The 144017-nt window shown below is 41.1% G+C and overlaps 1 protein-coding gene across 4 annotated transcripts; it reads right to left on the reverse strand.

Moving 5' to 3' along the window:
• Nucleotides 1-26899: 26899 nt before the first annotated feature.
• Nucleotides 26900-110773, reverse strand: PRELID2 (PRELI domain containing 2). 4 transcript variants are annotated; one of them, XM_086413657.1, is made up of 8 exons: nucleotides 110418-110753; nucleotides 94479-94536; nucleotides 92029-92102; nucleotides 91446-91469; nucleotides 90346-90506; nucleotides 69298-69403; nucleotides 35376-35445; nucleotides 26900-31305 (listed from the first exon to the last, which is right to left on the reverse strand). In XM_086413657.1, exons 1-7 carry the CDS (start codon nucleotides 110490-110492, stop codon nucleotides 35386-35388), a joined length of 558 nt encoding a protein of 185 aa, XP_086269783.1. In that variant the 5' UTR covers nucleotides 110493-110753; the 3' UTR covers nucleotides 26900-31305; nucleotides 35376-35385. The 4 variants fall into 4 exon arrangements, 2 of the variants coding, with proteins under 2 accessions (XP_086269783.1, XP_086269784.1); XR_015168501.1 differs by lacking the exon at nucleotides 69298-69403 and having other exon boundaries at nucleotides 110418-110767; XM_086413658.1 differs by lacking the exon at nucleotides 91446-91469 and having other exon boundaries at nucleotides 110418-110773.
• Nucleotides 110774-144017: the final 33244 nt, after the last annotated feature.

A 144017-nucleotide genomic window follows, 5' to 3' on the forward strand; every position in this document is an offset into this window, starting at 1 on the left:
TGCAACAGTGAGAAAGCAGAAGCACTACTTATAGATTATATATAATTCTCTACTTAGAAAAACAAGCATAACCTGAAGACAAACTACTAGAAAAAAATCAGAGTTTAGTCATGCTGTTAATATTGATTGACCTACAAAAATCAATAGTATTTCCCAATATCAATAATAACCAACAGAGAATGTAATAAGCAAGAAACATTAAATATTTATGAATTCAGCTAAGCAACAAATCTTAATACCACTCTAAAATATAATTTTAAAATCTAATAAAGAACATAAAAGGTGATCAGAATGACAATTATAATAATCTTCAAATTTAAACTTTCCCATCACTAATCTCTAAATTCCCAATAAAATTTCAACTTAAACACCTTTGAGAAATTCATCACATTTACTCTAAAATAGGAAAGGTCAGTTCATAGCTAAGTCAATTATAAAACAGAAAATTAAAAAGCTGTCCACTATAAATAAAGCCATGATACCAGAAAAATAGACCAATGGAACAGAATAAATGTATCTCAAAAACACAGTCATCTGTACATGAATATCTCATATATGACAAAATACAAAAAAAAAAAAGAAAGAAAGAAAACAATTGATTGCCCGAGAGAGAATATAAGGAGAACTTCTCTGGCGGCACAAGGATAGCAATCTGCCTGCCAATGCAGGGGACACAGGTGTGCTCTGGACTGGGGGAAGATCCCACATGCTCAGGAGCAAACAAGCCCATGCACGTCAACCTCTCAGCCAGCACCATAGAGCCCACCTGCCGCAGCTACTGAAGCCTGCAAGCCCCGGAACCTGCGCTCCACAACAAGAAGCCCCCGAAATGAGAAGCCCGCACATCACAGCAAAGAGTAGCCCTCCTTGCCACAACTAGAGAAAGCCCGTGCAAAGCAACAAAGGCCCAGAACAGCCAACAGTAAAACAAATACATCAAAAATGTTTAAAAAAGAAAAAGAGTATAAGGAAAACTTACTACATGGAGAAAAATAAAACCAAAATCCTTCATAACACCATATAAAAAGGGAGAATCTTGATAGGTTTTTGAAGAAAAGGCAACAAATGGAGTATAATCTGCAAAAACACTGAATCACTAAGCTGGAAACCTGAAACTAACATTGTAAATCAACTATACCACAGTTTTAAAAAGATATAAAAGCAAGAGAGCCATTAGGCTAACTGAAGAAAATATCTTGGATTTTACAAATTAATAACAGAAATTAAATTAAGGGCTATATTATGGAGGGGGGAAGTGATTTATTTTGGTTGCTGCACATTTAAGGATTTCTGTTCCTGAGTGGATTGAGGAAATTAGTGGCAACTTACTCAATCACAAGGGGTTCTCCCCAAGAAAAAGGCCATGCCCAGGAAAAAGAAATGCAAAAAAGGCAAAACTGTCTGAGGAGGGCTTACAAATAGCTGAGAAAAGAAGAGGAGGTAAAGGCAAAGGAGAATACACATTTGAATGCAGAGTTCCAAAGAATAGCTTGGAGAGATAAGAAAGCCTTCCTCAGTGATCAATGCAAAGAAATAAAAGAAAACAATAGAATAGGAAAGACTAGAGCTATCTTCAAGAAAATTAGTGCTACCAAGGGAACACTTCATGCAAAGATGGGCACAATAAAGGTCAGAAATGGTATAGACCTAACAGAAGCAGAAGATATTAAGAAGAGGTAGCAAGAATACATAAAACTATACAAAAAAATATTTTCATGACCCAGACAACCATGATGGTGTGTGATGACTCACCCACAGCCAGACATCCTGGATCGTGAAGTCAAGTGGGCCTTGGAAGCATCACTATGAACAAAGCTAGTGGAGGTGATGGAATTCCAGTTGAGCTATTTCAAATCCTAAAGATGATGCTGTGAAAGTGCTGCACTCAATATGCCAGCAAACTTGGAAAACTCAGCAGTGGCTGCAGGACTGGAAAAGGTCAGTTTTCACTCCAATCACAAAGAAAGGCAATGCTAAAGAATTTTCAAACTACCATACAATTGCAGTCATCTCACACGCTAGCAAAGTAATGCTCAAAATTCTCCAAGCCAGGCTTCACCAGTATGTGAACCATGAACTTCCAGGTGTTCAAGCTGGATTTTAAAAAGGCAGAGGAACCAGAGATCGAGAAACCCAGAGAGTTCCAGAAAAACATCTACTTCTGCTTTATTGACTACGCCAAAGCATTTGACTGTGTGGATCACAACAAATTGTGGAAAATTCTTAAAGAGATGAGAACACCAGATCACCTGACCTGCCTCCTGAGAAATGTGTATGCAGGTCAAGAAGCAACAGTTAAAACTGGACATGGAACAACAGACTGGTTCCAAATCGGGAAAGGGGTACATCAAGGTTGTATACAGTCACCCTGCTTATTTAACTTATATACAGAGCATATCATGCAAAATGCAGGGCTGGCTGAAGCACAAACTGGAATCAAGATTGCCAGGAGAAATATCAAAATCCTCAGATACACAGATGACACCACCCCTATGGCAGAAAGCAAAGAACTAAAAAACCTCTTGATGAAAGTGAAAGAGGAGAGTGAAAAAAGTTGGCTTAAAACTCAACACTCAGAAAACTAAGATCATGGCATCTGATCCCATCACTTCATGGCAAATAGATGGGAAAACAACGGAAACAGTAGTTGACTTTATTTTTCTGGGCTTCAGAATTACTGCAGACGGTGACTGCAGCCATGAAATTAAAAGACACTTACTCCTTGAAATAAAAGCTAGACAGCATATTAAAAAGCAGAGACATTACTTTGCCAACAAAGGTCCATCTAGTCAAAGCTATGGTTTTTCCAGTAGTCATGTATGGATGTGAGAGTTGAACTATAAAGAAAGCTGAGCACTGAAGAATTGATGCTTTTGAACTGTGGTGTTGGAGAAAACTCTTGAGAGTCCCTTGGATTACAAGGAGATCCAACCAGTCCATCCTAAAGGAAATCAGTCCTGAATTCACTGGAAGGACTGATGCTGAAGGTGAAACTCTATTTGGCCTCCTGATGTGAAGAACTGACTCATATGAAAAGACCCTGATGCTGGGAAAGATTGAAGGCAAGAGAAGGGGACGACAGAAGGATGACTGAACTGCACCGCTCACTCACTCTGCAATTCCCCTAAACAAATAACACAGATTCACCAGAAGAACAAATACAACCACAGAAAACCCATCCCTTCAGCAAAACTAGAAGTGCCCACTGAAAGCATTAGTTCAGTTCAGTCACTCAGTCGTGTCCAAGTCTTTGAGACCCTGTGAACCACAGCACACCAGGCCTCCCTGTCCATCACCAACTCCCGGAGTTTACTCAAACTCATGTCCATTGAGTTGGTGATGCCATCCAGCCATCTCATCCTCTGTCGTCCCCTTCTCCTCCTGCCTTCAATCTTTCCCAACACCAGGGTCTTTTCAAGTGAGTCAGCTCTTCGCATCAGGCGACCAAAGTATTGGAGTTTCAGCTTCAACATCAGTCCTTCCAATGAACACCCAGGACTGATGTCCCCCAGGATAGACTGGTTGGATCTCCTTGCAGTCCAAGGGACTCCCAAGAGTATTCTCCAACACCACAGTTCAAAAGCATCATTTCTTCGGCACTCAGCTTTCTTTATAGTCCAACTCTCACATCCATACATGACTACTGGAAAAACCATAGCCTTGACTAGACGGACCTTTGTTGACAAAGTAATGTCTCTCCTTTTTAATATGCTGTATAGGTTGGTCATAACTTTCCTTCCAAGGAAAAAGCATTAGTAGAGAGAGAGAAAAGTTCAGGGAAATTGTGGGGGAGAGAAAAGGAGTTGTTTGTCCACATCCTTGAGAGTTCCCCTGAAATTCAAAACTGTCTCTGGGTACAGAACTTAACACATGAGGCTGTCCTGGGCAGGTGACATGACAAGATCTGCACACCCACCTTCTAGAACCTTAGAAGTGTATACAGAGGCTTAACTGGGTTCAGTCATGTATACCATCCAGATATTCTCCCCACAGTTAAAAGTATATTCCAGGGACAGTGGAGGGGCAAGGCCCCTCCAGTTGTCTGGATCCAGCTTAAGGATCAGTTGGCAGCCTCATCTTCTTATCCTCTTACAAGGGTGAAATTCTCTAAAAGTGAATGAAGATCACCTCCAGAAAGAGAGTTTTGTTGTTGTTGTTTAGTCATTAAGTCATGTCTGACTCTTTTGCGATGTCATGGACGGGTAGCCCACCATGCTCCTCTGTCCATGGGACTTTCCAGACAAGAATACTGTAGTGGGTTGCCATTTCTTTCTCCAGGGGATCTTCCTGACTCAGGGATCAAACTCCGGGTCTCCTGTATTGCAGGCAGATTCTTTACCACTGTCCCAGAAAGAGAAAATCTGTACTAATTGTGACGAAACTTAATAATAGGAATGATTACAGGGAAGAGACTTAAAGGTGACAAGGACCCAAGATAGCAGCCTCAGAAGGGCACAAAATCTGAAAAGGAATAAAAAATCACTTTACAGTCTGGGGTGGTAAGGATAAAAGCATGTCAAGGAAATTTGGCATCCTACCTGACAAAGGAAAATTTTTAAATATTTCAAATTGCAGTGCAGGGAATAAACACTGCAACTTGGCCACTTTGATAAACAGACATTAGAGAAACTATTTCACTTCACAGACAGAAGAGGAAGCTCTTGAATTAAACACTTATACAATCTGAATTGCCAAGTAGGTCTACAAAATAAAGACTCAATATACACTACTATATATAAAATTGATAATCAACAAAGACCTACTGTATTAGCACAGGAATTCTACTCAATATTCTATAATAACCTATATGGGAGAAGAACCTGAAAAAATGAATATATGTACTTGTATAACTGAATTACTTTACTATACATCTAAAATTAACACAACATTATAAATCAACTATACTCCAATATAAAATAAGACTTAAAAAAGTAAAAAAAAAAAAATCCAAAACGATGTTCATCTTTACAAACTTGGAAGAATAAAACTGAAACTTAAAATTGAAACAAACTGGTGAAAATTCTCCCACACCACCCTAAAAGCAATAAACAAGTAGAAAAAACTATAGCATAACGCATCAAACTAAATCCAGTATTTTCCAACAAGCATGTGGAAATATGAAAAAAATACCTTGAATCAGATAACCAAAATCTAAGGAAGCGAAATGACCATAAAGCTGGAAGAAATATGGAAAGAAATGGGAAAAAATAACAGTCTCAGAAATAAACAATTAAATTACCAGTTTTCCTAGAAAGATTATATTCAAATGAACAATTAATAAGAGGAAATAAAGTAGAGAAACAACCAAGATGATAAGAACATTTTTTAAAAGGGTAAAAAAGAAAGTAGTTTAAATGGAAGCTACATAAGGGAGATCCAATTACACAGAACTGGACTTTCAGGGGGAAAAAAAGCAATGGAATAGAACTAATATTTTAAAATATAATCCATGAAAAGGTTCAGGAAATTATAGAATATCTAAATCCATATACTAAATAGGCTCAGTAGGAATCTAGGAAAACTTACCCAGAATCATCAACCCTCAGATATATCCTAGTAAAAGTGTTAGATTTTCCAGATACAGAAAGAAATCTCAGATCTCAACAGCAAGAAAATTAAGCTGGTATCAAAATTTCCAAGAGTGCCATACAAATCAAGGCAAGAAGAAAACAGGATGTGCAAGAAACTCAAGGGAGAGAAAGGTGAACCAAGGATTTTATATCCAGCTAAGCTGTTGTTCAATTTCAAGACATAAATAAAAAGTAACACACACATACACACACAAAACAGTTTTACACATTTAGGAACTTGGGGAATACTGTATTCACAAGTCCTTAATCTGCTAAAGGATAAATTTCATCCAGTCAAGTTATGACTGAGGAAATCTGGGCAAAAGGAGTAATGGTAAGGATTTAATATATTTAATTTAATCAGAATAATATAAAATGCTATATGTTTTGACAAAGTAAATATAATATGAATAAAAAGTACAAGGGAATGGAGAGGGGTAATGGAAAGAATAAATTCATTGATGTGGCACAAAGGAGTCCTCAAATCTTTTGACCTCCCAAGTCCTTGCACTTGTAAAATTTTTGAGAATCTCAGAAAGCTTTTATTTATTAAGTTATAGGAATCAATTTATTCCACTTTACAAATTAAAACTGAGAAGGTATTTATTTAAACATAATAAAAATAAGCCTATTATGGAAACATAAATAACATTTTTTATGAAAATAATACTTTTCCCAAAAAATATAATGAGAAAAGTGGTACCTTTCACATTTTTGCAAATCCCAAGGCCTGGCTTAATAGCAGACACCTGGACTTTCATAGGGCTTACCCTCATAGCTCAGTTGGTAAAGAATCCACCTGCAGTGCAGGAGACCCTGGTTCAATTCCTGGGTTGGGAAGATCCTCTGGAGAAGGGATAGGCTACCTGCTCTAGTATTCTTGGGCTTCCCTTATAAGTTCCACACTTGTAGCTATTTGGTAGCTATTAAAGGGATAACAGGCTTCCTTGGTGGCTCATTGGTAAATAATTCATCTGGCAATGCAGGAAACACAGGTTTAATCCCTGGGTCAGGAAGATTTCCCTGGAGAAGGAAATGGCAAGCCACTCCTGTACTCATACCTAGAAAATTCCATGGACAGAGGACCCTGGCAGACTACAGTCCATGGGGTTGTAAAAGAGTCAGACATGACTCAGCAACTTAACAACAACAAAGGGATAACATCATCAAGTATCATGTAGCCTCTGGATGATGTTTGTGTGCATTCATAAGAAAATAAAAGTGAAAAAGTCATGTAAAGTCTTACTTAGTATTATGAAAATGGTTTTGATATCACAGACTCTGTGAAGGTTTCAGAGCCTTCAGTGGATCACACTTTGAGAACATCTGTTGTACAGATAAAAAGGAGGAGTCAAATGTACATTAGAAACTGACACACTAGTTAATAAAGTTAACTAAGAAAACAGCAGAGAAGGGCAGTTTAAAAGGCGTAAGCACAGAGGTTTTCAATAGATACCTAGTCCTAATATCAGAAGTTTTTTCAATTAAAGACCAAAGCAAATGCATCTCCTAGAGAAACAGAAATTTTAATAAAATGAGACAGTAATTATACTTGAAATGACAGAGACCCAACATAAAAAGTACATTAATATATGTGAGTTAGCTTAACGCATCTTTTAAAAATATTTCCAAAGTGATTCAAAGAAATAACAAATCTTTGCTATACAAGAGCTGCATCTGGGGAAAAAAGGTGATTCTGAAAGGCTAAACATAAAAGGATTGGATCCAGGCATAATAGGCAAATGAAATCAATACATACACAGTGCTTGCACCTGACATCAAATTAGGACGCAAGCCAAAAAAAAATTACCGTGACAAAAAGGACATTATTAATGCTAAAAGCTGCAATTCAAAATAGAGATATAACACTCAGAAATATCTATGCACCAATAACACAGAAATCTTCTTTATATACAGCAGAAACTACAGGAGAAGCAAGTAGAAATACACAAAACACCCTGATAATAGATTTCATCAAACCACTCTAATTACAAAACAGGTAAGTATACAAAAATGATCAAGGCTACAAAATACCTAAACAGCATTCTCAATAAAATACAGTAGATCTTATGGAATCATCAAACATTAAACCCTGATAATGGAACATACATTGTCCTCTCAAGCAACATGGGACATTTACAAAACTAATCAACTTGTTAAGTCACCAAAAAAAGCATGAGTAAGTGGTATGGAGAAGAAATATTACAAACAACACTCCTTAATTATATTTGCAATAAAATAAGCAATAAATAACAATATTTAAAAATACAAAAACTCCTGAAATTAAATTTTTTTCTTGTAAAAAATTACTAAGTGACAGAGGAAATACAACCCCAAATTTCAAATGCAATAATGATGAAACTACTACAGATTAGAATCTATGGGATACATTCAAGCACTAATCAGAAAAGAATAATCAATTTATACACTTGCTGCTGCTAAGTTGCTTCAGTCGTATCCAACTCTGTGTGACCCCATAGACGGCAGCCCGCCAGGCTCCGCCATCCCTGGGATTCTCCAGGCAAGAACACCGGAGCGGGTACTGCAACCTAAAAATACATCTTTTTAACTTTAAGTGAGCCCAGAACCCTCCACAATATTCTGAGGCTTACTTTCAAAAATTATTTTTTAAAAGAACAATAAAGTTAACAAAAATAAAGCACCAAGAAGAAAATAGATAAAAGTGAAAATAGTAGAGAAGAAAAATATAAGAAATCTGATTAATAAAACTGTTTTTAAATGATTAATAAACTAGACATATCACTAATTCACCTGATTAATAAAAAAGGCACAAATATATGAAGAAATGATAAGAAATTACCAATGAGAAAAAAAAAAGCTTTCAAATCATGAGATTAATTTACATATTTCTTTGCAAATAAATCTGAAAACCTGTATTAAATGAAAAACATTTGATGAAATAAAGTTTATCAAAATTGACTCAAATAGAGTTAGAAAGCACTTTTTTTTTTTTTTTGTCACACTGAGTGGCTTGCAGGATCTTAGTTCCCCAACCAGGGACTGAACATGGGCCTTGGCGGTGTAAGTGCTGAGCCCTAACCACAGAACCACCAGGAAGTTCCCAGGAAGCATTTTAAATGGACCAATGCTCATAGAAAAAAAAAAAGAGAGAGAGAGAGAGAAATTTAATCAAAGCTAGACCTCACAGAAAAGTCCACCAGGCCCAGATGGTTTTAAAAGGAAATTTTACCAAACTGTCAATAACCAGATAGGTCCAGTGCTACAAAAACTGCTCCAAAACATAGAAAATGAAGGAAAACAACTTTTAAATCATTTTATAAAGAAAATATCATCAGATCAGATCAGTCGCTCAGTCGTGTCTGACTCTTCGCAACCCCATGAATCGCAGCATATTGATGCCCAAATATGATATAGTTCAAAATTTTTAAAAATCAAATTACAAACATATAGTTTATCAAAATTAGCACAAAATACATTATTCATCACTATGCTATGAAAATAATATACAATAACCAAGCAGGATTGGTTCTAGGAATACCATGTGCACTCAATATAGGAAATGCATTACCATAAAATACCATAAATCTGAAAAAAAAATTACTGTTTTTACTTTGATGAATCCTAGAAACTTCTAAAAAATTCAACATCTATTCCCAGTAAATTCACACACACACACACACACACACCATGATTCTGAAGCCCCATTCCTACTTACTGTAAAAACACTTCGGACGTGTACTTCTGAGATGGTCTCAACGATCCCCGTCTCCACATATTCACTTCTTTGAATAGACCCCACCACATTGAAATTATGGAAATGATGTGTACTATCCAATACTAAATTATATTTTAAAAAATATAGTTTCTACCTCATTCTCTCTGTGGGATCTTTTGTCCAGTGGAAGTCAGTTACCATGTTGTGAGGAAAGGACCGAGTGGTGAGAAACTACGGCCTCCAGCTAACAGCCAGCCCCAACTTGTCAGCCACGTGAACAAACCACTTTAGAAACACCAGTGAAGCCTCAGGTATCTGCAGCTCCACAGCCACTATCTTGACTACTACTTCAAGAGGGACCCTCAAGCCAGAATCACCCAACTAGACTTGACTTGAATTCCTGACCTATAGAAGGTGTGTGTGATAACGAATGATGATAATCGTTTCAAGCTATTAAGTTTAGAGGTGATTTGTTATGCAGCAATAGATAACTAGTACTGTGTGTACGTGAAACCTTAAAAACACCACTGAAAGGCAAAAAGTTAGATTCTAACAAATAAAGAAGAGCCCTTGTTCTTAGGAAAACTAAGTGTCAAAAGAAAGATCACTTCTTACACTAATTTATAAATTGAAGGCAATAACAAAAATACCAATAAGCTTTTTTTTCATGAAGCTGGATAAGCTGTAATGAAAGTTCACCTGAAAAAATAAACATGCATGAAACACTGAAAAAGCTGTGTTTCAGGAAAACACTGAAAAAGTAAAGTTATGAAAAGGGACTAATCCTACCAGATACTAAAACATTGTAGCAAGCTTCTATAATTAAAACAGTATAATACTGGCACACGAAGAGGCAGACAGACTGGTGCAATAGGATAGAGTGAGATGCCCAGATAGAGAACCAAGTACATATGGAAATTTAATACATAATAAAGATGGTCCTCCAACTCCTGGGCAAAGACAAACAATTTTTTTAAAAAGGTACTCACATAACTGGGTAGTCTTTTGGAAAAAGATACAATTAAATGCATCACATGGTATGTAAAAATAAGCTCTAAATGTATCCAGGGATTTAAATGTGAAACATAAAACTATACAAATACTAGAAGAAAACATTGCTGAATTAATCCATAGTGAAAGTGAAGTTGTTCAGTCGTGTCCGACTCTTAGCGACCCCATGGACTGCAGCCTGCCAGGCTCCTCCGTCCATGGGATTTTCCAGGCAAGAGTACTGGAGTGGGGTGCCATTGCCTTCTCCATAACATGGGTATAAAAAGAGAATTTCTAAATAGGACAAAATTAAGTTGAAAAAATTTTAAGATAAATGTTACTATATAAAAATTTTAAATGTTTCTCATGGAAAAAAAACCACAATCAAAGTAAAATGGCAGAAGACAAAGTGGGGGCGGAATTTGCAAAATATACCACAGATAAGGAGATACGATTCTTAATATACTTTAAAACTGTTAAAATAAAGGGGGGATGAGCAAAACGTCAAAAGAACAATGAATTTAAGGCCCAAGCAAAGAATTTATGAAAAAGATATACAACGGTTCTTAGTCATACACAACTATTTCAATTTTACCCATAATAAGAATAAAAGCAAATAAAATTACACTGGATACCGTTTCTCTTCTATCAGGTTGGCAAAAAAGTAAAAAATCTTGGCAACGCTTTCTACTGGCAAGGCTACAAGGCAGTCTCTTTCACTGCTGATGGGAATGCAGATAATATAACCCTTATGCTGGGGAATTTGGCAATCTCTAACAAAATTACATATGCATTTCCTTTTAATTTAGCAATCTCAGTTCTAGGAATTTAGCCTGAAGCTAACAAGAAAATACAACCACATTAGGTTATCCATTGCAGCATTATTTGTAAATACAAAATCACTGGAAACAACCTAAGTATCTATATATAGGAGACTGGTAGAAGACATGATACACACAATGGCATGCTTTGTAATAAATAAAGGAGATCCCCAGATGAGTTATACTAAGTGAGTTCAGCATATGTGATCAGTGACAAAGGCATAGTGCATATATATTTATATATCCACAGTCACAAAGTGTCTACATAAAACTTAAAGAATGGTCATTGATAGACTCACCTTAAGTAAGTGACCACAGTTAACACTTTCAGTAATGGTAAAAATTGGTATCATGTACCTTCTGACATGATGCCCTGAGACACAATATTACCTTTGTAGTATTTCTACCAAAAAAAAAATTATAATCATGAAAAAAAAATCACACAAACTTGGCAACAGTCTATAAAATAAAATGTTAAAGCCAAGAAAGATAAAGAATTCTGAGGCAGAGAAGGAAAGAAAGGAGGGAGTGGAGGAGGAAAGAGAAGGAAGGAAAAAGGAAAGGAAGAAAGAAAGAAAGGAAATAAAAGAGATGGAACAGGCAGAATCCTGGACTAGAGGGAGAAAACAGTTATAAAACTCAACTTTGAGAAAATTGGCAAAATTTGAAGTTGGAGAGTGGATTAGTCAGTGTTCAACTTTCTGATTTAATGACTGCACTCTGGTTATAGTTTATTCCTATTCTTAGGAATGCGTGTGTGCTCAGTCCTATTTGACTGTTTGAGACCCATGGACTAGCCCATCAGCCTCCTCTGTCCATGAGATTCTGCAGGCAAGAATACTAGAGTGCCCTCTTCCAGGGGAATCCCCGACTCAGGGATCAAATCCACATCTTTTGCATCTCCTACATTGGCAGGTGAGTTCTTTACCACTGCGCCATGGAAATAACTAAGGTAAAGAAATAGATGCTTGCAATTACTTGTAACTGGTTCATTAAAAACATAAACTATGGATTGTGTTTGTGTATGTGTGCGCATACATATATATATATATATATATACACACACATAAAACATACAAAGGAATAAGAAAGAATAATGAGCTAATGGAGCAAAATGTTAAAAGTAGTACATCTGAGCAAATAATATATTGAAGTTCGTATGTATTACTTTTGCAATTTTTCTGCAAGATTGAAGTTCAAAATACTGTTTTAAATCTGGAATTTTGTTTGGTAAGTGACAACAATGACAAAGTTCACTTGTGGTTGCAAGCATGGGAAAAGATATTTTGAATTTCTGAAACTCACAAGGCCTTGACTGAATGAAAGGAATTCTTGCAAAGCAACAAGAAAAACCAGAAGCTCCAACAGAAAGCCATACAAAGGCTTTCTGACCAGATAATTTACAGAGGAGGAAATCCCCAAACCTGTCAAACATATAATAAATAAAGGGCTCAGAATCATGGATAGTTTGAGATATTCAAATTAAAAAAAACAAACAAACAAGGAGATATCATTTAACCCTAGCAATTCACAAATGTTAGAGTTCTAAACAAATCTAAGGGTTGGTAGAAATGTGGGGATGTAGAAACCCCTAGGAATTGCTACAGATACAAATATGGAAATATAAATGACATGGTCATTCCACCCCTTGGAATAGAATGGCACTCCTTAAAACGTTACTGGACACTTGTTAAAAATATCAAGGCTGACTTTATTACAATAGAGGAGAGAGACTATACTCAACTCTGCTGAAATAAAAGGCAGGAGAATCTTCAAATGCTGACATGAACTAATGGAAAGGGACTAAGGAATATTATGGGGAGGTTGGTTGATATGACTGGGCCACCCATGTTTCCAGTCACTTTTCAAAGTTAGGCTCCTACCCTCCCACTGGTAGCCTTCCATGATTACATTTCAAAGAGATGACTCTCAGGTCCTAGAGAAAGATGTTTCTGGGTGGTAGAAATTTTACAAGTACCAGTTTTCTAAAATTGATGCCCTAAGGAAAGAGAGGAGGGGGCCTACAATCATGGACAAACTTGCCTCAATTTTAGTGAAGCTAAAGGGAGTGTTTGGGCAGTCTTGATCAACAACTATCAGCAACTCCACACCAGCAGATAGTTGACAGATTGACAGAAAGATGGATAGATAGACAGACAAGCAGATATGTATGAGTATGTCTACTGGAGATTATATTTAGGATCAGGGAGTTGGAACCCAATACCCAAGAATGGATAGGTCACCTATGGCATACACACACACACTTATTTAACAACCATTGTGCACCATATGCCCTTAGCCGAGTTTTTACATCAGCTATCACTTTTCACACTGACATCTTTCACCCTTCCACCTATTTTAGACAGGTTTTCTCCCAAACAGTAGGAATTACTCTACCCATATAGTGTGCATTGGTGTTTGTCTGGAAGTGACTCAGGTCTCTTCCAATTATATTCCACTGGCCGAAGAAATTCACTTGGTCATGATCAATTTCAAAGAAGGGAAGAGAAGTGCAATTCTACCATGTTCCGCAAAGATAGAGAACAAGTAATACCTATGAGTAGAACTAAGGACTAGAACACTCTCAAAATGCCCAACTAAGGTGGTTTTGGCTAGTCTCTTTTTTTTTGGTTTTGACTCTTATTGAATGACATAAAGATCCATGACAAGCAGTCATTTGCAGTTTTACTGAGCCATGATTTGAATCACATGTTAATGAGGGTTGGAGGTTGGTTGGAGAGAGCACCAAAGCAAGTCTCTTATCTGCAAATGAATCAAGCTAACTTCCCACCATCTATATCACATCACACTGCAACTTCATTGTTCTGTTGTTGCAAATGCACTAATGCTTAACGTACACTTAGATTTCATAGGAGAATTTAACTGCTATACATTTGGGGACTATCAGAGTGCTTGAGGGGCTTCCCAGGTGGCACTAGTAGTAAAGAACCCACTTGCCAATGCAAGAGATGTAAGAGATGCAGGTTTGACCCTTGGGTCAGGAAGATGCCCTGGAGAAGGAAATGGCAACCCACTCCAGTATTCTTGCCTGGGGAATCCCATGGACAGAGGATCCTGGCGGGGTACAGTCCATGGGGTCAAAAAGAGTTAGATATGACTGAAGTGCCTTAGCACATGCACACAGAGTGCTTGAGACAGGTCCATTCACTGATTTGCCGATCATGTCTATTAATCGTAGCAAATGTTCATATCAACTACTGTTCTTGGTCATAATGCCTCCCCACTTACAAGTCACAGTGACTAAGATGCATACTGACTGGAATTCAGTGAGTCCAGTGTTATCAGAGAGAGACAGTCATGCCTCAAAGTGGTCTGGGTACAGTGGAGTTTTTATTCCAAAATGTGGAGTGGGACTTTGGAAAGAGCACAAGATTTGGAGCACAGAGGCTCGCTAGCTGTGTAATCACAGCTATGTGATTGAATCATTCTTAACTTCATTGTCTTTATTAGAAAATGAGGCTATAATACAGAAAATATGACTTTCTTCCTTGCCTCACTTTTTTTTCCTTCTACCCCTCCCTCCTGTTGAAATTATGCTATGCTGCTGCTGCTGCTGCTAAGTCGCTTCAGTCGTGTCCGACTCTGCGACCCCATAGACGGGGAGCCCACCAGGCTCCTCCATCCCTGGGATTCTCCAGGCAAGAACACTGGAGTGGGTTGCCATTTCCTTATGCTGTGAGAAACTGTCAAATTTAGCAGAGAAGGGCTTGCTTGTTTCCATTGGAAAGATTATAAATACCTGAGCCGCCTCCTATGAAAGGAGGCAAAGGTTCTAAGGGTCTTCCTTCCCCATCTCAGCAGAGGACCCCAGGTCCCTGCTGCCAGGATGGAGCCACAACCCAGGGGAGGAGCAAACAGAGAAGGAGATCCAAGAAAAGCCTCTGAATGACCTGAAGGAAAGGTGGTTCCGTGATGTACAAAAGATGCAAAACCTATTGTGCGTCACCTTCCCTGTTTTCTTACCTGCATGTCTGAGTGGATACTCCATGTATGACCAATGGGTACAATAATAACTCTGTCACTCAAGGCAGCTGTAAATCAACAGCCTTTCAAATTATAAAGTGCTGCATGTAAATATAACACTGAGCTACAAGGGAAGCACAAGAATACTGGAGTGGGTAACCTATCCCTTCTCCAGTGGATCTTCCCAACCCAGGAATCGAACTGGGGTCTCCTTCATTGCGGGCAGATTCTTTACCAACTCTGCTATCAGGGAAGCCCATACATGTAAATATGAGAGATGATAATTTTGAGCTCAAGGATTATAGTGTGTGTAAGTATGCAATTCCTCCAGAGGGAACTGGGTGGGGGCATATTTGAAGTCCTTTAACATGCTGAATCTAGAACCATTACTTAAAGTTTTCATATTTAGAGCCTTTCTTTTGTCTTCTCTTTGTCAAGGACTCTCATTTGAGGAATGAGTTATTCCACACAAGCACAAAGAAATGCTTGATATAGAAAACGTCTCCAATTAGAAAAACCCACAGCATTAGAACTGGGAGAGTTCTTAGAGATCATTTAGGAAAATGTTGTCCCACGAACTTTATACAATGATGGACATGTTCTATATCTGGACTGGGCTATACAGGTGCAGCCTCTAGCCACATACGGCCATGAGGCACTTAAAATGTGGCTAGCACAACTGAGAATTTTTCAATTGTACATAATCTTAATTTAAATTTGAATTTTGAGAACAGCCCTCAGAACATGCATAAATTATTCTAAAATTATATGTGAAATGTTGAGTTTGCAAAACAACACAATCTTCCTGTAACATAGCTATCCAAGAATAAGTATTAAATAAACTAGGAAGGGTATCTACAGGGAGAATGGTGTAGGGCTGGGAATGAAAATGGTGATGAGAGGCGAAGGTAAAAACAAGAAGATAGCTTTGCAAACAAAAATGAGAGCTGAACACAAACTGAAGGATTTAGTAACTCTGTACCCAAAGTACTAGAACGAAAGGAAAAAAAAATGTCTGTGTGGATGTTTTCCAAGGTCAGACTTAGCATTCACCAAATTCTCAAAAAGGCTGAAGACTTCCACCAAAATGTCAAGAATCTCTGAGCTAGGGGAGAATAACCTCCAAACAGATGGGATAGAAATGGAATGTGGACTGATTAAATAATAAAAGGACAATCCTTTACCTGACCATGTGGTTGACAGTTCTCTGGTTAACCAACAAAGTGAGACATTTTATCTTACAGTGGGAAAACAGTAAAAAATAGTACTCAAACATTTTAAGGAGAAGGCAATGGCACCCCATTCCAGTACTCTCACCTGGAAAATCCCATGGACAGAGGAGCCTGGTAGGCTGCAGTCCATGGGGTCGCTAAGAGTTGGACACGACTGAAGCGACTTAGCAGCAGCAGCAGCAGCAGCAAAAAACATTTTAAGTATCTCACTTCAACTTATATAAATTACATGTAAGTACCTTTGCCAGTCTTCTTGTGTGGAACCAAGGACTTTTCATGAATGCATCCATTGACTAGATTTCTGTATTACATTTCTCCCATAAATAAACATAATGCCTTTTCTGATTCCCACTGTTTCTCTAAATGAAGCAAGAGCATAGGGACACTTCAGAAGCAACCTGAGTCCAGAATCCTTCTTGACTTTCTATAGTATCTAGCCCACATCTAACTCAAAAGCAATCTTTTTTCAATTTAATGCAATTAGTCTTACCAATGGAAGAAATTAGGTTTCATAAAAACACCCCCTCTCTGCTCCCTAATGTTGATAGCTATGGTATGCAGAATAATGATCCCCCAAAGATGAACATGAGCTTCTCTGGTGGCTGAGTGGTAAAGAATCTGCCTGCCAATGCAGGATATGTGGGTTCGGTCCCTGCATGGGGATGACCCTCTGAAGTATGAAATGGCAACCCATTCCAGTATTCTTGCCTGGGAAATCCCATGGATAGAGGAGCCTGGCAGGATACCATAGGGTAGCAAAAGAGTAGGACATGACTTAGCAACTAAACAACAACAACAACAACAAAATGACCATGCTCTAATTCTCCGAACCCATGAATATAATACTTTTTGGCAAAAGATGATAGCAGATGTGATTAAATCAAAGTTCTTGAGCTGGGGAGATTATGTCAGCTTACCCAGTGAACCCAGTGTAATCATAATGTTCCTTGTGAAAGAGAGAGGTGATGAGGCAGAGAGAAATTTGAAAATACTGTACTGGTGGCTACTACGGAGGAAGGAGCCAGTCACAAGTCAAGGAATGTAGGAGGCATTTAGAAATTGGAAAAGGCAAGGGAACAGGTTCTCCCTTTGGGCCTCAGGAAGGAATGGAGTCCCGCTGACAACTTCAGCCAGTGAAACTCATTTCAGATTGACCTCTAATAAGATAATACATTTGTATTGTTTTACTTTGCCAACAAGGGTCCATCTAGTCAAAGCTACGGTTTTTCTTGTACGGATGTGAGAGCTGGACTATAAAGAAGGCTGAGCGCTGAAAATTTGATGCTTTTGAACTGTAGTATTGGAGAAGACTCTTGAGAGTCCTTTGGACTGCAAGGAGATCCAACCAGTCCATCCTAAAGGAAATCAGTCCTGAATATTCATTGGAAGGACTGATGCTGAAGCTGAAACTCCAATACTTTGGCCACTTGATGCAAAGAACTGACTCACTGGAAAAGACCCTGATGCTGGGAAAGATTGAAGGCAGGAGGAGAAGGGGATGACAGAGGATGAGATGGTTGGATGGCATCACCAACTCAATGGACATGAGTTTGAGTAAACTCCGGGAGTTGGTGATGGACAGGGAGGCCTGGCGTGCTGCAGTCCATGGAGTCACAAAGAGTTGAACACAATTGAGCGACGGAACTGAACTGAAGCCACTAGGTCTATGGTTATTTGTTAAAGCAGCAATGGGAAATGAATACACCTATTTACATAATATTTAATTAAATAGTCATAACTGTAATGAACATAAACTGCTTTGGGAATAAATACAAGTCTTACAAAACATATAGTTCAATTTTTGAGAACAGAATTCTCAAAGTAAATGAGTGAGGTATACTAGCAATGATTATTCAGGATGCTGTAGATATCAGTCACCATGTATAGGGGAAAACAGAGAGCGTTCATCAATCCAGCCAACCAACCTCCTAATCTAGAAAGAAAGCTCACTTTTTTTGATTGGTTGCTAAATGCCAGGCACTGTTCTAATTACTTTACAACATTTCTGTCAGTAAATATAGTTTCCAATTACATTTCACCAATGAGAAAAAATTCAGAGTGCTTAAATAACTTGTCTCAGGCTACGCAGTTAGTAAATGGAAGACTTACTAGCCAACACTTGATCCATGATCCATCCAATTTGACAGTTTAGGCTCTTAAAGCCTCTTCTAAACATGAGTTTCTACATTCCCCAGATGCTAACCCAAATAGCTTATTTTACTGGTGAAAAAACTACAATTAGTATAAGTAAGTCTGGCTCTATCACCATAGTAGTCAAAATCACAGGAAGAAACAATAGTCAGACGGGGTAATTTGAAAGGAACTAAAAAAAGGCCTTTTCACAAGATGTGTTTTTATACACACTCAGAAACCATCAACTGAGTCAAAGTGGAAGTTTATTCCACGTCAAGGAAAGAAGGCAAATAAAATTCACATGAAAATGACATGACAAAATGCAAATAGTAGTTTGTGATCAGGAAATATCAAGGGATATATAGATGTTTCTCTCTGATGTTTCTAGCATCACATGGCATTATCAAGAAATTTCATTTGCAATATGATAAATATGTAGCCAAACAATGATTCCAATTTAGCCACTTACTACCTATGTGCTCTCAGACAAGTCACTTACCCACCGTGAGCCTCCGGTTCTCACCTGAATGTCACCTTCTACCACCTCCACACGGCTGCTTCAGGGATTACACATGATAATGGATACGGAAGTGCTTCGTAAATAAACTGACATGCCCTCTACAGATATGAGGGATGATTACAACATGTGAAATAAATGAAGTGGATGATCCGCATGACCAGCTGTGTCATTAGACTAATGCGTGCTAACTCAGGCTCCCTCTGAAATGAGTAGAACTTTAGCTCAGAGAAATGCTGGGTTTTGTTTAAAACCTTGTTGATGTTACAGGCTTTGTCATCCAGGACCTTTCATCACTGTCTCTGACATCTGAGAAATGCCAAATCGAATAATCATCCTTAAGTAAAATAAGATGACAAATTAAAATCCAGGCAGAGTCCTTTGCAATTACAACCTACCACTGCAACTGGCCCTTGTTTAAAATAGTTTCCTTAAATCCAACTGCTCAATTCCCTCTTGCAATGTATGGTATTAAACTGCTGCTACACAGTGAGGCCACACATTTATTATAAAAATAAAATGCCAAAAATCACAACCATTTTGGCCTTTATTTTTCAAAAAAAAAAAAAAACCTTTTACTGAGTGTACAATATAGTCACAAGTGAGCTTCTCAGACCTGTATTTTTAGAAAAACACTTTTGTTTAAATGTATGAACTGGTGAGGCAGAATAGATGCTGAGTGAATTGTGAAATGGACTATCTTAACTTTACATTTCTCATACTCCTGAGCAAAATATTTGTTAAGTGAATGCTGAAAAGGAGAGGGCGGCATGTGGATGACCAACTAATCTGGAGATGCAATTCACAAAAGATATGTAAATAATAATAATATGAAAAAATTTCAACTGCAAGCTCCATGAGAGCAAAGTCTTTATTTTGTGAACTATTCTATCTCCAACACCTTCTTCCACCGATTATGGAACACAGGAGATGGTTGACATTTATTGATAGGATGGATGAACTTCCCTGGTATCCAAATAAGTAAGTGCAAACTAAAACCATAGGAAGAAGTCATTATTTATCTAACAGATGACCAAAATTTACATTTTGCTTTTCATGAAAAACAAAACAATGTTGACAAAGCACAGAAGTAGAAGATTTCAGGTGTGATTCTATTTTGGAAACAATCTGGAAGGAGGAGTAGGGGAAAAGGAGAGAAAAAGAGAAAAAATAGGGAGAGAAAAGGAAAAGGAGAGATGGAAGATCTCCAAATTCATTTATTCCAATTCCCTCATTTTACAAGTGATAATGTCACTCATTTATTCCAGACGGGACCAAGTCCCTTCCCTCAGAGCTGTCAACTGGAAGAGATAGACCTGAACAAGTTATAGGAAGCAGTACAGTGTGCTATGTGAAAGGGTAATGGGGATCCCACCTAGTGAGCTTAGGCTCCCTCGGAGCTAGCGTAGGCTCTGAAGGAGCTTCCCAGAAATGACACTTCAGCTGAGAAGCAAAGGAAGGAGCGCAATGACTTTGGACTTATAAAAAAAAAGTCAGTGGTACTAAATTTAAATCCCTGAATGTTACAGAAAAAACAAAACAAGCATACTATGACAAGTGAAGGAAAGAAGACAAATCAACTAGGAAACTTGAGGTCCAAACAACAATATGACAATTAGTTTCCCTTGTAACTCACATATTTCAGGCTGAGTGCTGAAGAAACCAGCAACCTGGAAATGCCAACGGGCACAGACCCAAAAAAAAGCAAACAAAACAATAAAAGCCCTCTCTCTCTAGGCAGAGGACCAGGAAAGGGGCAGCCTAGTCATCACTAAAAGAAAAGGTTACCCAAAGACAGTCACTCAGAAACACCACATGATAAACCAAACAAATTTTCTAAAATGTGTTTGAATGACCCCAAGGAAGGCATCCCCAAAACAGAACAAACAGAATTTTTTTTAAAAAAAAGGAAGACTTAAGCCCTAATAAGTCAATAATTATATTAAATACAAATGATCTAAATAACCAATTAAAAGTCAGAGAATGCAAAACAGATTTAAAAACATGACCCAACTGTATGTTATTTATAAGAAATGCACTTAAAAAGTAACATTAATTAAAAAAAAATGTAGGCACTCCTATTAGAGGTACTCTAACTAAAAGAAACTTTAGGGCAAAGAAAATTATAAAATTATAAAAGATTAATCCAAAAAGAAGACATAGCAATCCTAAAAGTATACATACAAAAGAACAGAGCTATAAAACACGTGAAGCAAAAATCTACAGACATAAAATGAGGAGCAGACAAATCCACAATTGTAATTGAAGAGCTCAATAGCCTTCTCTCAACAACTGATAGTACAGCTACATGGAACATCAGATAGAATACAGAACAACTCAACACCACCATCAACCATTAGGATATAAGCAACGTTTGTAGAACACTTCCCCCAACAATAGCAGAATATCCATTCTTTTCAAGTTCCCATGAAATATATACCAAGATAGTTTATACATTCTGGGCCAGAAAAAAAAAAAACACAGTAAATTTAAAGAGTTGAAACCATTTGAGTGTGTTCTCCAACCATAGTGTAATGAGATTAAAATCAAAAGCAAAAAGGTGTCCACAAAATTCCCAACTGGAAGACTAAACAATACACTTCTAAATAATCCATGGGTCAAAAAGAAAGTCTTGAGAGATATTTTTTTAATATATTGAACTGAATAAAAATGAAAATACACCATATTAAAATTTGTGGAACACAGTTAAAGCAATGCTTGGAGGGAAATGTATAGCACTAAATGTATACATTAGAAAAGTGGAAAAGTCTCAAATGAATAATCTAAAATTCCTACCTTAAGACCTACAAAAGAAAAGCAAAATAGCAAAGCAAAGCAAGCAGGAGACAGAAATAATAAAAACACAAGTCCATAAAACACACCAAAAAATCACTGAAACAAAGAGCTGGCTCTTTGGAAAGATCAATAAAGTTGACAGAGCATATGATTAAAGACCAGGCAGACATCAAAAAGATAATATGAAAATACTATGAACAACTCTACAAAAACTTGACAATTTATACAATATGCAGCAATTCCTCAAAAAACACAAGCTACAACAACTCACCCAGTATGAAATAGAAGAGCTCCATAACATAGATCACATTTGTAATTAAAAATCTCCCTAAAACAAAGATCTTCAGGCTTGGATACTTTCACTGGCAAATTCTACCAAATATTTAAAGAATTAATACCACAGTCTCTTCTAGAGATTGCTTGAGTGTTTACTATGTGCCAGGCACTCTTCCATTCCAACTGTTTTTACATGTCTTAAACTCATTTAATCCTTTCAACAACCCTATAAAATAGGCCCTATTACCCCTCCATCCTATATGAGGAAAATGAAGCCCAGACTGCTTATTAGGCACACAGCTAGCACAGAGCATAACTAGGATTCTAGTTTAAACCTCTGGGCTCTATTTGAAGCCAATCAGATTTCTTGTATTTTAATCTAATGCCAAATTTATTGTCAAATTTCACTTTTGTGAAGGGAAATTCAGATCTGACCAGGATGTGTTATTTCAACAAAGAAGCTGGGGTAATACCAAAGCTGGCATTCTCAACAGAAACATGTATTTTTTAAACAAAAATAAAGGTTATTCCTGCTAGCAGCTGCCATACAATTTCCATCTACATGACAGTTAAAATATATCTATAAACCAGAAAAGGGCTTTCTTATTGGAAATGATAAGAGCTTCATGATAGCAGAAACAGCCGCACCACTATAATTACAAGAATCAAAACACTGCTTCATTAGTTTTTTCCTGTGTTTGTTATTTTACCCCATCAAGACTAATTACACCCCTTCCCATTGATTTTAACAAGCACCCTGGGTTAAACACCACAGACAGCCCAGTTAGAGAAAGCTGTGGTTTATAGCTGCATCTGAACTGTCTCTGTTTAGAAGAAAACAGTATGTTTAAAGCATTATATTGACAAATGAAATTTTCTTATGTTTTCTCTGAATAAAAGTGGAAACATGACTGCTCCCCTCAAAAAAAAATGTAGTGAAAAATAATTTAAATTTTAATAGTCAGTAAAGGCTCTTTCTACTTATGTACTTCCTTCTCAACAACTAAGAGCTCTACATTAACTCAGTCCCCAAAATAATCTGTGATGCCCCTGAAGGCAAGCCTTGCCCAAGTTTCCTGGGTATTTGACACGTTTTCTACTACAAGACATTGGCAGGCAAAGGCCATGCTGCCAGGAAGGAAGGCCGACTCAGGGGCACAGCGGTTCTGGCAGTTTTGGGGGGTCAGAGGTGGCTCCCATCAGGTCTCTCCAACTTTTCCAGAAAGGGACCTCTAACCAGCAGAACAGGGCCCGCAGGATTTGTTGTTTAGTCGCTAATTCGTGTCCAACTCTATTGCCACTCCATGGACTATAGCCCACCAGGTTCCTGTGTCCGTGGGATTTCCCAGGCAAGAATACTGGAGTGGGTAGCCACTTCCTTCTCTAGGGGATCTCCCAGAGTCAGAGACCGAACCCGCATCTCCTGTATTTGCAAGCGGTTTCTTTACCATTGGGCCACCAAGCTTTGAGGATGTACTAATTGCAAGTGCTTCTGTAAGACTGAGCATATATAGCTGCCATCCTTCAGAATTTCCATATATTCAGCCTAACATAACACCTGCTATGTACAAGGCAGCTTGTGAAGCAGGGTCCCAAGCAAGATGTCTTTTATGTCTCCTTTTGTTAAAATTAAGAATCCATTGCAATCTCACACTCCATGAAGTTATACATTCAAGAAAAACGTTTTTCCTGCAAATCTTTGAGAGAAATTTGCTAAGAGGAGCATTTTGCCCATCTATCTTTCAGCTCCACGCATCCTTCAGAGAGATGGCCATATTTTCCCAGTACAAATACATACACTGCTTTGAGAATTGCTGGTGATACCCCTAGGAAGAGGTTTCAGAGGTAGATCAGAGGGACTGGCTGGCACTTTGATATTCCCCATTTCTTCGCTGCAAAATCTTTGCCTTTAATAAGGCCCCCAAACCATTGTTACTGTTTATTGTTTCAGGACAAAATGGTTCTCATAGCACTTGACAGAACAATTAACACCTAAGGAAACAAGTTATAATGCTGGCTCTAACTTCACACATACAAAAAAACTACTCTCCATACTGGAATGGTTCCAACTGTAATCTGATGCATAGTTTAATCCAATTTAAAACTGTAATTAAAAATCGTAGCCATCTAGTTTCAAAGCTTTAAATCCAACCACCAAGACACCAGAAGAGCTGTATTGAACTTTTTTCTGCTGTATCTGTGGATACGTTCAGAAATATTTTTAAACAAATTAATTAAGGCTCTAAACCTCCACGCTATATTCCCCAGCTCTGAAATGTCATTTGGGAAAGAAATTAAGACAGTAAAGTTTTCCTTGTAGTCACCCTAACCTAATCAGTGACTGGTATGACCTTGTACATTTCTCCCCTCCTTGCCTCAAATCCTGTTTCCATTTACTATAATGTTACACTGGGATCATTCATTTATTGAATTTTTTCTGGCTGCTTTTTGGAGACTTCATGTCCTGAGGACCACAGAAAAAAATTTTTTGACCAACTGACAAGAATGACTTTGGTCTTGACTAATGACTCCATCCTTAAACTACACAAATAACAGAGGAGCTTCAGCCCCAAAAATAATTTCCCCTAAACCTCTAAAGAAACTGGAAATGGAATCATTTCAAAGTCTGAATAACTGATGGACTCCTGAATTTAAGGAGACACCTAAACTCAAAACAGGAAAACAAAAGCATGCAACTGAACAGTTAGCATTTTCTCCTTTGTCATCGGATCTAAAAGTTCATCCTGGCACCGACACAAAGCAGTAATGATTCCATCAGCAGCTTAACAGATGGCAGGCACTAAATGGCTCTAACCTTCTCGTAGAATGCTGGAGAATAGCTCCGTGGAGTTTAATTTAACAGGATGGGGACTGCTATTTTCTCTCTGCTGTCTCCTGCACAGCATGACTGTCCATAGCTTAGAGAGCTACATCTTAAGGTCCAGCAGTGCAGTCACTCAGTTTAACCCTTTAGGACAAATAAAGGTCTTGAGTTGTTAGGGGATCCTTGCATGAGATTCTGTTCCACCAAATACAACCCAAAGTTTTGAGTTAACAAAGCAGGCTGTGCGTGGTGGCGTATTTTTAGGCTCTCTTTTCTTCTATTAGCATTTAAGAGACACTGGATCATCTTTTTCTTAGACAACGAATTATATTTTTCTGAAGGACTAAAATCCCAGGTGGCACAGTGGTAAAGAATCTGCCTGCCCATGCAGGAGACACAAGAGACATGGGTTCAATCCCTGGGTAGGAAAAATGCCCTAGAGGAGGAAATGGCAACCAACTCGTTTCTTGCCTGGAAAATTCAATGGACAGAGAAGCTTGGTGGGCTATAAAGTCCATGGGATGGCAAAGAGTCAGACATGACTAAGCACACACACAGGCAAAATATTAGGAAAAAAAAGTTTTCATTTTGCAAACTCCTTCTCCCAGCCAGCTTAAGGATAACCACATTATTTAGAATCCTGATAGAATCGCTGCAGCTGTTCGTGATCAGTTGGGGAGCTTGATGCAACCCTGAGGCAGGGGCTGCAGCCTAGAATCTCTGGGGTGGGATCCAGGCATCAGAATTTTTGAAACTCCAAGGGGATTCCAATTGGCAGTCGAGGAATGTAAGAAATATAGCATTTTAAGTTAAATCTCTCAAGTGTTTCTATAAGTTAATTTTTATTCGGAGTCCTCATTGCACTGGGTCTGTCCTTACGACTCTACCCCTTTACCTGCCTCAGTCTCTCCAAGACTTGTGTGAAGGCTCCAGGGTTTTCAAGATGAGCCAGAATTAGTATGACCTGCCCAGACATCAAGGAAACCAGACACTGAAACTGCAGCCCTGAATTCAGGGATGTCCTCAGAGCAGGTTGTAGTGGTTAGAAAGGTCTGAAAGTAAAAGCCTTTTATGCTGCATATTGCTCCCTGCAGTCATGGTGCACTCCTGACCAGGGTAGGAGGTGGTCCCACACAGGGCAGCTCCACCTTTCTGTGTATAAGGCTGAGCCTGGAGAGAACTCATCTTCCAAAACATATGATGTGCCCTGCACTAATTCAAACATGATTACACAACCATGCAAGCTGCTGGTGAGGCTGTGGGGCCATTGAGCTATACATTTTGTGCTGAGCTCTCCACTGTGCATCCTGTGCTATTTTCTGCATCTTTTAATTAAATAAGCAATCATGGTGTGATTAACCCAAGTGATAGGTGTATCTGGTCTTACCATCAATTAGTGCCCCCTATTGTTCCCTCTTAGTACAAGGAAGTGGTAAGCCTCTTGGAAACCCACTGGATCAAGTCAAAAGAGAAGACAAATCCCGTCCTTCTATTGCACACAGTAGGTGTTCAATAAGTGCTGGATGAATCAACCAAGGACTCTACCCCTCAAGGCCCCCAGGCTTTAACAAAGGAAAGGCATCAATAGGACTTGGACAGGGCACTTTGGAAACAAGGCACTGAAATCTACTTGCATACATTCAAGTAAACGGTGGACAAATACAAGGACAAAAGCAAATCTCATGTAAACAAAGTACAGAAAGTATAGCTGAGCCTCACAAACAGGTCAACACGCAGCTGCTCTGTCTCTGCCTCCCCTTTAGGACCACATGACTTCATGTCTGTTTCTCATGCCTTCCTGCCCTGCAGAACCTTTGTTCCATTAGCACAGGACCCATTTTCTCATCTGGTAAGAGCAGCCTCTGCTTGTTTCTGGGAGAAACAATGGCTCCACTTGGGAGAGGCAGGGAACGAACATATCTGATTGGCCTAAAACTCTTCTCTGGGATTGCTAAAAAGAACTAGATTACTACATTAGATTATCATTGCTACAAATGATACATACAAGCTCTGCCGGGTGGTGTGATTCCCTCGAGAAATTAACATTCACACATAAATATTAGTTGTGACACTTTTATTTCAGAAGGATGACAGGATCAAATTTCAAAGGGATACAACTAATTTGTAGCTCTAAATCACAGTAACACTGAATCAAAAACACTTTATCCCAGACAGACAGTTGGCACAGATATGTTCATTTGTAATCTACTTACATTTAACATTATAAAACTGTATATATAAGAACACTAACACAGTTGGGGAGACAACAGAGTACAGATCTAAGGACATCATTGGTACCAATACCTCAGTTATCTTGTGGTCACAGATCTGACAACTGCAGTTGAGGATCAGGAAGTAAGTCAGAGGAAGTAGCAGAGCCACTAAAATAACATAGCAACACTGATCCACTTCACTGTTAGAAAAGCCTCCCGAAGACTCGCTTGGCTCCTGTTTACTGTTCCTTCACACAGTATGCAATTAACAGCATTACCCAACCCCAGGTGGCAATGGAGACGGAAGTTCACAGAGATACGCAGAGTTAAGGCAGCGAGACATGACAGGCAACAGTGACAGAAAAGAAGAAACTTGGAAAACCATGGAAAAACTCAAGGAGCAGAGCTGTTCAGCAGAGGGGCTTTAACAAACCTGAACAGAACCTGAAAGAAGGCAAAACATAAATGACCACGCTGAAATGAAATTCCTATCTTCAGTAGAGTCTGTTTACAAAAGCAGGGAAATAGATACTAAATTAAGAGTTTCACGTAAATGGCTGAATTAGAGCAAAAAAGACGTGCGACTTAAAAGAATAACCTTACTGAGAGAGTAGCATTGACATATAAACACTACCACGTGTAAAATAGCCAGCCAGCTGGAAGTGCTACGTAACACAGGGAGCTCAACTAACTGCTGTGATGCCCTAGAGGGGTGGGATGGGAGGGCGGCTCAGGGGGAGGGGATATACGCATACACATGGCTGATTCACAGTGCTGTACAGCAGAAACTAACGCAACTTTGTAAAGCAATCATAGTCGATAAAAAACAAAGGATAACCTTGAGTCGGCTATACCATGTGCCCATGATGTCTGATAAATAAGATATTACTACACAATACTGCTTATAAAATACACAAAGCAATTTATATCCAAAGAATATAGCACCTTTTATATCCACATAAAACCTGAAACCACAAAAGCTCATTCATGGTGAGAGCACCTCAATCATGTAGGGATAGCCTAAGTCAGCCTCTCTGTGCATGAGAGCTTGATACTGTGTCCTGTATTAATCAGTGGGCCCAATCAACTATAAAGCCTTCTTATATGATAGACACATAAGCCACAAACACTTCCCCTAGATCACCGTTTCTCAGAATCTGGTCTGTGGAACAGCACAACCAAATCTGTTAGTGAACTTGTTTTAAAATGCAGATCCCTGAGCCCCAACTGAAATTTCATCAATCACTGGGGCAGACTCTCGGAACCTGCAGTTGAGCCCACCTCCTCAGGATTTATGGTACAAGCAGAAGCCTGAGAATCACTTTGATACAGCCTCACCTTCACTTGTAGGTTCAGCAACCAGGCCAGGAGCAGGCTGGCCAGGTCTGGGAGTTAACCCTGCCCACTCATGTTCCTGATGTGCTCACAAGGCTATACTCCTGGTTTTGACATTTTATAGATAGTCAAGTTAGACGTGGACTTCTGAATGTTGTATCACATGAAAAGGGTTCTGACATATAATTTAAAAAAAAAAATTAACAAGCCCTAATTAATTTTAAAAGGAGCATAAGATTTCTAAGCCATATATGTAAGCTTGAAGTAATGGATGCCCACGGAGAAAAAAATAGTGAAGAAAAGTGTCTGATGTGAGTTCAGAGGACTGCTCGGGAAAGGGGAGGAAAATACATGTGAAAGCAGTCTTGGAGGAGAGGCAGAGAGCAGCTTACATCCAGAATCAGGAAATGCAAATCTCTCAAAAATTGGCTGAGATGTTTAAGCTGGTCCTTAACACTCTTGAAGCAAAGGCTGGAAACTACCGGCAAACATGTTTTGTTTGGCTGGCACAATGTTTTAAACAATCCTGAATTCGTTGCCAACACATAAAAATTGGAAGTTTTTTTTTTTTTTTTTAATTCTATCCTTTCCCTGGAAATTGGAAGAACAAGAAAAACCAGCCACTTGGCAGCACTGTGCTGAACTGGGTGGCAGCTGCCCACCTTTGGCCAGCCACATATTCCTGGGGTCTCCCTGGGGTCCAGCAGCCTGCTTCATGCACCAGATCTTGCCAGACCCTGGAGGCATTTGCATCAGCTGCACCAGCTTTAAGCAGTTAAGGCCAAAAGTCAGTCTCTCTGTGCTTTACTCTAACAGTAATTCCTGCTACAAAGATGCTTTCCTACCTTGGAGGTGTTACAAAAGGAATCAGATAATACCTGCAAATCACCTAGAAATCACTGTAGAGTTCGTGTCCTTAGCTGTTCATTGGAATCACCTAGGGAGCTTTATAAAAAAAACAAAAAAAGCTGATGTTTAGGATCCACCCCTGGAGACTCTGACTTATTGGTCTGGGATGAAACCCCGGCAATAGGATTGCAGAAAGCTCCCACGTGGTTCTAATGGACAGCCAAGGCTGAGAACTCCTGCCTTCAGGGAATGCAAGTTATTGAATGTGAAGGGTTGCATTTATTCTCTTTTTTTTTTTTTTTCTGGCCAAACCTTGCAGCTTGCAGGACCTCAGTTCCCTGACCAGGGCCTGAACCCAAGCCATGGCAGTCAAAAAGTGGAATCCTAACCACCAGGCCACTAGGGAACTCCGAAAGTAATGATTATTCTAACATCAACTTTCAAATACTGGTTTCCCACCTCTCACCTCCATGATAACTCACAGTACCTTTTATTTTTGGAAATGTGCCATTATTCCAAAAACCTACGTTTACAAACTGGAAAAGGAGGTCAAAGCATGTTCAGATTTCCACCATTCATTTTCCCTCTGAACCCAACCAAAGAATAAAACACTAAGGAAATAAAGGGAAATTATCCTGAGATACAAAACTCAGGCAGCACAAACAGCTCAAATACCGTATGAGGAGCTCACAGTGGCTGGCTTGTATTTAAAAAAAAAAAGAAGAAGAAAAAAAAAAAAAAGAAGAAAGAAAAATACAATTCCTCTGAAATTCATCAGTGCACTAAATGGAAAATTTTTAAATATTAAAAAAAAATGATTTCCCCAAGACTTTCCAGTAATGGCCCAATTTTTATCTTAAAATGAATTGCAAATTATTGCCTCTCTTCAAGCTTTCGTTTAGGTAGTGCATACATACATTTTGGTTTCCGATCATAGGAAATGCAAACTACCATCATCTAATTTTCAAACAGTAATACTACGTTACGTTACACTGGAAAAGCACATTTCCAAAACGGTATCACATAATAATAATAACGGCTTCTATTTACTTCTGTGTACCAAAAAGCATGCTAGGCACTTAATCACATGTTGTCCAATTGTTCCAACAACCTTGTAAGGTTAACTCTATAACCCCATTTTACAATTTTAAAAATGAGTATCAGAAAGACTTTAAACTACATACATGATCATGGAGCTGCTGGGAGCCGCGTGTATGTTCAAACCCGCTTCTGTTCGTTTGGCTCCCAGACGTGCACCAAACACCCTGGTTTAATCATCACAAGTAGAAATATCTGTGCCCGATTATCCCCATTTGCTCAGTGAAAAAAAGCCAAGAGGTCACGTGATCTGCTCCACATCCCAGAATGAGTTAGAAGGAGCCAAGATGACAGCCCACAGGCCCCCTGCCCGCTCCAGGTTGTGTTAAGGACCAATCACAGTTCACATTATAAAAGCTATGCTGGTGGCAGGTACGTTGTATTGCTGGGTAGAAAAAAATCAAGTGCTCCTGACTTCTGAGACTCTTCAACATTACTATGAATATGGCTTAACTTCAACACAGGTCTGGTGTTTTTCTGTCTGTTTCAGGCCACCCAAGAATCAGGTATCGGGTTTAACTCCTTTATTTGCCCCAGCATCCTCTTGTGAATTCTATGAGCCATGATGCATAGAACAAGCAGAAACACACAGCACTTTCCAGGCCTCTGGCCCATCCTTAGCTGCCCTGACACCATCACCAGGCAATCAAAAGGATGTCCTGATGAAGGACGGACATCAGCTTCTCCAGAATTTTTTCTTTGGACATCACCTTCTCCAGGACTTTTTCTTTATTTGTAAAATTGCAGAGCTTGTGCTGCAAGAATCAGCCAGAATGTGTCAGCCCCACAAAAGCCTCTCTCTGGGGCCGATTCCCAGGGGCATGGATCACATCAAGTGCCAGCAGGAAGGTCTCCTCTTCTGTAAGCTGCCAACACCACATCCTTAAACCTGTATCTCTAAACCCATGTCTTTGGATGTGTTGTGTCCGAGGAAAGATTCTCGAGCAGAAGAAGACACAACACGGCTTCCCTGCAAGAGAAAGAAAACAGGCTTTATCACCTAATAAATATGTCTCAACAGTCAATACTTATTTGCCTGCTTTTTCTGAAGCAACTCTTAAGAGTCACTTGAATTCTATTACTTGAAGAAATTGCATTTCTGCCTCCTAATGATCTTCTAACAAAGCAAGCACCTCATTTTATTAAGCCCAGCTACCCAGAGGAGCTGGTTCAAAGGGAAGTTAAGATATAGCGAAAACTGAGGTCTTTATCATTCCGATGTGAAAGAAGGTGACTATGTTATCAAACCTCACCAGGCCCGGCCTCCCAACTGCCAGCAGCAAGAACAAACAGATGTCAGGGCTATTTGTTTTCTTCAAAAATGACAGGAAATCAAAAATCTATCAGATAGATGTGTCAGCTGCACACCGCAAGCGGACTGGTTAGTGAGATTTATGCACCTCCCTCTTGGCTCAGGACAAAATCACCTTCTAACTATCAACACCAACTAGGATACACGTGCCACTGAGATATGGAAGCATCATTAGTGCGAGGAGGTACCCTACACAATGTGGTCAGGTTCTATGTGTGATTTTAAATTATGCACATTTGAAATGTGTAGTAGAACAGACCCCATGGAATGCTTTTTGAAAACACTGCGACATTCCAAAGCTCAAAACCTGAGTACACTGGACATGGCACCTACAGTATCGCCACAGCAGAGTGCTACTGCACCTGCTAAACAAAACGCCTATATTTCCACCCCACTACGCATGTGCACTAGAACTTTATGAAGCAATTTTAATGGTCACTATTGCTGGTGTCTTAGCTTCATCGTTGTGATTGTTTTAATGCTTTTTCATGCCTTAAAATAACACCCTCCAACCCCTGGTCAGAGTTAACGCTCATGCTATTATTAACTTTGGACTAGAGGCGAGATGTGATCAAATGATACATTTAAAACAAAACAAAGACCATACCACCACCAGGAGGCCACCTCATGCTAATTTAGGAGCCATCAAACTCTAATCCCTGGGAGAGGCAACTTTTCTTAAAGGGCCAGATGGTAAAAGATATGTCACAGCTCTATGCTTCTGCTGTAGCTGGAACATGACCAGGAACATAGCTGTGTTTCAATAAAACTTTATTTACAAAAGAGGCCACAGGTTAGATTTGACCTCTGGGTTATAGTTGGCTGACTTCTGCTCTTTAGCTATGGAGCTAATCCCTACCCCTCACCTCCCCCTCAGCCCTTTCTTTTAATGTAGCATTTTATTGCATATAAAAGAAGTTTCCCCACCTACATTCTCCCACTCTGGTAAATGTAATTTTGAGGAAATAAAAAGTTCCATTAAGATAGACATATTTCAAACTTGCCAAAATTCTGTAAAAACAGTCCAAAAAATGAGCTAAAAGGTGGGAGCAATAAGCTGGCAACAGCACTACAGGAACAGCAATGCCTCAAAATGTTCCATATTGTGTTTTTCATGATGTATACATTTGTCAAAACTTACCGAGTCATACACTGAAATTAGTCAATTTAATTGTGCTAATGAAGGCAATTTAACTGAGCAATGAAGCCAATTTTGAAAAAAGCGTAAAGCCTTGGCCTTAGCCCCTAATTTGCAGTGACTGTAGACCTCTGTGGTAAGAGTAAACAGTACTTAATTCATATTTGCCCCTGAGAGAACTGGTCATAAATGATGACAGTTTGAACTATGTAAATCCTTCAGGAACCCTGTTGCATTAAAGGCATTAAATGCAGCTCTCCTGCACTCAACTCCTCATAGCATCCAGACCTCAACTTCTTCACTTCAGGGAGAACTGGTTGCTTTTTAGAAACAACAAAAAGCCTCGGGATCATGACTTAGCTTTCTACCACAGTAAAACCAAAACCAAAAAACAAGAACATGGATCATTTAAGATGGGAGGTAATGCTTATTAAATTTCCACTTTTTCACTATAACCCTTTAAATCAAAACCACAGGCTGACGATTTCAAACATGAGGTGTTGTTGAGTCTCAACCCTTTTCAGTCATCTTTGCTCCACTGTGAAGCCTGTCAACCTTCGAGGAGGGGGAAGAAAAGATAAAAGTGTCAAACAAGAAGAGGCTGAGGTGCTAAACTCAGGGAAAAGCCAAACACAGAAAATTACTCCTCCTCTGATTAAAGTTGATGGAAGATGTACACAATAATTTCAAAACGCCAGCTATCAGCTTTTGCAGGATCCTTGCATTTCAGCTGTCTCCAACTCCAAGATGGGAACTTATTTAAAGCAATCGTTCTTAAAGTGTGGTCCCTGGAGCAGGCTCACCAGCATCCCCTGGACTCTGGTCAGAAACACAAAGTGCACTGGGACGACCCAGAGGGATGGTATGGGGAGGGAGGAGGGAGGAGGGTTCAGGATGGGGAGCACATGTATACCTGTGATGGATTCATTTTGATATTTGGCAAAACTAATACAATTATGTAAAGTTTAAAAAAAAAAAAAAAAAAAGAAACACAAAGCCCCAGGCTCCGCCCAGACCTCCTGAATCAGGAACTCAAGAGTGGGACTCACCATTCTGTGTTTACCAAATTCTCCAGCTGATTCTGACACTCCTAAAGTTTCCAAATCACTGATTTAAAGTCTGAAAACCAATATATACTTGTAAGTGGAGTTCCTCATTCTCTAATTGACCTGACTTTAGATTCCACCCTGCAGGGTAAGATGGGCTCTGTGCCCAAGTGCACAAGCACCAGAGGTCCTTGGTAAGCCTCACAAAGAGGCCAGCCTGGAAAAACAGGGGGATGTGGCCAAGTTATTCTCCACAACGTTCCCAAGAACAGAGCAGATGTGGGAGCACACCACATGTCGATTCCATGCCAACATTTTTTGAGCACCTGCCATGTGCCAGGCTTTCACTAGATGAAATTATCTTGCTTAGCCCTTCCAGTAATAAATAGATGTATCAGTATGTGTTAAGTATACAGAGGTTTAATATTCATCAGAATGGAATCAAACTCGCTAACAAGCAGAAACCCTTTATAATTCTCTACTCCTCACACCCAGGCCTGGCCAGCATGCTTTGAATGCTGAGGTTCTTGTATACAAATGTTCCTTTTGCTTCTTCTTTGGTTAACTGTTCTCAAACTTTATTGGATATCAAAGTTAGAGACCAGGTCGTTTATACAAGACCCTGTATACTCTAGTTTAAAGCCAACATAAGGAACTTTGAGGTAATTCTGAATTACCCATGACAATGTTTGCTCTACTCAATGGTTTTACCTTCTCTCAGATGTTAAAAATCAAAGTCAGATGAATCATGTAAGATGCAAATCCACTAACTTATATTAGGCTTTTAGTCTCTCAGATAACTTTGTTCTGCCCTTCCCAGCAAGCATGCCATTCTCCTTGATGTAGATAATAAAAACTTAAGGAACTGAAAAGGAAGCACTTCTGGAATCCACCTGCTTATCTGTTAACCCAACATCACTTGCCCTGAAAGTGGCATGTGCTCCAGTACAAGTACTATCTGCCCATGGCATCCTCTGCCCATGGCAGGCATTGCTAATCAATCACAACACTCTTACCCAGAGCCCAAGAGTTATTCTCCAGGCCTTGGAATCCTCCTCAGTAGCATTTCAGACAGCCACCCCTGATCGGCAGGAGTACACATGACTGATGAAATATCTGTATTTCACTGGTCAATCAACATGCCCCTTTCTTATTTTTTTTTCCTGCTCCAAATACAGCTTTAAACCCCTGCTTTCACTGTTCTTTGGACACTAAAATTAAGCTTCAGTTAATTCTGAACTGCAGTCTCTACAACCTATGCTATCTTGAGGGTGGCAATCACGGTGGATTATATTGAGCAGTTTAAACAATCTAAGAGCAGTTGTAACCCAGCATGTAGTACAAAACTGCTCTGAAAATCAAAGAACCAAGCAAATAAAGGTATATAGAACAGATAATAAAAACACTTGCAAGAAGCATCCTGTGAGTATAACTGGGAAACATACAGCAAGAATAGCCCAGGGAGGCTGAACCATAATACTTAGGCTTATAAGCATGAAGACATAGCTTGAGTAAATAATTCTGATTTTGCTTTTGGTACTCACTGGTGATTTTTTATTCGGCTAAGGGGGCACCACACTGTTCCTTTAGCAGCATCTCCATTATTCTAATTCCCTATGGAGAGAAGAAAGAAACATCAAAATGCCACATTTCACGGACAAGCACTTTTACATTTATCACAACCTTTCCCTTCAAGGAATCCAAGCAATGGCCATGTATTCATTTCAGAAAAGTAGGCTTGTAGTCATATCTCGCATTTTTATAATATTCCATTCAGCAATTTTATATACATTATCTCCACATGTGCTCGGAACTACTTGGGGAAACAGGCAGAGCAGAGCTGTGAATCTTCCATTTTAAACATAAGAAAGCAATTCAAGCGACTTACTGAAAGTGATCCAGCTACTAAGTGGCACTGCCAGAGGTGGAATAACCATGGTGATAGTTAACACTACACTAGGGACACCAGAGATCACAGATCACTGTAGCAGGTATAATGACGACGAACAAGCCAGAAAGTACTGACATGTGACACAGAGACACGGAATGAGCAGATGCTGTGGGAAAAACGATGCCAAAAACTTGCCTGGGGATTTCCCTGGTGGTCCAGTGATTAAGAATTTGCCTTCCAAAGCAGGGGACATGGGTTTGATCCCTGGTCAGAGAACTAAGATCCCACAAGCCACAACCAGAGAAGCCTGCAGGCCACAACAAAGACCCAGCACAGCCAAAAAAAAAAAAAAGACTTGCTTGATGTAGGGTGGCCACAAACCCTCAGTCTGTAAAATGTGCAATATCTCAATATCTGTGAGGTGTGATAAAGGGAGCTATGCCTGTGTTTACCAATACTTACCCAAGTGCTAGACTCGATGCTAAGGTCTGCATGGGCGTTATCTGGTGCACCGTTATCTGGTGGTGGGTACAAGGTGCATTACAGAGATCCTCCCCCTTCTGCCAGCACACAGCCACCCTCAGCCAAAGGGAGCTGCAGTACCTGAGGTCATGCCCCTCTCCAGGAGTGGCCCACATCGGATGGCTAGCTGATGTAAGGTAGAAAGACCCAGCCCCCCGGGTAAATTTGGGTCCGCTAGGAAGGGCATCCCATGGCCACAGTTCCCCAGGGGATCAGCTGGGTCCTTCATCACAACTGCACTGCAGTTCACGGTTACCTTCTGCCTGCTCCCCTCACTCCCTCACAAGAGTTGTTCCCAGGAGCCCACTCCAACAACCCTCTGCACAAAAATCTCCATCTGAGCCTGTGTCTGAGAGTCCAACCTTGTTTAATACACACAAAATTCCTGAACAGACACCCTCATTTCACTGATGAAGAAAACAGAAATTCAAACAGGATTTAGTAATTCCCCCCACATTATACAGCTATTAAATAATAAAACCAGAGGAAGAACACAGACGCTGAATTCTGGTTTCAGGGGCACCCCTTAACATCACAAGGCTCACACCAAGGCTGAACACATCAAGTTGCCGGCCCACCCACCTCAGCTGGTCAAGTTCTACGCTGAAGGAAAGAAGACAGCAGATACTCCCTCTTTCCTTCTTGAAGGACAAGTTCTGTAGATCAGAGGCTAAACCTTCAGATGGAAAGGCAGGGTTTTTATGTAATTATGAACTGGAGTGTTAAGGAATTCAAAGCTGGGTTATCAGAAATGGGACACTGCACTCAGGGACAGGACAGAGGATAACAAAGCTAACTTAAATTGCAGGCCTCAGGCCCCACACAGTAAGGCTTTGATTTCGGAGGACTCTAGTAGACCCCAGGGTGCTGTATTTTTAACTGGTGCTTCCCACAGTCAAGCAGGGCTAGGAAACACTGAGTGAACCTACAGGAGACAGTAGGGACTTCTTACCCGGGGTTTGTTCTGAGCCACAGGTAGGGAATGCATCTCTAGAGAAGACAACACAATATACTGAGTACTAAAGTACACTGAGGGCTGCCCTGGTGGCTCAAAGGTAAAGAACCATCAGCAAGGAAGGAGACATGAGTTCAATCCTTGGGGCGAGAAGATCCCCCTGGAGAAGGAAATGGCAACCTATTCCAGTATTCTTGCCTGGAGAATCCCATGGACAGAGGAGCCTGGTGGGCTACAGTCCACGGGGTCACAGAGTCGGACTCGACTGAGCAACTTCACTCACTCATAAACAGAGGAACCTGGTGGGCTACAGTCCATGGGGTCGCAAAAGAGTAGGACACAACTTAATAACTAAACACCACCACCAAAAGTACACTAAACAAAAGTTAACATTTCCTTGAGGTTCCTTGAGGTTTTCCAAAGGTCCTTCAGATTTCTAGCCGTTGTTGTTGTTCAGTCACCCAGTCATGTTCGACTCTGCAATCCCATGGACTGAGGCACACCAGGCCTCCCTGTCCCTCATCATCTCCCAGAGTTTGCCCAAGTTCATGTTCATTGCATCAATGATGCCATACAGCCATCTCATCCTCTGACGCCCTCTTCTCCTTCTGCCCTCAATCTTTCCCAGCATCAGGGACTTCTCCATTGACTCAGCTGTTTGCATCAGATGACCAAAATACTGGAGTTTCAGCTTCAGCATCAGTCCTTCCAATGAGTATTCAGGGTTGAGTTCCCGTAAGATTGAGTGGTTTGATCTCCTTGCTATCCAAGGGACTCTCAGGAGTCTTCTCCAGCACCACAAATATAGCCACTATCTTGAAAGGAAGAAATATTAACTAAAGGATCTTGTTGATGCCAAGAAGCATGGAATGTGGGGCGAACCCAAACATCAAACTATAGGGCCAGGAGCCCTGATCAGTACCCTGCTGGGTACCTCAGGCTCCTCACTTTTACCAAGGCATCACTTAGACCAGAGAGTTCAGGGCACCCGGAAGCTGATTAAACAGTGGAACCCACAAAAGCAAATACAGATTCCCAGCCCTGCCCGGACCCCTACAATCAGAACTTCCAAGGCTGGAGCATGGAGTCTGCAGACAGTCCTCTTGTGGTTCTGAAGCACAACTTGTTCAAATATGAGAATTTTTTTTAAAAAAAAGGCAGCTGGATACCACCTCCTGACACTAATGAAACTGTCCTTAATCATTTCTGAAGATACAGCACATACTCTTAGAGCTATTTACCTTTTTAATTAGACAAGAAAGGAGGGGTTGGGGATGAAACAAATGGAATGACATTTAAACTAATTCTGCTCTCACTCATTCAACAACAGAACCAGTTCACAAATATTTACTGGGCACCTGCCCATGTGCACTGGAGAGTAAATGGTGAACAAATCTAAATCCCTGCCTGCATGGAACATATGGACTAGTAGATTTCATTCCCCTTGTCTCGTTTTTTTTTTTTTTTTTTTCTTTTCCCTTTGGTTCAACAAACCCCTGGGCAATAATTAAATGCCTTCCTTCTCTTTTCAGGATGAATAAAAACAGCCATGTTAATTCTGTTGCAAGCTTCTTTTTATAGAGTGGGCCCCAAAGTCTAGTCGGTATGTCTTTAAAACCAGAAAAACAGATTCCTTCCTTAGAAGTGAGCACCAGTGAACTCTTCCCATCTGTCTAAATTAAGAATGCCACCATTTACTGAGCCGAGAGCTAGCTGATGTAAGTGAAGACTTTGGGGTGTGCCTTGGGAATTGAAAGACATTATTTATCGAATCAATTAAGCTTACAATGTGACAGTTGATTTTCTTTCCCTTTTACCCCCTCTTTCACATCACTTCAGTCTTTTTAAGTAGAACAGTTAGAAATAGAAGGTGGAGAACAAGGGCAAATAGAGAGACCCATAAAATGAATTAAAAACAAAAAAGGCCTACCAGGGAGGCCCAGCCATTATTTAGTACTCTCTTTGGTAAGGAGGGACCAAATCAAAACCCAGTCAATAGAGTCCTTTGAAATAAAGTCTCTTAAAATCCAACTCCCAAGAGATCAGGCTTAAAGGGGCTAAATTTACACCACTTATCACACAATGATGCCTGAAATGCAAAACAAACATTGCTTGGACCCACCTTTATAGATAGAGCTTAACTCAAAAGCTTTTTGGACTGATGAGCCATAAAGCAGCTTGATTTTATTATTTCCTTCCCCTCTGAGCATTTTTTCCCCTGTTTCCCAGCCATCTTTCTCTATTTGCCAATGTACAGACATGGGAGCCCTCCCACTCTCATCTCCTTCATTCCAGGGCTAAGCTGGCCAGATGGGTCCCCAGGGAGGAGACCCAGAGTCGCATTTTTCAAATTCAAAACACTTCACAAATTCCCCTATTCTCAGAGCATTTGAGAAAGCTAATTATTACAGAAAATGAAAAGCTTGCCTGAAGAGGAGGCAGAGAAAGTTACTAAAGGTGGCTAGATCCAGACAGTATATTTATTTTATTATCAAACAGATGCTTCCTTAAGAAGCTCGGACTTAAATTCAGGAGGTCCTGAGGAGGCTGGCATGAAGGAGGACTGCAGAAGCTGCAGTTTGAGTAAGACCCAAGCCTGGCTGTGACTGTGACATACAGAGTGAAGGGAAGGTTCAAGCAGAGGAGAAGAGAGGAATATCAGACCTTACAAAAATTACAAAGTCCTTAGGGAATTCCCTGGTGGTCCAGTGTTTAGGATTCTGCACTTCCATTGACAGAGGCCTGGGTTTGATCCCTGGTCAGGAAACTAAGATCACACCAGCTAAAAAAAATTACAAAATTCCAAAGCAGTTCTAAAAGACACATCTGTAGGGGGCTCTTAACAAAAGAGCTGCTCACCTAATTATCACAATAATACAAGATTGGCCATAATTAGATGAAGAATAACTATTTGTGTACTTAGTGTTTAACCAGAAGCTAGGTACTGCGATAACCAGCTTAAGCACCAGAAGACTTCTCCCACTGCTGAAAAGAAAGCATTCTTGTGCATCATGGCTTTGGAATAAGTACCAGGGACAATATTAGCACCCACTGTGTATAAAAGACTGCACTGATGCTGTGAGGAATGAGCTGCATGTAAGGCATGATGCTTCTGTTCAAGGGGTCATCGATTTCTTGGGAGGAATTACGAGGAATGCAAAATAACTGAAAAACAAGACAGCCTCTGAGAAGTATTACCATGTTTAGAAAAAAAAAAAAAAGTTCAATGGAAGAAGGAAAGTACACACTGATCCTGCATGAAGGGAGGACCTAGAGAAGCTGCTGGAAGATGAATGGTTTGAACAAGACCCAAGCCTGGCTGTGAACGTGACATAAAGAGCGAGGGGAATGTCAGGCAGAGCGGGGACTAACAACAGGCATGGGGGCGGGAACATCAGTGCTTGTGCGGTTAAGCGTCCGCCTTCCGGAGGGGGAGGAAGTGGACTGGATGCAGCAGCAATGAGAGTATTACACTTCCCATGTTTCCACGCCCCCCACCACCACCTGCTCACACACACCCTTCCTCCCACCTCAGCTCTGCTCTTTCCTAGAAGAGACAAAAGCACATACAACTTCCCATAAATAGCCCTGTAATTATGCAACAACACTCAGATTTAGGGCCAAGTCCAATTTAACTGTGAAACTTTGGGCATTTTACTTAGATTCTCTAATCATCAACTGTCTCATCTTTGAAGGAGATGATGTAGTAACAGGCTTTCGTAAGAATCAGTCAAAATAATAATGTTTTATCTGGTTACCAGAGTACCCAGCTTCTGGTAAATACTCAGTAAATAAATAGTTGTTCATCTAAATCTCTTTCGTGACCATCTAATCTCACTAGAATGCAAATTCCATTAAGGCTGAGAGCCTTGTCTGTCTTGTACAAGTTGTGACCCCTAGAAGAAAAACGCCCAGTACACAGAAGGCCTGCAGTGAATGTCTACCGAAGGAATGAATCTATCATTCGACCAATTAATCATCGGTTTACAAGGCTACCACATTAGACGAGAAGGTGCTCAGAGACAGGCAGCAACAGTTACATACATTTGAATCTTTACTGTCTAGCGCAGAATTTGGCACAAAACACATGCTCAATATTTATGAATCATAAGGCTGATCAACTGATTAGTTCTGAATGCCAGGCTGATGAGTGTTAGTTTTGGAATTATAGTGCGATCGGCCCAGTAGTTAGCATCCTAGACAGTGTGGTAAAAGGTCAGGATAATACGAGTTGCCATAGGAAATGAAAAAACAAAAACAAGGAAAGAATAGAAGTATGAACGATAAATGGGAGGGAATGTTGTGGAAAGAGCTGACTGACAGCAGCTTGGAGGCCTGAAAATGGGACCTAAATCCGGATCAGCCAAGAGGAGCTAGAAAGCGAGGTCATCCCAGGTGCCGAGTGTGCTTTATAAAACCACTCACCTCCTGCTAAGAACGTACGCAGCAAGTTTACTTTAAAAACCTCACTTCTCTTTTGATTCTCAACTTTTTTAAGTTGGTTTACATAAAACTTCCCCAGAATCTTTTTATTTACTTTATGTAGAATCCTAACAGTACCAATAAAAAACAGAATAAGAAAATGTTGCTTTCCCTGCTTTAGTGTTTCACTGCTTTTATAGTATAATTCACCTTCTTTACCACGGTTAGAAGGCTCCAGGTGATCTGGCTCTAGCCCACTTCAACAGCAGAAAGGAAGGAAGGAATGAGGAAGGGGGACGGGGAGGGAGGGAGAGACAGAAAGGGAGGAATCCACGCTCAGGAAGAGAAACATTGCTCAATGCTTCTCCAGAAAAAGATCTTTTCCACAATAAAGTGTCTTTTATTCTGAGGCTTCTATATCTGGCATTTCGAATTTATTAAACTGGGATAACACCAGACTACAGCAAGAGTTAAAATGTCCTGGCACATACTGTGTGCCAGGCACTGTGCGGAGTGTTTTACCTGCATCGGCTTATTTTACCCTCCTATCTGCCTTAGAGATGATTTTTTTTGGATGAGTCCCAAGGCTCATCTTGATTTCACCCAATACAATCAGGATTAACTCTGAATATTCATTAGAAGGACTGACACTGAGGCTTCAGCTTCAGTACAATACTTTGGCCACTTGCTGCGAAGAACCGACTCACTGGAAAAGACCCTGATGCTGGGAAAGGTTGAGGGCAGTAGAAGAAGGGGGCGACAGAGGATGAGATGGTTGGATGGCATCACTGCTTCAGTGGACATGAGTTTGAGTAGGCTCCAGAGATAGCGAAGGACAGGGAAACCTGGTGAGCTGCAGTCCATTGGTATGCAAAGAGTCAGACACGACTTAGTGACTAAACAACAACAATCAGGATTTAGAGTCCAGGATTCAGGATCCTAGAACACCGGAGAGCTGTAGGGTTTTAATGAGACTGCACGCATTAAGGCACCTAGTGTGATGTTGGGTACACAGCAAGAGTTTTTCTTCCTTTCCATATCGATCCTGCTCAAAGAGCCTGATATATATATAAATCAGATATTTCAGCCCTGCACCCAAACTAAATGACAAGATTCTTAATACACAAATCAATATTTAATCACATCTACAAACTATTTTAAATACAATGCTTTTCAAGTAGGAATATCCTAACAGACTGTATGACTTCAGTATCATTTTCCCACAGGGGCTAATAAACTCTTGAGTAAGATTTATTTTTATTTTGATAAGTAACTCAACATTCTTAGGTGTAACTGCAGAACATTAAATTGATTCAATAATTCAGATGTCTCTGCTTCAATTTATAAATCTTCCTCTCTTCTTCAGGAGAATATTTAATCTCGGATTTGTAAAAGGAAAAGAATATATCCCCAAATAATAAAAATCTAAAAACTTGCAAAGGACACTATATTATTCAGTCCAGATAAGAAACTCTCAGCAAAGAAATGAAAGCAGCCCATCCAGTTTAGGGAGTTGTCCTGGGATCAAATATCACAATGAGAGATGACAGAGCCTTTTCCACACTGCCAATTTGCAAATGATCCTTGACTTGAAATCAACCTTTTAGTGGCTAAAGGCCTTTAGTCATTGGTCTCCCACAATCCAATGTGACTCAGTAAGTGTATTTTCAATTTTTTTTAAATGTGACTTGTATAAAATTTCAGTTTTCCTCAGACTTCGTGCAAAATATGCCCTGTTCATATGTATCTGTCAGATATAATTAGCAGTAATTTTTTTACTTAGTCGTGTCTGACTCTTTTGAGACCCCATGGACTGTAGCCCACAGGATCCTCTGTCCACAGGATTTTTCAGGCAAGAATACTGGAGTGGGTTGCCATTTCCTCCTGTAGGGGATTTTCCAGACCCAGGGATCAAACCTGCAACTCCTGTGTCTCCAGCATTGCAGGTGGATTCTTTACCTGCTGAGACATCAGGGAAGCCCAGTGATTTTTTTTAAACATCAGGCTACCCTCCCACACTGGCCAGTGCCACATCCACCTATGACATTTCTGACAACTGATCATCTTGCTTAGAAACCTCCATTGATGGGATGCTCTTTACTCCTTATTCCTTCTATCTCAGGCCTCATTACAACACAATCTTCCTTACATTGAAGCAGCACTGGCTGGGTGCCTGGCACCAAAGGGTCCCAGTACCAAGTCTTGTGCCAACTCTTATCCTGCTGCTGCTGCTGCTAAGTCTCTTCAGTCGTGTCCGACTCTGTGCGACCCCATAGACGGCACACCACCAGGCTCCCCCGTCCCTGGGATTCTCCAGGCAAGAACACTGGAGTAGGTTGCCATTTCCTTCTCCAATGCATGAAAGTGAAAAGTAAAAGTGAAGTCGCTCAGTCGTGTCCGACTCTTAGCGACACCATGGACTGCAGTCTACCAGGCTCCTCCGTCCATGGGATTTTCCAGGCAAGAGTACTGGAGTGGGTCGCCAGTGCCTTCTCCAAACTCTTATCCTACCAAACTAAGACAACAGGGTTCCTATCAATTCCCTTTATTAGTTTTTTTTTTTTTTTTTCGCTATTCATCAGGTTTTTTGCTCAGTCATAATTTCCCCTTGTTTTTTCCCCGTTCTGAGAGAGACAATGGCTAACAGCATGCTTGTACATTTAATCAGTGAACTGTCCCTAAAAGAATAAATAAATCCAACCGTCGCCTAGATAATAGATAAATCCAACGGATGCCCAGACAATTTTCTTTTAATCTTTTATCTCTACTTTTCTCCTTCCCCTAAATTCTCAAATTTCTATAATAGCCTTCTTTACAAGCAGGGCCAGTCTGTTGACTTTGAATTATGTATTTTCTTTGAACAAAATATAATTTTCCAAAGCCTTATTTTGGTCAAAGCTATATCCCACCAAAGCCTGTGACTTCCCTGGTGGTCCAGTGGTTAAGAATCCACCTTGCAATGCAAGGGATATGGGTTCCATCTCTGGTTGGGTAACTAAGATCCCACAAACTGTGGAGTGACTAAGCCCACTCACTGCAACTACTGAACCCATGCACCCCAATGGAAGACCTCCATGACATAATGAAGACCCCTTGTGCGGCAGCTAAGACTTGACGCAGCCAAAAAAAAAAAAAAACAACCGATCAACCCATCCCACCAGATCTCAACAATACTGAGGCTAACAATTTATCTGGGGCGTACTCAATGCTGCGGGGCTTTGCCTACATTATCACATTTAATCCTCTCAACAGTCTTACAAGGTGCTATTTTTACTCTCACCATTACAGGTAAGAAAACTGGGCATGAATAGGTTATTCAAGGTCACATGGCTAGTAAGTAGCCAACCTGGAATTTAAACCTGGATCTCTCCCACTTTTTCCACAATGGGTACTCACAGTGCATCTGTGTCTGTGAAATGGGAGGAGGGAAGAGAACACACACACACACATCCTTGTAGGATCACTGTGAGGATTCAAAGAGGCAAGACACAAAGCTGCTGACACACGACACTGTCATTAACCATCACCTTCCATTCCCCCTATGGCCTGGAAAGTAGCTACCGATTTCTCTATGGACCTAAATCTGACTGGGGGCCTCACAAACTTAAAGAACTTTTGCATCCATATGTGCTACCGGGTATTGGGACGCCCACAACAAGGGACGGCAGTTGGTGGTCAGTGACCTGAGGAAACGTCAGCAGGGGCTCACCTTGTGCTTGTTCATATTTTATGAACACAGAGAATATTTCACTTGCTCGCAACATCACCTCTAAGAGTTAGTAATACTGCTGCCTGATAACACTGAGCTCAGCAGGGTAAACCAGCCTTCCTAGGTCACAGACGTCGTCTGCAATAGAGACGGAACTAGGTAGAATCTGAGCCTGATTGCTGAGAAGCTGGGGCCCAACGGGCTATGCTGAGCACGTTACAGGCCTTGTCTTATGTAACCCTCAAACCCAAGCTATGAAACAGAAACATGTGTCCTTGTGCTCAGTTGCTCCGTCATGACCGACTCTCTTTGACCCCATGGAACGTAGCCCACCAGGCTCCTCTGTCCATGTGATTTTTCAGGTATGAATACTGGAGTGGGCTGCCATTTCCTTTTCAGGGGATCTTCCTGAACCAGGGATCGAACCCACATCACTTGCATTGGCAGGCAGATTCTTCACTGCTGAGCCACCTGGGAAGCCCTGAGGAAAGCGAAATTCAGATGAGGGAAGTGACCTGATCAAAGGCTCTCAGCTAGTAAGTGCAGAGTCTAGATTCACATCCAGGTTTTTTGTGACTCTAAGCCCTAAACACACCACCTCCCTAAAGAGATTTGTTAGCTTTCCTGTTTGTCATTTTTTCACCTTGGGCACAGTCCTTCCTGCCGTCATAAAGTTATTTCTATCTATATCTGGGTGGTTTTAATCTTACAAATTTAGGGGAGGCAGGTGAAACCAAATTACATACAGTTCTTGGAACTGTCCTAAGAATAAAAGCACCTCACCACAGCTCCAAATCCATTTCATGTTCTGTTGATAGCAAGTGAAGCTCCTTCGTGCACCCTGCAGAAATCAGAGGACACACTTGGGCGCTGGAAGCGCTTCTGTTTCAGCACAGCATATGCTGATTAGAACTCCTTGCTTGGTCAAATGCCAATCCGGAGAGCCCTTACTTCCCCTGAAAGGCCTTTCAGTGCTAAGCATGATCATTGCTTCTTGGGGACAAAACCAGAGGAGGGAGAATGAGGAATCAGGTTACAACTTGGCCAGCGTCCAAGGGAACATGAGCAACAGAGATATAACAGTGAAGCTCACCTTCACTGCCCATCCTTCATGTGACCTGGGGAGTGGCAGAACAGTAAGTTTAAGATGAGATGCTTTTTTTAAAAGCATTTAATTTCACAAAACAAGAGCAGCCAGGACAAAAGCTACATATACATGCCTAAAAGAGAAAAATCTCTATACACAAAAAACAATCTAAAGATAACCCACAGGCTGTTTTTTAAGCATCAATCATTTGCAGAGGGGTGGGGGCGGGGGGTGGGAAATACTGGGTAGCACTTATAGATGCAAAAGTTCTTTAAAATTCCCAGGCCCTGTAATGAACTGATATGGGGAAAGGAGAGACTGAAGAAATGGAAGTAATAACATAGCTGATACTTTTAAAAGTTGCTCTAATATTTCAACTGCTAACTAAACAGGGCATTATTGGTTAATCCTTAGGCTCATACTCTTTGTACTGTTCGGTCCCAGATATTCCTGTGTGGATGAATAACCCCCATGTGGATAATGTTCTAACTCTAACAGCTGTCTTGAATGTTAATAAAATCTAATAAAATTCTTCCCTTCAATTAAAAAATCTGAGGCTTGTAAAAAAAATACATTCAAACACCCTTCACTCGGTGAACCGCAAGGGTAGAATTCCTCTTAAATAAGCAGGGTGGTAAGTAATTCTGCCTCTCGTTCTGAGGCTCATGCAAAATGCTCAGGGCTGAGGGACAACTCTTATTCACACCTTGTTTGAGATTTGGTCAACAAAGTCAGGCTCCTTGGGAAATCATTTGTTAGACTGGCTGGAGTGTAAAAGGGTACAGTGTGGAAAAATTAAGATTAGCAGGAATATGCAACCTAGTCATCAAGTGTTCAGACTCAGGATCCAACTGCCTGCTTTGAACAAGGATTTTACCACTCACTAGCTGGGTGATCTTCGGCAAGTCAACTCACTTCTCTGAGCCTGGTCATCCATAAAAATCATACTTATCTCAGAGAATTGTTGAGCAATTGGGAGGAGCTAATGCATGTAACGTATTAAGTATGATGCCCGGGGCAAGAACATGTTCAACAAAATATTACTTGCTACTGTTTTCTTTCCTGTTGCCCTAAGAGATAAAAAGCTTCTTTGCTTTTAAGATTTTTTTAAAAGATAATACAATGGAAATATTAAGCAGTCTTACTACTTTTGGAAAATAATACACTAGGATATACATTTGTTCACTAATTCACTAAATATTTATTGGGCACTAACTGTGTGCTAGATACTGAAGACAATGTGGTAAGATCCACTCAGAAGCCTATCATTCAGTGAGGGAGACAAAAAATACATTCAAAGAGTCATGAAAATACTCACAAACCAATATGGATAAAGAAAATATCCTGGCACATATACAGTGGGAAATTACTCAGCCATAAAAAGGGAATGAAATTGTGCCACTTGCAGAGATGTGGAGGAGCCCAGAGACTATTATACAGAGTGAATTAAGTCAGAAAAACAAATATTAGCACATATATAGAGACTTAGAAAAATACTATGGATGAACCTATTTGCAAAAGCAGAAATAGAGACGCAGACACACAGAGAACAAACGTATGGACACCAAGGGGGAAGAGGAGGGCCTGGGATGGATTGGGAGACTTGGGCTGACAAACAGAGACACAGACTATTGACACTAGGTATAAAGTAGATAACTAATGAGAACTTACTGAACAGCACAGAGAACTCTACTCAGTGCTTGTGGTGACCTAAATGGGAAAGAAATCCAAAAAGGGGTGATATATGTAAACATATTTATTCACTGTGCTGTACAGCAGAAACTAACACAGCACTGTAAAGCAACTATTTTGTTGTTGGTGTAATTGCTAAGTCATGTCCAAGAGAAGACAATGGCAGCCCACTCCAGTACTCTTGCCTGGAAAATACCATGGATGGAGGAGCCTGGTGGGCTGCAGTCCATGGGGTTGCTAGGAGTCGGACCTGACTGAGCGACTTCACTTTCACTTTCCACTTGTATGCATTGGAGAAGGAAATGGCAACCCACTCCAGTGTTCTTGCCTGGAGAATCCCAGGGACAGGGGAGCCTGGTGGGCTGCTGTCTATGGGGTCGCACAGAGTCGGACACGACTGAAGCGATTTAGCAGCAGCAGCAGCAGGAAGTCATGTCCAACTCTTATGGTCTCTTTTGAGACCCCGTGGACTGTAGCCAGCCAGGCTCTTCTGTCCAGGGACTTTCCAAGGAAAGTATAGCGGAGTGGGTTGCCATTTCCTTCTCCCTGGATATGGGAAGGAAATCCAAAAAACAGATGATAAATGTAAACACATCTGATTCACTTTGCTGTACAGCAGACATTAACACAACATTGTAAAGCAACTATACGCCAATAAAAATTAACTTAAAAAAAAAGTGAATGCAGGAGATGATACCCTGATCTTTCAACTGTACAATTCAATAATAAACCTTATTCTAATGGTTTCATAAAAAGAAAAAAAAAAGAAGAAAATACTTACATACCAGTAACATTTAGGGAATTTTTCTAAGGTAATGATATAAAATAGGAAGGACTCTGTGTATAAAGATGTTTCACATGGCCTTGTTTACAACGGTAGGACTCAGAAAGAACTTTGGTGCTCAATACTGAAGAAATGGTGAAATCAATTGTTATACAACTACTTAATGAATATTATGCAGTCATTTTTTGGGGCTCCAAAATCACTGCAGATGGTGACTGTAGGCATGAAATTAAAAAAATCTTGCTCCTTGGAAGAAAAGTTATGACCAACCTAGACAGCATATTAAAAAGCAGAGACATGATTTTGCCAACAAAGGTCCATCTACTCAAGGCTATGGTTTTTCCAGTAGTCATGTATGGATGTGAGAGTTGGACTATAAAGAAAGCTGAGCGCCGATGAACTGATGCTTTTGAACTGTAGTGTTGGAGAAGACTCTTGAGAGTCCTTTGGACGGCAAGGAGATCCAACTAGTCCATCCTAAAGGGAATCAGTCCTGAATATTCATTGGAAGGACTGATGCTGAAGCTGACACTCCAATACTATCTGAAAAGACCCTGATGCTAGGAAAGATTGAAGGTGGGAGGAGAAGGGGATGACAAAGGATGAGATGGTTGGATGACTCAATGGATATGAGTTTGAGTAAACTCCAGGAGTTGGTGATGGACAGGGAGGCCTGGCATGCTGCAGTCCATGGAGTCGCAAAGAATTGGACACGACTGAGCAACTGAACTGAACTGAATGCAGTCATTAAAATGATGGCTTCACTGAGAGCTCTAAGCTGTGCACTGCAACTACTGAAGCCCTGGTAACCCAGAGCCCGTGCTTCACAAGAGAAGCCACCTCGATGAGAAGCCCGCGCACTGCAACTGGAAAATAGCCACCGCTCGCCGCAACTAGAGAAAGCCCATGCAAAGTAACAAAGACTCAGAGAGCCAAAAATAAAGTAAATAAATCAGCCTATAAGATACAAAGAATGAGTTATATTTTCCAATGAGGCTATGTTATGAGACCATGAAATGTAATACTCTAGAATTCATTGAAAAGAAATGTTTCTGTTAAAGGTCAGAGGATATATTAAAATTGCTGTAAGCAAAATATATTTTAAAAAATGATGGCTTCAAAGTTTGTGTAGTTACTGTGAAATGCATTTGTGATAAAACAGTACTTGAAAAAAAGCAAGACATAAAATTATACTTATACTATAATTATGAGTGCTTGAAATCTGCACATAAAAGACTAGAAGGAAATATGCCAATTTGGGTTATAATGGAAAGATAACAGTTATCATTTATGGAGTATTTATTGTGTGGCAAGGTATTTTGAGCACCTGTTTATGCTATTTCCCTTAATTCTCCTACTCACAAGGTAGGTACTACGTTCATACTTTACCTACAGAGGTTAAATTCGTATCCACCCTATAAGGGAGGGCACAGACATTTAAACACAGGTTGAGTTGAGCAAAAACAGGCTCATCGTAACCACCAAACATTTGTCTATGGTGTCATAATGAAAATTTCAGTTTTTGCCTATAACATCCTTGCATTTTTCTTTTTAAATAGTAGTAACAACTGATCATCTACTGGATACCAAGTCCTCTCCTAAGCATTTTATGTACGTAACTCATTCACCTCTCACAAGTAGTATCTGAAGTAGGTTCCTACATTATCCTCATTTTACAGATGACAAAAATGAGACTCAGAAAATGAAGCGGTGTGCCTAAGGTCACACGGCTGGTCAGTATAAGGTATGTTGCTGCTTTCAAAGAAAGCCAGGGCAAAAGAACATAAATGCCTCTGCTGGAAATATGGTTTAAAACATTTATGCGCAGGTAATACCTACTCAAAACATTTTATATAAAATGTTTTTTAAAATTTTGTTTAAAAACTGAAAGAGCCTTCTGGAGGGAGTGCAGCCATTTTTTAAATTATGAAATATTTCAAACATATCAAGAAGTGCAGAGAGTATAAAAACTAGTGGGCTTTCACAAACATTCATGTCTTAAGAGTAATAAAAGCTACATCCTCACCAAAGGTGAGTGATCGAGAAAAATTTTAATTATAGTCTTTTAAATTCTTATTAAACCAGGTGTCAACATGAAAGGAGTTAATTAACTCTCAAAAACCCACCATTTTTCTTTACCAAGAAAATTCAGAGAAAAGCTGTTTAGCTAGAATCTAAGGAAGAAAGCTAGACAAAGAATAAGGCAGCAAATCCCAAGCAGCAAATGCAATGCCAAGGCAATTGAAAGAAATATCACCACAACAAACCTGGGTTTCTGAGATACAAGGCTCCTTTTCTCCTTAACAGGCAGACACCCCAGCCTGTCCCCCATCATCTACCTCGGGTTCTGTCTGATGTCCCCAGGCCCACAGAGGGTGGGCACACCAAAAGGACCCTTCAGCAAGAGATGACGTTCTACTGCAGAGTGAGATAAAATAAGAAATGACCACCGACAGGCGGGTAGAGAATGATCAAGATGAACAGCTGGACACGTTGGAGCACTCAAGGGGCATTTAATTATCACACTCCAGGACTTGAGCACAAAACTGTAGTTTCACTATTAGATGTACCTTCAAGAAATTAACTTATCTTTGCTATTCAAGTTGCTCTACAGAGAATTCTGTATTAACCCCTGATCTGAGATTCCTGAGTGACCTTTTCCTGGCCTTGTTGGTCAGAGAGGCTTAATTTAGCACCAAGAATTTAGCCGAATCCAATCCCAATTCTACAACAGACTTGATACACCAAAGATCTGTGACGAAAATGCGCTTAGTCCATACATGCTGTGGGGCAGCCCCTACTTCTCAGTATTTCAACACAGCCCGGTCAGAGCTGTTTCAGTTCTCAATTCTGCGCCTATCTTAGGTGTACAAAGTGTATGCGAAGATTGACAGTGGCCACCAATTCCTATTTTCCCACTGTCTCTGAACTCACCACAACAGAGTCTGAGAACAGACTCAGAAAAGTAATAGATTCGTTGGAAAATCCAACCAGAACAGTGAGGAGAGCAAGACTTCAAAATCTCCAACGATTCTGGTTGGGTGTGAGCATAAAAGAGCAACAGAAAAACAAGGGCCACAGCGTACAGTTTAAGGTTTAAGTTTCTAATTCAAAGTCAGGCGTGTACCAAGCTCTGGATACTGGCTGATGACACTGTGCATGTAATTTAATCTCCACGTGCCTCTGTTCCTTCATCTGTAAAATGGATAACTGGCAATAACAACATCTCTCTCTTAGAGGATTATTGGGAGAACTCAATGTTCATAAGACAGGGCAGGACCTGCCTCCTGGTGAACACTCAACTAATTACAGTTACTAGTATTAGTATTGTATCTGGCTTTCTCCAAATTTTCCAGAAAAGTCTGTGTTTATAGAGGCATGGACTGAACATAAGCCAGCATAACTATCACTGGATACCAATACTCAAAGACAAGGGGACTTTCCTGGGGGTCCAGTGGTTTAAGAATCTGCCTTGCAATGCAGGGGACATGAGTTTGATCCCTGGATAGGGAACTAAGATCCCACAAGCTGTACAGCAATTAAACCCAAGCACTGCAACTACTGAGCGAGTGTGCCACAACTAAAGAGTCCATGCACTGCAACCAACGATCCCAGATAACACACAGAACAACCGTCTTCATGCTGCAACTAAGACCTGACACAACCAAATAAATAAATATTCTCAAAAAGATAAATATTTATAATATGCAGTGCATTTAGCTCACATGAATAAAATTATAAAATGACATTGCAACAACCCTACCACAAGCTTACCACCCTCTCTTGCTAATTCGTATTTCTAAAAAGTGCCTTATTTTTAGGGCTTCCCTGGTGGCTCAGTGATAAAGAATCTGCCTGTCACGCAGGAGACACGGGTTCAATCCCTGGTCCAAGAAGATCCCACATGCTGCAGAACAACCGAGTCTGTGCACTCCAACAATTGAGCCTGCGCTCTAGAGCTCTGGAGCTGCAACTGCTGAGCCCACATGCCGCGTACTGAGGCCTGTGTACCCTAGAGCCTGTGCTCAGCAACAAGAGAAGCCACTCAGTGATTGTCCACGCACCAGCAGCCCCTGCTCACAACTACAGGAAAGCCTGTGCAGCAAGGAAGACCCAGCACAGCCAAAAATAAATCAATAAATAAAAATGTTAAAAAAAAATAAAAAGTGTTTTATCTGTAAATATTTTATTGCTGTCACCTCAACCCTTGACTGTCTACTCACTGCATGAATCATCTCTGATGTTCTTGGATCTCTGCTGCTGCTGCTGCTAAGTTGCTTCAGTCGTGTCCGACTCTGTGCGACCCCATAGACGGCGGACAACCAGGCTCCACCATCTCTGGGATTCTCCAGGCAAGAACACTGGAGTGGGTTGCCATTTCTTTGGATCTCTACTTGGCTTCAACTCATGAATTTTTATGCAGACTTCAGGACTATTTGTCAGACAAATTTTAAATTCTTGGTATTTACACACTGGGGGGAAAAGGAAGTGTGAAAGTGTTAGTCACTCAGGTGTGTCCAACTCTTTGTGACCCCATGGTCTGTCCATGAAATTCTCCAGGCAAGAATACTGGAGTGGGTTGCCATTCCCTTCTCCAAGGGATATTCCTGATCCGGGGATCAAACCCAGGTCTCTTGCACTGCAGGTTGAGAAACTTTATCATCTGAGCTACCAGGGAGACCAGACATATACAATGTCAGAATTGAAAACAACCTCCTAATCTAATCCCTGATTTTACAAAAAAAAAAAAAAATATATATATATATATATATATATAATAGTGAAGTTCAGAGGAACTAGTCCAAGCACTGTGGCCAAAAAAGAGCAGTCAAGGCAGGGCTGGAGCCCAGGTTCCTGATTCCTGGCCCTTGGGCTCCATGCTGCATTGTGCAGAGACATGACTTCCAATCACTATGCAAATAATGACACAGTGAAGCATCCTGAGCTCAGGAACCCACTTTGTAACATTTCAGGAAACAGCTTAACTTCCCAGGTTTCATTTAGTTTCATAGACAGTAAAACCCCAGAATTCCAGCTGGCTGATTCAAGGGATTCCCAAAAGCTTTACCACTGAGTAGTCTATTACAACCCCAGTGAATTCAAATGAGCCGTGGAGGGATTTCTGAATTCCTTAGTCTCACAGTCAAGGTAGAGGCATGGATTTAAATTCTGTAGAGGGAACAAAAACTGCATCGCTGACAGAATACTCATTTTCACTAAGATGTTTTCACTGAGAAGGTTACATTTCTTGGAACTAAAACACCAAAGGTAAGAGCAGGCTGAGAGGAGTTGGTGGGGAGTGGGGTATACAAGGAGAGTGCAGTTACCATTATTTAACTGATCTAGAAATAAGTTGTTAAAAATCAGAATCCTGGTAGTATTCTCACACCATCTAATGAATAAATATCAAGTAAATCAATCTATCTGAGTGCTCAAGAATGGGATTAAAAAGTATTATCAACAGATTTAAATTGAAAGCTGGGAAATAAGATGGACAGAATATATTTCATCTGTTCTTCAAGTGATTCCAATAATGCAAAGAATCTTAAAAGAATTCACATAACCAAGTGGGAAATACATGTCTTCCATATAGTCAGCAGAACATTACACTAGTGTTCTTATGTTTTATTTGTTAGTTTATACTTTAGAATGACAGTTTTATTTGCTCTCTTCTATCCTGGAATCATTATTGGGTTTGGAAATGGTCATTCATTTTTAGGACTGTGACTACCATGCATGTGTGGATAGGAATTGAGCAGTTCAGGGCAACTCACCCAAAGACACAGTTCAAACCTTGGAGGAGAACTGAGGTCACACAACTAGTTAATGACAGAAGCATTAGCTCTCACTGTCTTTAGAGTAAGAATTAAAAGCCTGGAGCTGACCATTTCATTTCTTCTTCACAACAGTCCTATGAGGGTGGACCAATTAGCCCTGCTTTCCTACTAACAAATGGAACTTTTAAGAGGTTGTCCTTCATTCAAGTCATACAGAAAGAAAACTGATAATACCCAGAGCCAGCTCATAGTGGAAGCTAAAAATAGGCAGAGTTCTTCTGGAAGCAAATTGGTGATACACATCAAAAGTCTTTAAGTTGTGCACACTTGTTAGCATAGAAAGTGACCAGAAATAAATACAAGCATTTACATTTATGGATTCATTACAATATTATTAACAATACTGGAAAAAAACAGAAATCAACAATAAGGGCTATTATGCCAGTGACATATTATGAAAGCATCAAAAATCATGGTTTCAAAGAATATGGAAAATGTGTCATGACATAGAGAAATGTTCACAGTATGTCCAAGGTCAGAATAATCTCAATTTTGTTTTTCAAAAAAATACATATACATACATATGTAAATATACACAAAGACATATGGAAGGATCCATATCAAAAGTTAAACGTAGACACACTGAGAAATATAATTATGAATTTTAATACCATTGAAATATGTGCATTACCATATGTAAAACAATGACCAGTGCAAGTTTGATGCATGAACCAGGGAACTGAAAGCTGGTGCTCTGTGACAACCCAGAAGGATCGGGTGGGGAGAAAGGTTGGGGGGCAGGGGGATGGGCCACGTGTATACCTGAGGCTGATTCACATTGACATATGGCAAAAACCATCACAATATTGTAAAGTAATTATTCTCCAATTAAAATAATAAAGATAAAATAAAATAGATAACCAACAAGGACCAACTGAATAGCACAGGGAACTCTATTCAATATTCTGTAATAACTAAAAGGGAAAAGAATTTGAAGAAGAGAAATCATAACCTTGCAATGAGTAACTGAATCACTTTGCTGTATACTTGAAACTAACACAACATTGTAAATCAACTATACTCCATTATAAAATAAAAACGTTAAAAACTCAAATGAAGACACACATAATGAAGAACTTTCCTGGGAGTTTACCATAAAAAAATAAATAAATTTACATACCAAAAAAATGATTGCAAAATAGTATTTAAAGAAACAAAACCTTACCCATACTGCTGCTATCTAAAATTTTTGTTTGGATAAATATTTAAAGACTTTCCTGGTGGTCCAGTGGATAGGAGTCTACTTGCCAATGCAGGGGACACAGGTTCGATCCCTAGTCTGGGAAGGTTTCACACGCTGTGAAGCAACTAAGTCGGTGCACCACAACTCAGCTCGTGCTCTAGCACCCGAGAGCTGTAACTAGCCAGCCGTGCAGGCCCTACAGCCCAGGCTCCCCAACAAAAGATGCCACCGCGAGGAGAAGCCCTGAACTGCAAAAGAGAGCAGCCTCCACTCGCTGCAACTTGAGAAAGCCCATGCCCAAAATGAACATCCAGTGCAGCAAAAACAAGTAAATAAAATTCTACAAGATATGTAAAAGGCTATTTACTTATGAAAATATACCTCTTACCAGAGAATTTCTCTTAATGCTAGTAATTATGTAAGCTTTTCTATGTGGCAGGTATGTTTCATATGTATGCACTCAAACCTTGAAACAACCCCGTGTAGGACTGTTATCACTCCATTTTAGAGGTGAGAAAACTGAACATCCAAGATGTCAAATGTGACATCTGAGAAATGAGAAAACCATTTACTAAGGGGCAATTCTCCAAAGCTTAATATTTGTTACACACACAGGCAAAACCTTGTTTCACACCAAATAATCTTTCTAAAGGCAGAACATACTAGGTTTTTAGTTCAGGAGTTGGCATCCAGAAAACGATTATTAGGATGTCTATAATTGCTTCAAAATATTCCAGCATGTGCAGCATAATATTATGGTGCACGTGTTATTCAAGTTGCATACCAGGTAGTAAGTTGCCCTAACACAGGCTTCACCCTCCAGGCATTGGCTATAAGTGTTCTAATCAGCAGTCTCACTCTACAGAAACCTCAGTTACCTTTATCTGAAAACACCAGAGGCTTTGATAATTAGCAAAAGAAATGTCACAACTGTGAATTTTTACTGTTAACATTAGTGGCTTACTAACTAGCATGATGGATGTTAGAAACGGACTTCATTAACTCAATTAATAGAACTTGAGATGTGGGGATTAGCTCAAAATTCTAGAGACACACTCAACGTTGCAATGAGGATTTGAGACTATTTAGCACCAGCCAACCTTAGGGATGGCACCCACAGTTTATGTCTCAATGGCCCTGTAGCCAGACACTGGATTAAAGATTCTAGCTACCTGATATTATCTGTAAACCAGCTGAATCTTGCCTTAGGAATATCATCAGCTCCGTCTTCAGGGAATGAAGCACCCAGAAGGACAGAGATGTAATAAACCTTACAGAACAGGTAAAGTTACTTTGAGCTTACTTGTAAATGATTAACAAAGAGTCTGCACGTATTACAGAACTTTTTTATAAGCTGGTAGAACAACTGTGAGGGTGCAGCTGACCCTCACCAATTATCTATCTCCAATATGTACCAAAGAGACCTTAACTGTACATACAAATCACTGAAATGACTTTTCAAATGCCCATCTGGACTGCATATACAGTACCTCAGTATACTATACTATATACATACCACACACACACGTGTGGTTTGTATCTGTATATATGTGTGTGTGTGTATATATACACACACGTATATATATATACATACACACATATACATAGTATACAATGGGCTTCCCAGGTGGCACAAGTGGTAAAGAATCCGTCTACCAACGCAGGAGACAAAAGAGATGCAAGTTCAAGTCCTGGGTTGGGAAGATCCCCTGGAGTAGGAAATGGCAACCCGCTCCAATATTCTTGCCTGGAAAATTCCATGGACAGAAAAGCTTGGTGGGCTACAGTCCATGGGGCTGCAGAGTCGGACAGGGCTGAGTGACTAACCACATCCACATAGTGTACAGTGTATAGTGTGTGTGTATATATAGATTGTGTATGTATCCATATATAAAACAATATATATATATATATACACACCAGTGTATACAGTATACAAGAACAGTATCTGTGGTCTCAGAGAATTATCTTCCACTACTGAAATGGATTTTGTAAGGCTCAAATAAGCTCACACCCTGAGGAAGCCACATATTCAGATCTCTTCAGCTGTAGCATGCCTAGTCCAGACCTTCTTCAAAATGACGCACAAATCGTTTGACTTGCCCACATTGTTTCAGTGGCAAATATTTCACAGGCTTTTGAATTCTACCTCTCTCTGCTTCAGCCTTCCGATCAACACAATAAGAATAATGATGGAACCAATAATGGGGCCTTGCCAGGAGAGTGGCTCAAATAACTAATTATTTTATCACGCAGTGAAAATGTATTTCACAAACTTAAAAAAAAAGAAAAACCACCTCTGTGCGGGTGCATAATGAAGGCCCTGCGTTTCACAGCATTTGTATCATCCTAAAGTACTCGGACAACTGGACCAAAAAAGAACACGTGCATGACAAGACTGTCATCTCCTGTATTATCTCCTGCGCCTCTCCCAGAAAAGAGTGCGATTTACAAGAACCACGTGGGAGCTCACTGAAAAGTCCCTTTGATTTTCGTTTGGAACTGGAGGGGTTTGTGGGGAGGGGGCGTTGCAGGGGTGGGAGTGGGGGAGAACTGGTGATTGTTTTGTTTTGATTTGGAGAGATGGAGGCAAAAACTACAAAAGATAGTTACACTCATTGCAGTACAAAATATGCTTTCTCAGTGGGGACAACACTGAAATAATTTGTTCATGGGAGTGAATAAAAAATATCTTACACTTATTAAGTATCTAGCAAAGATATAATAGAGTACATACACAGATCATTAGGATACCTATGGTAGTAACATTTCCTGAAGTGAGGGACAACTAGGAAAAAAATGCCTGAAAAGGATTAGTTGGGGCTGACAATAGAATGAAGACTGAGCAACACTGGTGGAGGGATGCCTTCTCAGGGCTGAGGATCACCTGCAGAGCCATGCCTGCCCCAGGGAATATCCTTATCTCTGCTTCTTGTTCTGAGGATTCCTGAGGTTGAACTTGACTGGCCTGGGTTACTTTCAGCTCTCTGTTACAGTTGCTGGCCATTCCCCTAGGCATCAGAAATGTGTATGAAGACTTACAAGTGTCCCAGATTTCCACCAACCCCTATTTTCCCTCAGATTTTTCTGTTTCCTTAGTGTTTTGAGTGTGCTTGCTTCCCTGGAGGCATATGTATTTGGCATCCAGCATACTGCCTGTCCATGGCACTTTTTCAACACTTCCAGCCCATACTCTGTTGGCCATCCTGGGCCAAAATTCTCCACCAGAACATGAAATCAGCGCGAAGAGACAGAAACAATGGCAGAGTCAAGAGACAGGTGCGCGCCCTCCAGAATGAAGAAAGTACCTGCATGGCATGCTTGCTAGTGTCATCAGCCAAGAGTGTAGTATAAAGAGCGCTCACTTTCCTGAGAAAAACACACAGTAATGGTGCAGGCTACTGCTGTCATGGATAAAGATAGACTGCTATCTCAAAAAGAAACTTTCAAGCAGTTTCTTGACAAATTAAACCCAGAATTACTATACACTCTGGCAAAGAACTAAAAGCAGAGATTTGAACAAATAATCACTTGCCTTTGTTCACAGCAGCATTTGTGTCAGAAAGGCACCCCCCAATTGCAGATATCAAGGTGGTGAGGGGAAGAGGGAAAAGCAATCAAACAAGTGCCCAGAGGCAGAAAGAAAAAAAAAAAGAGACCTCACCTTAGGGGTGCATATCTAGTACTAGGTTTTAATTTCTATACACAGAGATATATACTTCATGAGCACCTAGTTTTTCTCTTTCTGATGAAAAAAAAGTCCCACCTTCATCACTGTTACTATGTCTGTTAGCCTTAAGCTCTAACCAACCCTCTTCCTTGAAGAAAGATAAATGCTATCTTTGTCTTACAGGAAACCACCAGAACAGAAAAACAAGAGGCCAGCAGAATTGGTTAGAATCAGCCAAACCCAAGATGGCAGAAGACCAGCCCTCTAGCAGACCCCGAGCCTCTTGACATGCTCATGGCAACATCAGCATGCTCAGCAACACACCTGCTAAGCGCCATGACAGGGATCACCAGACACAGAAGGGAGAAAAAGAAGTGACACCCAGCTGCAGGAGGAAACCCACCTTTTCCAGAAAAACCAATGCATATGCTCCCTCTACCATTAACCCTGCCTTTAAAAATCTTACTTTGATCACCCTCCACTCCCAAAAGTTGACTGTGAACTAATTTCCCGCTTCTCCATTCTCTGGCCATCAAAGAGTTTGTGCTGTTTCAGTCTCAGCATCAGTTTTGTTATTGGCTGTGTGAATCCAAATGGAAAAAGACCCTTCACCACTGAGGCAGGGGATTTCCAACAAGCTAGGGTCCAACTGGGAGTCCATACAACCAATTTGGAAACACCACCACGGAACAGCCTCAGGAATACAGTTCTAAAGGGAAAATTAGTTACCTAAAACACTCTAAGAAAGTAGGGAAAACCACTAGACCATTCAGGTATGACCTAAATCAAATCCCTTATGATTATACAGTGGGAGTGAGAAATAGATTTAAGGGCCTAGATCTGATAGATAGAGTGCCTGATGAACTATGGAATGAGGTTCATGACATTGTACAGGAGACAGGGATCAAGATCATTCCCATGGAGAAGAAATGCAAAAAGGCAAAATGGCTGTCTGGGGAGGCCTTACAAATAGCTGTGAAAAGAACAGAAGCGAAAAGCAAAGGAGAAAAGGAAAGATATAAACATCTGAATGCAGAGTTCCAAAGAATAGCAAGAAGAGATAAGAAAGCCTTCTTCAGTGATCAGTGCAAAGAAACAAGAGGAAAACAACAGAATGGGAAAGACTAGGGAACTCTTCAAGAAAATCAGAGATACCAAAGGAACATTTCATGCAAAGATGAGCTCGATAAAGGACAGAAATGGTATGGACCTAACAGAAGCAGAAGATATTAAGAAGAGATGGCAAGAATACACAGAAGAACTGTACAAAAAAGATCTTCACGACCCAGATAATCACGATGGTGTGATCACTGACCTAGAGCCAGACATCCTGGAATGTGAAGTTAAGCGGGCCTTAGAAAGCATCACTACAAACAAAGCTAGTGGAGGTGATGGAATTCCAGTTGAGCTATTCCAAATCCTGAAAGATGATGCTGTGAAAGTGCTGCACTCAATATGCCAGCAAATTTGGAAAACTCAGCAGTGGCCACAGGACTGGGAAAGGTCAGTTTTCATTCCAATCCCAAAGAAAGGCAATGCCAAAGAATGCTCAAACTACCGCACAATTGCACTCATCTCACACGCTAGTAAAGTAATGCTCAAAATTCTCCAAGCCAGGCTTCAGCAATATGTGAACCGTGAACTTCCTGATGTTCAAGCTGGTTTTAGAAAAGGCAGAGGAATCAGAGATCAAATTGCCAACATCCGCTGGATCATGGAAAAGCAAGAGAGTTCTAGAAAAACATCTATTTCTGCTTAATGACTACGCCAAAGCCTTTGACTGTGTGGATCACAATAAACTGTGGAACGTTCTTCAAGAGATGGGAATACCAGACCACCTGATCTGCCTCTTGAGAAATCTGTATGCAGGTCAGGAAGCAACAGTTAGACCTGGACATGGAACAACAGACTGGTTCCAAATAGGAAAAGGAGTTCGTCAAGGCTGTATATTGTCACCCTGTTTATTTAACTTATATGCAGAGTACATCATGAGAAACGCTGGACTGGAAGAAACACAAGCTGGAATCAAGATTGCCGGGAGAAATCTCAATAACCTCAGATATGCAGATGACACCACCCTTATGGCAGAAAGTGAAGAGGAACTAAAAAGCCTCTTGATGAAAGTGAAAGTGGAGAGTGCAAAAGTTGGCTTAAAGCTCAACATTCAGAAAACGAAGATCATGGCATCCGGTCCCACCACTTCATAGGAAATAGATGGGGAAACAGTGGAAACAGTGTCAGACTTTATTTTTCTGGGCTCCAAAATCACTACAGATGGTGACTGCAGCCATGAAATTAAAAGATGCTTACTCCTTGGAAGGAAAGTTATGACCAACCTAGATAGCATATTCAAAAGCAGAGACATTACTTTGCCAACAAAGGTTCGTCTAGTCAAGGCTAAGGTTTTTCCTGTGGTCATGTATGGATGTGAGAGTTGGACTGTGAAGAAGGCTGAGCGCCAAAGAATTGATGCTTTTGAACTGTGGTGTTGGAGAAGACTCTTGAGAGTCCCTTGGACTGCAAGGAGATCCAACCAGTCCATTCTGAAGGAGATCAGCCCTGGGATTTCTTTGGAAGGAATGATGCTAAAGCTGAAACTCCAGTACTTTGGCCACCTCATGCGAAGAGTTGACTCATTGGAGAAGACTGATGCTGGGAGGGATTGGGGGCAGGAGGAGAAGGGGACAACAGAGGATGAGATGGCTGGATGGCATCACTGACTCGATGGACGTGAGTCTGAGTGAACTCCGGGAGTTGGTGAGGGACAGGGAGGCCTGGCATGCTGCGATTAATGGGGTCGCAAAGAGTCGGACATGACTGAGCGACTGATCTGATCTGAAAACACTCTAATGATGATTTCTACAGAAGCCTCTTATGCTGGCTCAGATGTGAAGGTTTATCAGGAAGTCAGGCTGTTACCAGAAAACATCACTACTTGGATATTAGAACTGAAAAGCTAACTAATTAAACTAAACCTCTTTAAAAAACTCTGAAAAGGCAAAAGCTAGCAGGAAAAATACATTTTTACTTTTGGGCATAATGAGAGGGAATTCAGAGGAACCACTTGGTTCCTCACTTTAAAAATTTAAAGTCACTTGACTTCTAGATAACAGTTCAGAAGTCAGCTGTGGACCTCCCAATGCATTCTATTGCCTTTTCACTCATTTATGTACAAATGCATTAAGCACTGGCCAAGGTATAATGGTCAGGGAGGACTGGGTTTAAGGTGAATAAAACAGTCGTTCTGCCAAGTGTCTACTACTACTGTGAGCACTGCCATCAAATGGCAGAAGCCTTGGGAGTATTCACCTATTCTACCATCGCTTTCCCTGGGAAATGACTCTCCAACCATGATCCATGTAGTCATGACAGAGGATTAGCCATAATTACACAACCTGGCTTCTACCCTCCTGGCCATGCATGACCCATGGAAGGCCAATGAGAGTCTCTTCCAGAGAATCTGGAAATGAAGAAATAAGCAGATAGCCTTTCTAGTAAGCCAGAAACCTACATAAGTGGTACACTTGGACTGTGGAGGCCCATGTCACCCTATACAGCCTGTGAAGGAGAGAAAGCCAGACTACAAAGGAAGAGAATCAAACAGATGAATAGACTTAAAGGCAAGACCTAAAGAAGGAACATTACCTGGTTCCTGGCAGCTCTCAGTTCCAATGCAGACCATTCTGAAGCCTGCCAGCCTCACCACCCTTGTTGATCAATATTGAGCTAGCCTAACATAAGTTTCTGTTATTCAAAACCAAGGAGCTCTAATAAATACACAGGGAATAGGACAACAACACAAATTCATCTAATACACAACACAGTGCTGAGGAGGCCAAATTCTGCTCCATTCATCTGAACACATCTTATATAGTAAGTGGCAAGGGGTAAGACTTGTTGATACAAGATGGAAATTTGAGTCCCAGTCAGGCGGTGCAGTGGTAAACAGTCTGCCTGCCAATGAAGGAGATGCCTGAGACACAGGTTCGATCCCTGGGTTGGGAAGATCCCCTGGAGGAGGAAATGGCCACCTGCTCCAGAATTTCTGCCTGGAAAATTCCATGGACAGAGGAGCCTGGTGGGCCACAGTCCATGGGGTCTCAAAGAGTTGGACATGACTGATCAACTAAGCACAGCACACTCCACCCTTTGCTAGTTCTGTGACCTTGAGTAAGTTCATTTAACCCACACTCAACACAGTTTCTGCCACAAAACAGGTGCTCAATATACACACACACACACACACACACACACACACACACACACACATATATGCAAAATTAAGGAACATGGGCAAGCAGCCACCTACATGCTAGGTGCACTTATCTCAAGATAATTCTCATCAATAAAGTGGGGATAATAATGTCTACTTTATGTGTCTCACAGGATTACAATATATGCAATCACTGTATCAGTCAGTTTAGTTGCTCAGTTGTATCCGACTCTGGGACCCCACGGACTGCAGCATGCCAGGTTTCCTGGTCCATCACCACCTCCCAAAGCTTGCTCAAACTCATGTCCATCAAGTTAGTGATGCCATCCAACCATCACATCCTCTGTTGTCCCCTTCTCCTCCTGCATTCAATCTTTCCCAGCATCAGGGTCTTTTCCAATGAGTCAGTTCTTTGCATCAGGTGGCCAAAGTATTGGAGTTTCAGTTTCAGCATCAGTCCTTCCAATGAATATTCAGGACTGATTTCCTGTAGGATTGACTGGTTGGATCTCCTTGCAGTCCAAGGGACTCTCAAGAGTCTTCTTCAACACCACAATTCAAAAGCATCAATTCTTCGGAGCTCAGCTTTCTTTATAGTCCAACTCTCACATCCGTATATGACTACTGGAAAAACCATAGCTTTGACTAAATGGAACTTTGCTGGCAAAGTAATGTCTCTGCTTTTTAATATGCTGTCTAAGTTGGTCTTAGCTTTTCTTCCAAGGAGCAAGCATCTTTTAATTTCATGGCTGCAGTCACCATCTACAGTGATTTTGGAGCCAAAAAAAATAGTCTGTCACTGTTTCCCCATCTATTTGCCATGAAGTGATGGGACCAGATGTCATGATCTTCGTTTTCTGAATGTTGAGTTTTAAGCCAACCTTTTCACCCTCCTCACTGTATGATTAGGTTTTTAATAGGCTCAGAATTATGGGTGGGTCAAATAGAGACCCACTTAGAATAACCAAACAATATTTATTTATCTATAGCAAGGGCTGGTAAATTATAGCCCACAGGCCAAAGCCAGTCATGACCTGTGCTTGCATGGTCCACAAAACTAAGAATGGTTTTTATAAATGAACATTTGCAACAAATATCATTGTAGGGAACACTAATTTTTAACCTCAACTCAGATAAACACACTGGTTCCAAATCGAGAAAGGAGTATGTCAAGGCTGTATATTGTCACCCTGCTTATTTAACTTATATGCAGAATGAGTGAGTTGCTCAGTCATGCCTGACTCTTTGCAACCCCATGGACTGTAGCCTGCCAGGCTCCTCTGTCCATGGAATTCTCTAGGCACAATTACTGGAGTGGGTTGCCATTTCCCTTTCCATATATGCAGAGTACATCGTGCGAAATGCCGGGCTGGATAAAGCACAAACTGGAATCAAGATTGCTGGGAGAAATATCAATAACCTCAGATATGAAGATAACACCACCCTTACGGCAGAAAGCAAAGAAGAGCTAAAGAGCCACTTGATGAAAGTGAAAAAGGAGAGTGAAAAACTGGTCCCATCATTTCATGGCAAATAGATGGGGAAACAATGGAAACAGTGAAAGACTTTATTTTCTTGGGCTCTAAAATCACTGCAAATGATGACTGCAGCCATGAAATTAAAAGACGCTTGCTCCTTGGAAGAAAAGCCAAGACAAACCTAGACAGCATATTAAAAAGCAGAGACATTACTTTGCCAAAAAGTCCGTCTAGTTAGAGCTATGGTTTTCCAGTAGTCATGTATGGATATGAGAGTTGGACTATAAAGAAAGCTGAGCTCCGAAGAATTGATGCTTTTGAATTGTGGTGTTGAAGAAGACTCTTGAGAGCCCTTGGATAGCAAGAAGATCCAACCAGTCAATCCTAAAGGAAATCAATCCTAAATATTCATTGGAAGGACTGATGCTAAAACTGAAACTCCAATACTTTGAAGCGAAGAACTGGCTCATTGGAAAAGACCCTGATGCTGGGAAAGATTGAATGCAGGAGGAGAAGGGGACAACAGAGGATGCGATGGTTGTATGGCATCACTGACTCGACAGACATGAGTTTGAGTAAGCTCCGGGAGTTGGTGTTGGACAGGGAAGCCTGGCATGCTGCGATCCAAGGGGTCGCAAAGAGTCAGACACTACTGAGCGACTGAACTGAACAGGTAAATATTATCTTTCCCCCAAAATAATTCCATTTTTTAAAGAATTATATGCTTAGTAGACTTGTATTATAAAAACTATACTCAATTACTATCATTATATTTTAATTTTTTCAATTAAAAATATGTGCAAATTTATTTCTCTTGTTACAAAGCACCTACACAGTATTTTGATGTTGTCTCTTGGCCCATAAAGTCTTAACATGTTGACTATCTGGCTCTTTATAGAAATGAATTAGGAAAAGGCGACGCACTCTAGTCTTCTTGCCTGGAAAATTCCATGGCCAGAGGAGCTTGGCAGGCTATAGTGCGTAGGGTCGCATAGAGTTGGACATGACTCAGCACACATGCACTTTACAGAAAAAGCCTGCCACTTCTAATCTAAACAATGACCAAGAAGTCAACTCAGTCAGGGACACAGCAATAAAGTTATTTTTCTCATCAGCGCTATTATTCTTAGACAGCAATTTTGCAGAACATGGGGCTGTTTACAAATGCATTATTTTGCAGTATAGCAGGAAAAATCTGCCATAATGTCTGCCAAAATGCCATAATGTCATAATAATCACAACCGCCCTTCCAGAAGCTCAAATACCTGCTTCAAGCCCAGGCTTAAAAAGGCAGGGCCAGTCTGGCCATGTGCTCACCAGGGTCAGGAACACATCATTAATCTCAACAGTATGTCTGTGCAGTACAGTACAGTACCAAATACTCATTCATCACCCTCAGCCTCTCTCAGACTAACACGTTGTGGTCCAGGTTCATTACTGAACCTAGATCTGCAAGACAAAAACAAAGGTTCATTACCCAGAAATTCTCTGGGGTCATAATGATAGATCTGTAGACCAGCCATTAAGTCTGCCCCAAAAACAAAACTAGGTAACATATGCATCAGACCTGAGCAAACCCTGGAAATCAGTAATTATGTCCATCATCATAATTAATAACAATAATAATGACAATTAAACAATTTTTAATATAATAAGGGCTTCCCTGGTGGCTCAGATGGCAGAGTCCACTTGCAATGCAGGAGACCCAGGTTCGATCCCTGGGTCGGGAAGATTCCCTGGAGGAGGGAATAGCTACCCACCCCAATATCCTTGCCTGGAAAATTTCATGGACAGAGGAGCCTGGTGGGCTAAATGATAATAAAACAATTCTAAACTATTTACACTTGCAGTAGGCATGTAAAGGTGCATGAGAAATGGACTTTCCTAGGCAAGAAAATAGGATATAGCGATCTTAGATGTAATGCTATACAAAACAGGTGAAAAACAGAATAGTTTGGGACTTTCCTGGTGGTCCACTGGTTAAGATTTTGCCTTCCAATGCAGGGGGTATGGGTTCGATCCCTGGCTGGGGAACTGAGATCCCACACGCAGCAGGGTGTGGCCAAAAATTAAAATATAATACATGAATACAACATTGTAAATGAACCAAAAAAATTAAAAACAGAATTGTTCTACTTAGAACAAGGTAACACAGGACCACAGAACTCCAGGGTGGCCTCTGAACACCATTCACGGACACCTAAGCTCCCACAGGTACAGGGGTTGAAAACCATAATAAAAGATAATCAGGAGCTCCAGAGGTACGTCTTCTTCATCCACAACATCAGGACAAGAATAACAGCTATTTCCAAAATTTGCGAGCATTAAGTGAATTAATGATTAAATATTCTTTTTAGTGAGTAGCACATGGGAAGTGAAGTGAAGTGAAGTCGCTTCAGTCCTGTCTGACTCTTTGCAACCCCGTGGACTGTAACCTACCAGGCTCTTCCGCCCATGGGATTCTCCAGGCAAGAATACTGGAGTGGGTTGCCATTTCCTTCTCCAGGGGATCTTCCCAACCCAGGGATTGAACCCGGGTCTCCTGCCTTGCAGGCAGACGCTTTAACCTCTGAGCCACCAGGGAAGCCCAACACATGGGAAGCACCCCGTAAATATTAGGTATTATTGTCATTTTTACTAAACAGTTGTCATCATATTATATATACTGTAAACATAATTATTCACTTTGATTTATTTCTCTTCATTAGACTGTAAGTATTCCCATATTATTACATATTCTTCATTGGCCTATTTTTAATTTAATGAGACACAAATGGCACTTTGGTTTCACTTTGATTTGGATTCATGTAATAATTAGTGAGGGTAATTATCTTTGTATATATTTGTTTATTAACTATATTTTTTCTTGTTACGTCTGTTCAAGAATCTTGTTCAAGAATCCAATGGGAAACTCCATAATTTCTTAAAATTAATATTGATTAATAGAATGAGGCAGAATGTGGCAAAGATGAGCTGGAGGAGAGAGAGCTGGGGAGGGCCCAGGAGTGAGGACTCAGTGCCAGTTGTGGAAAGCAGGGAAGCCTTCATGGAGGAGATGGCATTTGATCTGAACTTTGTAGGATGTATGATGGTTTGCACGTTGGGGAGGAAGGAAGGAGAAAACATGGTCCGTATTCCACCTCACTGTCTAACTTGTCCCTGCTGCCCCTGCTGGTTCCTGTCTTTGTTCTCAACCATCATCAGGGTGGCTCTCCACCTTCTGACTCTTATCTTCAGAAGACAGTGGCTAGTTGGCTTCCCTCTTCTGACTGATCATCTCTTCTGGCCATTTCCTGTTTTTTTTTTCCTCACCCTCTTACCTCCCACTCCCAACCCTACTATTAATGGCCTGGACTCCTGAATCCTGCATTTCAGATTTTGGTCCTCATCTGCTAATTAGCTGGGAAAGATCAAAGGCAGGAGAAGGGGACGACAGAGGATGAGTTGGTTGAATAGCATCACTAACTTGATGGACATGAGTTTGAACAAGCTCTGGGAGTTGGTGATGGACAGGGAAGCCTGGTGTGCTGCAGCCCATGCGGTAGCAAAGGTTTGGACACGACTGAGTGACTGAACTGAACTGACTGAATTCTTTAATCCATCCATCTGCTTTTGCAATCAGAGAGCCTCTGGCAGCCTCCTCTGCCCTCAAGTCAACCATGTATCTGTACTTTATTTATATTCTCTTTATTTTACATATAAACTTCCAAGTAAACACTCATACACTCATATATATATGTCAAGTTCATCAGTTTTTTTTTTTTTTTTGGGGGGGTGGGGTGGCTATGCTGTGTGGCTTTGGGATCTTAGTTCCCTGACCAGGAATTGAACCTAGGCCCTTGGCAGTAAAAACATGGAGCCCTAACCATTGGACTTCCAGGGAGTTCCCATTCCCTTTAAATCAGTTGTAACAGACCACATGTAAGCCCTTGGTCCAGGCAGTCTGGGTGACCTTTGGATTCAGGCAGTCACAAGAAAAAAAAAAAAAAAAAAAATATTGATTAAGAGTGAAAGGACGCTTACCTTCTGGACACCCTGTCTTAAAAATGACCTAGCAAAAGACTCCAAAACGCAGTTGAGAAAACCAGCCCCTGTGATTGAAATCCTGCCTTTCTGAATGAACTCTGTCCTGCAAAAAACAAAAATATACACCCTTGGTGTCATTTCTATATTTGAATATTTAAATTACAGGGATTTCCAACAGCATAATTACCATTTATAATCAACACAAAATAATATCCATAGTAATTCAATAATTGCCTATTAGGACAAAAGATCTTCTTAAAAAGAGACTTCTAGTTTATATAATATAAGCAATGTATTATACTCAAATTAAAAACTATTCATTTCAAATCGCTAAGACAGTATATCTTTAAAGTCTTCACCATGCACAAAAAAACTGTCACTATGTGAGGTAATGGATGTGTTAACTAACCTTATTGTGATTATTTTGTAATATATACATATTTCAAATCATTACACCATACATCTTAAACTTACACAATATCACATTCCAACTGCATCTCAATAAAGCTGGAAAGAAGAGAAAATAAATGGGCACATTATTCTGGTTATAAAACCTATATAAAACACAAGTTTTATTTATACCTAACAAACATTTAATGATTAAAATGTGATAGGACAGTCAAAAAGCTTTAAGAATCTCTACTACAATAAATTTGACTGATTCTAAGTAAATATACTCTGGAATGCGAAGTCAAGTGGGCCTTAGGAAGCAATACTACAAACAAAGCTAGTGGAGGTGATGGAATTCCAGTTGAGCTATTTCAAATCCTGAAAGATGATGCTGTGAAAGTGCTGCACTCAAAATGCCAGAAAATTTGGAAAACGCAGGAGTGTTTGCAGGACTGGAAAAGGTCAGTTTTCATTCAAATCCCAAAGAAAGGCAATGCCAAAGAATGCTCAAACTACCACACAATTGGACTCACCTCACACGCTAACAAAGTAATGCTCAAAACTCTCCAAGCCAAGCTTCAACAGTACGTGAACCATGAACTTCCAGATGTTCAATCTGGATTTAGAAAAGGCAGAGGAACCAGAGATCAAATTGTCAACATCCGCTGGATCATGGAAAAAGCAACAGAGTTCCAGAAAAATATCTACCTCTGCTTTATTGACTATGCCAAAGCCTTTGACTGTGTGGATCACTACAAACTGTGGAAAATTCTGAAAGAGACGGGAATACCAGACCACCTGACCTGCCTCCTGAGAAATCTGTATGCAGGTCAAGAAGCAACAGTTAAAACTGGACATGGAAAAACAGACTGGTTCCAAACTGGGAAAGGAATACATCAAGGCTGTATATTGTCACCCTGTTTATTTAACTTATATGCAGAGTACATCATGCAAAATGCTGAGCTGGATGAAGCACAAGCTGGAATCAAGATTACCAGGAAAAATATCAATAACCTCAGATATGCAAATGACACCACTCTTATGGCAGAAAGCAAAGAAGAACTAAAAAGACCCTTGATGAAAGTGAAAGAAGAGAGTGAAAAAGTTGGCTTAGAACTCAACATTCAAAAAACTAAGATCGTGGCATCCAGTCCCATCACTTCACAGCAAACAGATGGGGAAACAACGGAAACAGTGACAGACTTTATTTTGGGGGGCTCTAAAATCACTGTAGATGGTGACTGCAGCCATGAAATTAAAAGACACTTGCTCCGTGGGAGAAAAGTTATGACCAACCTAGACAGCTTATTAAAAAGCAGAGACATTACTTTGCCAACAAAGGTCTGTCTAGTCAAGGCTATGGTTTTTCCAGTAGTCATGTATGGATGTGAGAGTTGGACCATAAAGAAAGCTGAGCTCCGAAGAATTGATGCTTTTGAACTGTGGTGTTGAAGAAGACTCTTGAGAGTCCCTTGGACTGCAAGGAGATCCAACCAGTCCATCCTAAAGGAAATCAGTCCTAAATATTCATTGGAATGACTGATGCTGAAGGTGAAACTTCAATACTTTGGCCACATGATGCAAAGAACTGACTTATTGGAAAAAACCCTGATGCTGGGAAAGATTGAAGGTGGGAGGAGAAAGGGATGACAGAGGATGAGATGGTTGGATGGCATCACCGACTCAATGGACGTGAGTTTGAGTAAACTCCAGGAGTTGGTGATGGACAGGGGAGGCCTGGCGTGCTGCAGTTCACGGGGTCACAACGAATCGGACACAACTGAGCGACTGAACTGACTGAAGTAAATATATACATATATCCTCATCCCATGCTATAAAATATCTTGTTAAAATTAAGTCTGAGACAATTATCAGCTTGAGTAGATTACTTAGATTCTCTTAAATCAGTTTCCTCCCCATATAAATTGGAAATAATTATAGCATCTTACTTTTACAACCAGTGCCAGAAATAAATAAACACATACATACAACAGGAACATGAACAGCTCCTGACACACAGTAAAGAACTTATTAAATGTTAGGCAGCCACCATTCCTAACGAGAGACAGACAGAAATAGGAAAGAAGCCTGGAATGACTTCTTTAATCTTTGATTAGAAAAGGAGGTGAGGGACTTCCCTGGAGGTCCAGCAGCTAACACTCTGTGCTCAAAGATCTCGTGTGTCACAACTAAGACCAGGCAGTCAAATAAATAAACCAAAATAAATATTAAAAAAAGTACTGCCCCTACTTTCTTATATCTCTAAGAAAAGGAAATGGGAGCCGCATCTCCCATAGGTGTACTTGGGAGTGTGTGTATATGTATATATGAACACATTCACTAAGAAACATATTAAGAAAATTATGAAATCAAAAAGCTGTGATTTGGGTGTAGTAACTATTTTTACTATAACCCTTAATTTCGGAGAAGGCGATGGCATCCCACTCCAGTACTCTTGCCTGGAAAATCCCATGGACGGAGGAGCCTGGTAGGCTACAGTCCATGGGGTTGCTAAGAGTCGGATACGACTGAGCATCTTCACTTTCACTTTTCACTTTCATGCATTAGAGAAGGAAATGGCAACCCACTCCAGTGTTCTTGCCTGTAGAATCCAAGGGACGGGGGAGCCTGGTGGGCTGCCATCTATGGGGTTGCACAGAGTTGGACACGACTGAAGCGACTTAGCAGCAGCAGCAGCAGAAGCAGGATAACCCTTAATTAGATCTCTCCAAATCTCTAATAGCGGTAGCCTCCACATTTAGACGATGCAGACTAAAAGGAAACCTTCAGAACACTTCTTTCTCGCTCCCTCCCTCCCTCCATCTCTCCCTCCTCCTCTCTCTCACATACATACAACAGTTATCTTAGCCAATCTCACAAATATTCTAGGCAAAGTAGCTTCCACCTCTTAGATCTAAGCCTATTTAAAATGATTTGCCCATGTAAAACTATATCCTAGTGACATTAATCTTTCCTGTCTTTGTTCCAGATTAAGTCAGAGTAGAATTTTAGTGATTTTAATATTTAAAAATGAAAAGTTGAGCAGTCCTACACTCTAGGGAGAAATGTACTCTTCAGTCTGCAAGGAAAATGTAGGTGAGGGATTAATATAAGTCTCACTTACATCATATTCTAACCAATATTTCTTTCCACCACTTTTGGGAGAAGTAAATGCTCAGAAAAGCACTCTCAGGCTTACCCACATATCAGAGAATAACAGGGCAGTAAAGCAGGGTCATGCCCTTGCCATCAGTGAGATGAGAGTTTATCCTATTATATTTTAAGACTTTCATAGAAGGAACTGCTGTATTTTCTCTCAATAACTCATTGACAAAGCATATCAGATATTTTCTTCTTAATACACATAGCAAATCTAAATCCCTCATGCCAGGTAAGCCTTCATTTAAGTTCCAGCACAAAACACAGTAGCTTACACAACAACTTATGGTTTAATTTCAGCTCTTTAAAAAAAAAAAGAAAGAGAGAGAAAGGCAAGATGGATGGATGAGTATATGAACAGATAGACAAGTGGACAGAGCTAAAATATGAACAGACTCTCTGGGCATTAGAATTATAGGTCCTATGTATTTACTTTATTCTTTTTACTAATTTTCTGTAATAAAGATGTATTACATGGCAATCACCAAAAATATTACTAATAAATCCTTAAGCATCATTTTCATATAAACAGTCGTCTTTAACAGGCTCTGTGCAGCCATGAACCATTTTCAGCATAGGGACATGCTAACTTCTGACTTAACTCCTTCATTTAAAGTCTCATTAAGTCACCTCTCGGCTTTCCTTTTCCTACACTACATAACTCCAGTTCTTTGTGCTTTTTGTCCTATGACTTTCTCCTTGACCCCAAGCTTTAAGCATCTGATGTTTGACTCAAGAGATACGAAGATGATTCAAGTTTTCCTATGCCTGTCTCTACTCAGCCTAAAGGAATGACTGCATCCATTCACCATGTTATATACTCACGGTCACATGCACTCTTCAAAAAACTGTACAGTAAAACTGTGTATTATATATCAGACACAGTATTATCTTCTAAGGTTGTCACTCTTAATATGTTTTCTTTCTTTTACACATGAGGAAACGGTGGTAGAAGTTAAATAACTTGCCTGTGGTCATAGCCTGCCATCATGCAGACACATATATACGGGCTCAAAACCCTAGCCCTGCCCCTATCTCAGTGAAGAAGACAACCATCGTCCCAGGCTATGAGATTAGAAATCTCAGCGACAGGTTACATGGCTCTTTTTTCTAATCCATCCAAACATTCACTCAGTCCCCAGACTGTGTTTATTTTACTTCTCAAGTCCCTCAACAGTCCATGCCATTCTCTCTCTTGCTGCTGCTACTGCCTGGGTTTAGCACAGCACTGTCTCTTCAGGACCACAACTGCCTCCCGATGGGGTTCCTGCCTCCAGCATGGGCTCCCCATAATTCACACTGCCCCGTCAGCTTCCTAAGCACATCCTGACCTTGTCTCTGTCCACCAAGGCACAGAGAATAAATCTTGCTTAGTGGAGATGCACCCACACTATTACATGAAGCTGTTGTTGGTTTTCACTGCTGTATACTGTTCTATTGTTTGAAAACACTCCAGATTATCTATCCACTCTCCCAAAGATGGACATACAATATGGAATCAGTTTGGAGTTTTGTAAAGGAAACATTTATAACATATCCAGTTACATATGTACACAAGTGTCTCTAGAGTGTCTTTGCTGTTATTGTTCAGTCGCTCAGTCATGTCTGACACTTTGTGACTCCATGGACTACAACATGCCAGGCTTCCCTGTCCTTCACCATCTCCTGGAGCTTACTCAAACTGATGTCCATTGAGCCAGTGATGACATTCAACCATCTCAGCCTTGGTCGTTCCTTTCTCCTCCTGCCTTCAAACTTTCCCAGCATAAGGGTCCTTTCCAATGAGTTGGCTCCTCACATCAGATGGCCAAAATATTGGAGCTTCAGCCTCAGTATCAGTCCTTCCAATCAATCCTTCCAGGACACCCGCTGACTCTGACTCCACTCTCCCCACAGGAAGCTGAAGCACATCGCCTTCAACAACATGAACCCTTTTCCCATGAAACATCTGCGCCAGCTGTGGGCAGCCCTCCGGGAGCCGCTGGAGGCCGAGCTGAACAAACTAGAGCAGCTCAAGGCCGAGCACCTGGAAACCTGGGCAGCCCACGGCAGGGTCTGATTTTGTTTAGGATTGACTGGTTTGATCTCCTTGCAGTCCAAGGAACTGTCAGGAGTCTCCTCCAACACCACAGTTGGAAAGCATCAATTCTCCAGTACTCAGCCTTCTTTATGATCCACCTCTCACATCCATACATGACTACTATAAAAACCATAGTTTTGACTATATGGATCTTTGTCAGCAAAGTAATGTCTCTGCTTTTTAATACTCTGTCTAGGTTTGTCATAGCTTTTCTTCCAAGGAGTAAGTGTCTTTTAATTTCATGGCTGCAATCACTGTCCACAATGATGTTGGAGCCCAAGAAAATAAAGTCTGTCACTATTTCCATTGTTCACCCATCTATTTGCCTAGTGGTCAAATATCTGGGTCACCGGACATGCACAGTTTCAACTTAAAAAAAAAAATGCCACGGTTTTCTAAATGGCTGGACTGGGTTGGTCAAAAAGTCCGTTCAGGGTTTTCTGCATGATGATATGGCAAAATCCAAATGAACTTTTCGGCCAACCCAATATCTAATATATATTTTTTCTTTACTGTATCATTTCCAATTGCAATGACTAGCACATGGTAGGAAATCAATAATGCATTAGGAACAGAAGAATGGAGAGGAGGAGGGAGGGTAAGGAAGAAGTAGGGAAGAAGCAAAAGAAGGAGAAATTTATAGTACATCTCAATACTTTGGTCAGGGAGATTGAACCAAATGTCTCAGGAGCTCACCTGTAGTTGTCAGTAGGAGGTAGCCTTTACCTGACTAAGAGATAAGCTGCTGTTATTGCTGCTGCTGTCATTGCTGCTGCTGTCATTTCAGTCGTGTCCGACTCTGTGCAACCCCATAGATGGCAGCCCACCAGGCTCCCCCGTCCCTGGGACTCTCCAGGCAAGAACACTGGAGTGGGTTGCCATTTCCTTCTCCAATGCATGAAAGTGAAAGTGAAGTCGCTCAGTCATGTCCGACTCTTCTCGACCCCATGGACTGCAGCCTACCAGGCTCTTCCACCCATGGGATTTTCCAGGCAAGAGTACTGGAGTGGGGTGCCACTGCTTTCTCCAAGAGATAGGCTAGCCCAATATCTGGAAACTTGTTTAAAAAGGAGGCTCACTCGTTCATAGGACAAACATATGCTACGCTAAGTCACTTCAGTCGCATCCAACTCTGTGCGACCCCATAGACAGCAGCCCACCAGACTCTGCCGTCCCTGGGATTTTCCCAGCAAGAGTACTGGAGTGGGTTGCCACCTATAACTGAGTGGTAAAGAAGCCGCCTGCTAATGTAGGCGACACGGTTGGATCCCTGGGTCTGGAAGACACACTAGAGAAGGAAATGGCAACCCACTCCAGTATTCTTGCCTGGAGAATTCCATGGACAGAGGACCCTGGTCCATGGGGTCATAAGGACTCAAACACGACTTAAGAAACTGAGCACACAAGAACCTGAGTCCCATCTTCATCTATCACTTTGTCCACAGGCAAACAGAATTCTACACAGAACACACTGGAATCATAACAGAGAGCACACAGCTCAAAGGCTGGAACTCCTCTGACAGTTTATACCATCAGTCTCGGAGGTGGGCGTCATGTAAAAATGTGGTTCCTTCTGAACTGGAGAAAATGAAATAGTTCAGAGGAAATATGGATCAGGAATTAATCCCCAGGGTGTGCAGCCACCAGCAAGGAATCCATAAAATGGCTGTTTCCAGGAAAGCAAAAGCTCGTAATGAGATCCTGTCCCTGAATTACTGACTGGCTGGGTATGGCAAATCTGGCCTAATTGTTTTCACAATGGGAATTTAATTGAAGTGTCTTTGATGAGAAAAAAAAAAGGTTCCATGGATACGCTTGAGATGACATCTCATTTCTAACTGAGATGTTTTTGACATTCTGTAACCAACACAGAGGGGTGGCCCAAGGGACAAGCAGAGTCTGAGGGTCAGATTGCCTGCCCATGCCCTCCTAACCCCCTGGGCCTGACATTGCTGCAGAGACTGTCCTGCACTCCACCACACCAGGACACATGGTCCCCCCAAAGACTTACCAAATCCACCAACAAAACCGTGCTTCCTCAGGGCCCCAATTCAAATTACAGGGTTCTCAATAAGCACTAAGCAGTTTTTAACCTTACCACAAACCCACATAATTTTATACAGATTGCTTATATTTTATATTTTTATGTGTATTAAATATATATATACATGTATATTTATGTATATTTATACAGGACATGGATAAGGCATGTGGCCCCTGCAGTCAGATGGCTTGGACTCATATCTGCTCTCTAACACAGAATGGGACTCGTCCACGTAGGTAAGTTCCTGAAGCCCCGTCTCCTCTGTAAAATGGGGTTAATCATATCTACTCAAAGGTTGTTCCAAAGGTGAATAAGATAATATGTAAGGTAATACTCAAGGTAATATGGTAAACATTCAATACAAGTTAGTTAATCACACTAACACTGGTAGTAATAATGCTGTTAAACTGCTACCATATTTGCAGAAAGAGGGGCACAGTGTCTTAGAAAGTAAATGCCCACAGAAGAAATCCAGCTCCAGTAAACTCCAAAGTATTTCCAGTCCATCAGCATCTAGGTGGCACTCAATCCTCATAAAGCACCTGGCAGGGAGTCCCTCCCTCCCGGTGCTGGCATTCAAGGCCCTCGGAGCTCCAGACCCTCCATCTTTCCAGCCTTTCCTCCCACGCTGCTGCTGCTGCTGAGTCACTTCATTCATGTCCAGCTCTGTGTGACGCTACGGACTGTAGCCCACCAGGCTCCTCTGTCCATGGAATTCTCCTGGCAAGAATGCTGGAGTGGATTGCCATGCCCTCCTCCAGGGGATGTTCTCAACTCAGGGATCAACCTGAGTCTTCTGCATTACAGTCAGACTCTTCATCACTGAGCCACAGGGAAGCTCTCCCATGCTGCTATCGCATATCAAATGCCAGCCCAGCAGCCACAGAGACCAAACAGTCTGCTGGCCTCTATAACCACCACTCCTAAAGTCCTTCCCCCTGAGCTGCTCTCTTTTAACCTGTTCTAGGAACCAATGGGTTGCTATCTAAGTGATTAGCCATGAGCAGCAGCAGGGAGTAAGTAACAGTGGATCTCAGGAGCAGGAGCGGGTATATATTACAGGGCAGGGTGGCTCAGCCTCTTAAAATACAGCATTAATTTTCACAATCTGTCTTATTAATAGCCTGCTGTGGAGAAGCACTGTATTAATACAGTGCTTCAATACACGTCTTTCAATTCTCACCATCTATCTTAGGACATAGATAATATTCACCCCATTTTACAGACGAAAACACTGAGGCTTAGAGAGGCAAACTGGCTAAGGTCACACAAAAGTAAACACATGGCCACTTTTTGAATCCACACAGTTAACATCTGTTCCCACATCCCTTCCCACAACCGTGTGACCTAGGAAGGTGCCTATTCAGTGCAAGTTCACTGGCATCCTGAGTGATAGGCAAAGCTTGACAATATACAAGTTTGTGGACTGGTCTAACTGGAGGCTTGTCTTGGTATACTGGGCCCACCATTGCGTGCATCCCATTCAGGCTGGCTTCAAGGATGTGTGCTCTACAGGGCGGCACAGTCCTCCACCATCAGAAGGGCTACACATTCCGCTGAATGCGCCACTGTCACTGTTTCAAAGTTCCTAACTCTTTTTTAACAGGGGACTCTGCCTTTTCATTTTGCACTGGCTCCTGCAAATTATGTAACTGTTCCTGATCCCATTTCAAATGTTGGTCTGTACAGCCCTGCCAAGTCCCTGGGAAGTTTTCTGAGATGCTTAGGCATACATACTTTAGTTTAGCAATACCTAATAAAAGCCTCAAACATGTGTAAACCTTTGGACCCATAATATCTACCTCTAACAATGGGCTTTGAGCAAAAAAAACCTTAGATGAGGGTATAGACCAGCCTACAAAGATTCTCATCACATGACTATCTATAAGAGCAAATAATGCAATTCCCAATAATTAAGCACATTAGAATAATTTTATCCAATAAACAAACTGAACAGCCATTTTAAAAAATCATTTTAAAGTGACGCATTTAATAAGGAAAGACAGTCCCAAAGGTAATGTTAAATTAATGTAAAAGTCAGAATACCATGTACAGCATGTTACATGTCTGTAAAAATGATTTGTTCTGCAGAATAAGTAAATGAATTATAGCAACTACAGTATTCTCCTACCACAGAATGCTCCAGAGTAACGGGAAAAGAACAAACTGCTGATCCCTTAAGTCCACCAGGTGGACTGTCAGCAGGTTCCTGGCTACAGCCCCAAAAGACCTTTAGGTTGTTCTGCATGGCATCAATTCTTGGTTGATATTAATAAAACACTGTAATTTTTAACACCCAAACTTTTTATTTACTAGAGAAGAGTGGAGGAAGGGAAAGGAAGAAAGAAAGGAAGGGAAAGGAAGGAAAGGGATAAAGATAAAAAGAAGAGAAAGAGATGAAGGAAGGGAGAGGGAGGGAGGGAGGAGGAAGGAAATTAAACCAGCATCTCTGTTCCATAAGAGATTCCAGAGGAGTTCATTCAAATTTCGCTAAACTTTTCAACAGGGTGTTTCTGCCAAAAAGTGTTTACTGTCTGCTGGAGAGCCAGATAATCAACTGGCCCTGCTTTATAAGATTAACAGGAACTATGCAGAAAACAGAGTTGCAAAAGGAGTGCCAGCTGTATGTCTGCTTTCCACTGGAACCACAGGACACTGATGAGTTATTACGGGTTCTTAAATCTAGAGGCTCCACAGACTTACCTGGAAAACGTTAAATATATTAATTCCCAGGAGCCAGCCCAGGCCAACAAAACAAGAATCACAGCAACGAATCCACATGTTTAAACACCCCTCAATGCTGCACTAATATACAACACAAAACCAAAGGGCAAAGGAGGAGGGGAGGAAAAATAATCAATAGACATTCACTAAGATATTTCAAAAGCCCTTACTTGTAAATGGCACAGAATGCTCTCCTGGCTAAACACCATTGTTCCAGTTCAGTCATCACCACCATTTTCAATAAAATAGCTTACTGCACTTGTCAAAGTTAGTACCTTTAAGGCACCACACCACTCTGAAAACAGCATTTATTCACCATTACAACCTACATTTATCTAGTGCTTTATACTCTCCAAGTGTAGAGCATTCCCATTTATTATCTTATTAAATCTCCACACAACTCTTGTGAGGACATCCCTGGTGGCTCAGCTGGTAAAGAATCGCCTTCAATGCAGGAGACCTGGGTTTGATCCTTGGGTTGGGAAGATCCCCTGGAGAAGGGAAAGGCTACCCACTCCAGTATTCTGGCCTGGAGAATTCCATGGACTGTATAGTCTCCATGGGGTGGCTAAGAGTTGGACATGACTGAGCGACTTTGACTCACTCTTGTGAGGGAGCTCAGGCCAGCTTGAGCCCTCTTTCTGGAGTCCATCAGCAAGTAAATGACTAAGCAGGAAAAAGCCAAAGAGAAGTATTCTGTATTGCCGGGTTCAAGATTCCCTCTACACCGAATTTCCCAATAAATCCTTTCAGGCTTCCCTGATCTGCACATGTTCCTCCTGCCGGCACCCTTTTTACTCCTCCTTATGTCCCCTTTTCAGCTCATAAGAAGGATTATCTGGCATTCATTCAAAAAATGGCCACAGAGCCATCTCTATGAGCCCTGCACTGTGCCAGAGGTGGGGGTTCAACAGGATAGGAAATAGAGAAGACCCTGATTATATGGATATATGTTATATGTTATATGGATAACAATTATATCTATTGCAGGGGATTCTTACTGAGTGAAAAATAAGGCTCCTGCCCAGATGCTATATTTACAGAAAAGGCCTTGGTTTTTCATGTTCAATAACTAGCAGCTCATTCTGCTAATTGTCTCATCACTCACTGATACATGGGAAATTAAGGTCAATAGAATCAGAGGCATCTTGTTTGGGGGCATGAATACAGTGGGTTTTTTTGTTTTATTGTTTATTAGATAACAATACCCTCAAGCCCTTTATCATCACCATCAAGGCTTAGAAATAATTCCTAAGTAAAGTTGACAAAATCAGAATATTTTAATATATTTCAGTGAAAACAAGCTTGGAGGTCAACTAAAAAGGCCACTGTCAAACAAACACAAGGAAGTTACCTGTCAAATTTTCTCCTGGGGGAAAAAATACATCAGAATAGGGAAAAAATCGATACACAACAAGAAATGCCCAACAATTAGTCCCTAGAAACATGCAAATTAATTATACTATTTGTCAGTCACCAAATGAATACTCGAGACTTGGGATGTTTTAATCCAGAAACTTAAAAAGTAAAAATGTTACATACCTTATTTAACAGCATGAAAAGTAATTTCAATAGTAACAAAAACTAATTGAGCTAAGAACAGCTACTCATCTCAGTCAATTAATCTGTGTTTAAAGTTTTGATTTGGGCTTTTTTGTTTCTTTTACTATATTCCAGGAGGGACATTTTGGATATTTTATAAATGGCAAGTCAACATAACCAATGTTATTAACACACATGCTACTAGGCTGAAATCTCCGTATCTCAAAAATAAGGTTTGCAAGCATCAGTGGACAAGCCAAAGTTCTTAGACATGGACAGGTGAAGACATGGGCCATCACGATGCTTGATGCTGACTATGGGATTATGGTCTTGTCACTCAAAAGCAAAAGAAACGCAGCTCTGTACTATCACAAACAGCATGAGTCTCCACTGACAGCGATAAAACTTAAATTCTGCTTCACGATAACAGGAACTTTTTATTTACCACCCAACACACACCGTAATGCTGAAAGGGCAAAGCCCAAGAAAATAGTTTTACAAGATGATTCTTTTAGAATTACATTACTTGGATAAAGTAAATGTTATTAAAACCAAATCTTCTGCATATCAATTACATTTCTACATGGTACAATAAAAATCTGTTAATAGTAAGAACCAGAAACTGACAGAAGTACATTTTAAAGTCTAGAAGCAAACACAAATTAGCAAGAAATTAATAAGTTTATCCTGGAATGGAAGGTTTCGGAGGGCAGAAACCATGACTTTTCATTCTGAAAAATCATACAGAGTGAAGTAAGTCAGAAAGAGAAAACCAAATACTGTATATTAAAGCATATATGTGGAATCTAGAAAAATGGTACAGTATGGACACCAAGGAGGTGAAAGAAGAGGTGGGGTGAATTGCAATTGAATCAGATACACTACCATGTATAAAGCAGCTAACTAATGAGAACCTACCGTATAGCACAGGGAATGCTACTCAGGGCTCTGTGGTCTTCTAAAAGGGACGGAAATACAAAACAGAGGGGTAAATGTGTATGTACAGCTGATTCACTTTCCTGTACAGCAGAAACTATACCGCACTGCAAAGCAATTATACGCCAATAAAATTTTAAGTTACAAAAAATCTAAAATAAAACACTCCATTCTCCACTTCCAAGAGTAAATAAATGCCTGTGCCTGCTTGTTAGGTCACTTCAGTCATGTCCAACTCTTTTGCAACCCCATGGACTACATAGTCCACCAGGATCTTCTGTCCATGGCATTCTCCAGGTAAGAATACTACAGTGGGCAGCCACGCCCTCCTCCATGGGATCATCCCAACCCAGGTGTCAAACTCATGTCTCTCATGTCTCCTACATTGGCAGGTGGGTTCTTTACCACTAGTGCCACCTGGGAAGCCAGTAAATGGCTGTATCCTACTCTATATAATAAAGTACATTCCCACAAAAGTTGACTTTTAATTTTTTTATCTTGGGTGGATTCATTTTTCTGTTCTCTGATGTGGCCCAAGTGTCACAAGCTGTGCAGTGCATTGCCCCCAGCATCTCTGACTTTGAAAATCCGGGCAGTTCTTAGAGCACCATGCAGCCTCGGATCTACAGCAGGTGGGGTCACAGCATAAGCCAAGAAGAGAACCCAAAATCCAGGGCAATTCAGTCGGAGTCAAACGCCTATGGGCTTCTCAGGTGGCTCAGTGGATAAAGAATCTGCCGGCGATGCAGGCGACGCAGAAGACACAGGTTTGATCCCTGGCTCGGGAAGATCCCCTGGAGGAGGGCATGGCAACTTACTCCAGTATTCTTGCCTGGAGAATCCCACGGGCAGAGGAACCTGGCGGGCTGCCATCCACAGGATCGCAAAGAGTTGGACATGAGTGAAGTGACAGAGCAGGCACACACACGTACAAACGCCCGCACTGACCCCTGCGTGTCATGCTCTTCAGTGCCTCAATCTCACGCTGGAGCTAAAAAAGAAGGGTTCCTACTCCCATGACTCTCGAATTGAGGGACTTATAGCCCCAGAGATGGTGAGCCTGCAGAATGTAAAATCACAACATGAAATACTTCCCCGAAACATAATGGGAAACAACCATAATGTTTCAACATTAAAACAGTACACGCTCAGGATTAGAATCAAAAGTTACATGAATTTTTAAGAAGATGAGGATAATAGCAGCAATAAAAGTCATGATGCTGAGCACTAATATTTATTGACCATTATTGGCAGGCACGGGTTTCCCTGGTGTCTCAGAGGGTAAAGAATCAGCTTGCAATGCAGGAGATACACATTGAATCCCTGGGTCAGGAAGATCCCCTGGAGGAGGAAATGGTAACCCACCCCAGGATTATTGCCCGGGAGGAACTTTCCTGGTGGTCCAGTGGTAAAGAATCTGCCTTCAATGTAGGGGATGCAGGTTCCATCCCTGATCAGAGAACTAAGATCCCACATGCTGTGGGGCTACTGAGCATGTGCTCTGGAGTCCTCATGCCAGAACGAAGACCCACTCTAGTATTCTTGTCTGGAAAATCTCTCAGAGGAGCCCAGAGGACTACAGTCCATGGGGTCACAAAGAGTCAGACATGACTTAGCAAGTAACACTTTCACTTTCACTTCACTTTCATAGGCAAGCACTGCTCTAAGCTCCCGGTGTGTATAATCGCATTTGATCCTCACAGCAGCCCTCTGAGATAAGGATATTATCCCCAACATACAGATGAAGAAACTGAGGCTTAGAGCAGTGAAGTACATTTTGCAAGGACATATATTTTGTTTCCAAGGTTGTTTCTAACCCCAGAATCTAGTCATTTACTGTGACACAGGACAGGAAAGACCTTGCACAGGCCTGGAGGAGCCAGGCTGGTTGTGCAATGAAGCAGAGCTATGATACAAACAAAGGAGCCAGGTATGGAAAGACGAGAGGCTGTGAGGGTGCCTTAGGGCTTGCTTTCCAGCTCCTGGTTCCTGTCTCTTGGGAGGCCTGATGATTGGTACAGAGCTACCTCTGTATTCACTTACTGAAGTAAGTTTCCATCACTTCCCAAAGCATAACGGAGACAATGGGTGCCATGTTGAAGAGGAAAAAAGGTGTGCAGTGGTCTTTCTTACTACACTCCAGTGGTGTGTACGCAGGCACCCCTCCATCTTCTACGCAGCTCATGTGTTTCAGAGGGAAGAGGACACCCCCTCCCCAACACCCACACTGCAGCTCCAGGGGCAGATGCTGACTGGTGAGGGCCAGTCAGCCCGTATCAGCCTCTGACCACTCTCATTGGTCCAGGAAGGAGCGGGTGATTGAGGCTCACTCAGAGACTCAGAGAAAGGCCCTTTTTCCCACGGCTGGGATGGGTTCTCTTGCGCTCACAGGTCTCTTTCCCTCACTTAAATGAGGACAAATGTACGCCCATGGAGGATTCATGTTGATGTGTGGCAGAACCAATACAATATTGTAAAGTAAAAAAATAATAATAAAAAAATAAATTTAAAAAAATAAAAACAAATTAAGACATGAGTCAGAAGCACCCACAAAAAAAAAAAAAAAATGAGGACAAATAAGTGTGCTACTCTAGTTGCTCCTGACAGCTAAGAGCTAACCCAACTTGGAAAAAAATTAGATATACAGGGAAAGGTGGAGCCCAAAGAACAACAACTACAAAACTGCAGCCCACCTGGTTACGAGATAACAGAGCTCCTTACTGAGAGAAAGGGTAGTGTCATTGCCAGCAGCATAAATTCGAGAGCCAAATCGCCTGGATTTGAAGCTGATTCTGACACTTACTGGTCATGTTAGCTAGTATAAGTTACTTAACTTCTCTAAGCCTCAGGTTGTAAAGGGGGATAAGAACAGTTCTAACCTCATGGAGTTTCTCTGAGGATTAAGTGAATTTACATATATAAATTCATAAATACATACATACATCAAGCACTTAAAACAGTGGCTGGCATATAACGAATGTATATAAATGATGGCTGGGTAAGTCAGGGTGTCTGTAATTTACTGTGGAAGGCAGCCTGATTAGAAGAGGGGACAGAATAAGTAGAGAGTAAGTATAAGAGGACATCTCTGAGGCATGCAGTACTAAGCTGAACTCTGGAAAAACTGAGATCAATGCAAAATATCACATCACTCCAGGCTCTGGAAAGGATGCTAATTCCATTCCATAAAAACTGCAGGAAGAAAATGTCTTACAAAGTTAACAAAGGAAGAAAGCATATTAGAAATACCCAGTTGTGTGATACACAGACACTGAAAGACCGACGGAGCTCTGCCCTAAAAGATGCCACAACTGCAGAGACATCAGCAGGAGGCCAAAACTGGATTTATGTAGAGAGACGCGGAGCAAGGCTTAGCCAGAGTCTACGGGAGACTCACTGTGGGCCGTCTCTGAATTGAGCCGACAGGCCATGCACAGGACAGAATGACATCTGGTTTCCCATCACACGCCCACACCTGCTACCTAACACACAGCTTGAAGGCCTAATTTTAGACTCAGCAGCCGTGACAGCCTCTTTTTTTTCTTTATAAAAGGACTGTCCACATTTCATCCTCTGGACGCACTGACTAGTCACTACTCACACTCTCTGCCAAGGAGGGGATTGGAAGTAATACTGGGTCCTTCTTTCTTTAATGTCCCTCCCCACGCCCTGCCAAGATTATCCAGTCATTCAGAATGTCTGCCTAAAACACCATTCTAAATCCACATCAAGACCTAAGAAAACGTAAGTTTCCCAGAGCCTGGATCACAGCTGTCATCACACCATTCCCTGCTCAGAAACCTTTGTGTGACCACTTGTTGCCAAAGGAACAAAACCCATTCTCCATAACCTGGAACCTAAAGCAAGCTACAGTTTGAGATTAAGTCCATCCTTTTATAATTGTCCATATTCCTGCCTCACCACTTGGGGTCATATCTTACCTCAGTGACTCAGTGATGCTATCACTTTGGGTAAGTTATTTAACCTGAGCTTCAAAACACTACAGGCGAAGGATCTAGCTCTGACCTTGACATAGTAAGAGTCAGTAAATTCTGGCTGCTGTGCAGTAACCAAAAAGAGAGTGTTCTGCAGAGGACAAGAACATAAAAAAACAAAGAAAGGAGAAAGTGTAGCTGGCCAAAGCTTTTTTAGAGAGGAATCTGATAATATGTATCAAAATACAAAATGTATATAACCTTTGACCCAGAAATCCCACTTGCTCCATCTACTCTAAAAGGTCATTGAATAACTGAGGAAACATGTAACTACAATGAATTCATCAGGGCTTCCTAGATGGCTCAGTGGTTAAAAAAAAAAAAATCTGCCTGCAATGCAGAAGATGCAGGAGACTCAACTCGGGTTCAATCCCTGCATCAGGAAGATCCCCTGGAGGAGGAAATGGTAACTAATTCCAGTATTCTTGCCTGGAAATGCCACAGACAGAGAAGCCTGGCAGGCTACAGTCCATAAGGTTGCAGAGAGTTGGACAAGACTTATCAAGTAAACAACAACAAAGTAATTTTATCACACCACTGCTTATAATAGCAAAAAATTCAGAAACAATCTAAATGCCAATTAGGATTGGACAAAGAAAATTATGCAAATAGACACAACTGTTAGATGATGAAAACTGCTTCTTTTTCTCTTGAATTGCTTAGTGTTTTTTACAAGATGCATGTATCATTTTTTTCCAGAATCAGACTATTAAAAAAAAAATTTTTTTTTTAAACACACAAAGGAAAAAGGTCCTGAAGGATGTTCTCCCTGGATTATCTGGGCCAATTTTCATTTTATGAAGAATTGATGAAGCTTTAGTAAAAATTTTCAGACTCAGTAGCCCAGAGAGCTGATAAAATGAGGCTGAAATGAGATACTAATATATGAAATGAAAGACTTCTGTATTTTTTACATAAAATCAGCCAACTCTGTCCTTTTACTACTTCTACCAAAAAAAAAAAAAAAAAGTGAGGGAGCTCTATTCTTTATCTATAATTTTTATAGTTTGTCCCAAACATCTATGACTTTGGTCAAGTTCTTGGCATGAGGGAGACTGACAGGAAGGAAAAAAAAACCTAGTGGGTGGTTCAGAGTAAACCCACCTGAGATGCTAATAAGACTTGGCATTCATAATCAGTGTGCTGCTGGAGCATTCTAGAATTGTCACTATAGGACCAAAATTATGGGGAGCAGAAATGATGTGCACAAGTGCTGGGGTTTCATATGGATCTTAGACTTCTGTTTTTTAGTTATTTGGGTTTGGAGGCTTTATTTGCCTTAAAATGATAGGTGAATAAAAAGTTCAAACCATACAGAATAGCAAAACACACAGTAAATTATCCTCTGAAATCAGTTCACAGCAATAATCACTATTAACATTTGGTGCTTGTTATAGTTTGTTTTTGTTTGTAAACCTACCTCAAAGGAATTAATCATTTCTCACCCGTTATACTGGCAAAAAATAAAAAAGTATGTTAAGTTGGCAATGTTATAGGAAATGAGCTTTCATGTTGATGTGAGTGTAAATTAACACATTAACATACTGGTCATAGGAACTTCCCCTGTGGTCCAGTATTAAGAACCCACTTTGCAATGCAGGAGATGCAGGTTCAAACCCTGGTCAAGGAACTAAGACTCCACATGCCGCAGGGAAACTAAGCCTGTGTCACAACTAGAGTCCTCACAACTCAACAAAGATTCTGCAACCAAGACCCAGCTCAGCCAAATAAATATTTTTTAAAAACCATATTGGTGACAGAATCTATATAAACCTAAAATATGCATACCCTGAGAACCTGTCACATAACTTTCTTTTATTGAGGAATAATTCATATACCATAATGTACCCCTTTAAGGTATATAGTTCAGTGGTTTTAGTATACTCAAGAGTCATGCAACCATCAACACTAGTTCCAGAATATTTTTATCATCCCCCCAAAAAATTCCATCTCCTGTCCTTCTTGCCTATGGCAAACACTAAATCTACTTTCTGTCCCTATGAATCTGCCTGTTGTGGACATTTAAAATAAACTGACTCAAACAATATATGGCCTTTTGTAACTGGCTGCTTTCACTGAAAATAGTGTGTTTAAACTTTATCCATGTAACATGAATCATTACCCCATTTCTTTTTATGGCTGAATAATATTCCATTGTATGGATATACCATTTTTTGTTCTATATTCATCAGATGGTGGACGTTTGACTTGTTTCTATATTCTGCCTATTAGGAATAATGGTGCTATGAACATTCCTGCAAATCTTTGTGGACAATACAGTGTAGAACTGCTGGGTCAAGTGATAACTCTGTTTAACTATTTGAGGCACTGAAAAACCATCTTCCACCGTAGCTACACCACTGACATTTCTTTCAGCAGTGTGTGCGGCTTCCAGTTCCTCTACATCCTTTCCAGCACTCGCTATTGTGTCTTTTTTATTACAGCCATCGTAGTAGGCTCAAAATGGTATCTCATTGTGGTTTTAACTTCCATTTTCCTAAATACTAAAGATGCCGAATATCTTTTCAAATGCTTATTGGCCAACTGTATACCTTTTCGGATAAATATCTACTCAAATGTCTTAGCCATTTTTTAAGTGGGTTGTCTTTTTATTACTGAGTTATAATAGTCCTTTATATATTCTGGATACAAACTGAACTGAAACCCTTATCAGATTTTGCAAATACTTTCTCCCATTCTCTGGACTGTCTTTTCACCTTCTTGGTGTCCTTTGAAGCAGAAAAGTTTCAATTTTGATGAAGTCAAATTTACCTTTTTTTTTTTTCTTTTGTTGCTCAGGCTTTTGGTGGCATACTAAAAAATGATTGCCTAATTCAAGATCACAAAGATTTACCCCTATTTTTTTTTCCTAAGAGTTTTATAGTTTTCACTATTTGATTTAGATCTTGGATCCATTTTGAGTTAATTTTGTATTTGACATGAGGTAGAGGTCCATCTTTATTCTTTTGAAGGTGGATATCCAGTTGTGCAAGAATACTCTGTCCCCATTGACTTATCCTGGCATATAGCTCTTTAAAGGCAATGGCACCCCACTCCAGTACTCTTGCCTGGAAAATCCCATGGACAGAGGAGCCTGGTAGGCTGCAGTCCATGGGGTCGCTAAGAGTCGGACATGACTGAGCGACTTCCCTTTCACTTTTCACTTTCATGCATTGGAGAAGGAAATGGCAACCCACTCCAGTGTTCTTGCCTGGAGAATCCCAGGGACTGGGGAGCCTGGTGGGCTGCCGTCTATGGGGTCGCACAGAGTCGGACACAACTGAAGTGACTTAGCAGCACAGCTCTTTAAAATCTACCTGAAGCTTGACTATGACAGTGGTTACACAACTGTATATGTGTGTGTTTGCCAAAACTCAATGAACTGTATGCTAAGAACTTCACTGTTTGTAAATAATAACTCAATAAACCTGACAATTAAAAATTCTCCTTTAACATAATACTGTATCAACTATATTTCAATAAAGAAATCAATTTGCCTTCAGAGAAACATTCACATATAGCATATTCAAGGATCATACACTTCACAAATATTATAGTACTGTTTATAATAAAGAGCAGTACTGCTTATAATCAAGAGTAATTAGAAATCATCTGAACATCTGTCAAAAAGGAAAAAAGCTAAAGAGAATACAGTATAATGATAGGATTGAACATCATGCAACAGTTTAAAGGAAAAATCTAGATTTTACAGACATCAAATGGATAAGGCTTAGAAACATTCTACAAAATGAAAAAGATAAGTACACAATGATTTGAACAGAATGAATGCATGTATTAAAAAGGATAAACAAAACTATATTATACAGGTTTTATGAGTATCTAAAGTTATCTCTTATGGGTCTAGAAGAATACTCAATGCATTGAAAACATTCACTTCCTCTGGAGAAGGCAAAAGAACACCAGGATTAGACAGGACAATCAGAAAGGAGTTGAGCTGTCATTTTTCCCCCCAAAGAGAAATCTATTTACTGATTACTTGTGTGATTAAAAATCAATACTATGTAATTTATGTGAGTTTTAAGCAGAGGTTGTAAGAATAAAATCATAGCTCTTTAATGAGTGCTCATTTGTGCTTCCCTGCACCTTACCTACACACACACAAATGCACACGTGTGTGCACACGTGCACGCACACACACACACAGGTGATCTTACCAATTTGGATTTTCCGTACTTTCCCTGAAGACAGACTCTTCTTTCATGGATGCATATTGTGTCCATGTAAGGCAGTGACTCCTTATAGCCATGTTCCTTTCCTGAGGATTGAACCATGATTCCTCTTCTAACTGGATATTAGGTACCTTTAAGATGTTCACCTGTCCAAAAGAGGGAGAATGGCTTTCTGAATTTAAGAAGAGCAAGCTATTAATATATAAAGACTCTGTCCAGAGTTGCTTCCAATCTTGAGGACAAGCGATCCTGATATATGGATGATGGTTCACCAATGGCTCTAGGTCCCTGATAATCAAACATACAATGACCTTACTAAAGGCTGGTGAGGACATGCAAATGGCCTAGAATTTATGCAGGCTGTACAGTCTCTGGCCCAATTTCCCTAACTGCTAAACACTAAGCAAATTAACAGCCTCCCTCATGTCTCCTCTAGGGCTGGTTATGGCCTTCTTAAATTGATGGATTCTAACTGGGCCCACTTATGGACTCACATGCAGGATAAAATATTTTCTTCATTTTAAACTCTGTCCAATATCTAGAAATGTATGCTTTCCTGGGTGGAGGAAACATGGAAAACTACAAAGGCAGAATCGTACAAGTCAGAGGTGTCCTTAAATTATTTAAGAATAGAGATACAAGACAAAGTTGAATGCCTTTTTAAATAATAGATTCAAAGCGTGTATATAGGGCAAAGGGAGGGTACACACTCTGTGAAAAAAGCCAGCAATAATTTCCTGCATATACTGCAATATACTGCTATCTGGAAAATAAAAGAAAGTTCATTTTCACTGTCTTATCAGCCTTCTTTCCAGTAAAGAAAGTGACAGTCTTCACCCATGTTTAGAAAGTGATGGAAGCTGCCATGTTTTCTATATACAGCACAGCTACACAATTTGCAAGCTACCTGGCAGGAGCCTTGGGTTTTACATCAAACACACAGTCACTTCCGGGTTGAAAAGATCACATGAAACATGTTTTAAAATGTGCATCAAGACGTTCTCCTCTTATTCCCTAATGATTCTAAGGATTTTTGTCATAATCACCCTATGGTTAAAGCAATGTGATTAAAATTTTCCACTCACCTCTTTCCAGCAATCATCAGAGTGCTTAAGGATTTCAAAGAGAAAAAACAATTTGCTATCATGAAGATTTCATCATCAATACCATTACTTTACAGAAATAGACACAAAAAGACTTACAGAGGGTGCTGAGAACATTATACTACCAAAACCATTCTCTCTGACAGTGAAATGGAAACTGAAGCTTTTCTCTTCCTTACTGAAGATCAGATGAAATATTTACCACCTGCCCCCTTCTGATTATTCTTACCTAAGAGTCGTATCTAACCATGGACAGATCAGAAAAGATGGTCACTTCATGCAAAATAGCCAAAGTATCTTAAAATAATTGCAGTCCATCTCTATGTACACTAAGCGCCCTCCACAAAAGAGAAGCAAAACATATAGGAAAAAAACTCTCTCTGGTAGCACCTATCAAAACTGAGGTTGGAGAGGAGACAGATGTCTTCCTTTGAAAGGCTAGGAGACAGGAGAACTGGGAAATTTCTAACACTTATTTACATCAGAAAACGCTATTTCTTTGCATGACTATTTGAAAATCACCCACTGTTACACAAAATCTGATTAAATTTTGAAATGAGTTTACCTTCCTTAAAATTTCTGGAACCACATTCTGACAGACTGCAATCCTCTTTCTATAGATGATCCCTGTTGACACATCTAGAAACAGAAAATGTTTACACTCAAAACAAAAAAACAACTGAAGTAAATGTATTCTTATTTTAATGTCAATAAAATTTTAATGTCAATCTCAATTTTCTATATGGAGAATTCCTAAAGAAAATGTTTAACTCAAAACCCAGCTTCCCTGACCACTTTCCTTCACCAAATCTCTCCAAATATCTGTGAACCCACCAGGCTCCTCTGTCCATGGGATTCTCCAGGCAAGAACACTTGAGTGGGTTGCCATGCTCTCCTCCAAGGGAATCTCCCCGACCTAGGGATCGAACCCAGGTCTCCTGCATTGCAGGCGGACTGTTAACCATCTGAGCCACCAGTGAAGCACATTCTAAAGTCAAGGACAAAAGAATTGCAAATGGGGACTTCCCCAGCAGTCCAGTGGTTATGACTCCTCTTGCCAATGCAGGCAGCATGGGTTCGATCCCTGGTCTGGAAACTAAGGTCCAACATGCCGTAGGGTACAACCAAAAGAAAGTTTTTAAAGTAATAAAATAAGAAAGTCTATTTCTGAAGTCTCCAATGAGACCTTTAAAAAGACACAAATTGTTCACTGCTCTGGACTATCAATGTCAACACTCCAGTGGCCATGGCCAATGAGCCTTCTGCTCAGCTGCAGCTAATGTTTAACATGTTTTAACAAAACAATGGAGAATCTAATTCTGTCACCTTCTGTACCAAAGGAGTTTTCAAGCACCGATTTCTGGCTACGAATTTAAACCTATTATTATTACATTGGGCATACTCTTCTGTCATAGGGAAGCAGACTCTCTGTGGCTGGAACTATTCTGTTCTGGAAAAAAGTTTACAGAATAGTATTAAGGGCATTAAAAAAAAATGTGATAAATTTGAGTTGAAAAAAAGGAAAGCGAATCAGAGAAAAATATAAACTCTGAAGTGTTGTCTTTTGCTCTGTGAAGTACATGACTCAGCCAAGTTCCTTCACGGTTTCTCAAAGCTTGGACTATAACACTATAACAGTCCTGAACCTTGGTGCAAACACCCTGAATACTCTGAAGTTGTTGGGAGGATGAGAAACTGGTTCATCTCCTCTGCCCACTGGCACCCTTTGGCCATCTCATCCAAAGTCTGCAGCACACATAGAGAAAATGGATGAGCTACTCCTGGAGGTGAAGATGCCCCTGTCAACGGCAGAAATTATAATTAACCACTTTGGAATATGCATGCTGTTCTATTGCTTGATTCTTCTCAACAACCTAAAGACAGGCTGTGATTACTTTCCCATTTGAAAGAAGAAGAAATAGAGCCTCCAAGAAGTTAGGTCATGTAGATAGGAACGAAATTAGGACCTGAAATCAAACTTCTCTAATACCATGTAAAACCTTTCTCCCATGAGTACAGGTACCTGAGAAAATCGTTTTTCATCGTATTTATAGAGCTATAGAAATGCAGAAAAGACCCTCACAAAGATAGTTCTCTCTTCACCAAGCACAGAGAAGGCCTCAGAGTCATGAAATAAAGAGCAGCATCTCATGTTTTCCTAGAAGAGGTTCAAGAGCCTGGTAGACCGGACCTGCCTGTCTCCAAAGGTTTATACTTTGACAATGAGCACCATTATAGCTTCCTTCATTGCCCAACTCTCGAGTTCAAACACTGAGAGTGAAAACACTTCTACCAGAGATGTGAATGACAGAACAGGAAAGACCCCTACACTCCAGTCCAGCAGTCAATAAACATCTTCTGTAAAGTGCCAGATAATAAATAAATGTTAGGTTTTGTGAGCCATACAGTCTCTGTTACAAATCTACTGTTGTGATAAGGAAAGAAGCACAGATAACACATAAAAAAATGGGCATAGCTGGGTGCCAATAAAACTTTATTTACAACAACAGGCCACACAAAGATAATTTGTCAAGCCCTGCTCTAGTCAATAGTGAACCATATTGTTAAGCACAGTTCTGACTCCATAATCCAATCACTTTACAGTCACATCTCATATACGTGCTATTAGTCACACCTATTTTGTCATAAAATGATATGTGAATATATTAAAGGACAAAGTCATGTAACCTCAGTTAAGTTACTTAACCTCTCTATACCTTGGTTTCTTCATTCATTAAAAAGGAATTATATCGTTCTGAGAATTAAGTTAATAAAAATAAAAGTCCCCGGTACACATTAAGTTTTGAAAAATGGTAACTGTCACAGCTGTCATCAATTCTTAATGGAGAAGATGACAAGAGTGAATGGCAAGTCTTCTACTGCTGGAAAGGCTGGGTGCTCTTTCTGATCAGCCACCTCGAATGCAGAGCTATACCTGTTAATAGATATGTTTAAAATATCACAGGCCACACACACACACAGACACACATCTTTACAAAACTCAGTAATACTTACCTTTTCTTTCCTCCACAATTTTTACGGAGATGACATTTTTATCCATGGGGTTTGGATACTAAATAAAAACACACAAAGAAAAATTACCATTCATTTTTTGGCAAAACGAATTACTTTATAGCAACCACTTATTTGCAGGAACTGTAAATCTTTTTCAAGCAATCTCTAGGGGGTTCCCAGGTGGCGCTAGTGGTAAAGAACCTGCTTGCCAATGCAGGAGACCCAGGAGACGCAGGTTCAATCCTTGGGTTGGGAAGATCACCTGGAGAAGTGAATGGATACCCAGTCCAGTATTCTTGTCTGAAGAATCCCATGGACAGAAGAGCCTGGTGGGCCATAGTCCATGGGGCCACAGAGTCTGATGCAACTGAAGTGACTTCACATACATGCACAAGCAATCTCTAAGGCTAGTTTGCAATCAAATGTCTTAATTTTACTAATTCAGAATAGATAAGTGAGATGCTGTCACCAATTGTACCTGTTGGAGTCAGCCTAGCTCTGGGTGGAGAAGGGAAGGTTAGGTTAAGCTTAATAATAATACTGGGCTTCCCTAGTAGCACAGACGGTAAAGAGTCTGGCCTGCAATGCGGGAGACCAGGGTTCCATCCCTGGGTCAGGAAGATCCCCTGGAGAAGGGGATGGCAACCCACTCCAGTACTCTTGCCTGGAGAATTCCATGGACAGACCATGGGGTCGTAAAGAGTCGGACATGACTGAGCACTGAACAGCAACAATAATACTACTATAATATTGAACCAGCCTTACATAACTCAGGAGTATTCTTTGTACAAGGCACTGTGCTAAATGCTTTACTTGCATGATCTTTTTTAAAATCAGCCTCTCTGTTGTGACTGGGTTATGGGATATCATTGTCTTTCAGAAACTAAATGGAAACTAAAGAAAATCAGAAAACTTAAGGTCAGCCAGCTGGTTAATAGTAGAGCCACAAAATTAAACCCGGCCTAAAACACAGCGCATTCCTTCACTATTGTCCTTTACTATTGCCTGGTGGGCTGGGTCAGCATCACAGGAGTGTAATCACAGAAGTCTATGCCGGGTCCTCAATAAGTAAGTGTATATATGTGCACAGCTGAGTCACTGGGCTGTACAGCAGAAACTGGCACAGCACTGTAAATCAACTATATTTCAATAAAGAAAAAAGTGCAAAATAAATACTTTATTTATGGATTAAATTCCCCTGAAACACAATTTGGATGTTAAAAGAGCTGATAATAGCTACCATTTTTGTCCTAGGCAGCTTAATACATTATTTCAGTTTGATTTTCAAAACTATTCCTTGAGTTCCATGTTGGGTTTTTTTTTTTTTCTCCCTTCCACCTGTGAGAAATAAGACTTGGATAAACTAGGTAATTTGCTTAAAATCAGTTAATGAGCGTCAAGACTGTAATTTAGCCACAGATACTTTCCTTTGCCTTCAAGGCCTGCCCACCTAACCTATTTTCAAACATCTCAGCTACTCAAATCCCACCCTTTCCATGTCGCAGATGCAAAAAAGGAGACTTAAGAGCGTAGAAGTCCTCAAAGCTGTAGGACAAGCAGGCTGTTCACCAGGCCTGCTGAGCACCCCTCAGGTTCTGTTCCCAGAGGCATACTGCTTCATAGTGAGATCTAATCCGAAAGGAAAATCACAGGCGAGTCTCATCCAAAGCAGCATAAAGTGCTGAGGGGGAGACCAGGGCAGCAGACAGATGGGGGCGTGGGTAGGAGACAGGGCCCTCCACTTGGTAAGCTTGAGCTGTAAGCCTTCTGAACCCAGGAAATGGTAAAGGAAATTCAATGAGCAGGGTTCTCCCCAACCCCGCAGCAGCTGTGTGCCTGTGAGCATCCATGTGTGTATGTATGTGTATATAAGAGGCTGACTGATCTTCAGGGAACATTCTTAAAGATATCTGTGGCCCAAAAGGACAAGGGGTTAGAATACAGACTCTGAAAGAGCAGGGCTTCTCTATCTCCATCACCTAGCAGTGCCTGGCACATAGTAGGCACTCAATGAATATCTGCTGAATGAATGAACCATCTAGAAGATAAACCTCACTGACCTCCAGGATGGATGTGGAAACTAAACCTTACCCCCTTCAGGGACCAAGGGTCCAATTTATGAAGAGAGCACTGGGCTCCATTCTCAGCATCCTCAACCCCAAACCAGACCTCAGGCCGTAAACTCTGCCAGTCACACTTCCATCCGGACAACTGCAATTCTGAGAACTAATCAACAACACTTTTTTTTTTTGGCGGGCGGGGGGACCACACTGAAAGACTTTCAGTATCTTAGTTCTGTGACCAAGGATCAAACCCAACTCTGGCACTGAAAGCATCAAGTTCTAACAACTGGACAACCAAGGAATTCCCCAGCATGGCTTTTTAAATATTTATTTATTTGTTCATTCATTCATGTTTGCCACAGGAAAAAAAAATGCTCAAAATTATGATGCCTGTTTTCTTGAAGTTTAACTTTCAGTGTTTTTTTGAAGATAATGTTCACCACAGGGGGTCAGGTTTAACTATTGTGTTTCTCAGGAAGGGGGCCTCACACAACACCCTTGAAGTTAGCAAGATACCTGAGACTCACACAGATGCCCTCAGTTTTTAAGTGTGTGTGTATGTATACATCAGAACTTTTATACTAAGGTAAAATGAGAATATGAGAATACTGCCTCTACTCTAATTCTAGTTTACACACTGTCTTATATTCATCAATATACCCTGACTGATGAATATTAGAAATACACTGTAAACAGCAGGAAGATGGCTGAACTAAATTACAAAAGAAGCTGTAAATGTAATCACCAGAGAAGGCTAATGATAAAAATTTCCTAAGTTCTGATTACTGCACAAAATTAGCAGTGAAATTCCTAAAGATTACAAACTCAAAGAAGAGCCAATTCTTTGAGACCCTGATGCTGGGAAAGATTGAAGGCAAAAGAAGAAGGAGCAGCAGACGATGAGATGGTTAGACAGCATCACTGACTCAACAGACATTGAGTCTGAGCAAATTCCAGGAGATAGTGGACAGGGAAGCCTGTTGTGCTGCAGTCCATGGGGTCGCAAAGAGTCAGACACGACTGAGTGACTGAACAACAACAAACTCAAATGCTTTATTTATGCTTTTCTATAACTTTAATATTTGCTTATTAAGGTAAAGGTGAAGTCGCTCAGTCACGTCTGACTCTTTGCGACCCCATGGACTGTAGCCCACCAGGCTCCTCCATCCATGGAATTTTCTAGGCAAAAGTACTAGAGTGGGTTGCCATTTCCTTCTCCAGGGGATCTTCCAGACCTGGGGATCGAACCCGGGTCTCCCGCATTACAGACAGACGCTTTATCGTCTGAGCCACCAGGGAATCCCCTAAGGTAAAGGATATCGATTTAAATAATAGCAAAAACATTCTTCATTTAACAATTTTCTTGACTATGCAGGCACTGTTCAATGCACTAAGGATAAAGGAATAAAACAAACAAAACTGTAGATTCTTAGAAATTTTACATGTTAGAAAAAAAAATAAAATAAAATAATGACAAAATAAATCATAGGGATAATAGGATGGGAATTGTGAAGAGGGGCCATTGTAAAATACTTATGTTTAGTCACTTCGGTCATGTCCAACTCTATACAACCCCATGGACTGTAGCCCACCAGGCTCCTCTGTCCATAGGGATTCTCCAGGCAAGAATACTGGAGTAGGTAGCCATGCCCTCCTCCAGGTAAAACACTTAAGGGTCACTAACTAGACAATTCTTATAAATTACAAAGTAATATGGAAGTTGTCTCAGTCAAACACAAGAAATCCCAGACTATTCATATCAGTAAACTCATTTACAAGACTCAGGTCATTTTCCTGTGCAACTACTTTTGCAGTTGAATAGATGTGGAGCCTCAAGTTTCCTTCCATAGAAGAACGGGAAAAGAAATCAGAGGTCTACTTACAAAAGCTAAATACTGTGACATGAAAGGCATATATTTCAAGTTTCTTTAAAGATTTATTGTGCTGAGGCTCCCCCTACCTGGCATCACTTGAAATGATCTGACACCATCTTGTAGTAACTTGAACATTCATGATTTAACTCACAAAAATGTATCTGAAGTCAGATAACAAGGGACCCAGAGAGGGAAGCCAGCTCAGAGAAGGTCACCACCAGGAATGCCAATTTGGGAAGACAGGAAGCAGGTGACCAGGTTTCTCTGGACACCTCTACAAACACAGTGTGACAGTGGAAAGGATCAAGCTAGATCGTGATCGAGCACATCAAAGACTTACTGAGCATCTACTATCTGAGCAGAGTGCTGGAGTAGAGGGCCCCATGTGTATTATACCTCATTTCATCCTCCTCAAAACAAGTAAATCTATTAAAATGCATTAAGATAAGGAGTCTCGTGTTGATAACATAATGGCATATGGGACTTCTCCGAAAGTCCAATGGTGAAGACTTCGCTCTCCAAGGCAGGGGGTGCTGGTTCGATCCCTGGTCAGGGAACTAAGATCCCACATGACTCACAGCCAAAAAACAGAAGCAGTATTGTAACAAATTCAATAAAGACTTGGAAAAAAAGTGGTTCACATTTTTAAAAAAAGAATCTTTAAAATAAAACAGAAACAAACAAAAAACCATAATGGCATAAAGCCTGACCATGTGCAGGGCAACCCTGGGATCTTCCGGTTTCTACTTCACACTGATGACTCTTCATGGAAGCAAAGTGGTCTGATGAGCCAGATATCAGCCAAGAACCCTTACCGTCCTTGGACCTGGTACATCCAGTGGACCACAGACTGCAGTGGCTAAGAACTACCTCACAGAGATTTGCACATTTGCCAAACGTTCTGGGTGACATGAGGGATTTTTCAAGGTATATTTGAGATCATTTTGAATTTACTTACAATTCTTACTTTCTTCACACAATATATAAACTAGTCCTTTACCTTTTCTTAAGATATAAATGTATTGCAAATATCACTGCTTATATTATATGTATGTAAGTCAAGACTCGGATGCTGGGAGGGATTGAGGGAAGGAGGAAAAGGGGACGACAGAGTATGAGATGGCTGGATGGCATCACTGACTCAATGGATGTAAATTTGAGTGAACTCCGGGAGTTGGTGATAGACAGGGAGGCCTGGCGTGCTGCGATTCATGGGGTCGCAAAGAGTCGGACACGACTGAGCGACTGAACTGAACTGAACTGAAGTCTAACAAGGGTAAAATGTAGCCTCCTCCTACATTGTCATATACCTTGCTTTCATTTGTTTTTACATATTAAAAGGCAAGAAGCCAGAAACTGCAAAATAAAAGGTAAAAAACACCATAAACATTAAAACAAACACTTAGCTATGACGAGTGAGAGGCCAAGAGAGAGTATCTAACTACAGGAACAACAGTCAATATACTTCTGGGAGTAGATTCATGAAGATAGGGTATATTTACCTTTCTTATCTACATGAGGGAGAAATATAATCAGCTTTCATAAAGCTTACTCTTAAGAGAGTGGAGCTACTACAATACCAACTTTCGGGACTTCTCTAGTGGTCCAAATTAAGAATCCGCTTTCCAATGCAGGGAACATGAGTTCAATCCCTCGCCGGGGGACTAAGATCCCACATGGCACCAGGCAAGTAAGCCAGCAGGCCACAGCTAGAAGTCTACATGCTGCAACAAAGACTCCGCACAGCCAAACAAATTTTCTTAATAAATATCTAAATAAAATGCCAACTTCCCAAAAAAGCCAGAAGTCAGTGCCTGCCTTTTATAAAACTCGCACAAAAAAAAGTCAATGACCTCCAAAGGAGCCATTGTTTACCAACTTGCAAACAGCATTATCCAAGACAGCACAAGCACAAGGAAGCAGTTAGCTGATGTATCTGTATTAGTCCTGCAAAGAAGGCCATAGGGACCTCAAATCAGTCTGGGATGTTAACATATTACTTTTATAAGCATTAAGGGAATCTTTGCTACCCAGGCTGCTGCCAAATGCATGCATGCAGAGGGATAGAGCTGCTGAAAGAGATTTGGCATTTAGTTACACAAAGAAATCACCGTGGGCTGTGCCAAACTCCCTTTACGAGCTACATGCAACAGTCTATCTTAGAAGAAAAGCACAGTTGATTGTAAAATAAAATATTATAAAATACCAAGATCAAGTGATTAATCAAAATGTCAATATCAAAGACTAAACACAGTGAAGTCAGCAGACATTTCAAATGGTTGTTCACTGGCCTCTTCAGTAGGAGGATGAAGTAGACAGAACAAAGGACAAGAAGCCAGGACCTGCAGACCGCGATGCTGCCACCTGTGAACCCCGGCCGATGGCCCACCAGATGATCCTCAAAGGCCCTCCTGGTAGACAAGTTCTGATTCTAAACAATGGCCAGCCACCCTCATGCATGCCAAAATGTCCCAATGATGGGCAACGACATGATGAAATTCTTTAAAAAGTATCATTTATACAATTGTACAAAGGAACATCCTCTTCCCTAAACATTAAAGGCATACACAAACCCAACGCATTTAGAGATACAATGTCTACAAAATAACTGACAGGTACTGTTCGAAATAAACCAGGATTCAGGACAGCACCAAGGAACTGAGGAGGAGACAAAGACACAACTAAATGCAAAGTGGGATCCTGGACCCCAGAGCACGGGATTGAATCCTATACTGAAAAAAATACCATATTAGTAAGCAAGTGCCAAAATTTGAATAATGTCTGTTATAAGAGTTAACGTGGTATCAGCGGTAATTCCCTCATTTTATAAACTATACAGTATTTGGGGAAGTTAAGGATACTGGAATTTTCTGGTTCTGCAACATTTTGTAAGTTGATGAAAGCTTAAGAAGTAAACAAAATTAAAGACAGTCTGGAAAACAGAAAGGATTTTAGAATCCAAGAGACCTGAGTTGAAGCCCACCTATGGGAATCTCAGAAAAATTATTTTATCTCAGTCTGCCTTCGTTTCTTCATCTGTGAAATTAGAAAACGAAACAAAACAAAAAGGCCACACCTCAAAGAGCTGTTATAGGAATTCAAGGAAATAATGTTATGTAAAGTGTAACATTCCGCACCTTACTGGTTTGCTACTAAAAAACGAATCAATATTTTTGAAAACTTAGTTTCAAGACTTCAGTCTTTATCTTGTAATTTACTGTGGTGTGATATTAAGTATATTAATAGTATCCATTTGCAATCCAGATATATTTAAAAGATTATTCAAAAATTAATAGATGTTTCTAATATTTCTAGATTAGTAAAACCTTATAAGCTCATGCTTTAACCAATTCATAATTTGTGTGAGTACTCCCAGATACTTTCCTTCCCACAAGCATGAAGGAAAGCACTGCATTGGAGCAGAGAGTACTCTGTACTCTCAAAGCTCTTGTAAAGTGAAGTGAAGTGAAGTCGCTCAGTTGTGTCCGACTCTTTGCGACCCCATGGACTGGAGCCCACCAGGCTCCTCTGTCCATGAAATTCTCCAGGCAAGAATACTGGAGTATGTTGCCATTTCCTTCTCCAGGGGATCTTCCCAACCCAGGGATCGAACTCCAGTCTCCTGCATTGTAGGCAGACTTTACCATCTGAGCTACCAATAATTAAAACATCAATCTTGCCCTACAGGGTATGTCTGTGATATGCCTTTAAGAAGGCACTTATTACAAAAAATACAAAATAACTTATCTCCCTTTATCCCCCATAACAGGAAACTCCTTGAGGCCAGGGCTATGTTTTTCTTAGCTTTTCATCTCCCAGAGGCCAAACGATACACAGATCTATTGTGAATTTCTATTAGAAAACACATAAAGAATGTTTAACTATTAGTTCTTTGACAGCTAAAAATCTCCTATCTTCCAGGCACTGATTAAGCCATAATCTCTACTAGGTAACTTACCAAGTATGCTTTGGTACTATTTAAATGCCAAATAAAAAATAAATCATAATGCAAATGCACACCTTTATTCATGCTCACTACTGACTTCCCTGGTGGCTCACTTGGTAAAGAGTCTGCCTGCAATGTGGGAAACCCAGGCTCAATCCTTGGGTTGGGAAGATCTCCTGGAGAAGGAACTGGCAACCCACTCCAGTATTCTTGCCTGGAGAATTTCATGGACAGAGGAGCCTGGTGGGCTCCAGTCCATGGGGTCACAAAGAGTCAGACACGACTGAATGACTGAACACTTTCACCTTCTCCCCTTTATTACTCCAAGTTAGTAAACATCTCTGCAGAGATACTGTGTGGCACCTACCATGTGGCTACATTACACTATGAATATTGTATGCACTGTGTTCATTATCTAACTTACTTCTTCCCAATGACTCCAGAAGACAGTATTATTAGTATTTTGCAAATGAGGAAACTGCAGCATAGAAAAGTGAACTGACTTGCCCAAACTCACAGCTAAAAGCTCCCGGACCCCAGCTGATGTCAGAGCCCATGCTCTTCCTTTCTGTAACTTCTCCTTCCTGTTGTGCTTAATTTTCTAATAGAATTGAGGAGAGGAAGTTAAAAGTGAAGAAGGACTATCACAGTGTGAACAAAAAGATAAATAACCACATGTTAACCCAGGCCTATCATTTGTCAGATCACTTATTTTGGAAATACAGGTCTATCTCAAATATTTCAGGAACTCTGCACAGAGAGATGTTCCCCACATTTAAGTGCCAGATTTGCAAGGGAGAAAAGACAGGATCAGAAATGGAAACATTATTAATTACCCAATCAACTTTCTACTCTAAATGGAAATAGCCATTCATAAATCTCCTTTATGAGTTTAATGGTAAACATTCAAACCATTTTGTTCAGAACATCAGGCTCCTGGCTAGAATAAATAAAACCTGAAGCCACTGTGTTGAAGCAGAGAAATTATTTTACTCTGTCCATTTTGTTACAGTACCCAAAGGACGGACATGCTACTGAATCCCACACCAACTTCAGCCTGAAATTGCACAAGGCTAAATCCCAGAAGAGAATATTTCACTCATTCATTCAATAAGGATTTGCTGACTGTCTACTATGTTCATGATCTCTTTGGATATTTGAGATACATCAAGAACAGATGATAAAACCTCCACCCAGGAAGCTTACACTCTATTCACAATGGCTCTTTTTTGCCTATAGGATAACAAGAAAATCAACCTGAAGGGCTTCCTTGGCAGTTCAGTGGTTAAGACTCCACACTTCGGATTCAGGGGGGTGAAAGTTCCATCCCTGGTCCAGGAACTATTAAGATCCCATATGCCACATGGCATGGCCAATAATTAAACAAAAAAGAGACAATGAACCTGAACAACTCGATGGTGAGAAAAACCGTAACTTCTCTGGTTTCATTAGAGAATAAACAAGAAAAATCCAGGCACAATCAATGCTCTCTGAGTCCTTCTTTATGACTTTCAATTCCAGGTAGACAAAATTTAGGACATCTTTTAGAAAGAAACTTTTAAAAAATATAGGAATCCAGTTCACCATGCAAGGCAAGCCCATGAAAGAGCCCACACGAGCTTTCAAAGATGGGGCAGCCTAGCAGCTGCTATATCCACCTATGCAGTAGTGGGCTCTGTTTCTGGGTGTTTTAAGTAAAAGAAAGGAAGCAGCTATAAATGATGAGAAGTACAAAGCTGAGAGTCATACAAAGAAACAAACCAAAACACACTGTCAAGAGCACTGACACTAGTTCACAGAAAGTACAGTTTAGCATCTGATGAATAAACCATTTTGGTTTTCACAGCATTCCTCCGTGAAGAGTTCATTGAGACACATTACACTCCACGAACAAAGAGTATTGAGGTGTTTGTTTTCAAGGTGCCACTTAACTTTGAAAGCATGTAGCTAATATATTGCCTGTGGTATCCAACAGGCAGGTGTAAGAAGAGCAAACATTCCTAAGGCTTTAAAAATAGTAGGATATTATAACTTGGAAGGCAAGCCCTAACATACCAAAAGCCAGAGATCAGTAGACTCCGTTTAAAATAGAATTTCCTCACTGCTGTAGCGCCTTCAAACATACCATTGTGCAACATCAGATTAAATGCTTCCCAGAGATCCTCAGATGATTGTCCCTTCTGCAAAGCACTTTCCTTTGAATCCAAAAAAAAAAAAAAAATACATAAAGACTAAAAGAAAAAGAAAAGTGTATTTTGCCAAAAGGATCATTTTACTACCTTATGCTTAAAAAAAATTTTGTCAACTGTTAGACATTTGCTTCTCACAAAAATACTGGGAGATTGGTGGGGTACACAGCATAACATTCCACATGCAAGAACTTAAGACAGCAGGGCTGACTCACACGGTTGTGCATGTTGCCGACTGCACAAGGTTTTCCAGCCAAGCAGGCCAGGGAGCGCAGGGCTACAACCACAGAGAAGAAGGAGCACTTCTTTCTAACTTGTATTAACAGTCCGCAGACTTCCCACTAGTCCCATTTACTGCGAGCTTATGGGATAAACCACCTCAACGATGCCTCTTTCTAATTTGCACAAGGGCACAGTCTAGAATGGTGGAAACTCTTTCCCAAGGCCACCCCAAAACTGCTCGTACTGAAGGAAGCACAATGAATGGACTCCAGGGCTACTGACTTCCAGCTCATGACTTTAAATGAAGGTGAAAATTCTCACAGCAAACGAATTTACTGACTTCCTAGAGATAGCCCCTTAGCCCCATCCAGGGATCTCTGGAAGGACTGCTTTGTGACTAGAAGTGCACTGACCCATCTCTAGACCTTTTCTGCAGGTGTTCTCCTCCTCTTTCCCTGGCCTTACTGAAAGGTTGTTGTTGAATCACGCGAATACACCAGGATTCTTGGCCCCCGGAGGAGAAGAATTCAATCCGGGGCCAGAGACGAGGCTTGATGGCTCAGAGCTTTTGTGTAATAAAGTTTTATTAAAGTATAAAGGAGATAGAGAAAGCTTCTGACATAGGCATCAGAAGGGGGCAGAAAGAGTACCCCCCTGCTAGTCTTTAGCTGGATGTTATATAGTCACTAGCAGTCTGTTAATGAAAGAAAGGAATGTCTTAAAATTCAGAATGGCAGCAGGCCCCTCACCCATAAGATGCATTTTGGGATAAATGGTTTATCCTGGGCCATAAAATGATTAACTTGAATCTTGAAGAAGGGCAGACCACCATACAAATAGTTTCATTTACACAGATTAGGGGAACAATATCCATACTGGTTTGTCAAGTAGGTTCTGGGCCAAGAGGCGGAACCGACTTGGAGACAGAGTTTGGGGTAAAGGCATAGTACATTAGCATAGCTTAAGACAAACATTTCCATAAGAAAAAGACATTGGTTATCTCTAGGCTCGAGAATAGCTAACTTCAGGCGAAACCGGGTGTCATTATGGCAACACAGTATTTTAAGAGAAACCTCCCTTTAAATTTGTATAGAGAAGGAAAAAATATTGCTAGTTTGTTTCCTCCTGCCGCTTAAGAGAGATAAAAATGTCTGACACTTGCAGGCTATTTCCTCCATTTGGAGACCCCTGGCCTTCCTGCCTGTTACCCTCTCATTACCTTTCAAATATCCTCCTCAGTCTTTATTTACTATGTGCCAGGCACTTTGCTAAGTACTTTATAAGAATTCTTTCTAGGACTTGCCTGGGGGTCCAGTAGTTAAGACTCTGAGTTGTGGTCTGAAACAAGAGAAGCCACCAAAATGAGAAGCCCATCAATGCAACTAAAGAAAGTCTGGGCACAGCAATGAAAACCCAGCACAGTCAAAAATTAATTAATTAATTAATTAATTTTAAAAAAGAATCCTTCCAGATCTTAACTGAACCCAGCTAGATAAGTGACCACAGCTATAACACAAAGCACCTAGAAACCACCCACCTGAGCCCAGGCAATCCACAGAAACACAGAAACATGAGAATTAAAAGCTTACCATTGGTTTAGGCCTCTAAAACATTTTAGGGTGATCGGTTACACAGCAAGAGATAATCGCAAGAAGCAACAGTTAAAACCAGACATGGAACAACTGATTGGTTCAAAACTGGGAAAGAAGTACAACAAGGCTATATATTGTCACCCTGCTTGTTTAACTTCTATGCAGAGCACATCATGCAAAATGCCAGGCTGGATGAAGCACAAGCTGGAATCAAGATTGCCAGGAGGAATATCAACAACCTCAGATATGCAGATGATACCATTCTAATGGCAGAAAGTAATGAGAAACTAAAGAGCCTCTTGAAAGTAAAAGAGGAGAGTAAAAAAGCCAGTTTAAAACTCAACATTCTAAAAACTAAGATCATGGCATCCGGTCCCATCACTTAATGGCAAACAGATGGGGAAAAAAATGCAAACGGTGACAGATTTTATTTTCGTGGGCTCCCAAATCACTACAAACAATGACTGCAGCCATGAAATTAAAAGATGCTTGCTCCTTGGAAGAAAAGCTATGACAAACCTAGACAGCATGTTAAAAAGCAGAGACATCGCTTTGCCAATAAAAGTGCATATGGTCAAAGCTATGTTTTTTCCAGTGTCATGTACGGATGTGAGAGTCAGACCATAAAGAAGGCAGACCAAAGAATTGATGCTTTCAACCTGTGGTGCTGAAGAAGACTCTTGAGAGTCCCTTGGATAGCAAGGAGATCAAACCAGTCAATCTAAAGGAAATCAACCCTGAATATTCACTGATGCTGAAGCTGAAGCTCCAATACTTTGGCCAACTGATTAGAAGAGCTGACTCACTGGAAGAGACCCTGATGCTGGGAAAGATTGAGGGCAGCAGGAGAAGGGGATGACAGAGGATGAGATGGTTGGATGACATCACTGACTTGATGGACATGAGTTTGAGCAAACTGTGGGAGATGGTGAAGGACACGGAAGCCTGGCATGCTGCAGTCCATGGGGTCACAAAGAGTAGGACTAGGACATATTTGACTGAACAACAACCACAAAGAGATAACTGAAACAATGTATTTTCTCCCCTCTTATCTTCAAAGCTATACCCTTAAACCAGGCATAAGGGGTCCACAGAGATGAATAAACCCTGAGTGAAGATTGCAGGCAAAAAGAAACTGAGACTGGATACAGAGCACAGCAAAGCTGAGTCTGCAACACTGTATTCCCTCAATGATTATCTGAGTGCCTACTATGTGCAAGGTAGCACAGCCTAGTGATTAGGGGTATGGGCTTGGATTCAGATGTGTTGAAATCCTGGTTCTCCCACTTGCTAGCTATAAGAACTTGGAAAAGTTACTTAAACTTCTCTGAACCTCGGCTTCTCCAGACAATAGAATGGAAGTCCACCATAACTACTTCCAGAAGCTGCTGGGAGGAACAAACAGGGTAATGTAGGAAAGCACTTTCTCCCCCTACCCCTAGGAAACTAGGAAACTCCTCTCATGCCTCGGCCATAACTTCACAAACACCACTTTCTCAAGGAAGCCTTCCCTAACGGCACTCTCCAAACTTCACAACACCTGTGTGCTTTCCCTGTATAAACACACATCATCAGCTGGAGTTATCTGTTTGCTTCTTAATCATTTATTCATGTTAGTCACACCCACTAGAGAACATCAGCTCCCTGAGAAGAGGGTCTGTCTATGGTGCCCCATACCCAGAACAGAGCCTGCTACCCAGAAGAAAAGTGTCTTTAAACACCTGCTGAAGGCAAGAAAAGCATTTAGCCCAGAAGCCTGACTCATGCCAGGTATTCTCTAAATGAGTCTGGCCCTGTGCTACATGCTTCTGCAGTAAGCTTCCTTCCACTAATAAGCTTCCTACCCCGAGGAAGCTTATTAGAGTCTAATGAGGAAAAAGACACATGCAGAACTATCCAACACTGTCAAAGATGGTCACTGAGGCCCAACGTGTCCCTCCAGCTCTGACAAGGCAGAGATTACCTTGTGACGGGGACAACCCAGAAAGGCTTTCCAAAGGAGCAGTGCCATTGGAGAACTCACATTTCAAAGTGCCAGTCCTAACAAAAAATGGGGTGGTAGCTTTTTCTCTTCAGGGCCCAGAAGCCTAGTCTAAGGCAAAGTCTACATCAGATCAATAAATATTTCTTTATTCATTCATCACTCATCAGATGTATACTGAGTACCTAGGAAGTGCCAGGTACTATTTTAGATATGAGATCAATTAACAATGTCAACAAGCTGGCATTCTGCCCCCAAAAGGCTCCATAGCAACCCCATCATTACCAGGGTCCCACTCACTCCTCTGTGACCTGGACCCCCAACAGTATCAGCTCCTCTAATGGAGGTCAGGTCTTATGTCTTTTAATATACATCCCTTAGTGGTCCAATGGCTCAGACTCTAGGCTCCCAATGCAGGGGCCCTGGGTTCAATCCCTGGTCAGGGGACTAGACCTCACATGCCGCAACTAAAAAGAAAAGGATCCCACAGGCCACAACTATGACTGCTGCTGCTAAGTCGCTTCAGTCGTGTCCGACTCTGTGCGACCCCATAGACGGCAGCCCACCAGGCTCCACCGCCCCTGGGATTCTCCAGCCAAGAACACTGGAGTGGGGTGCCATCGCCTTCTCTGACTATGACTGGATGCAGTCAAATAATTTTTTTTTAATAAATTTAAAAACCCATCTCCAGGGTTCCAGAGAGTATTGCCAGTGGCGTCTGCCCAAGATAAAATACAATTCTTGCAAATCTCCCTTAAGATGTGTAAGCTGAAAGGTCTTCTGATACAACACTCTCATCTGTAGACAAAGAATGTCACCTGCCATTTCAGTAAACGCACAATGTTGTGACATAAAAATCCTGAGGGTGCTCCCTGAGGGGATTCGGGACAGAGAAAAACAGGATAAAGGCCCTAGACAGTTAAGGAGCCTATCAAAGGAATTTCAATTGAGTCCAGACTCTTGAATTATTCCATACACAGAAAAGCATTAATTCCATTAACTTGAGATGTCTGGTTTTCTTTCGATAGCAGTCATCTTTGGACAGTCAACTATCTTTTTCTTTGTTTGAACTTATATATTCTGGTTCCTCCCTAACCTCTTTCAGCCAATCTCTCAGAGCTATCTGAGAGACTATATCCAGGCTTAAGTCCTCAGCAAGTCTGCCCAATAAAAATCTAATTCTCAACCCTTAGGCTGTGCTTTTTTTAATAGAACACATCTTTAGATGAAGAAACTGAAGCCTCGAGAGAGAAGATGACCCTTGACCAACGTCATCAAGTGAACTAACTAAAAGTAGAACCAGACTAGAACCCAGGGGTCCCACATCCCAGATCTGGATGCTTGATTTTTCAAAGAATTTACTATTCTACCATTACAAGCCACAGTTTCAAGAAAAGTTCTTGAGATAAAGAGGGCCACTGACTATTGAGACTAGAGTGGACAGTTTACAGTAGCGCGAATAACCATAACTTTTCAAAGGACTTACTAGGCAAGCATCAGTCACTGTGATAAGCACTCTGTAGGAAGTATTTCACTTGAATCCTCACAACTCCTAAATTGGTATTATTATTTTTCCCATTTTACAGATTACAAAACTAAGGCACGGAGGCGCCCAAAGTCCCACAGCTGCTAATAAAAGAGAAAGGGGTGAAGTGGTAGAACGACAGTGCTGGGTAAACTAGGATGGCGGCATCAACGGCCCCCACTAGCTTTGACTCAGTAAACGATGTATTTACTGGAGACATCGACAAGCCCTGTGCAACCTCAAAGGGGCTCCAGAACCTGGGCTCCCCGCGTCTCTCCCTCCAGCTGCGGCAGGATGTGAACGTGATGCCAAGCACTGAGCCTTTCCCTCATCCTGGAGGCACAGCCTTCGAGGAAATCCACCCCCGCCCTCGCCCGGCACATCCCAGAGGAAAAGCCCGCAGCTGGATGCGGACCTCCGCGCGGGCAGCAGGGAGCCGAATGCAGGAGGGGAACTTCGGACGACGCTGCCCAGAGCGCAGACGGCCTGGCCACAGGGGCAGCGCGGGAAAACGCGAGCCCCAGCCGAGACCAAGCGGGCAGAATACCTTTCGGAGGAAGCTGGCGACCACCTGCTCGAAGGGGTACTTGAACACCTCGTGCACGTCCACGGTGACCCCCATCCCGGCGCGCCGACCACGCCTCCGCCAGCACACTATCTCTAGAGCTCCGTCTGAGCCGGGCCGCAGGCGTCCACGCCCGGGAAGCCTAAGGGGCTTGGGGATTTTTTTCTCTTCCTTTTTCAAACTTTCGAAACTTTATTGTCCACTCGGAAAAACAGACAGTTGGCACGCCCCCTTTCCCTTCCCCGTCCCCTTCCGCCAGTCTGGGCTGCAGGCGAGGGAGGTGCCGGGCCCCCGGGCGGTGTGGCTGGAGGCCTCAGGAGCGGCCCCGCCCCGCCCTGACTCCGGCTCCGCCCCTCCGCGGTCTGATCACACCTCGCCCACTCCACGCCACGCCCCACGGCCTCGCCACGCCCCACGGCCTCGCCACGCCCCAACGGCCTCGCCACGCGTGCCTCTGCGGACCCAAGTTTCCACCTCACAGCTGGGGAGTCTTGAACCTTGCAGCTGGGGTTTTTGTCATCACTTCGCTTGGAGCCTTACTTAAGCCGCTACTGGCAGCACTAAAAAGATGTAATAAATACATAAACTACCCTCCCTCCGAGTTTAGGGACTGTAATATAACCCTCCTCAGTGTTGCCCAGTTCAGTGTGACAGAGGCCAACAACTGCATTCCTCACAGGACCTGGGCAGTTGCCTCTGAGGCTCCAGGTTGCGTCTCAAGTACATAGAAATTGCCTGTATCTGCGTGTGACTCCGTCAAGAAATTCCTACACTCATAAAAGGTTAGACCATGGGAAGAGGAAACAAGAGATACAAAAAGAATTTGGAATGGTCTTCACTCGACTGTACAGATTTTACAAAAACAAGCCAGTGAATCCATTAATCCAATACCTTATTTAACATATGAATTCCTGATCACCTACTATGTGCTAAGCACAGTGCAGTAAGGAAAGCACAGTCCCTTCTGTCATGTGGGATGAGTCAATCAGATGATTTAACACCCAGTAAGTAAAATAGATCCTTGGATGGCATCACTGACTCAATGGACATGAGTGTGAGCAAACTCCAGGAGATAGTAATGGACAGGAAAGCCTGGCATGCTGCATGGCATGCAGTTCATGGGGTGGCAGAGTCTGACACGACTCAGCGACTGAACAACAACAACAAACAAAATAGAAAAAGAAACAAGATAATAGGTCAAAGTTACAGGTGACATAATTTTAGCTAAGATGAATCAGAGAAGTCTCTGAGGTAGTGACTTTTACTTTATAATTGCATAATCTCGCTTACCCGTGACACACAGAGTCACACTGATCTGGCAAGTTCAGTTCAGTCGTTCAGTCGTGTCCTACTCTTTGTGACCCCATGAACCAGAGCACGCCAGGCCTCCCTGTCCGACCCCATGAACCACAGCACGCCAGGCCTCCCTGTTCATCACCAACACCTGGAGTCCACCCAAACCCACGTCCATCGAGTCAGTGATGCCATCCAACCATCTCATCCTCTATCGTCACCTTTTCCTCCTGCCCTCAATCTTTCCCAGCATCAGGGTCTTTTCCAATGAGTCAGCTCTTCACATCAGGTGGCCAAAGTATTGGAGTTTCAGCTTCAACATCAGTCCTTCCAATGAAAACCCAGGTCTGATCTCCTTTAGGATGGACTGGTTGGATCTCCTTGCAGTCCAAGGGACTCTCAAGAGTCTTCTCCAACACCACAGTTCAAAAGCATCAATTTTTCTGCCCTCAGCTTTCCTTATAGTCCAACTCTCACATCCATACATGACCACTGGAAAAACCATAGCCTTGACTAGATGGAACTTTGTGGACAATGTAATGTCTCTGCTTTTTAATATGCTGTCTAGGTTGGTCATAACTTTCCTTCCAAGGAGTAAGCATCTTTTAATTTCATGGCTGCAATCACCATCTGCAGTGATTTCGGAGCCCAAAAAAATAAAGTCTGACACTGTTTCCACTGTTTCCCCATCTATTTGCCATGAAGTGATGGGACCAGATGCCATGATCTTAGTTTTCTAAATGTTGAGCTTTAAGCCAACTTTTTCCCTCTCCTCTTTCACTTTCATCAAGAGGCTCTTTAGTTCTTCTTCACTTTCTGCCATAAGGGTGGTGTCATCTGCATATCTGAGGTAACTGATATTTCTCCCCGCAGTTTTGATTCCAGCTTGGGTTTCCTCCAGCCCAGCATTTCTCATGATGTACTCTGCATATAAGTTAAATAAGCAGGGTGACAATATACAGCCTTGACGTACTCCTTTTCCTATTTGGAACCAGTCTGTTGTTCCATATACAATTCTAACTGTTGCTTCCTGACCTGCATACAGATTTCTCAGGAGGCAGATCAGGTGGTCTAGTATTCCCATCTCTTGAAGAATTTTCCACAGTTTATTGTGATCCAAACAGTCAAAGGCTTTGGCATAGTCAATAAAGCAGAAATAGATGTTTTTCTGGAATTCTCTTGCTTTTTCGATGATCCAGCGAATGTTGGCAATTTGATCTCTGGTTCCTCTGCCTTTTCTAAAACCAGCTTGAACATCTGGAAGTTCACGGTTCATGTATTGCTGAAGCTTGGCTTGGAGAGTTTTGAGCATTACTTTACTAGCATGTGCTGCTGCTAAGTCACTTCAGTCGTGTCCGACTCTGTGCGACCCCATAGACGGCAGCCCACCAGTCTCCCCTGTCCCTGGAGATGAGTGCAATTGTGCGGTAGTTTGACCATTCTTTGGCATTGCCTTTCTTTGGGATTGGAATGAAAACTGACTTTTTCCAGTCCTGTGGCCACTGCTGGTTTTCCAAATTTGCTGGCATATTGAGTGCTACACTTTCACAGCATCATCTTTCAGGATTTGAAATAGCTCAACTGGAATTCCATCACCTCTACTAGCTTTATTCGTAGTGATGCTTCCTAAGGCCCACTGACTTCACATTCCAGGATGTCTGGTTCTAGGTGAGTGATCACACCCTGGTGATTATCTGGGTCATGAAGATCTTTTTTGTACAGTTCTTCTGTGTATTCTTGCCACCTCTTCTTAATATCTTCTGCTTCTGATCTGGCAAAACCTTGAATAAATCCATCTCTCCATTTACTCACTGCCTTACCACTGAGAGAGCCTGGAGGAAAAGTGTACACCCAGACTTCTATTTAGATTTGTAACCAATCTCAAGGAGCCTTTTAAGTGGCGCTTAGACCATAAACAAAAACCCTGCTATTTTCTAATCCACTTCGTGTCCCAGGCTCCTCTCTCTTCAAGCCTCCAACACCTCCCTCCCCAGCTTCATTCTCAAGTGATTATGTAGCTTCCTTTTTCACTTAGTAATAGGAAACATCTCTCTGTCATATCTACCCACCTGTCCATTTGCCCTGCCTTCTCTCCTGTTCTTGTGGACGAACTGCTAACACTTTGGGGCCAATCTCTGCACTTGTCCACCACATCCAGTCGTGGGCTGCAGATGGTTAACAAACAGCTCTACATTAAAAATCAAACCAAAACAAGGCCTGATGTCCAATGGCTGCAATTTTTGTGGTGTAAACACTCCCACCACAGTCAATTTCAAACGACCAGGGTGGTGTCATTTCCATCACGCACACACTACAGACATAACTGCAAGAATATAGACCATGGTAAAGGTAGTAATGGAATTAGGAAGGGAAGCTTTTTGAATATCTATTACCTTTCAAAATATAGTTTAGTAGTAATTTTATATAATTTAACATTTAATAATAGCTGTGTTTAACAACCAGCTGATGAGGTTCAGAACACAGTAGCCCAAAATATGGCACCTCAGTATACTGAGGGTGTTTTAAACTGAAGGAGTCTGCCCAAACTGCAGAAGCAGGAAGATCTCTCTGGCCTTCCCCTACCCTCCTCCCCTGAAGCAGATCTTTTCTCTATACCCAGAGGGAAGAAGTATCGTTATCTCCAGGATGAAGGGTCACCAAGAAGAATCTGAACAAACACAGCTTGCCAAGTTTCCCCCTGTTTACTACACTTACCTCATCATACCCTTTGTCCTATACTTCTCCACAACTGCTGACTCTTTATCAAAGCTAGAATAAAAACTCTTATGTTTAACCATTTCTTCATGTCTTCATTTCATTATGAAGGCTCCTATGTCACTTATAAAACTTACAGTTAATAAATCTGTATCCTTTTCTCTAGGACTTCTCTGGTGGCTCAGCAGTAAAGAATCTGCCTGCAATGCAGAAGACATGGGTTCAATCCCAGGGTTGGGAAGATCCCCTGGAGAAGGAATGGCAACCCACTCCAGTATTCTTGCCCAGGAAATTCCATGGACAGAGGAGCCTGGAGGGCTGCAGTCCATGAGGTTGCAGAGTCAGACATGATTTAGCAACTAAACAACAATGCTTTTCTCCTAATAGTCATCGTTAGTTTAATTTTCACATCCAGCCAGGGGCCCTAAAAGGGTAAAGGAAAACTTTTTCTCCCTTACACAGCTCTACTACATCCCTAAAATTCCTTGTCCTCTTTCTTGTTCAAGGACATGTCTCAAGCCTTATCCACTCCCTCTTTTTTTGCATCGTCAGTTTTTTCTCTACTGGTCATTCAAGCCACCATACAAGTACATTGTGATTTCGTCCATCTTAAAAAAAAAAAAAAATCCACCCACCCTTAACCCCATATCTTCTGCCAGCTCCATTTCAATTCTCTGGTCCATTTTTGTTCTTATAATGTCTTGAACCCACTCCAACCGTTTGAGCCCCTGGCATTCCACTGAACCTACTGCTGTCAAGGTCACCAAGAACCAAATTGTGAAACCCACTAGTTAATTCTTAATCCCCACTTTACTAAACCTATGGGTCATGTTTCCTTGAAATATTGAATGAGAAGTGGGGTGGAGGGTTAAGTGCCAAAGCTGTTACACATTGAATATACGTATAAAGCAACTCTACTATATCACCAACCCATCCTTAGAGGAAAACAAACACACACCAGTGTCCCTGGGGGATTACACACACCCCCACAAAGGGGAGATGATTTGTTTGTGGAGTTCATGGTGTCTCTAATCTGCACCTGCAACCAGACAGCAGCTGGAAACTGAGTGTGACACAGAAGACCCTATAAGGCTAGACCCTAGGCTCCCACTCCATCCTGAACATCGATTTCTTCCAGAACATATCCGTGGAAAGCTGCTCACCCACTCCTGGTGAAGAGGCCACAAAAGGCCAAGACTGTGTACTGTAAGATTAAAGGACCCAGCACCTGTTGGCTCTACTTGAGCTGATTGGCTAACTGCCTTGTGTAAGAACAAATGCCACCTGCCCAGTCCAAGGACATCAGAGCACTCTGAAGGTGAAAAGGGGCCCAGCTGGACAAGGGAGGCCACTGACAAGCAGTCTTACAGCTCAGAATCACAGCCAGTTTGCACAACTTGCTTGCTGTGTCCCCAGGGGAGAGAAGAGGGCTGCAAACCAACTTTCCTTTGCTTTGAAATCAGGTGGCTTCACCAGTCAGGAACTCGAGTCTGGAAATTTACTAGCCAGCCTCACAAATTCAGACCTTATCTGGTCTTTAAGATACCAAAATCATCTTTGCATCTTCAAGGAAAAGCTCAGCAGACCACCCCATACATTTGGATGGAATGAATGGATGATTGGCCCTTTACACATGTTGTGAGATATGAGTGGATGGTGAGATTCATCCTTGCACCTCTATCCTTTTTCATTTACTCACCCTTTTTATGCTGGCTCAGTTTCCTCTTCTGACTCTCTCTTTTTCATGCTGATCTTTTTTTATCGAGTCTTATAGCTGTCTGTTCATGTGAATTCTCCACTGAAGTATGAGGTTGTCCAGACTGGAAAGAACTGTGTGTTATTCACTCTTCCCTATCCGGTGTTGAGTTGGAAAAATCTCAGTCCATCTGTTGTGCTTCTCTTTTATTCTCACATCACTACCACACTCACAACACTTCTGACACCAGGTATGTGGGGGTTTCCCCCACATTGAGAAATTCTGTGACACCAGCTAGGTGTCCTCCAATGTAACTCAATTCTGGCACCATCTACCTGGAAAGAGCAACAGACCACACAGGTTAAGGGGTCAGGCCCACAAGACTGCCCCTCCCTTCAGATGTCAATCCCAAGTCCAGGTGGTTCCTCATGCTTCTGACCCAAGGGCTATGAATCACAGTTTCCCATGGTTCAGTTAATTTGCTAGAGTAGCTCTTAGGACTCAAGGAAATAATTCACTTACTGTTTACCAGTTTATTATAAAAGGACATGACAAGTCCATTCTCTGCATCTGTGTCTCTATACGTGCCTTGCAAATAGGTTCATCAGCACCATTTTTCTAGATTCCAGTGAGGGAAGGAGAAGGGGGATGAACTGAGAGAGTAGCATTGACATATTTACACTACCATGTGTAAAATAGATAGTTAGTGGGAACCTGCTCTATAGCACAGGGAGCTCAGCTTGGTGTTCTGTGATGACCTAGATGGGTGGGATGTGGAAGGGGAGGGAGGTTCAAGAGGGCAGGGATATATATATATACTTATAGCTGATTCACGTAAATTTACAGCAGAAACTAACACAACATTGTAAAGCCATTATACTGATTAAAAATAAATTTTTAAAAGGAGAAACCTAGTTTCTATACCTTTACCTAATAAAACAGTCATTTTTAAATTACAAAAAAAAAAAAAAAGGACATGATAGAGAATAGAGATGAACATCCAGCAGGAAGAGATGCATATAACCAGGTGGGAAGGGGCACCAGGCTTCCACACCCTCTCCGACCAGGACCTCCACACTTCACCACCCTGGAAAATCTCCAAGCCCCATACTCTGGGGATTTTTATGGAGGCTTCATCACATGGAGGCAAGATCAATCATTAACTCCACTTTCAGCCCATCTCCCCGTCTCTGGAGCATAGCAGGTGGCGCTGAAAATTTCAAGCCTCTGATCCTGGACTGGTCTTTCTGGTGACCAGCTTCCATCCAGGAGCCCACCCAGAGTTGCCTCACTCGAACAAAAGTCACTCCTATGACCCAGAAATTTCCAGGGGTTTTAGGAGCTTGGTGTCAAGAACAAGGAATAAATATGAGGGGGGAAAACCATGCTCCTAATGCTTTTTATCACTTAGGATATAACAAAGGTTTTAGGAGCTCTGTGCAGGACAGAATTTAAGGTGTGAAGGAGGTGAGTGCAGGGTGGAGGGGGGCAGAGACCAATATACATAGATTTTTCTATTATTTCACGAGTGCCTAGCAAAATACCTGGCATATAGTATGTACTGAATAAATTCATGAATGTACTTAGAGAATATGACCTTGAGTGAGTTCCTTCCTGTCCCTGAACCTCAGTTTACCATCAACAAAATGACAAGTGGGCCAAGATTATCTCTAAATTTCCTTCTAACTCTCTGACATTTCAGATATGGATTCAGGGCAGGCACCATGGGTACAAGGGCACAAAGTAGAAATTTGCAGGGAAAACAAGGCAAAAAATCTCAGAACAAGTTCACAATGTCAGGGTAAGTTAGACCCATGTCACTGAACCGGAATTCTCTTCCCCCAGTTGAGGAAGACAATGATCAAAGTGTAGGGTCAGGCTGCCCAAATGACTGTTCTCTTGTTCTCTTTATATCCTCTGCAACCAGTCTCTGCTTTACCTACACCCTACTCACATGACTCACCTTCCCTCTAAATCATAGAGCCTAATCAGTAACTGTCTGCATGCTTGCCCCTAGCCCCAGCTAGTGATTGTTCTAATCTTTAAATCAGATCTATCTCCACTATGATAGTTTATCAAAGAAGCATGCCCCTCTGATGTCTTCCCTGGTAACCCAACATCAATTCCCTCTGCAACTGGTAACACACACACCTGCTCCCCAGCCAAAGACGGCTGCCATGCCCTGTCCTCCATCTGCAGACAGTGGGGCAATGGTAGGTTGTCAGTCTAGGACCTTACTTCACACGTGTTAAATTCCCTCCGCCTCTATCTATTAAAGTAGTGATCTCTCCATCCCTGACTCCAGACTCTTCGTTCAGTCTTAAGGCTGAGCAAGTAAAGGGCTTGCAGGCTGGAGGGGTACAGCTCAGCACAAAGAAGTTTAAGAATTTTCATCAGGCAGAGAAGAAAAGTTTCAGGGCAAGGAGCCAGAAGGTCACCATACCATACAGCATACTACAAAGGACCTAGACGCTGTTCAAACTCCAATGCTGAGCAAATGAAATATGTAAACCATTATTGCATAAGTATGTGTGCTAAAGGGGGAAGAGTAAAGTGGAAAAGAAGGATAATGAATGAATAGGGGCAGGGCAGAAGAGAAACCCTCCCAGACAAAGTGACACTTAAGTAGAAGACTTGAGGGAGCTGGTTGTGCTCATATATGAGGGGTGATCATGCCAGGGCTTCCCTGGTAGCTCAGTTGGTAAAGAATCTTCCTGCAGTGCAGGAGAGCTGGGTTTGATCCCTGCATCAGGAAGATCCCCTGGAGAAGGAAATGGCTACCCACTCCAGTATTCGTGCCTGGAAAATCCTATGGGCAGAGGAGCCTGGCGGGCTTCTGTCTATGAACTCACAAGAGTCAGACACGGCGACTAAACCACCACCAGGCCAGGCAGAGGGAGTGGCAAATTCAAAGGCCCTGAGACAGCACTCCTCTGCCTGGCATATTTGAAAACAGAGGCCAGTGAGGCTGGCCCAGAGTCCTGGGAGATAAGGTCAGAAAAGTAATAAGGATGAGGGTCATATAGAGTCTTTTATTGATGAAACTTTTGGCCTTATCTCTGTGGGAAATGGGAAGTTACTGAGAACTTTGAGCTGGGGAAAGACATGTTATGGTCTATTGCTATTATGGAAATCCTGGTGGATAAATTTTTATCAGCATGTTTATTGATTTTTTTTAAAACAGAGCCCTTGAAGGGTAGTCACTGGTTAAAAAAACAGGGCCATTTTTTGAGGACCATTTTAATCCTGCCAGCACCTTGATCTTAGACTTCTAGCCACCAGAACTGTAAGGAAACTGTAAGGAAATATTGATAAATATCCTTTTTTTTTTTTTGGCCATACTACATGACTTGTGGGATCTTAGCTCCTCAACCAGGGATTGAACCCAGGTCCTTGGTAGTGAAAACAGAGTCCCAAGCACTGCACTGCCAGGGAATTCCCAGGAAAAAAATTCTATTGTTTAGCCACCCAGACTGTGGTATTTTGCTATGGCAGTGCCAACAAACTAACACATCATCCTAACTTGCTCATCTGTTAAAATTCTCGTTCCAAATAAGGCCACATTCACAGGTCCTGGGCTTTAGGAATTTAATACCTTTTAGAGAACAAAGGTGTCAACCCACAACACCACAAAACAAACAAGCAGAGATCAAAGATAGAGACTTGTGGAACCAGATTTCCAGGTCTAGTCCCTGAATCCCATGGGCTACCCTGTTTCCTGTAGCTTCTTGAATCTTTTGAGTTTCCCCAGAACCCTTCTAGTAAATATTTCGTGCTTAACTAGAGTTTTCTATTACTTTCAATTGAGACTCCTGCTTAGCATAATATGGAAGAAAATTTTAGCTCATATAAGTTCATATGCCAGGGGGATAAAATGAAAAGACAAAAGAACGTTGCCAAGCATTATTCCATCTGCAAAGCAATCCAACTCCTGAGACCTATCAAAGTTGGGCAGTCTTTCACTTTTATATTTTCAACTCTCTTTTAACATTTTGCACCTTGATTGTTTAGAAAGCCAATGAGAATTTTATTCATCTTGTTTGGTAAAACTGCATCCTTTAAGGCCAGTTCACCTTTAAGGCCATTCATCCTTTAAGGTCAATTTTAGGGGAAATTTTCTTTGTAATAACAATAGCAATTAGTGACATGCATTTTAAAAGAATCCATTTAAGATATCTCCTGTCTGGGAAGACCAGTTTTAAAACACTGATCTCACACCAGACAGAAGACCAGAAATTATGGAAGGGCATCTGTGTCATAACAAAGAGAACAATAATAGTAAAACGAAAGACATACAGAGAGAATTTCAAAAGAAGTGTAACTTAGAAAACTAAGGGGTAACATATTCAGCCTCAATGTGAATTACCAAGTCTTTTCTTCCCACCTATTTTTCTAGGGGAAGGTGTGAGCAGTAGGGTGCTGGAGAACTGGAATGCTTGGAGGGGAAGGAGGTAACCATGAAGGGCCCTATGGCAAAGGAAGAGTGAGTTTAGGGAGAAATCACAAACTTAACACAACTTAACTCCGCCTTAAGCGAATTATTACTTTTCTTAGAGGACTATCTGATTGATGAGATCAGGCAGAAGTGAGAATGTCATCAGCCAATGACATACAGGAGGATTGGGTGTGCCTTGGGGAGAAGCAGGAAGTTAATCAGGAAGTTAAGAATGCAGGATTTGGGAAAAAGGTAATCTGCCCCCAAATATGCTTCCAACTGAGTCTCAGCCAGCCCTGTTAAAGGCTCTGGTGCTGGGTAAGCCCCACTGAGGCCAGGGGCTGGGAGGCAATTCCCTGGTGGTGGAGGACAATTACCATAAGGAGCAGTGCTTGGGATGGGGGTTGGGGGAGCATAAAACCTGAAGAGGGGATCCGGATAGACTGCTACCTCCATTATCAATATTATCCACAGTTTACAGATGAATAAATGGAAGCCTGGAGAGTATAAAGGGAGCATAATCCAGTCTCCCCACATTTTTACCTGCAAAAGTGTAAACTAATAGATACAAAGTCACTGGAAGAAAACTGGACTGATTTGAAGGCAGAATACACAAGAGGGCTCAGATTAAAGGCATTGATACTTCTGAAGAAAAACAAACCAGTCTAAAGAGGGACTGTGCTGGTGGTCCAGCAGTTAAGAATCCACCTTCCAATGCAGGGAACCTAGGTTCAATCCCTGGTCGGGGATCTAAGATCCCACATGTCTCAGGGCAACCACGCCTGTGCACTGCAACCACTGAGCTGCACACTGTAGAGCCCTTCTGCTGCAACAAGAGAATCACACGCGCTGCAGGTGGAGAAAGCCCGCGTGCACCACAGTGAAGACCCAGGGCAGCAAAAGTAAAAAAAAAAAAAAAATTTAATTAAATTTTTTCAAAAAGAGGTATTGGTGACTCATGAAAGCATAAGATAAAATAGATAAAATTCAAGAGGTGAACATAGATATTGGAGAAATCACCACTAGAAAATGGCAATTCATGCAAGAACTTTGAACAGTTCTTTCCTGGTAGGAAAAAAAAAAATGTATTAGAATGGTCACATCAAGATTAAGCTAGGCCATTAAGCAACTGCCTTTGTTTGCTCACCAAGCAGGCTGAACTTGCCAGTAAGAGCATGTCTAATTACTACAGTAGTGAAATTTCAGAATTAAGTGGTTCTTGACTTTGCTTTTAGCTCCCCAGAAGCGTAAGTGACTCTTGAGGATATTATGCAGTGGTCGTATGTACTTGGTTACCCCAAGTCTATCCATGAGACATGGACCCTTTCTTAGAGATGAGATCAAAGAGATGTTGAGCATGCAAATCAAAGGGTTAATTCCAGGGAGGTAACACATTTACCAATGTCACCTGCACCTAACGTTATTTTTACTTGTGACCAGGCATGAGATTTGCTTCTTCTTTTTTTTTTTTTTTTTTTACTGTATTACCACTGTCATTATATATGATGAGTAGGAGGCTAGACTAACCTGTTGTTTCTGCATGAAATAACATTCCATTGAGCCTCTGAGTCTGTCTGACATAACCGATTAAACAACAGTTAAAGGATGGACTTTCCAGGTGGCGCTACTGGTGAAGAATGTGCCTATCAATGCAGGAGACCCAGGTTCAATCCTTGAGTTGGGAAGATCTGCTGGAGAAGGGAATAGCTAACCACTCCAGTATTCTTGCCTGGAGGAGGCTACAGTCTATGGGGCCGCAAAAAATTGGGCACTACTGAGAGATTTAGCATACAAAGGATGGGGAGATAGTTCCTAGTCCTCCTAAGATCTAATTAATCCATCAACATCTGCTTCCCTAACCTTAGAGCTGGAATCAAGAGAAAGCTTAAATGGCAATTTCTCCTGGGCACAAATCTTAGAAGACAGACTCGTCCACTACATATGATACACATGATACCAACCAGTCAAAATATGCCCATGACCTGGGAATGAATGAGGAACATCACAACTTGTAATTAATCAGCAATGGGGCTCCAGAAGAAAGGGCCAATCCAGACCTTCCCTTTAGTACTTCTGGGACTAGGTGGAGTCCATAGTCATGTTGCTCAGGGAGAAGGCAATTAAACAAGAAAAAACTGGTCATGCTAGTTCCTGGGACAGACATGTCTAGGATGCAGGAAGCTTATGTAAGGTGAATAAGAATTCTTTCTAGGTTCTACCTACTATCCATTCTTCCTGCTCGTATTTATTAAGGATTTGCTATGCAGCTGTTAGAACATAGAGAAAAGTAAGATATGGTCCCCTTTTCAAAGGGTAGGCAGGGAATTGTCGGTTGTTTACTCTGCATTCATTCCATCCTCTGTCTTCAAGATAAACCCTGTTTTTCTTCAAGGATTCACTCTAACCCTAGCTTCAGTGGTAGGCCTTAGTGGCCTAGGAATGATCTTCATTGCCACTGATTGGCAGTAGAATGGGCATATGAGTCAGTATGGACCAGTGAGACATAAAGAAAAGTTTATTGGGACCTCCTGTTAATTAACTCCTCCTTCCTTGGCTTTCCTTGTGGCTCAAGACAAGTAAAGAATCTGCCTGCAATGCAGGAGACCCAGGTTCAACCCCTGAGTTGAGAAGATCCCCTGGAGAAGGGGATGGCAACCCACTCCAGTATTCTTGCCTGAAGAACCCCAGGGACAGAGGAGCCTGGCAGTACACAGTCCATGCAGTCACAAAGAGTCGAGCATAACTGAAGCGACTTAGCACACACACATCCACATGAACAAGGAAATGTCCCTAGTTCTGGCTAGCTGACATTCTATAGGGAAACAGCCTTGGTTTGATGCCATCCCTGTGTGGTCACACTGCATGGCTTGCAGGATCTTAGTTCTCCAGCCAGGGATTGAACCCATGTTCCCTGCAAACGAAGTGTGAAGTCCTAACCACTGGACTGCCAGCGAAGTCCCAGGCTTTCTTTCTTCTAAATCCAGGTTTTAAAGTGAACACTATGGAGCCCTTGCCAATTAGCCCCAAACACCACACTATTTTCATTGCCCCATATATGAGCTAACAAATCCACTTTGTAATCCAGACCAATCTGAGCTGGATTCTCTTACTTGCAACCTAGAGAATCCTAACCGGTAAAAAGCTAACAGTCCAAATTTAGCTCCCCTGGAGAGGTATTTTCAAAACCCAAGCCATAGGATAAAGTATTTTGCTGGAACTCAGTTGCGAATTTCTCAATGATGGAACCAGGTCTTACATTTCTTTATATCTCTGGCACCCTGCAAACACTAAGTGCTGAATCTTTCATGCAATTTATATAAGGTAATGTATAAATAAGTCCTCTGGTAGAGGAAATTGCTGTTCAAATAAAATAATAAAGGAACTAAAGCACTAATACAAGCTGCTCATAATAATAGGTAACATTTCTTGGGCACTTAATATGAGCCAGGCACTGTTCTTTGTAATTGCTTTGAAAAATTTGCATGTGTTAACTTATTTCATCCTCCCAGCACAATAGTCAGGCACTATTATTGTCCACAGTTTACAGATGATGAAGCTGAGGTCCTACACGTTTACTCATATACTTTTAAGAAACTTTGCTTAAGATGAAAATCCTCAGTATTTAAACAACTAATGACTAACAAAAAGAAAATCTTAAAGTCTCCATACTTCAACCAATAGGACTTGCCTAAACCAGTTCATAACAGGATTGTGTTCCATCTTCTTTACAGATGAAAGGTGAAAAATAGAGATTTGCTCAGTTTTATTTTGCTGTTGTTTTTCAGTCAAGTTGTGACCTACAATTTGTGACCACATGGGCTACAGCATGCTAGGCTTCCCTGTCCTTCACTATCTCCCTGAGTTTCCTCAAACTTGTCCATTGAATCAGTGATGCCATCCAAACATCTCATCCTCTGTCGTCCCCTTCTCCTCCTGACCTCAATCTTTCCCAGCATCAGGGTCTTTTCCAGTGAATCAGCTCTTCACATCAGGTGGCCATAGTATCAGAGCTTCAGCTTCATCAACAGTCCTTCCACTGAATATTCAGTATTGATTTCCTGCTATGTTGATTTATAGATTCTTGGAAACTTGTAATTGTTTGCTTGTTTGTTTTCTCATTTTGCTGCACTCTAAAAGTCATTAGGTTCATGACATTGCATAGGAGACAGGAATCAAGACCATCCCCAAGAAAAAGAAATGCAAAAAAGCTAAATGGCTGTCTGAGGAGGCCTTACAAATAGCTGTGAAAAGAAGAGAAGTGGAAAGCAAAGGAGAAAAGGAAAGATATAGCCATTTGAATGCAGAGTTCCAAAGAATAGCAAGGAGAGATAAGAAAGCCTTCCTCAGTGATCAATGCAAAGAAATAGAGGAAAATAATAGAATGGGAAAGACTATAGCCCTCTTCAAGAAAATTAGAGATATCAAGGGAACATTTCATGCAAAGATGGGCTCAATAAAGGACAGAAATGGTATGGACCTAACAGAAGCAGAAGATATTAAGAAGAGGTGGCAAGAATACACAGAAGAACTGTACAAAAAAGATCTTCACAACCCAGATAATCATGGTGTGATCACTCATCTAGGGCCAGATATCCTAGAATGCAAAGTCAAGTGGGCCTTAGGAAGCCCCACAATGAACAAAGCTAGTGGAGGTGATGGAATTCCAGTTGAGATATTTCAAATCCTAAAAGATGATGCAGTGAAAGTGCTGCACTCAATATGCCAGCAAATTTGGAAAACTCAGCAGTGGCCACAGGACTGGAAAAGGTCAGTTTTCATTCCAATCCCAAAGAAAGGCAATGCCAAAGGATGATCAAACTACCACACAATTGCACTTAACTCATATGCTAGTAAAGTAATGCTCAAAATTCTTCAAGCCAGGCTTCAACAGTACATGAACCATGAACTTCCAGATGTTCAAGTTGGTTTTAGAAAAGGCAGAGGAACCAGAGATCAAGTTGCCAACATCCACTGGATCATTGAAAAAGCAAGAGAGTTCCAGAAAAACATCTATTTCTGCTTTATTGACTATGCCAAAGCCTTTGACTGTGTGGATCACAACAAACTGTGGAAAATTCTGAAACAGACAGGAATACCAGACCATCTGACTTGCCTCTTGAGAAACCTGTATGCAGGTCAGGAAGCAACAGTTAGAACTGGACATGGAACAATAGACGGGTTCAAAATTGGGAAAGGGGTACATCAAGGCTGTGTATTGTTACCCTGCTTATTTAACTTACATGCAGAGTACATTATGAGAAACTCTGGGCTGGATGAAGCACAAGCTGGAATCAAGATTGCCAGGAGAAATAACAATCACCTCAGATATGCAGATGACACCACCCTTATGGCAGAAAGTGAAGAAACACTAAAGAGCCTCTTGATGAAAGTGAAAGAGGAGAGTGAAAAAGTTGGCTTAAAACTCAACATTCAGAAAACTAAGATCATGGCATCCGGTCTCATCACTTCATGGGAAATAGATGGGGAAACAATGGAAACAGTGTCTGACTTTATTTTTGGGGGCTCCAAAATCACTGCAGATGGTGATTGCAGCCATGAAATTAAAAGATGCTTACTCCTTGGGAAGGAAAGTTATGACCAACCTAGACAACATATTAAAAAGCAGAGACATTACTTTGCCAACAAAGGTCCATTTAGTCAAGGCTATGGTTTTTCCAGTAGTCATGTATGGATGTGAGAGTTGGACTATAAAGAAAAGCTGAGTACCGAAGAACTGATGCTTTTGAACTGTGGTGTTGGAGAAGACTCTTGAGAGTCCCTTGGACTGAAGGAGATCCAACCAGTCCATCCTAAAGGAGATCAGTCCTGGGTGTTCATTGGAAGGACTGATGTTGAAGCTGAAACTCCAATACTTTGGCCACCTGTTGCGAAGAGCTAACTCATTGGAAAAGACCCTGATGCTAGGAAAGATTGAGGGCAGGAGGAGAAGGGGATGACAGAGGATGAGATGGTTGGATGGCGTCACCGACTCAACGGACATGAGTTTGGGTAAACTCCAGGTGTTGGTGATGGACAGGGAGGCCTGGCATGCTGTGGTTCATGGGGTCGCAAAGAGTCAGACACGACCGAACGACTGAACTGAACTGAAAAAGTCATTATAGGCTTTCCTGGTGACTCAGCAGTAAAGAATCCGCCTACCAACACAGGAGACCTGGGTTTGATCCCTGGGTCAAGAAGATTCCCCTGGTAAAGGAAATGGCAACCCACTCCAGTATTCTTGCTTGGAAAATCCCATGGAATGAGGAGCCTGGCACGCTACAGTCCATGGGGTTGCAAAGAGTTGACCATGACTGAGTGACTTAACACACACATATACAAAGGTTATTATAGAAACATTTGATAATCCGTGCCACTAGTCCAATCTGTTACCTGTGCTTTCTTACTAAACTGTATCTCCTTGTTAACCTAGACATACCAGGACATAGTATCTTTGAGCCAAAACCTCCCAAATTCTGTTCCATCTCTTTATCTTAAAATCTGTAAATATCCACTGCATAGTCTTTGCTGTTATTTCTTTCAATTAATATTTTGGTGAGCCACCGCATGCTAGGCAGTTTTCCAGACACTGAGGAAATATCAATAAACAAAATAGATATACAGTTGGTCCTTGAACAACACAGGTTTGAATTGAATTGGTCCACATATAGGGTTTGTTTGTTTTTTTTCCAACAAATTAGTACCTGTTTTCATTTTACTGATCTTTAAATCAACTGAGTGTGGTGGAAAGCTTGTGTTCATTTAGAGATCACAATATATGGACTCAAAAAAATTAAATTTTGGGTTCTGATTCTGCCCAAACTGTTTCAGTTTCCTCCCCTTTGATGAGTTATCTATCAATTCCTTTATTTTTTAGGCAGAGATAGCAGTACACAGATTTTTGAATGTGTGGGGTGGGCACCCCAAACCCCCACTTTGTTCAAGGCTCAGTTGTAGTTACTGCCCTCAAGGAGCTTGCCTTCTAGGAAGGGAAACAGACATTGAACAAATTATCACACAAATAAATACAAAATTACATATTCTTCCTTGAAAGGAAAGGGCCTCCTGGGAGATAATAAAAAGAGTAAGTAATTCAGTTGGGTATACCAAAGAAAGTCCTCCCGAGGAAGTGACATTAAATATGAGACCTGAGAGAAAAGAGCAATAAATATCTTTTTAACTTTCTTACCTAGCATCAATTCACATTCTTCTTCTACAACCATCACCCAAGTCTTTCTGGAGACTATTGAACATTCTTCCCATGCTCACTGCAATGGTAGTTTGGAGACTTTTCTGCCCCGCCTCAAGGCTAGGATGGGGCCAAGACCTAGACTGTGTATCTCATGTCCCTGGTCAGTGATGTATCCAATTGCATCAGGCATGGGAAAATGACCTCTGTGAGGGAAATTATAGCAACAAGACTCTATCTAGGGCCTTTGGTTTAAGCCGTTTTATCCATTGCACTGAGTATTGTGAAGATATGACCTTGAAACTGAAGGAGGGGCAATGATGTATAACAGAGAGATCCATTTCTGTATCAAGAAATAGATCTTCTTGTCATTATTCAAGCTCCAGTTTAGACTGTGCCTGGGCTTCCCTGGTAGTTTAGTGGTAAAGAATCTGCCAGCCAATGCAGGAGATGCAGGTTCAATCCCTGAGTTGGGAAGATTCCCTGGAGAAGGAAATGGTGACCCACTCCAGTATTCTTGCCCAGGAAATCCCATGGACAGAGGAGCCTGGCGGGCTATAGTCCATAGGGTCACAAAGAATCAGACACCACTGAAGTGACTGAGCACTGACTATATCCATAACCCAAGAATTGTTGAGATATATGAAACATTGCACATTCCTTTCTGGCTAAAAAAATATGTGGTAGCTTTAGTGTTAGTCTTTTTTTTCCTAGTACTGTTTCTTCTGGACATATGGTGGGACTCTACTTCCTCACTCCTTTAAGTCAGACTCCCTTATATTGATTTGGCCAGTATAATGTGAGCAGACTTAATGTATTTCACTTCTAGGCAGAGGTCTTTAAGAGCTGTTACACACCCCACAATGTTATCTTCCCTGGCCATGGCAGTCAGATACGTTACAAATGGTAGAGACTCTTGTCAACCCAAGATCCTGACTGAACTGGACTGAGAGCAGAGCTCCCATCAACCAAGATGAAGAAATGAAAGCACTGACATCATGAAGCTGTTCTTCATTGTAGCATAACTTATCCCACACTGAGTTAAATCCACCACTTGAATTGTGTTTTTCTGTCTTTTGCAACAGAAACGCAATGAGTATAAGGAAGGTGGTGATAAAAAAAAAAAAAAAAAAGATAAAGCATTCCAATGAACAACTCATGTGAAGGGAAGAAACCGAATTGGAGGCTAAAATAGGAAAGACTTAAGGTTACTGAAGTGATCCAAGTAGGAGCCAATGTTGATTGGAGTATAGCAGTGGTATGGAATACAGAAAACAATGGGGAGATTATATATATAGGAATTTAGTTCCTCAACTAGGGATTAAACCCATCCCCCCTTCAGTGGAAGCACCATGTCTTAACTACTAGACCACTGGAGAATTTCCTCAAAATATATATATTTTTTTTTCCCTGTACTTTCTCTCTCTTTTTTAATTTAAATTTATTTATTTTAATTACAGGCTAATTACTTTACAATATTGTATTGGTTTTGCCATACATCAACATGAATCTGCCACGGGTGTACAAGATACGAAATGTTAGGAAATAATTTTTCCCTGCCAAGACTGATTGCTTTGTCATTTTGACTTTAAAAGGCCCAGGAGTGCATTAAAAAGTTAATGAGCTGAGGATTAGGAGACCCAGAAATCTGGGGCTAAATCCGTTAAGTAGGGTGTGACCTTGGACAAGTTCTTTGCCTTTGCAGACCTTCACTTCTCATCTCTATAAAAGAAGGGGGAGCCAGAGTGTCTCTACATTTTCCTTTAAGAGCTGACAATCTATGGAGGCTGATCATATGAAGCTAGTATATCAAAATGTTTGAATGGGATAAGTGTCCCTGACTCAATTAAGGAAATAAAGAATGAAAGCTCAGAAGACTTGGCCATAGTATAGTCATTTTGTGAATAGCGAAGTCAAAATAACACCCAGTGGCATAAGAAGGGCTGGGACCTTTTGATTATGACTTCATAATGATAGTTTAACACAAGTGTCTGAAAAATGGCCCAGATGGCATACGTGCTACATTGTCAGTATGACTCACTCTGATTTGGATTCAGTCAGACTCTTCTAGATTAAATGTGTTCCTCCAAATATAACAAATAAATTGAGAGGCAGGGAAGGTACCCAAGCAATATTGAACAAGGTGAACTTCATAGGCACTTCATCATAACACTGTTCACTACAGCAGCATTTTCCCAAAGTTGCATTTAGAGGCTTTAACTCAATAAACGGACAAACATGTATGCTTAGTAGTTACTTCCCCTGACTCCGTGCTTGATTTACAGAAATGTCTATTAGCTGGGATTTCCCTGGTGGTCGAGTGGTTAAGTCTTCATGCTTCCAGTGCAGTGGGTGCAGGTTCAAGACCTGGTTCGCGAACTAGGATCCCACATGCCATGTGCTGAAACCAAATTTAAAAAAAGAAAGGAAGAACTATCTATTAGCTTAATACTCCTGGCCCCTCTCTACTCCCTTCCTCATTCCTCCCCCATTAGTGAGTTCAGAGAAAAAAACCAAGTATGGTAGCTCAGTCTTTCTCTCCCTACGCTTTCTCTCTCTCTCTTTTTTGTTTATTTACTTATATGTCTGTGTCTAATCTTAGCTGTGGCATGCAGGATTGTCGTTGCGTCGTGGGAGATTTCTCATTGGAACACACAGACTCTAGCTGTGGTGCACCAGCTCAGTAGTTACAGCGCGTGGGCTTCCTTACTCCCTGGCATGTGTGATTTTAGTTCCCTGACCAGGGATCAAACCCGTGTTCTCTACATTGCAAGGCAGATACTTTATCACTGGGCCATCAGGGAAGTCTCTCCCTACATTTCTGAATTTGCCCCCTTCAGGGAGAACAACTTCTGTGCTGTCCTTGGCTGTGAGGGGAAATAGGCCATGCTGCAGGGCAGGCCTGTCGGCAGACGTGTTTGTTCAAGCCTGGGGTTTACTCTTAGGGAGCCCATAATTGCCCAGCACCTAAGCAACTCTGGTGGCTCAGACGGTAAAAGTGTCTGCCTACAATGCGGGAGACCAGGGTTCCATCCCTGTGTTGGAAAGGTCCCCTGGAGAAGGAAATGGCAACCCACTCCAGTACTCTTGCCTGGAAAATTCCATGGAGAGAAGAGCCTGGTAGGCTGCAGTCCATGGGGTTGCAGAGCTGGACACAACTGAATGATTTTCACTTTCTTTCACTAAGTAACAGCCCCCGGTGCAGCCTATATTAGTCCTTAACCTCATATTTTGAGCTCCATTTGCCTGACTCTCATCTGCCTCAAGTGAGGAAGATGACATTTATTGAGTCCCCTAAAATTCTAACACTCATATCCATCTTAATGGATACTGGAAAAATATATAGCCTGTTAATGAAACCCTATAATACCACAGATGTTATTGTTTAATATGAATATCATTCTTTTAAGGGTTTCACTTTAATGTTCATCAAACAAAAATACTAAGAAAACATTAATATAAATGGTACAAAATTATGAATTTGGCAAATCTGTAGAAAAAAAGTTATGAATTCTATGACTGACAGAAGTTTTGGAATTATTGTACTGAAGAGCAGAATGTGATATGAAGCATGTCTTGGCTCCATCTAGGAGCTTCATCAGATCAAAAAGATTGTCAATTCAGGAGAAAGGCTTGTAGCTGATGAAACCTTATATAAGACAAGAAAAGTATGGAATAGCAATATCGTAAGTTAAATTGGAAATATCAGTGCGAAATAATAACCTTAATAAATTTGTTTTCAGCTCTCAGTGACCCAGTACCAACCAATTCACTCTTGTTCATCACACATTCACCTGTATTAATACATACCCAGGACACAGCTCCTGGTCTTTAAAATTATTTTCTGTTAAAAAAAAAAAAAAACACCAGAATCCTTTAGAAGGTAGCTAATTTCCTGATTTATGATGGAAAAAAGATTTCAGAACATCTCTCCAACATCCAATCATTGCTAAAAAAGCAAGACAGTTTTCAAGACTATCAGGGGCAATACATAAAGGATAAAGGAGTCAATATGAAGAGTGCTTCAAAGACCGTATGGTGAGCTTTTCAAATAAAACTCTTATTATACAAATAGAGCAGAAAACACATACACACACACACATCAAATGTATGCCCAGGTAAAAAAATAGAACTTAGGCATTTGTTCCATAAGCTCCATCCTTGAGCCTCATTCTTATTACACCTCTTTCCCCTTCTGCATATCTTCATTTTTATAATAATGCCTTTCTTGGGGTATCTCATTTGTTTTATCACCCAAATGTTCATCTCTAAACACTACAGTTTACTCTTGCCTGTTTTAAAAAGATAGATCTCTTGCATTATCATCACCATCATCGTCACCATGGTTTATAGGACAAGATGAGTTTTGTGAAATACTATGAATTCAAAATGACTCAGAAGAGTTAATATGAAGCTTGACCAAAAGATTACTGTAATAGAAAGTGGTGACTGTAATAGATCATATTTATTTTTTATTGATTTTAATAATTAGGAGGGTTTGATATTTCTTCTAGTATTTCTTATATGAATATGGTATGTTTAAAAGCACAGTCATATGCCTACCTTATCTATTAAGAATAAACACTTGCCAGTGTAAGCTAAAGAGTTGGACACGACTGAGCGACTTCACTTTCACTTTTCACTTTCATGCATTGGAGAAGGAAATGGCAACCCACTCCAGTGTTCTTGCCTGGAGAATCCCAGGGACGGGGGAGCCTGGTGGGCTGCCGTCTATGAGGTCGCACAGAGTCGGACACGACAAGCAACTTAGCAGCAGCAGCAGTAGCAGCAGCAGCAGTGTAAGCTATATAGCCCCAGAAAAAGTAGATGCCAAGAACAGGAAGGACTGTTCAACTTAGGTGGGCATCCCAAATAACCAACCAGAAAGAGGGGTCCACAGCATTTGCCAGATGACCTACAGAGGAACGCTACATAGACTTAATCTCGCAACTCCTAGGAGATTAAATCTCAATACTAATAAGGGAGATGTAACTTTTTAATGCTAAGAGACAAAATCAATATTTGATTATGACAAGATAATAGGTTTTATAACAATGGCCAAGCAATCTTTTTTTTTTTTAAATCAGAGATAGATACTAGGTTGCAAAATTAAAACCCCAGGCATAAGATAAAGCCTGAAATAGTCTCACTGACCTTAACAGATGTAATTTAACTATAGAAAAGCTTACCATAGAAAGGTGATTTGGGTTAGAATCACCTTGAGAGAAACAAACAAGTATGACCAAGAATTAATCAGTCAATAAACCAAGTTCTGCAATCTAGGCTGTTCTGATAAGTTTATTTTTTCTTCAGGATCTGCTAAGAATTCTGTGACCCAAGGAAAGGAATAAAAATAATAATGCTGAAACTCTGAGGCTATATAAAAACTAACATAGAAAAATAAGAAGAGAAATAGAGAGGCATTAAATCCTTGATATTGATGCTTTAGAGTAAATTTATATGAAACTGTAAGCTCTATAGTCTTTGTTTTATATGTTTATAAATTAAGGTTTTGAAGTGTTTAAAAGGATCAGCCATTCTAAATATATAATTGCAGTTAGTTTAAACTGTTTAATACGATATGCTTAATAAATCTGTAATCAATGTTTAAAAGCCCCAAGAAAAACTGATTTTCAATTTGGGGTATTAGATTCATAAACTTAATAAATTCAGTTTTAAACAAAGAACAAATCGTTCTGAGTATTCCTCCCCATAGGAAAATCTGTCACAAAAAAAAGAAAAGAAAAGGAAACAAAACAAAATGCTCTGTCAATAAAGACCTAGAGAGAAGGTAGTATTGCTACTGCTGCCACCAAGTCACTTCAGTCATGTCCGACTCTGTGCGACCCCATAGACGGCAGCCCACCAGGCTCCCTGTCCCTGGGATTCTCCAGGCAAGATCACTGGAGTCGGTTGCCATTTCCTTCTCCAATGCATGAAAGTAAAAAGTGAAAGGGAAGTCGCTCAGTCGTGTCTGACTCTTCAAGACCCCATGGACTGCAGCTTACCAGGCTCCTCCATTCATGGCATTTGCCAGGCAAGAGTAGGGTGCCATCGCCTTCTCTGGAAGGTAGTATTATCTTGTGATAATTGTCTATCCCTATGTAACAAATGGTTCCCAAAATTACTGGCTCAAAACAACATCTATTTTCTCAACATTTATCATCCCACAGGCAGGGATCCGAGCAGGGCTTAGCCGAATGGCTTGGCTCCAGGTGGCTCACAAGGCTGCAATTAAAATGTCGGTTGTGGTTGAGCCTCAAATTCACGGAGGGAAGGAGACCCTTCCAAACTCACACATGTGTTTGTCAGCAGGATTTAGTTCCTAACAGGCTGTTGGACTGAGGGCCTCCATTCCTCCTGGGCTGTTGGCCAGGAGACACACTCTCCTGGCTGTTCCTGGCTATGTGATCTCTCCATAAGGCAGCTCACGGCATGGCAGCTGGCTTCATCAGGTGAAGAAGCAAGAAAAGCCAAAAATAAAGTCATAGTCTTTTTTCCTTTTGCTTTGTTTTTTGTTTTTGGCATTTCCTCCCAACATTTTATTATGAAAAATTTCTAATGTACAGAAAAGTTGAAAGAATTATAGAAGGAATAATTCTTAAACCACCTAGACTCTAGAATTTACATTTTGCTGTATTGCTTTATCACATGTTGATCCATTTATCCATATTTCCACTCATTCATTCATCCCCCAGTTCATCTGTTATAATGTGTTCTCAGAGATGGCATCCCATCATTTTTGCCACAGCCTACTGTTGGAAGCAAGTCACTAAGTCCAGTTCACACTCAGAGAATGACTGCATAGGATGAGTACCTATGTGGGGGTCACTGGGAGCTATTTTAGAAGCTGTCTACATGTGAAATTTCCCAAAGCACTGGCCCACACGACAATATACCAAGGGCCATGTGTGTGCATCCCACAGTCATGTCTCTGCAAACACCAAATCAGCAGACATTTCTTGAACACTTTCTATGCACCAGGTGCTGTAGGAGAGGCTGGGGACTTAGTAATAAATGAGGTACACTTCCTGCTCTTAAGGATCCCATAGCTCAAAGAAAGATACCCACATTTCCATGAGAGTTAGACACTCTTCCGCTTCTTCCTCTCCTATAGCACCTTTAACTTTATTTTGCAAATATTTATTTAAATATCTGGTGCCCTGTGAGACGATAATGTCCCTGAAAGAAGGGACTATGTCTGTTTCATCTTCTGGCTGCTTGTGTCTTGCACATGGCCTGCCCTATAGGAGGCATAGCATAACCCTAGAAAGCAGGCATGGTCAATAATCTACTAGGTATTCACATCCTAGTGTAAATTAATGGCCACAGTCTTCTGAGAATTAATCATTAATAAGGAAACAAGGACAGGAGTTGGACAAAAATGACACTAAGAAAATTTCACAAAGAGGAATCCTGTAATGTTAAAAGAGATAAACATTGACTGACCAGGCAGCAGAGAGAGCAGGCGGACAAGTCGGAGAGCTGTGGCGGCATGGGAGAGAAGGGGAACGTGGGAGGGAAGGGGAGCGTGGCAGGCCCACTGGGGGAGCCACCCCAGTACATGGAGCCCAGGTGCCCTCTGAACAGCCTCTGCTCAGTGGCCATACATGTGGGCACAGGGAGCCTGGGCAGCGGTGCGCCAGACAGGGGTGGCTGGGGAGACCCAGTGACCCAGGAAGCGGGACAAGGAGCCAGAACCAGACTGGGATGAGAAGGTGATGCCACCTGGTGGAAGGGGGCACCACTCGCTTTCTGGGGAAGATGCTCAACTACTGCCTGCAAGATGCCACTATGTTGGACATGGAGAAATGGAGGAAGCCTTCCAAGCACTATAGATCAAGCCCTGAGCCTTTGGAGTGGGAACACTGACTCCAAGACCCTAGACTACCAGAGAACTAACCCTAAGGAGTATCAAATAGTGTGAACTCACACAAAGGAAACCACTTGAATACAAGACCCAGCATCACCCAACCACCCATAGCACCCTGTGCAGGACGCCTCTAAACAACAAACAAAACAAAAATACAAACCCAATCATCAGCTGACAGGGTTACCACCTCACTCAGCCTTGCTCATCAGAGGGAAAACATACAAACAAAACTCAGCACAAATATCACCCTATACGAAGCTCACACAAACCTTAGGGCCAATCTTAGGAGGGCAGAAACCAAAAGGAAGAAAGAATTCCACCTTCTTCAAGGAAAGAATTCAACTTTCCTTGAAGCCTGGGAAAAGGAGACCTCAAACACAATAACTTAAAAAAAAAAATTATGAAAAGGCAGAGAAATACTGCACAAATGAAAGAACAAACCAGAAACACAGAGTCCAAATAAATGAAGAAGAAATAGGCAAATTACCTGAAAAATAATTCAGAATAATGATAGTAAACATCATCAAAAACCTTGAAAACAAAATGGAGAAATGCAAGAATCAATTTAAAAAGACCTAAAAGAATTAAAGAATAAACATACAGAGACAAACAACACAATTGCTGAAATTAAAAATACTCTAGAAGCAATCAGTAGCAGAATATCTGAAGCAGAAGAATGAATCAGTGAGCTGGAAGATAAAATGGTGGAAATAATTTCTAAAGAGCAGAATAAAGTAAAAAGAATGAAGAGCTGAGGACAGTCTCAGAGAAATCTGGGACCATATCAAATGCACCAACATTTGAACTATAGGGGTCCCAGAAGAATAAGAGAAAAAGAAAGGCTATGAAAAAAACTTTGAAGAGATTATAGTTGAAAATTTCCCCAATATGGGAAAGGAAATAGTTGATCAACTCCAAAAGGAACAAAGTGTCCCACACAAGATGGGACACTTGGTGTCCTATAGACACATACTAATCAAATTAACAAAAACTAAACACAAAGAAAGAATATTAAAATCAGCAAGGGAGAAGCAAAAAGTAACATACAAGGGAAACCCCATATGATTAATGGCCGATCTTTCAGCAGAAACTCTGTAGGCCAGAAGGAACTGGCAGGATATATTTAAAGTACTGAAAGGGAAAAATCTCTAACCAAGATTACTGTACCCAACAACGATATCATTCAAAATTGATGTAGAAATAAAAAACTTTTCAGAAAAGCAAAAGTTAAGAGAAGTCAGTACCACCAAACCAGCTTTACAACAAATATTGAAGGGACTTATATAGTCAAGAAATACAACAGAAGAAGAAAGATCTACAAAATCAACCCCAAACTATTAGAAAAGGGCAATAGGAACATCTATATCAATAATTATTTTAAATGTAAATGGATTAAATGCTCCAACCAAAAGACACAGACTGGCTGAATGGATAAAAAAGAAGACCCATATATATGCTGTCTACAAGGAAATCACTTCAGACCTCAAGATACATATAGACTGAAACTGAGAGGATGGAAAAATATATTCCATGCAGTACAGTTCAGTTCAGTTCAGTTCATTCACTCAGTCGTGTCTGACGCTTTGAGACCCCATTAATCACAGCACACCAGGCCTCCCTGTTCATCACCAACTCCCGGAGTTCACTCAAACTCATGTCCATCGAGTCGGTGATGCCATCCAACCATCTCATCCTCTGTCGTCCCCTTCTCCTCCTGCCCCCAATCCCTCCCAGCATCAGGGTCTTTTCCAATGAGTCAGTTCTTCACATCAGGTGACCAAAGTACTGGAGTTTCAGCTTCAGCATCAGTCCTTCCAATGAACACCCAGGACTGACCTCCTTTAGGATGGACTGGTTGGATCTCCTTGCAGTCCAAGGGACTCTCAAGAGTCTTCTCCAACACCACAGTTCAAAAGCATTAATTCTTCGGTGCTCAGCTTTCTTCATAGTCCAACTCTCGCACCCATACATGACCACTGGAAAAACCATAGCCTTGACTAGACAGATCTTTATTGGCAAAGAAATATCTCTGCTTTTGATATCTTTGCTGTCTAGGTTGGTCATAACTTTCCTTCCAAGGAGTAAGCGTCTTTTAATTTCATGGCTGCAGTCACCATCTGCAGTGATTTTGGAGCCCAAAAAAATAAAGCCTGACACTGTTTCTACTGTTTCCCCATCTATTTCCCATTAAGTGATGCAAATGGGAAGCAAAAGGAAGCTGGAGTAGCAATCCTCATATCAGACAAAATAGACCTTAAAAATAAAGAAGATTACAAGAGATAAGGAAGGACACTGAATAATTGATCATAGGAGCAATCAAAGAGGAAGACATAACAGACAATAACACAATAATAGTAGGAGATTTTAACACCCCACTGACAACAATGGACAGATCATCAAAACAGAAAATTAATAAGGAAGCGCAAGTCTGAAATGATACATTAGATGAGATGGATCTCACTGATATCTTCAGGACATTCCATCCAAATGCAGAAAAATACACCTTCTTCTCAAGGGCACATGGAATATTCTCCAGGATAGATCACATCTTGGGTCACAAATCAAACCTCAGTAAATTTAAGAAATTGAAATCATATCAAGCATCTTCTCTGACCACAATGCTATGAGACTAGATATCAATTACAAGAAAAAAGTGTAAGAAACACAACACATGGAGATTAAACAACACGTTTCTAAATAACCAACAGGTTACTGAAGAAATCAAAAGGGAAATCAAAAAATTTCTAGAAACAAATGACAACAAAAACAGGACAACTCAAAACCTATGAGATGCAGCAAAAGCAGTTCTAAGAGGGAAGTTTATAGCAATACAATCCTACCTAAAGAAACAAGAAAAACATTGAATAGACAACCTAACTTTACACCTAAAACAACCGGAAAAAGAAGAACAAAAAAAAAATTATTAAAAGGAAAGAAATCATAAATATCCAAGCAGAAATAAATGAAAAAGAAATGAAAGAAACAATCAGATCAGATCAGATCAGTCGCTCAGTCGTGTCTGACTCTTTGTGACCCCATGAATCGCAGCACGCCAGGCCTCCCTGTCCATCACCAACTCCCAGAGTTCACTAAGACTCACGTCCATCGAGTCAGTGATGCCATCCAGCCATCTCATCCTCTGTCGCCCCCTTCTCCTCTTGCCCCCAATCCCTCCCAGCATAAGGGTCTTTTCCAATGAGTCAACTCTTCGCATGAGGTGGCCAAAGTACTGGAGTTTCAGCTTTAGCATCATTCCTTCCAAAGAAAGCCCAGGGCCAATCTCCTTCAGAATGGACTGGTTGGATCTCCTTGCAGTCCAAGGGACTCTCAAGAGTCTTCTCCAATACCACAGTTCAAAAGCATTAATTCTTCGGTGCTCAGCCCTCTTTATAGTCCAACTCTCACATACATACATGACTACTGGAAAAACCATAGCCTTGACTAGACGGACCTTTGTTGACAAAGTAATGTCTCTGCTTTTGAATATGCTATCTAGGATGGTCATAACTTTCCTTCCAAGGAGTAAGCGTCTCTTAATTTCATGGCTGCAATCACCATCTGCTGTGATTTTGGAAACTATAAGCAAGGTGAAAAGACAACCCTCAGAATGGTAGAAAATACTAGCAAATGAAACAACTGACGAAGGATTAATTTCCAAAATATACAAGCAGCTCATACAACTCAATACCAGAAAAACAAATAACCCAATCAAAAAGTAGGAAAAAGACCTAAACAGACATTTCTCCAAAGAAGACATACAGATGGTTAACACATGAAAAGATGCTCAGCATCGCTCATTACTAGTGAAATGCAAATCAAAACTGTAATCAGATATCAGTTCACACCAGTCGGAATGGCCCTCATCAAAAAGTCTACAAACAATAAATTCTGGAGAGGGTGTGGAGAAAAAGGAACACTCTTGCACTGTTGGTGGGAATGTAAATTGATACAGCCACTATGGAGACGGTATAGAGATTCCTTAAAGCTAAGACTAAAACCACCATATGACCCAATAATCCCACTCCTAGGCATATACCCTGAGGAAACCAAAATTGAAAGAAACATATGTATCCCATTGTTCATTGCAGCACTATTTACAAAAGCTAGAACATGGAAGCAACCTAGATGTCCATCTACAGATGAATGGATAAAGAAGGTGGTACATATGGAATATTACTCAGCCATAAAAAGTAACGCATTTGAGTCAGTTCTGATGAGGTGGATGAACCTAGAGCCTATTATACAGAGTGAAGTGAGTCAGAAAGAGAAAGATAAATATTGTATTCTAAAGCACATATACAGAATCTAGAAAAATGGTACTGAAGAACTTATTTACAGGGCAGCATTGGAGAATCACACATAGAGAATAGACTTACAGACATGGGAAGAGGGTAGGAGAGGGCGAGATGTATGGAAAGAGTAACATGGAAGCTTACATTACCATATGTAAAATACATGGCCAAGGGGAATTTGCTGTATGGCTCAGGAAACTCAAAGAGGAGCTCTGCATCAACCTAGAGGGGTGCGATGGAGAGGGAGATGGGAGGGAGTTTCCAAAGGGAGGGGATATATATATACCTATGGCTGGTTCATGTTGAGGTTTGACAGAAAACAGCAAAATTCTGTAAAGCAATTATCCTTCAATAAAAATAAATAAATTTTGTTTAAAAAGAGAATTAAATGTTGACTGGATCAAACCTGGGTCTCCTGCACTGCAGGCAGATTCTTTACTGTGTAAGCCACTAGAGAAGCCCCTAGTTTGGTCAAGGCCTTACTTAACTGCCCCTTTCCTACCTCCTATCTCTTCCCCCACTCCCCCACAGACCCCCAAGCAATAAGGAAGTTCTACTGTGTTATGGCTCCTGGTCGTTTCTTCTCTGGACTGTACACGTGCTTTAGCACAGACAGTAATTAAATGACACAATCTGACACTGACATAACTCCATTTCTTTTTCACATAATTGCAGGAACATGAACTCTCTATAATTACTTCGTGTAATTAGAAAATGAGGAGATGCAACTAATGAGGACAGGTGATAAAAACAACTGCAAATATTTCTTTCAAATTTACCTTTATCATAAAATTCACTCAGATTAAACTCTAGTGAACTGCAGACATTTTTTATAAATGTCACTGGTGCAGGTTGAAATGAATATTTTACAACTGTGATTCATGTTTTCAGAAGACTTAGAGTAAGAAGATCATCATCTTTCCTGTATATATAAGCTTAATCGATGTCTTTGGAAAGGTAAATTATGTGGATTTCAAAAAATATTTTAAATATGCAACATTCTCCATTCTCTCCAAAAGAAATCTTACCTGGAAGGGAGGGGGGGTGGGGGGAAAAGGAAGCCAGAATGAAAAACAGAAAAAAGTAGAATTGTTCTAGGTGCAAATGTTTCAGCCATATGGATTCTGCCCTCCCAACCCCACAGAATCCCCTGAACAGGAAGGGAGGGGAAGATAAGCCATTTCAGACCACAGGGGTCTTTCAAGAAGGGTGGGGTTTGTGAAAGAAAACCCATGGCCTCTGCCAATCTTGGTGTGTGAAGAAGCAGATAGGCCTTGAGGCTAAGTTATGTGTGGGAAAAAGGGCCATGAAGGTGTTATTCTACCCAACAGATTAGTAAAAGCAGAGAGTGAACTAGAAAAGAAAGGAGGAATCAGAAGTGGGGTTGTAAGTGACTGGCACAGTCAGCAAAATCAGTCTTGCTCATTTAGGTTGTCTCATTACTATAATACAATACCAGCCCCCTTTTTCATGGTTTGTTCCTTTCACAAAGGCCTAGTAAGGAAAGATATTTGTGAGGATCACAGAAAGGGCCTATATGTTTATAGTCTGGATGGATGTGGAAAGGAGAACCATGTGTGGGATTGAAGCAGAGTAGAATCCTGAGGGGCTCCTGGGCAAGGAAGCCTTTCTGTGTCTCTGGTTTCTTGTTGGAGGGAATGGTCTCCGTGACCTTCCCTGAATCCCAAAGGTAACAGATTCCAGCAGTTACTAATCAGGGAAGGGAGGGGATGCAGAGCCCATAGAGGAGCAGTCAAGAAACAATAGTGCAGGCTGGGGACAGGATCCTGGTCCTGCCTCAAGGGCACACATAGCAGTATCTTTAAGATCTTCTGCAGAACTAAAACTCCCAAATAGAAGGTGTTCCAGAGAGAAGGTCACACTTTGATAACCTCAATAAGCTCATAAGGAGACCAGTTCAGTCCAATTCAGTCGTTCAGTCATGTCCGACTCTGCGACCCCATGGACTGCAGCACACCAGGCCTCCCTGTCCATCACCAACTCCCAGAGGTTACTCAAACTTACGTCCACTGAGTCGGTGATGCCATCCAACCATCTCATCCTCTGTCGTCCCCTCCTCCTCCTGCCTTCAATCTTTTCCGACATCAGGGTCTTTTCAAATGAGTCAGCTCTTTACATTAGGTGGCCAAAGTAATGGAGTTTCAGATTCAGCTGAACTTCCAATGAATATTCAGGGCTGATTTCCTTTAGGGTGGACCACCTGAGGCCAAATGAAAGGAACCAGAAAAGGTCATAAAAAGACCACTTGAGGACAGATTAAAGGGATGCAGGCCCTGCACACACTCATCCTTACAGCAACACTGCCCTTGAAACATTTCTATAAAACTTCTCATCAAATCTTCCCAGGCTAGGACACATAGTTTTAGAGGCTCAAGCCTGCTGTGCCTCCCTTTGCCTGGCAAAGCAGTAAAGCTATTCTTTTATACATCACCAAAAACTTTGTCTCCAAGATTCCATATGGCGCCAGTGCACAGAGGCCAAGTTTGCAGCATTGAGACTAAGAGGTGATCCCTACACTGAATTAATTCCATTCTTAGGACAATTCAAGGTGTTCTTAAGTGCAGAGTGCTTAGGTAGTGCCTTGCACACAGTACAGCTGATACATACTTATTAAAATAAATAAGTAAGCTTTGCAATACATCCCCACACTGGCCCAGCTGACCTGGCCAAGCAGAGGAACTGTGAATTACCAGAGGTGTTAGGGGAACTACTGACTGAAACCACTCACCCTGGCCAAGCCTGATAGTAACCACTTGCATGAGTTATCTTACAACAGGAGGTCCTGGTAAGGAAGATGGAACTAACAAACTACCACCAGTGGGAAGAATTCAGGAAAGATCAAAAGGAGAGAAGAGGCACCAATCCATATGTCCTATCCACCTCCCAGAATCCTCCTTGCTGGAATCCATCTTGGCTGAGTGATGTGTGTGCCGCCAATGATAGGGATAGAACGAAGGGACCAAACAGATGACTAGATAGCTAATCCCACAAGGGGACTGTAAGTAGAAAAACATGGGAGACCCCTGTAAGCTAATGATTACTGCAGAAAGCAGGTTTGCATAATAACAAAACCATGCAACAGAAGCACGGGACATGCTCCCAAACAATAAAACAGTGGTGATACGAGACCCACATCCTGCCCAGTGCGCTCAGTAAGTAAATGACTCCTGATGCAGGACATGCTCTCTGCACCCATAAAAAACAATAATTTGTGGATGTAGTTTGACCACACAGGGACAACAAAACTCTCTTCCACTTTTCCTTTCATTATAAAACTGTAGCCTACCACCACCCCCCAAAAAACCCTGTTGCCCTCCAAGTTCTTAGGGCACAGCATTCCTCTTGTAAATCTCACAGGCGTCCTATTCTATTAATAATAAACCACTACTTATTTACCGCTTTGCTCTTGCTGAATTCTTCTCTGCACTGAGACAAAAAGGATTGTAGCATGGGAGCTCTTTGGAGCCCCCTGAAATGACACCAATCGGTTTCACCAGGAAGGACCCTGAGTCAGAGTGATTGGCCAGAGACAACCTGGAAACTAATCCAGTTACCATAAAACCTGAGACTGTGAGTCATGTGGCAGAGCAGTCCTCCTGGGTTCCCTTACCCTACTGCTCTGTGTCTGGGCACCCCTTCCCAATAAAGCCTCTTGCTTTGTCAGCCTGTGTGTCTCCCTGTACAACTCATTTCTGAGTATTGGACAAGAGCCCACTCTTGGGCCCTGGAGTGGGGGTCCCCCTTCCTCCAGCAGAGGAAGTAGCAGAGGAGGCCACAGTGTGCTCCTCAAGATGTAAAACCAGTTCATTCACTCTGCTGATTAGATGCCCCAGGTTATAATCTCATTAACTACTGTGTGTATTTTCATCTTCAAATCCCCTACTTATTAATTCTTTATTTTAAAAAAGAATATGCATAAAAGTCTATGAAACCAAATAGAAAATGTAAAACCTTTTAAGACTAAAAATACACTGTGATATTATATTATATATAATATTTTTTTGATCTCAAAATAAGAAGGAGATAAGTGTTTAGACTTTACCTTCCTGGAATCTGATTTTGCTGGAATAC

Source organism: Bos grunniens, chromosome 7, assembly GCF_055505025.1.
Source record: "Bos grunniens cultivar Pamir isolate PY7600 chromosome 7, Bosgru_T2T1.0, whole genome shotgun sequence".
Classification (NCBI taxonomy): Eukaryota; Metazoa; Chordata; class Mammalia; order Artiodactyla; family Bovidae; genus Bos; species Bos grunniens.

Excerpts from the sequence above, each read along its gene's own strand:
- PRELID2 (XM_086413657.1), bottom strand. The coding sequence starts at position 110,492 with ATGGGGGTCACCGTGGACGTGCACGAGGTGTTCAAGTACCCCTTCGAG. Across the intron at positions 90,507-91,445 it reads CTGATGATTGCTGGAAAGAG|GTGAACATCTTAAAGGTACC; the intron begins GTGAGTGGAAAA and ends TCTTTTGGACAG. Across the intron at positions 35,446-69,297 it reads TAAGACAGGGTGTCCAGAAG|GGAATTAGAATAATGGAGAT; the intron begins GTAAGCGTCCTT and ends TTCTCTCCATAG.